This window comes from Dasypus novemcinctus, chromosome 21 (assembly GCF_030445035.2).
Source record: "Dasypus novemcinctus isolate mDasNov1 chromosome 21, mDasNov1.1.hap2, whole genome shotgun sequence".
NCBI classification, from domain to species: Eukaryota; Metazoa; Chordata; class Mammalia; order Cingulata; family Dasypodidae; genus Dasypus; species Dasypus novemcinctus.
This window is the reverse complement of record NC_080693.1, coordinates 80,806,357-80,934,260: the sequence shown is the minus strand read 5'-3', so window position 1 is coordinate 80,934,260 and position 127,904 is coordinate 80,806,357. Positions and strand designations below refer to the sequence as shown.

At 55.1% G+C, this 127,904-nt stretch overlaps 4 protein-coding genes across 4 annotated transcripts; 3 read left to right on the top strand and 1 right to left on the bottom strand.

The window, feature by feature from the left end:
* The first annotated feature begins 6,074 nt into the window (after window positions 1-6,074).
* LOC101425471 (uncharacterized) lies at window positions 6,075-12,216 on the top strand. The gene is made up of 5 exons (XM_058285020.1): window positions 6,075-6,137; window positions 7,175-7,695; window positions 7,848-8,007; window positions 10,785-10,824; window positions 10,929-12,216. Exons 1-5 carry the CDS (start codon window positions 6,075-6,077, stop codon window positions 10,934-10,936), a joined length of 792 nt encoding a protein of 263 aa, XP_058141003.1. The 3' UTR covers window positions 10,937-12,216.
* Window positions 12,217-19,256: 7,040 nt separating this feature from the next.
* On the top strand, window positions 19,257-47,452 carry RHBDF2 (rhomboid 5 homolog 2). The gene is made up of 18 exons (XM_058284782.1): window positions 19,257-19,358; window positions 38,151-38,315; window positions 38,906-39,033; window positions 39,844-40,039; window positions 40,122-40,319; window positions 41,066-41,194; window positions 41,524-41,642; window positions 41,788-41,982; window positions 42,781-42,892; window positions 43,083-43,157; window positions 43,251-43,412; window positions 43,686-43,795; window positions 43,930-43,993; window positions 44,095-44,189; window positions 44,400-44,475; window positions 44,655-44,755; window positions 44,881-45,034; window positions 46,128-47,452. The coding sequence occupies exons 2-18, from the start codon at window positions 38,172-38,174 to the stop codon at window positions 46,545-46,547; spliced, it is 2,478 nt and encodes an 825-aa protein (XP_058140765.1). The 5' UTR covers window positions 19,257-19,358; window positions 38,151-38,171; the 3' UTR covers window positions 46,548-47,452.
* A 20,234-nt stretch (window positions 47,453-67,686) lies between these two features.
* Window positions 67,687-122,226, top strand: UBE2O (ubiquitin conjugating enzyme E2 O). Its single transcript, XM_058284780.2, has 18 exons — window positions 67,687-68,141; window positions 108,866-108,925; window positions 109,101-109,211; window positions 111,084-111,181; window positions 111,674-111,737; window positions 112,354-112,497; window positions 112,932-113,041; window positions 113,131-113,281; window positions 113,504-113,976; window positions 114,458-114,612; window positions 114,867-114,979; window positions 115,071-115,199; window positions 115,944-116,033; window positions 116,990-117,686; window positions 117,884-118,020; window positions 119,615-119,818; window positions 119,910-119,967; window positions 120,078-122,226. Exons 1-18 carry the CDS (start codon window positions 67,725-67,727, stop codon window positions 120,746-120,748), a joined length of 3,882 nt encoding a protein of 1,293 aa, XP_058140763.1. The 5' UTR covers window positions 67,687-67,724; the 3' UTR covers window positions 120,749-122,226.
* An 866-nt stretch (window positions 122,227-123,092) lies between these two features.
* On the bottom strand, window positions 123,093-127,592 carry SPHK1 (sphingosine kinase 1). The gene is made up of 6 exons (XM_058284781.1): window positions 127,214-127,592; window positions 125,173-125,358; window positions 124,810-124,968; window positions 124,638-124,732; window positions 124,402-124,517; window positions 123,093-124,145 (listed from the first exon to the last, which is right to left on the bottom strand). The coding sequence occupies exons 1-6, from the start codon at window positions 127,323-127,325 to the stop codon at window positions 123,368-123,370; spliced, it is 1,446 nt and encodes a 481-aa protein (XP_058140764.1). The 5' UTR covers window positions 127,326-127,592; the 3' UTR covers window positions 123,093-123,367.
* Window positions 127,593-127,904: the final 312 nt, after the last annotated feature.

Sequence of the window (127,904 nt, the reverse complement as noted above, 5' to 3'; positions counted from 1 at the left end):
GAGGGCTCAGCTGCTCTGGTCTCTTCACAAGGTCAGCTGCAAACGATCGAGGAATGGCTCCTCTCTCTTCCCCGGGCCTCTGCCGGGTCTGTGGAGCTGTCTCTCTGCCTCTGTGTCCTCCTGTGTATCTACTTCTGTGTTCCCTTGAGTGAGTGTCCATTTATCTAGCCCACCAAGGGGGTGGAGACTCAAAGTAAGTCTCCCTAATGACATGGTCAAATCAGAGCTCTAATCTTAACATAATTTAATCAAAGGCATCTCAGCTGAATCTAATACAATCAAGGGTATCACACCCAGAGGAACAGACCAGCTTACAAATGATCTCTTTTTAGAATTCATAAATAATCTCAAAATGCCTCAGCTAGACACACAGAAAAAGCCTCCCATATTTTGGAGAAAGTGGGAAAAGTTAACAAAAACTCTACAATAAAGCTTTTAAAGATTATATCTAAAGACCCAAATCGCCCGTATTTGTCAACCCTCATAAGCAACCCAGGAGAGGACACGACAGCCACGAAGAGTCATTAAAATAAACAACAGGGAAGCAGACTTGGCCCAGTGGTTAGGGCGTCCACCTACCACATGGGAGGTTCACGGTTCAAACCCTGGGCCTCCTTGACCCGTGTGGAGCTGGCCCATGCGCAGTGCTGATGCACGCAAGGAGTGCCTGCCACGCAGGGGTGTCCCCCACGTAGGGGAGCCCCACACGCAAGGAGTGCACCCCGTAAGGAGAGCCGCCCAGCGCAAAAGAAAGTGCAGCCTGCCCAGGAATGGTGCCGCACACACGGAGAGCTGACACAACAAGATGACACAACAAAAAGAAATACAGAATCCCGGTGCCACTGAGGATAGAAGTGGTCACATAAGAACACACAGCGAATGGACACAGAGAACAGACAACCTGGGGAGGGTAAGGGGAGAGAAGTAAATAAAAAATAAAAATCTTTAAAAAAACAAAACAAAAAACAAACAACAGCAGCTTATCTTTGCTTAAAATTTTGATCTGTTCATTGTTGATTTTTTTTTCTTCATTTTAAGTTCATTTTTAAAAAATATTGTGTTTAGATTTTACATATCTGAATTACTGAGTTTTTTTGTGCCCCTTTAAATTTTATTAAAATTTTATTTATTTCTCTCCCCCACCTCCCATTGTTTGTGCTCACTGTCTGCTTTCTGTGTCTGTTCATCATCTTTTTTTTTTTAAGGAAGCAATGAGAATCGAATCCAGGACCTCCCATGTGGGAGAGAGCTGCCTAATCGCTTGAGCAACCTCCACTCCCTGCTTGTGTTTCTCATTGTGTTTCTTCTTTGTGTCTCTTCATTACGTCGGCTTGCAGCACCGGCCTGTTGCATCAGCTCGCTGTCTTGCTTGTCTTCTTTGGGAGGCACCGGGAACTGAACCCAGGACCTCCCGTGAGGTAGGCGGGCACCCACTGCTTGAACCACATCTGCTTCCCTGCTCCCTTAAATTTTGGACCCCAGGCAAAGGTCTCCCTCATCTCACTCTACTCCCATCCTGTCCTATGCATCCTATTTGGGGGACCTCACCTCAAAAACACTCATTTTGACCTCAGAAAGTTCCCCCTTTTGCACCTACAAAGGGTAACAGGCGTCACAGTTGCTTATTTAACCCCTTAGGTAAAAACACTTACCACACTAGGTGGGAGTTCAGAATTTGAAAGAAACGCCTTAAGATTGGAGTCACTGATTAGGAGCTTTTGGTGGCAGGAACGGAAGCACCCAAAGTTAGGGGGTCTTTATGGGTGAGGACAGGCATGGGAAAAAGGGAATCAGGCCTCTGGGAATCAGAGAAAAACCCATGACCCGCCTCCCCGTCAGGAGGGAGCCCGTCAGCAGCCCAGGAGCCCGTGGTGTGGTTTGGGAACTAGACGGTGGGCGGCGCGGGCGCGGGGCCAGGCCCAATCATCTCTGGACTCTGGGCCTCTCGGCCCCCGCACTTCCTCCCACTACTGAAAACCAGCTCGCAAGCCTCCCCTGCAGAGAGATGCTGCTTGGTCCCGTCTTCCTCCATCTGTGGCAGGACACAGTGTTTGCTCAAGGCCATTGGCTGCCTTGGGTCAGGTGCCCATCTGTTGTCCAATCATGGCCAAAGTGACAGGTCATGTGGGACAGAACATGGCTTCTGCGACTGCGCGAGCACCAGGGTCAGTTTCAGTACTTCCCAGCAAAGGGCAGAGAATGCCTTTCCAGACGACTTCCTGTCAGCTGCAGTCTCAAGGGCATGATACCTCCTGCCCTCTAGCAACCAGCCGGCAAGTTCTGCTGACTCTCCCTTCCCCACACCCAATATCTGTTCAGGCTGTGAGGGACAAAGCGGCCCCGTTCCTGTTTGAAAATCCCCCATGGCTCCAGGGTACCTCACAAAGATAGACTGAGCCCCGCAGCCATTGGCGGCCTCACAACCTGGCGCGACACACTATCGTGGTCTTACCCGTGGATTAGTCAGCCAAAGAGGTGCTGGTGCAAAATACCAGAGATCTATTGGCTTTTATAAAGAGTATTCGGGATAGAAGCTTACAGTTACCAGGCCATAAAGCATAAGTTACTTCCTTACCAAAGTCTTGCCACATGTTGGGGCAAGATGTCTGCCGATGTCTGCCAAGAGTTCAGACTTCTTGGGTTCTCTCTTCCCGGGGCTCTGTTTCTCTCCGGCTCAGCTGCCGTGCTCTCTCCACAAGGCCAGCTGTAGACTGTCAGGCGAATGGCTCTGTCTCTCCCCGGGGCTTCTGCCATGCCTCAGGAGCCGTCTCTATTCCTATGTGTTCTCTTGTGTGTTCACTTCCTGGGTTCCAGCTCAAAAACTCTCAACTCTATCCTTTGCCATGATTTTTATCTGTGAGTCCCCACCCACCAAGGGGCGAGGACTCAATGCCCTACTGACGTGTCCCAATCAAAGTCTTAATCATAATTTAATCAATTAAAAGTGATACCTCTGACAGACCAGTTTACAAACATAATCCAATAATTTTTTTTTAAGACTTATTTATTTATTTATTTATTTATCCCCCTCCCTCCATTGTCTGCTCTCTGTGTCTATTTGCTGTGTGTTCTTCGGTGTCTGCTTGTAATCTCATCAGGCGGCTCCAAGAACCAATCCTGGGAGCTTCTGGAGTGGGAGAGAGGTGATTATTCTCTAGTGCCACCTCAGCTCCCTGGTCTGCTGTGTCTCTTATTAGCTCTCCTCTGTGTCTCTTTTTGTTGCGTCATCTTGCTGCGCCAGCACTCCACGTGGGCCAGCTCGCCACACTGGCTGGCTTGCTTTCACCAGGAGGCCCTGGGTATCAAACCTTGGACCTCCTATATGGTAGGCGGGAGCCCAATTGCTTGGGCCACATCCGCTTCCTATTTTTGGAACTCATAAACAATGCCAAACTACTATACCTGGCAAATCCAAACTGTTCATCCAATTTGACTTTCTCTGGCTTCTGGTGTTTGCTGACTCACCACCTTCCCAGAGCCGCCTCTTTCCCCAGCATCCCCACTATTGAGGTGGCACCCCTTCCTCAAGGCTGCTGCAGGCCTCTACGTGCCCAAACCTTCCTTGCTGACCTGCCTGGAGGAGCTGCCTTCCACACAGGCTGAGAGGGCCTCCTTGCACAACCACTGCACTTCCACACCTGTGTACGGGATGTGTGGGTTTAGGAGAGTTTTAAGAGGAGGGGTAGCCCACCCTGACTTAGGCTTTAAAAGGACTGTTTGGGGGGGTTGCAAGGATGATTGCTGTAGATAAGGGGACAATGTGGCAGCAGGGAGACCGCCAGGTGCCAAATATCAGTACAGGTGAGAGAGGATGGCAGTTTGAACGGGGGGGAGGGTAGCAGCAGAGGTGGCAAGAATCAATAGATTGAGGATTTCTTTATTTTTTATAGTGCTAAAAATTTATATGTAACATGAAAATTGCCATTTTTAAGTGTGCTTATTATTCAGTGCCAGTAATTTCATTCACAATATTGAGCAACCATCACAACTGTTTCTGGAATTTTTTTATCACCCCAAAAAGACACTCTGTTCCCATTAAGCAATAACGCCCCATCCCTCCTCTCTCAGCCCCTGTAAACTCTAACCTGCCCTCTGCCTCTATGAATTTGCCCTGTTCTGAATATTCCATGTAAGTGGAATCATAAATACTTGTCTTTGCAGGCCAGGCTGATTTCACTCAACGTGAAGTTGCAGCATGGATGAGAACTTCTTTCCTTTTTGTGAACTGAATAACGTTCCATTGCGTGTCTATATCACATTTCATTTATCCAGTTACCTGGTGATGGACGGTTGGGTAGTTTCCACCCTCTGGCTATTGCAAATGATGCTGCTGTGAACATTGGTGTGCACGTATCTGTTTGAGCCCCTGATTTCAGTTTTTGGGGGATATACTTAGGAGTGGGATTGCTGGGTCACATGGTAATTCTTTAACTTTTTGAGGAAACACGAAGCTGTTTTCCACAGTGGCTACACCACTTTACATTCCCACCAGCAATGCACAAAGGTTCCAATTTCTCCACATTCTCACCAACGGTGGTTATTATCCTTAAAAAAAAAAAACTGTCGGCATCCCCATTCTATGACTCCCCCAGTGCTTTTCCGTACCAGGGGTGGGGAGTGTAGACATGGGGAGAGGACAGAGAACTGGACAGAAGAAGGGGCTCTCCCAGGGCAGGATGGGAAGTGAGTCCTTGGCCTCATCTAAATCCAAAGAGAGAGTGTGCAGTTGTTAAAAGAATGTTAAGAAAAAAAAAATTTAACTGGATTTCAGAAAATTTACAAAGGAGAGAAAAATGAACTCGCCCATAATCCATCACCCTCTCACAATCTTCCAGATGCCTTTTGTACACTTTAAAAATTTTTATAATGGGAAATGGATGTGGCTCAACCAATTGGGCTCCTGTCTACCATATAGGAAGTCCAGGGTTCAATGCCCAGAGCAGAGAAAATAAGAAGACGTAGCAGAACAGGGAGCTGAGGGGGTGCAAGAGAGTAATCGCCTCTCTCCCACTCCAGAAGGTCCCAAGATCGGTTCCTGGAGCCGCCTAATGAGAAGACAAGCAGACGCAGAAGAACACACAGCAAATGGATACACAGAGAAGACAATGGGGGGAATGGTGGGGGTGGGGAGAAATTAAAAAAAAATTTTTTAATAATGCTTTCAATGTTTACCTGTAGCTTTAAAAATAACATTCTTGGGGCTTTCATATGATTACAAAAACCACGTATGATCATTGGGAGTAACTTGGGAAAAAAAGAAAAACACAAAGAAATAAAAATCACCTGTTCCTGTCAAATAGAGACCATCGTGGTTAGTCTTTTGGTGTAAATACTTTCAGTCTTTTCCTTTCCACACACACACACATTATGCACAGCTTGTACATATGTCTACATACAATGTTTTCTATGAAGGCGGGTCATATCATGCACATTGGTTTTAAAGAGATCCCTTCGGTCACAAGAAGCCGCCTCAAGTTTGCACAGGGGAAGGACGGTTCAGTCGTGCCACACAGGGAGGTTTTGTGCTGGCACATGTGTGTTTGATGCAGTCCCAGGGATTTCTGGCCAGTCCTCAGTTTGAGTTCGAGCTTCCGCCCTCGCCCTCCTGCATTCTGATCTGCCCTCAGCAGCCAGCGGAAGTGCAGTGACCTCGGACCCCACGACAGCACAATTCTCACTCTAACGACCTGGAGCCAGGCCAAGGTCACAAGGTCACGGCCCAGGCCCTGCAAGACTGCCCTCATTTCAGACACCGGCTACAGGTTTTGAGGTCCCCAGGGCCACCATCACTTCTGACCAGCTGGCTACAGATTAGGGATCCCACTACCCCTCAGGCTCAACAATTCACCAGAGCAACTTCCAGAACTCAGGCAAGGCTATACTTATGATTACCCTTTTATTACAGCAGAAGGGAAGCGAAGCCGAAGGAGCCAGAAGCAGTGCCAGGGCGGGGGAGGCCCGGGAGGGTCCCAGATGCGCAGCTGCCCTGGGGGCAGGATGCGACCCTGTCCAGGCACCCCAGGGGAGGGGCAGAATTTCTACTGGGGCTTCCTTGGCGAGTCCTGATGGGCTGAATGGCCGGCACCAGGTTGACCGGAGGAACTCAGTCCCCTGCCCCGCCGCCTCCCCACCCGGAGGTGGGGTTGAGGTCACTGGCTGAAGCCCCCACCCCCCAGCTTCCGGTTGGTCTTTCCCACAGGGCCCACCCCACTGGGAGTCACCTCTTTAGCGTAAGCTCTCCGGGTGGTCTAGGGGCCTCTATGAATAACAAAGACACTCCTAGCCCTTGGAAAATTCCAGAGTTTCCCCTCCAAGGAGCCGGGACAAAGGCCAGACCTCTCTTTGGAGGCCAATTTCCTCACTCTACAGGATGTTTTTGCCATATGAGTCAGAGCATGTCTTATAGGCCAGCACACCCGATCTCCACCCCTCCCCGCCAGCTACCCTGTGCTCGCCACGCTCCTGCCCCAGGGCCTTTGCATTTGCTGAATGCTCTCCCCTCGATGGGTTCGTGGCTCCCACCCTCCCTCACTTCGATCCCCTGCTCTAAGGTCGCCACCTGGTTTATTTTTCCTCATGGCCCTGACGGTGACCTACCATTGTCCTTTGGTTTGTCTGCCTCCTGCACTAGTACATCAGCTCCAGGAAGACAACATGGGACTCAACTGCCAGGGCTGGGACTTAGGCAGAATTCAAGGGGTGCCAAAAATGCAGGCATCGGGATAAATAATCGTTGAATACAATAATGCCACAAAATCCCGGATGCACACAATACTAAACATTTACTGAAGAGCAGGCTGTTTACTTGTCCCAGCGGCTTCTGCTGGCTCCGGGAGCTCCTTGGCCTGTGGCTGTGTCTCTCTGTCTCTGACTTCACACGGCCCTCTCCACTCCTCTGAGAATCTTCCCTCCTGCCTCTGAGATGCTTGTCCCTGGATTTAGTTTAGGGAGAGGGAAAACCAGCTGCAGCTGAGAAACCACGGCCATGAGACATGGGACCCTGAACCCCGCCTGGAAGCCACCCCAAGGGAAGGACCACCGCCAAGAATGAAGTAGAAAGGTCCCATTTGGAACAATCCCGTTGGGGGTCAAGGGGAAGCCCGGGCTACCCCCAAAAGGCCTCACCGATGGCCCCCTGAGAACTGACAGGTGGAGCCACCAATCAGAAGAGTAGACTGCTGGGGCCCCTCCCCAGCATTATAAAGAGGGAGGGGGACAGGCTTTAAAAGGCCTGACCTGGGCCCCCACGAACAGGTCTCACCCCGCAGCCGGCGTGGTTGCTTTTCTCCTTTTCTTGTTTCCTAGTAAAACAAGAAACTCACCTGCCCTGTGGAGTGTCCTCAAGTTCCTTAGGAGACAAGCCGGGAACCTAGACGCCCAGGACCCGGAGCCCTGGGCCAGCATCAGGGGCCACCTGGGAAATCCAGCGCCACCTCACCCTGCAAGCTTTCACTTAATTACCCCTGCAAATCAGGCCACATCCAGGGACGCCTTGGACGTAGCTTTTCAACCCAGCTCCTTCGTGGACGGCGAGGAAGGGGCGGCGGGGGAGCACGGGGTCCACTGTCTTCCACGCGCCCAGAACGCGGTCCTCCTACTGGGCCCACAGGAGCTGGGCCCTGCTGGTCTGGGTGCTGGAGCCGACAGGTGCGCCAGCCTGGAAGTTTCCATCCCCAGGAAGGAAGAAGCCAGCAGGTAAAGAGGCAGCCAGCGGAGTTGTTTCACCTGGGGTGGCGACGGGGTCTTTTAGGGCCTGTGTGTTCCCCCCCCCACCTTCAGAGATGTACCTCCTTGCCCCGTTTCACAGCTGAGGAGTGGGGGCTCAGTGACCGTCCCCCACTCCGCAGGGCAAAGCACGAGCCCGAGGCTGATCCCAAGGTCCAAGCTCCCCCTCCCCGACTCCCCACCGCTGGAAAAGAGAAGCTGAGTGAAGACGGCGCCGAGAAGGAAGCCATCGTCCTCGCCTGGAGCCCGCACGCCCCCCTGGGCAGCGTCCCACCTCCCACGGTATGTCAGGGTCCCCAGGAACCTGCTCGGGTTCAACTCCCAGAATGCAGAAGGCACCAGGCTCGGGGTTCCGGTTCGTGACAGCGAAGGGCATGGGTGAAAATCCGCCCACGCGGGCACGGGCAGAGTCCAGGGAAACTGGCCATGTTCTCTCCCGGTGGAGTCGCGCAGACAACGCCGAAGCCTCCCAGCGCCTGTGGGTGATGGCACGTCAGCGCTCGCCGGCCAGGGGTGGTCAGCCACGCCTTGGTGTCTGGGGCTTTCCGAGTGGGTGGCTCTTAGGTGCGTGCCTGGCCTTAGTCTCCAGCCCCCGCAGAGGCCCAGCTGATCCCGCGTGGCCCGCCCGACCCCACAGGTAAGCAAAGACCCTCGTGACGGGCCGACCCTGCCCCCTTCCAAGGGCTTAGCGGGCCCCTCCCAGGAGCTGGTCAAGGCCAGGCCCTGCTTTGGGCTGTGCCACCCCGGCCGGCCGTGTTAACCCTTACTGCACACCCGGCCACTTCCTGGGGGTGGCCTCCCCCCAGCAGCCGAGGGAGCCTGCAGGGGAAGAGAGCATGTCACCCCTCCTCAAAACCTGCCAGGGGCCTCTGAGGCCTGCATGCACCTGCAAGGGGAGCAGCTGAGGGGCCCTGGGGTCCGAGGGAGGGGGCAGGAGGCCCTCAGCACCGGCCAGCAAGCCAGTGGGGTTACTGCCCACAGACCTGCGGGCACCCCCGGTTTCTGGCCCCTGGAATGAGAGGCCGGGGCTCGGGGTGCCTCAGAGCAGCAGCGGGGTCCAGCCTCTGTGTTCATTTCCCACAAGAGGAGAGGCCTGAGGCTGCCCATTTGGGGACCCTGGGAAGGCCTTCAGGCCCCCGTCGGAAGAGGCAATGCCCTTTTCCTTCGGAGACAGGGGGTGGGCCACGGGACTCGGGTTCTGGATCTCTCCCGACTCACAGTCCCTCACCTCTCCGTCAGCCTCAGTTACCCCAAGCCTGGGAGGAGGGGAGCAGGTGACCACTGAGGCCCACGGGCTCTTGATCCGTGTCATTTCCTTCTTCTGCTGACCCACCGCACCGTCCCTGGGGTTACTGCGAGAGGGAACTGAAAACCTGGCGGTGAGCAGGCCCCGCCCAGCGCGTCCACGGGCCACGGTGGGGGAGGACGAGCGCGGGTCCGGGAGGAACAACTCAGACCAAGGGTGTCTTTTCTTGCCTTTCTTTCCTTGAAAAAAAAACAACGACATGAAGTATACGTTTGCATATTCTTGTAAAGATTACAGAAATACCTACGAACATAGAGTGAACGTAAAGTCCCTCTCTGGGAGCTGCGCAGGGCAGTGCCCCACGGCCAGCCCCCCACGTGGCAGCGGCCAGGCCCCGAGCAGGTGATGGACTAGCGCATCTCGGGAAGGCGCCAGTAGGTCTGGCGGTGGGTGGTTCTCATGGCGTTGGCTGTGTGGTTACTAGCCCCCCGCCTCCCTCCCTTCCCCAGAGGCAACCCCGCGAATCCCTGTGTGTTTTTCCAATCCTTTTTCAATGCAACCGCGTGTGCAAATCTCTACACGCACACGCACACGCGCACAGTTGAGTCTCGTCGTTTGCGGCTGTTACATACGTTCTGTACAGCCACCTCCAACGCTGGGTTGGTGAACGCCGAACCCGGCAGCCTGGCTCTTCTGCTTGCACCCGGAAAGAAGTCCGTGTGGTGTTGCTTTGACACCAAGCGTGCGTCCGTGTCCCCTCCACCACTGACCTGATGACTTTAACACATGCTAGCCTGGGCTCGACTCAGCGGTGCAGAAGGACAATTTCCTAAGTTTATTATTCCTACCCCAGCTACCAGCTGGTGTGGCAGGCAGCTTCTGGGGTGAGCCCCACTGGTCCCCACCTCCTGGTGTGAAACCCCCACCCACCATGGACTCCCTTTCCCTTGAGCGTGGGCTGGTCCTAGTGATTGTTTTTTTTAACTGAGAAAAAATTCCCGTAATCTACAATTCACCATTTTAAAGTGAACAATTCAGGGGTATTTAGTATGATAACAGTGTTGTGCAACCATTCCCTCTAGATAGTTACAAAACATTTTCATGGCCACAAAACAAAACTCTGCATCCATTTAAGAGTCTTTCCCCCTTTTTCTCTCCTCCCAACCCAGGCAACCACTGATCACCTTCCTGTCTCTATGGATTTACCTCTTCTGGATATTTCATATAAATAGGATTGCACAATATGTGACTCTTTGGATCTGGCTTCTTTCCCTTAGCATATGGATCTAGTAATTTGCTTCTAACAAAGACAATAGGGCAAACGATGACATGTCTGAGACTAAGTCCTCTCTGGTGCTATCACTTGCCCCTGTGATGGAAGTCAGCTGCCATACTGTGAACTTTCCTAAGGAAAGCAAGTCTATCGCTGTCCACCTTTATATTATGCAATGCCAGTTCTTAAATGAATTCACATGCAGAACCACCCAAAATTACACAACGTGTTTGTCATAGATCTGCACGCATAGGTGCTGTATTTCATCCTCACCGGGTCAGTGGCTGCACAAACTAGTTCAGCTGTTTTTATTTCACTTCTTGATATGCAAACATTCTACCAACACTCTACGGAGGTCAGCGGCTTCCTTAACATGCTCACCTTGTACTCTTACCTTGTACTTGACTCTTGCCAAACTCCCATACAATGTGGACCCACCAGCATTCTGGGCTTAGGGGGCACTTTGGAAGCTTTATGGGACTAGTCTGGCAAGAAACGATGGCTGGCACGCGTATGACACACAGCTCCTCCTCTGCTCAGGTGCAGTCTCCGCTGTCCCACTGGCCTTCCCTTACAAAACGTAAGTTCAAGGTCCTGATATAAAGAATTTCTAGACAGCAACAGGAGAGCAGTAACAAGCCTGGATCATCTGCCGCTAAAGCTGGCCCTGCCTCTGACCAACAGGGAATTGAATCCTGCCACCAACCCCGTGAGCTTGGAAGTGATCCTCCTCGGCGTGAGCTTTGGCGATGTCCGCAGCCTCGGCCAGCACCTTGACATTAGCCTTGTGAGTGACCCCGAGCCTGAGGACCCGGATTCCCGACCCACAGACACAGACACTAAGTAAATGTGGTTGTAAGCAGCTAAGTTTGGGGGTAATTTGTTCGGCAGCCATAAATAACTAATATTTCTGGCATTTTTCTGTAAAGCAGAGCTTTCCTTCCTCAACGAGGGCTTTGGTTACCTTAAAACACACTTCCCTACCAGAAAGACAGGATAAAGGCTCGATCCTTTCCCTTCATCATTTTGCAAAGTAAGGTGAAGGGTAAAAAATGCTTCAGCGGGGTCTCAAGAGTTTCTCTGGATTTCTCTCTTCTGAGTTTCTTGGGAGCAACATGGATTTTTATACATCCAAAGTATTTTAGTCAACTGCCGTCATTTTTCCTTTTGATGTTTCTTACAATTTGCCCAGTGGGCGTGCCTTCCTTTTTTGACACAACCCCATTAATCTTTGAAAGCCTCTTTGCTTTCTGCCACCAACTAGGTGTCCCGGGCTCTACTTTTCCTGCCCCAGACCTGTGGCCAGCCATTTCCCCAGGAAGCCGGAGTTCCTTGAGCAGTGCCTGCTGGTTAGACCATGAGGTCTGGGTGTGGGGGTCATCATAGTTTGAATTTGCATCGCCCTGATTACTAGCAAGGCTCAGCCACGTCTCATAACTTCACTGGCCATTTTCACTTATTCTTCAGCGGATTACCTGTTCTTATCCTTAGTCCAATTTCCTATTGGATTAATTTGTATTTTGTAGAAACTGATTTGTAGGACTCTGTTTTAGTTTCTAGATATTGATCCATTATCAGTTACTTACATTGCAAGAACTTTCTCCTATTTACTTTGGCTTCTAACTTCGTGGTGCCTTTTGTAGCACAGAGCTTGCAGAATTTATATCACCCAGCTTATCTCTCTCTTTTGTTTATGGCTTCTGGGTGGCATGTCTTCCTGGGGAGGCCTCTGCACCCCAAGGTTAGGAGCTTGCCTAAGGTCACACAGCTACTTAGTGGCGAGCTGAGTGTGCTAGTACATTTGGGTACCCCCAAAGCCAGTGCCCTTCCCCCTCTCTGTGACGGCCTCCCAGGACAAGAGTGCGTCCAAGGTGGGGGAAGAGAAGTCGCAGAGGGTCCGAGTCACAGGAAACCACTCAGAATCTAGAATGTGGGAGGTGACGTGGACTCTGGAACCACTTTAAAGCTCCTTCCTGAAGGCCAGGCAGAAGCGGTGAGCCTTGGGCGAGACTAGGACGACCCAGGGCTGATAAGGGGTGAGAGCACGTGGGAGGGAGGCGGCAGTTTCAAGGCTGCCACGGGGGTGGGGACTGACCCAGAGGGAGGCAGCTGAGAAGTTCCCAGACAGGGGAGCCTGCTCCGTCAGCTGCTCCCAGTCCCTGGCACGCTGGACACACCAGCTGCTCCCCTGGGTGCAGGCAGCTTCCAGGACGCGTAGGGTCTTGCAGCACTGAGCCTCCAGATGGACAGTCACTGGTGCCCCTTCCCGGGCACGATGGCCTGAAAGGCCGGCTGGATTGCCCGGAGAAGGGTGGTGGGGGCGTTGGCATCTTGCTATCCACTGAGCAGCCGCTTAAGAGCGAGCCCGTGGCTACTACATGATATGTGTCCTGTAAAACAATGTCGAAGGATGAGTTAGACGGAGCAATTGCCCTCAGGCCCTACCCTTTCCGGGAGGAATTGCAGCCCCCCCTCCCGTTCCCCTGACCCGGCGGGGTGCCTCGGCTCAGTTCCGTTTGCCGCCACTAGGTGACGACGCTGTATCATCAATACCAGAGGCATCTGCCCACCCACCCGTTCCCTTCTCTGGAAAACTCCGCAACTTCACCCCACCTGGACTGACCTTGCCGCCAGGAGGCCCAGGGTGAGAGGAGGGAAATCCAGAACATAGATGGAGAAGAAAACTGGGGGCCCGTGTTGGTCAAGTTCTGGAGAGAGGAGAGGCCTTTTGCGCCCTTCCTCTCCACTCTGCCCCCTGGCCTCCTCCTGGGTCCCTCTCACTGGGACCCTTGCAGTGGCCTCCTCACTGGCCACCCACCGCCACCCAAAACAGCCCGTTGTAAGCACAGCTGGATAATCCTTCTGAGATACTGGTACAGTCAACATGATGACCGGAAAGGGCCTGGGCCTTGGGTCTGGTTTCCACCTCTGCTGTCCACCAACTGTGCAGCCTTGGGCACGGCCCTCAACCCCTCTGAAACTTCTCAGGGATATCAGCACCCCCTTATGCAACAGAAATTCACTCACGTGGTTTTTTTTGTTTTTGTTTTTTAAAAGATTTATTTATTTATTTAATCCCCCCCCCCCCCCCCCCCCCGTTGTCTGTTCTCTGTGTCTATTTGCTGCGTCTTGTTTCTTTGTCCGCTTCTGTTGTCGTCAGCGGCACGGGAAGTGTGGGCGGCGCCATTCCTGGGCAGGCTGCACTTTCTTTCTCAATGGGCGGCCCTCCTTACGGGCGCACTCTTTGCGCGTGGGGCTCCCCTACGTGGGGGACACCCCTGCGTGGCAGGGCACTCCTTGCACGCATCAGCACTGCGCATGGGCCAGCTCCACACGGTTCAAGGAGGCCCGGGGTTTGAACCGCGGACCTCCCATGTGGTAGACGGACACCCTAACCACTGGGCCAAGTCCGTTTTCCCTCATTCACGTGTTTTAAAAATTAAAAGATCTCAGCCAACAAAGAGACTCTTAATATTTTTACTCCCCTGGGTGTTTCTTTTTGGAGTAAGCAACGAAATGCTCTGTTGTTGATTGCAGTGATGGATGCACCACTCTGGGATTGTGTCAGAAGTCATTGATTGGGCACTTTGGATGGACTGGATGGTTTGTGAAGACATTTCAGTAAAGCTGATTTTAAAAATATAGTTTACTCCTCTAGGCAAATACTGGGACACCCTCAGCATGTCATCAGAGGCTTACTGAGTTGAACTGATGCCTTCAAGGTCCCTCTGCCCTTCCTTCCGAGAGGCACGCGTTCTCATCTTGGTGATCTGAATGTCAAGCAGCCTTTCATCCCTCTGACCACAAGGCGCATCTTGGGAGGGAGTGGGGGGAGGTGTCTCAGGCTTGCTCAGATATGAAAGAAAGCCTGTCATTCTGAGGCGCGTGGGAAGTGGGGAGCAGGCGTCCCCCGCTGGCCAGCCCTCGCCTCCCGTCCTGCAAGGCAGGGTTTACAAAGGGCAAAGGCTTCTGCTTTGAAAACTCGGAGTCTGTGGTCTGCGGTCCACAGCAGCCCCCATTTCCTTATCTGCAAAGCCTGCCCTGACTGCTTTGTGAGACTGGGGTGAAGATTAAAAACTGAAATAGTGTTTGTGGACGCATATCTTAAAGAGGACAACGCAAGGGTGACATGTCAGGGTGTCGTTTTCTTGTTTAAAAACTCTCCATGGTTCCCCACTGCTTGCAGAATACAGCAGAATCCCTTATCCTGATCCATGAGCACCTGCCCCAGGCTCGGCTCCCACGTTCCCCTGACACCCTGGGGTGCAGCCACGCCAGGGGACCAGCAGCTTCCCCATCACAGCCCCGGGTCCCTCCTGTGTCTGTTCTTACCATTCTTTCCAGCTGGAAACCCCTTTCCTTATCCCTACTTGCCACAATCCTCTCTACAATTTAGGTTCATTTAAAAGGAAAAGTTTAGGTTGAGGCTTTTCTTTAAGTTATAAAAGTAATTCACCCCTCTCAGTTAAGAGGTGGAGTGAGCATCACCACCCCAGAGTCTTCAGGATTGGCGAATAAAATATGGACTAGAGTGGCCTTACTGGTATTCTACCATAGACTTATCGTGATTCTAGCAATGGAAGAAGTTATATCACCAATGTGGAGACAGTGGCCACTGGAGTTACTGAGGTTGGGGAGAGGGAAGAAGAGGTGTAATATGGGGCATTTTTGGGACTTGGAGTTGTCCTGAATGATATTGCAGGGATAGATGCAGGATATATATCCTGCCGTAACCCACTGAAAGGACTGGGAGAGTATAAACTACAATGTAAACTATAATCCATGCTGTGTAGCCATGCAACAAATTGTGTTCACCAAATGCAATGAGTGTACCACCTTAATGAAAGAAGTAGTTAATGTGGGAAAAGTGCAGGGTGTGGGGAGTGGGGCATATGGAAATCTCTTATATATATATATATATATATTTTAAAGATTTATTTATTTATTTCCCCTCCCCCGCCCCAGTTGTCTGTTTGCTGTGTCTATTTGCTGCATGTTCTTCTTTGTCTGCTTCTGTTGTTGTCAGTGGCACGGGAATCTGTGTCTCTTTGTTGTGTCATCTTGTTGTGTCAGCTCTCCGTGTGTGCGGCTCCATTCTTGCACAGGCTTAACTTTCTTTCGCGCTGGGCAGCTCTCCTTACGGGGCGCACTCCTTGCGCGTGGGGCTCCCCTATGTGGGGGACACCCCTGCATGGCAGGGCACTCCCTGCGCACATCAGCGCTGTGCATGGGCCAGCTCCACACGGGTCAAGGAGGCCCAGGGTTCGAACCGCAGACCTCCCAAGTGGTAGACGGACGCCCTAACCACTGGGCAAATCCGCTTCCCCTTATATTTTTTTAATGTAACATTTTGTGTTATCTAAGTACCTTTTAAAAATAAATTAAAAATACATTTTTAAAAAAGTAATTCCTGCACATGGTATGAAATGAAAAGCAAGTCTCTGTCTTCCCCCTGTCTATCACCCCCCCCACCCCCCCCACACAGTCAGGTATACTCTATAAATATCCTCCCAGAAAGTTTTTGTGGGTTTACCAGCATATATATGTATGTTCTTTTTAAAATTTAGGTAAATAGGATTAAACTGAACATGCACCTTGCTCACTTTCGCTTAATATATCTTGAAAACAGAGAGCAGCCTTGTTTTTAACAGCTGTGTGTTGCTATCACAGCACCATCCACAGCTTAGAACCGGCTGTACTCAACGCCCGGCCCTCACCCCCTGGACAGGCAGCCCTGCACCTACACCACGGGGCCCTCGGGCCAGTGTTTCTGTGGGGCAGATCACTGCCATGGGGTTTCAATCCTCTGTTTCCCCCCTCCTCGGGACTCACAGAGCTTTCCTCGGAGCACTAGGTGTCTGGAAGTTTTGCTAGAGTCTCGAGGCAGATCTTGACTGGGCTCAAAGCCTAGTGTCTTCGCTGGGTGTCCCCCCCTGCCTCAGTTTCCTCATCCCTAAAATGGAAATGGCACTGATGGTGCCTACTTTATGGTGTTGTCCCGAGGAGTAAATAAGATACATATTAAAGCACTTAACATGGAAGGACCCTGGAGCCACCAGCTGCCCGTATCCTCCCTGTTACAGGGCCGTGTGCTCTTCCGGCGCCCCTAGAGTGCCAGCATTTTGCAGGCAGGCCCTGGACTTACTCAGTGCTGTGGCCCAGCACCCTGCCTGCTGTGAGTGCACAGGAACTGGCTCCTGTATTTGCTACTGAGGAGCACCCACCAGCTCCCCTCCCCCAGCATGTGCCTTCCTGGTGGGTGGGTGACCTGGGGGATGAGGAGGAGGAGAGATGTGTTTCTCTGGATAATCGCCACCAGCCAGGAGCCTCTCCCCCTCTTTTTTCCACTTCTCAGACCCCACTCCACCCCGGGCCTCCAGGCAGTGATAAACACCTCGGGTGCGAGGGTGCCTGTGTGTCTTGGGAGGGGAACTTGCGCTGGGGAGGAGGGTGCCTCTGGAGCTCTCCAAGAGGCTTGGGGCCTTGGCCTGCCCCTGAGACCAGCACCACCGCTGATTCTTGTGCCCACAGGTCCCCTCTCCCTGGCCGGAGTCCCCTGCAGCTTCTGCTCCCTGTCGCCCAGCCAGGCCGAGGAAAAGGAGAGCCCGGTGGAGGCTGAGAACGGGGCAGGAGTCCCGGCTTCCTCTCCAAGATTTTGTCTGTCTAGTCCAAGGGAGGGGGCTCCACCTGAGCAGACAGACTCAGCAAGGGTCAGCCAGCCCCCCCACCCCCACCCCGGCCTGCAGCACGTCTGGCAGTGCCCCTCCCTCACCCAGTGGGAGGGCCCCTTTCTCACCCAGTGATGCAGAGTCAGGCAGTTGGGTCTACACCGCCTTGCCGCAGGGGTGAGGGTCCTGGGGCAGAAGCTGGAAGGGACCCGGCCGGCACAGGGGTAGCGGCGGGGCCAGGGAAGGGCCTCGGGGAGGAGAGCCATCACGAATCATGACTAGAAAAGCTCAGAGTTGAGGGGACACGGGGGTCATCGAGATAATCGTATGATAGTAGTAAGGGCAAGCAGCCCCTTCAACAACCGGGGAAGTGGGTCCCGTCATTACCCCCATTTTACAAAGAAGGCAGAAGCCGGGGCTCAGGGGGCTCGAGGGACTACACAGGTGCTAAGTGGCAGGGCCAGGATTTGAACTGGTCCTGCTCGGGAGGGAAAACTCGCAGGCACTTCCCAGTGCTTTCTGGGGCATCCCGTCTCATGAGCAGCCCGGGGGGGCCTCTCCACTTGGTCGGTTAGGAGCAGAGGCCCGGGAGGCCACCGCTGTCCTGCCTCCAGACCCTCCCAGCTTGCCTCTGCGCCTGCTGCTAGCTCCTGGGTGAGCAAAGCTTCCTGCCCCATCCAGAAGGTTCTGCATTAGCAGGCCTTTGGGCACGTGGGTTTTTTTTGTTTTGTTTTTTTGAAAGATTTATTTTTATTTATTTCTCTCCCCTTTCGCGACCCCCCCCAGTTGTCTGTTCTCTGTGTCTATTTGCAGCGTGTTCTTCTTTGTCCAATTCTGTTGTTGTCAGCGGCACTGGGAATCTGTGTTTCTTTTTTTTTTTTTTGTCTTTTTTTTTTTGTCTTTTTTTTTTTTTGGTCTTTATTTATTTTTTTAATGTTACATTCAAAAAATATGAGGTCCCCATATACCCCCCACCCCCCTCACCTCACTCCTCCCCACATAACAACCACCTCCTCCATCATCATCATGGGACATTCATTGCACTTGGTGAATACATCTCTGAGCACCGCTGCACCTCATGGTCAATGGTCCACACCATAGCCCACACTCTCCCCCAGTCCACCCAGTGGGCCATGGGAGGACATACAGTGTCCGGTAACTGTCCCTGCAGCATCACCCAGGACAACTCCAAGTCCCAAAAACGCCTCCACATCTCATCTCTTCCTCCCACTCCCTACCCCCAGCAGCCACCATGGCCACTCTCTCCACACCACGGGCACGTGGGTTTTTAGGGCGACTGCTCCAAAGGAGCACCCTAGGAATCCTCCAGAGACCCCCCTCCACCACCCACACAGGCACCCAGCGCGGACTTTCCCAGTCGCAACCCTTCTGCACGCTGTATTTTTTATTTTTTTTATTAGAGGTGTGAGCCCACAGAACGATCATGCACGACCGGCCGAGCTCTCACAGGTCGCCCCTCCGCCACCACCCTGCCCCGTGGTGGAACATTTGTTGCAGACTACGAAAGAGCATGCTCAGCCCCTCCCCGTAACTCTGGGCCATTTTTGGTGTATTTTCCGTCTGTTTTTCCATGCACCCCTATTGGTAACACCTGCGTTGGTACCGTGCACTTGCCATAGTTCAGCAGAGCACGAGCTCACACTTGCGCCGTTCGCCACAGTCCACACGCGGTGCGCGGTCCCGGGCCTTGTCCACTCTGTCCTAGGTGCGCGCTCAGGGACGCTCACGTTCATCAGAGTGGCCTTCTGCACACGTTTGTCGTCGGTTTCTGCGCTGGGCTTGGGGGTAGGTGGGGGCGGGGGGAAGATGAGCAAGACGCCGGCCTCAGGCAGGAAAGAGCCTCGGTCAGAGGGGGATGTGAGGAGGGATCAGAGGGGGCTTCCTGGAGGAGGCGGAGTTGGAGGAGGATTTGGAAGAACTGCGATGCAGAGAAATGTTTCGAGGAAAGGGTGAGGAAGCAGGCTCCGGGATTAACAGGCCAGGAAACTGGCCGCGTGGCCTGATGGGGAGGGCGTGGACGGAGGAGGGGAGACTAGTTATTGGAAAATTAGGGTTCTTGGGGCTGAAGCGATGATGGCAAATTACCTAGATTATTTCGAATGGGGAGGGGACAGCGCCCGGAAGAGACCAGGTTGGGCGCAAAATAGGGCGGAAAATAGGGTCGCGCCCCGGGTCCTGGGCCTCCAGGCTCTAAGCTCCGCCCCGCAGACCGCCTGGCCCCACCCGCCCAGGCCCCGCCCCGCCCAGGCCCCGCCCCGCCCGGGCCCCGCCCCGCCTCAGGCCCCGCCCCGCGCCCGGGCCGCCTGCGCGCAGGTGGGGAAGAGGCGGAGCGCCGCGGCGCGCCCCTAGTTGCCGTCTGCCCCGGCGCTCGCCGGTGTCTCTCCAGCTGCGTCCCGGGGCCGTGGGGACGCGGCGCCCCTGGGAGGTGAGCGCGGGCGACGGGCCGGGCGGGGCTCGTGGCGGCCGGGCCGCAGGCGCCGAGGGGTCCGCGGGTCGGGCTCGAGCCAGCCCCAGGGCAGCGGTCCCTCTGGGTGCCGGCTCCGCGGAGCGCTGGGGCCCCACGTGGGCGCGGGCAAGACGCCTAAGGGTCCCTGGGTCACGGGGTCACCGGATGTGGGGGCAAGACGCTGGGGAGAAGTTTGAAACCGGGGAGGAAGAAGGGGAACTGCCCCGGGGAAGGACCGCGCAGTCTTGCCCTGCTCCCAGAAGCGCCTGGAATTGAAACCCTTTTCTTCCCTCCTCTTTCTGCGCGTCAGCCCTGCGGGGGCCCGGACTGAGGTTTGTGGGTTCATTCTCGCCGAGGTAGAAATAGAGGCGCAGAGGGGTCACACAGCAAGACTAGGACTGGAGCTCAGACCTCGGACTCGGGGAGCGCGTGCTTCCTGGACGGAAGGACTTGGGGAGGTTGGTCTCTGGCTTGTCCTCTACCTATTTGGCCCCCTCAAATGTTCCTTCAGGGCACTGGGTTAGAGGCTGGAGAGCTGGAGAGGAATATGCCCCCTAGGTTACAGGCCCCCCACACACCCCACACCCTACACCCACACCCCCCGCCCCTGGCCAGAGATGGACCCCATGTCTCAGCCCCTAACTCGATGAAAAACTAAGAGCTAAAAAGTTGGGGTGTTGGGGGCAGGGTGTGTGACCCCACATGTGGGCCAACTGCCATTTCCCAAATGGCTGGACTTAGGACCCCAGTGTGTGTGGCATTTGCTGGGGGACATGACAAGCTCCGCATCTGTGTTATGTTATTGTCACTCTGTAGGGCAGAGGGAGCAGCGGAAAGTGCCGCTTGTTTCAGAGCAGTGCTCCTCAGCTGGGGGGACGGTTTTGCTCCCCGGGGGCCATTTGACAGTGTCTGGAGACATTTTTAGTTGTCACAGCTTGGGAGGGGTGCTGCTGTCATGTAGTGCATACAGGGCAGCGCTGCAGCTAAGCACCCTACACTGTCCCCACAGCAAAGAATGATCTGGCCTAAAATATCCAGAGCTCCCTGCCAGAGTTGAGAAACCAGCACCTTATTGCTTGCTTCTCTGCCTCAGTTTCCCCAGAGTTTCGGGGCAGGAACTTGGAATAAACCGAAAGCAGCTAAGGCGTGAGGGCAGTTACTACCCCTTCAGGAGTCGTGCTTTGGTCCGCAAGCCTGCCTCCTCCCTGCCCACCTCAGACCCTGCAGGAAGCACGTCTGGGTGCTGTCGGGGAGAAGCTTAGACGGAGGGGAGTCGGGGTCCTTTCAGAGCTCAGACCTGGAGCTCTTTGGCCCTAGGTGAGCTTCCCACCTGGCAGCCCTTAAGCTCAGGGGTCCTCTGGTAGGTTGGGACAATAGATTTTCCTGGAGCTGCATGGCAGAGGCCAGCATGGATGCCTGATGCCAGCAACTTGCTGGAATTTTCCCTTCTGAACCCATACCTAACCCTTCCACTTATTTATACCAGGAAAACAGCAGAAAATAACAGGGCTGTCTTTCCTCGCCACTCCCTGCAGTAAAAACTTCCCCTGGGTTAGACAAGTGGGCCAGGTGGGCCCAGCTCCCAGTTGAACGAGGTACCTGCTCGTTGTGTCTGGTGGGGCTACATGACCGATGGGGGACCCCATTAGTGATGGATTAGAATGGTTTGAGCAGGGCTCAGGAAACACACTCCCAGCTTGCTGGGCGGGGGGGGCTGCCACAGAGAGTCAGGGTCCGCTGACACAGCCACCCTGCCGCCTGCCCTCCCACTTCCTTGCGCCACACTGTGTCTGTTGCCCCCTGTCCTGTTCACCTCTGGGCCCAGCCCTCCCCCACTTGCCCTCTGAAGTGCTGGGCCCTGGAGGGACGAGGTGGCGGGGGGCGTCTTTTAAGTATAAAGGGCCGGTGTGAGACCCCACCCTTCTAGCTGGACAGAAAGCAGGAATGCTGACTCCCACTTCTGGGCCTCTCCAGGCCCAAGGCTGAGCCCCCAGACCCGGTGTTCTTCAGGAAGGAACCTCCAGATGCCTGCCAGCCACTCCCCTCAGTCCTGCCGAGGAGCGGAACGGGCTAAGTCCTAACACACACCGCAAAGGCGGCGCAGGGGCCCTGGGCCCAAGGGCTGCCGTGAGGCCACTTGTGCTGTTTCTCCCATGGCCTGAGTGCCGGACACAGCGCGGCCTTTCCTGGGTTCCCACCTTACTTGCTGGGGAAGCTCCACCCCAGGTGAGACGCAGGATGACGTCAAGGGTGAGTGCATGGACACGCGCATCGGGGTGACTCGGGTGGACCCCTAGCGGCCCCCTCTGGGTCAGCACTGGCCTCCTGCGCACCCCAGCACTCGGCGACAGGTGAGACGCAGGCTCTGGGCTGCCCGCCCCCGGCACCTCCCCTTGGGTCTCGGCACCCACGGGCTCTGAGCAGGCCTCGGCGTTGCCCTGGTCACCGCGGGGATTTCCAGGGTGAGCTCACCGTCTGCTGGGTCGGAAGTGGCTCCCGGTTTCCTAGCCAGCTGCGCCAGGCTGGGGGCGGAGCCGCGGCAAGCAGGGCCAACGCCGGCGGCCCTCCCTCGTGGTGGCAGGCAGGGGCGGGCGCCAGGCCGGGCAGCTCTCAGGACTCAGGCCGGGAGGAGCCGCTGGCAGGCCCCTCGCATCGGGAAAACGAGGGCCTTCCCCCGACTACGGCCTCCCTGCGCCCTTGTGAGAATTAGTCAGGTAGCAAGGCAAGCTCGTCTTATCATCTTCAGGGACGTATGGAGAGCCACTGTCCCCGGTTTTGCATTCAGTAAATGTACCCAAGGACCCTGACACAAACTGTCGACAGCTGAGAAGCTGCCAGAAGGCACGTTTCAGGCCTGTAGGGACGTGGCTGGAGCTAAGTGGACAGTGCAGACCAGGTGGGCCGGTCGGGGCACTGGCCTGGAGGGTCCTGGGAGCCTGGCGTCGGCCGAGACAGGGCGGGAGTGAATTCCAGACTCGGGGAGCCAAGAAGGAAAACCCTGAGGCTGGCAGGCACGGTGTCTGCGAGAAGGTGATGAGTGCCCGGGTTTCCCCAGCCCTCCAGTGGGGGTAACGACAGTCTACCTGGGAGGCTTGGGAGGCCCCCGGGGCTGACAGGTGTAAGGCCTGTAGCCGGGGCCTGGCTGTGGTCACTGTCACATGACAGTGCATTGCAGTGGCTCGCATGAGGTGTGTGGCTGTGAGCTGTGACACAGATTCGGCCCCATCTCGGACCGCGGCAGGGCTGGACGAGCACACGCGCACTGTGGCTGTTACTCTCTAGAGGTGGCCGTGTCTGCAGGACCGTGCTGGAGTGGGGGAGCAGGGTGTGGGCTGCCGAGCCCCCCTGCCAGCGACGTGGTGCTGTCCTGAGGCTGTGGCCCTCGGCCTGCCTGGGGCTGTCGGGCCTTGAGTTTCTCCCTCTGCCTCCCCCAGTGGCCCTGGAGCCTGTGCCAGGGCTCCTTGGGTGCTGCTCGGACACTTTCTCACCTGCAGCCCTGGCAGGGAGCACCTTTTCCTTCTCAATGGCTTTCCGGGGTGTTGCCTCCATCCCGGCCCCCCAAAGGCCTGGAAGAGAGGGGCGGGGGAAGCACTGGGGCTCGGGGAGGGGCAGGCCTTGGAACTGAAGCCAAGGGCGGGCGCTGTCCCCCATGGCTGTCCGACCTCATGGGCCGGTGAGGATAAGGTCATTGACCTCCTCCTTCCGGCCACCTCGGTTCAATGAGATAACGTTTGTGAAAGCCTTTGAGGAACTGAGAACTGCTGCCCAAGCGGAGGTGGGGGCCTTTCTGCTTATGGGACAGGGAGGAGCTGGCGAGTCGAAGGCCTCTGCCCCCCGACTCGCCGCGAGCGCCCAAACTCCTCAGAGCTGCCGTCCCTGGCCACTTCCCTCGCCAGGTCCAGGAGGGCAGGAGTGGAGAACGGCGGGTTCGTGCAGAACCCTGGCTGAGCTCGCAGCCCCACCGCTTCCCAACCCCGGGACCTTGGGCAGGTGACTGCACCGCTCTGGGCCTCAGCTTCCCCATCGGTTAACGGGGGCCCATCACCTCTGGGGCTCTCGGCTCCTCTATGGAGACCAAGCGAGCTCGGCAGCGGAGGTCTGCCAGGCCCGGGAGCTGCTGCCCGATGGCGCACGTGCACGGCCACCTGGTCGCCCCAGGATCCCCGCATGGTGGGGACAGTGCCCCGTTTCACAGCAGAGCACACTGAGGCTCAGAAGCCGCGATGGGCCCAGGGTCTCCCGACGGGTGGGCGGGCGGCCGAGCCGGCCTTTGAGGCCTGGTCTCTGGCTCCCAGGCCCGTTCGTTCTTTGGTGACAGAACCCCACCCTGCCCCAGAGCTTCCGAGGGCAGGTGGGTGGGTGCTCCCAAGCCCAGGTGTGAGAAGGCCCGGCCTGGACTGGCAGGTGGGGGCGACTCCAGGGGCCCCGGCAGCCGTTGAGGGTGGGCGCCAGCCTCTTCCCAGGGAGCAGCGAGCCCCAGGGCAGGGTTCTGGGAAATCGGGTTTACTAGCTCCTTCATGGTTGTTTACAAGCTGGAAACTGTTTGCCTGGCGTCTCCCCTCCCTGCCGCGTGGCTCGCTGTGGAGGGGAGCAGACCCGGCTCCAGAAGCGAGGGGCACCCGGCACGCCGCCTTGGGTGGGTCCGGGTGAGGGACCCAGGGCAGTCGTCAGCTCCCCGGAGGCAAGATGCCTCCCTGTCTGTGGAGTGGGGTGAGGCTCTGTCCCTTGGCTCAGTGGTGACAAAGCCACCTCGATTTCAGGGACCCTGCACGATAGGATGGTCTCGAGACCCCTGGGAGGTTACCTCGCATCTTGTACCTAGGCAGGCTGAGGCTCAGAGACCTTGAGTGGCTGGCCCAAGGTCACACAGCAGTTAGGACCGGGCGACCTTCTTGTCTCCCCAAGTCCAGCTGTGTTTTCACTCTGCAGCCAGCAGGGGTGGGACATGGGTGGCCTCTTACCCTTGAGAGCACAAGACAAAACCCCCCTCCTTGGGTATGAAAGTGGCCCCCTCTCCCCCCATGCTGCACCCCATCTTGCCTGTGACCACAGGGCACTGCTGGTATCAGGGACCGGCGAGCACCCGACTTGCCAAAGCCCTGAGAAAGGCCAGTCCTGTGAGTGGAGCGGGGCCCAGCCCTCTCCTGAGTCCTGTGCCCAGGTGCCCCTGGCGGCCACGTCTGACTCCTCGCCCTCCAGGAGGATGATGGGAGGGCCGCAGAAGTGGGCAGAACCTGCAGCCTTCCTGGAGCATCCTGGGACAGGGATGCCCCTCCCTCCCTCCATCACCCCGAAACCCTGCGTCGACCCCGGCTCAGGCTGTGTAGCCTCCCTCCTGGGGAGGGGTGGGCGCGGCCCCCCATCTGCTCAGCCACTGTCCGTGCCTCCACCACTGTCTCCATTGTCCAGGCCCCCAGAGGGGCCCGGGACGGCCAGGGGCCGCCCTGTGTGTCGCCAGCAACTGCGCCTGGGCCACTTGGGCCGCGGGTCATAGTGCCCAGGCACTCCCTGCTCAGCCGGCTTCCGGGACCCAGGGCCCCACGCGGACAGAACTCCCAGGATCCACCCCTGGCCTGTGGTCCCCAGAAAGCCGGCAGGAGGGCTCGGGAGAGGGGTCGGGATTCTGAGTCATTCTAGGAACACGGCGCCTCGCCCCAGGCACACCCTTGGAAGCCAGCGCCTGCTTCCGTGTCCGTGGGTGGCCCAGGGCACCCGAACCGGGTGCAGGGGAGCCTGGGGCCCAGGGTCTGGGAGCGGCGGGTCCCTGCGCCTACCCCTCCTGCTCCTTCTGGCTCTGGGGGCAGGAGAAGGGGGCTCTCGGGGCAGAGGGGGCCCTCTGGCATGGCCTGGGGGCGGGGTGCTAGCCCGCCGGGCAGTTTCACTTTCCCTCCTGAGCCTGGCTGGCGTGCCCGCGCCGGCGTACCCGCACCTCGGCCCCTCTGGGGCAGCGGCCCACTGGGGGGTGGGGTGGGGGGAGCTGCTGGGCTTCCAGAGCCAGGCGAGCCGCTTCTCCCGCTCTGCAAGGCCCCGTGCCCGAGGCTCCAACCCGGGCACCCGGGGCTGCCCACGGCCCTGCCCTCCCCGTCTCTCCCCCCACACCTGTGCCAGACCCCGCCCGCCCCTCCTCATTTTCCGCTGCTTCTCCAGGCCCCGCCGCCACCCCGCGTGCGGGGGTGAGTCCCCGGCTTGGGTCAGATGACAGGCAGCGCCTCGTGGCCCTGTGTCGCTCGCCCAGGGCTGGGGCCTCTCCCTGAGGTCAGCAGGCTGTGGCCCGGGACCGCCCCGGCCGAGGGCCCGCTTCCCCTTTGCAGCCTTCGAAGATGATCCGCTTCCCAGAAGGGGCACCCGCAGGGAGAACCGGGTTTCAGGGGCAGGGAAGCAGGGGAGAAGCCACCGCCTCGCCCCCAGCTCCTCCTGCCGCCCCGTGACTCAGCGGGGACAGGCCCCCAGCAGCCCCAGGCTGCCCGCCCCCTCCTCTCCTGACCGCCCCCTCCCCTGAGAAGCAGCCGAGCCAGGCTGGAGGTGACTTGTGGTGGTTTGGCCCCTCCCTTGGGTCCCCTTAACTTCCTCGTCCTAGCCAGCTTGCCAGTTAGTGAACTCTTGCTGGGTTACTCTTACCACCTGTCCCCTCCCCTCTGTGCCCATTTCTGTCCACAGCCACCTGTCTGCACCTGGGGTCACCCGCAGCAGACGGGGGCTGTGGGGGCTCCATGGGTCCCCAACGGGGCTGGGCGTTGGTGGCAGGCAGGGTGCGGGGGCTCGAGCAGCCTCCTGCTGCTGGGCCCCCCGGCCTTTCCCCGGCCTTTCCCCGGCAGCGCGGGGACAGGGCTTGGTCGGGAGCGCCAGGCCCCACCCTTGGTGGGAAAACCGGCTTCTCCGGCGAGCAGGTGGTGTCTGGTCTGCACGTCTGTCTGGTGTCCCCATCCCTGGGTGCTGCTGGCTGGGTCAGAGCCTCTTATGCTGTGGAGAGCAGGCGAGGTGGGCTGCTGGCCTCAGGCGGGGTGGGGCGCAGAGCCCCCACCTATGGCGCAGGCTTGGCTCTGCCCCCATTTCACTTTTTCTCTGGCTCTGCCCCCACCGCCCATGCTGGATCCTACCTTGAAGGTGAAGGAAAGACAGTCTGTCCCACCCTAACCCCCAGCCCTTCTATCCAGGCCCCTTTGGGGGTCTGTTGGACCCCCAAAGAGCTGGGGCTGAAGGCCCTTTTCCGGGGATACCCCACCGAGGCCAGGATCCGGCTTGGGCAGGTGGCAGCCAGCTGTAGTGGCCTGGCTGGGGTAAGGCGGGCCATCACCCTCCCTACCCCCACCCCCACCCCACGTGGGGTGCTGGGGCCAGCCTGGGGGGTCTCAGAACGGATGTGAGTTTGTGGGCCAGAAAGCCTGGTCCCAGGATGTCACAATTTCCTCTGCAGTGAGCAAGCACTTCTGGGTGTGGGAGATAAGTGTGGGCCGGCACTCCCAACACTCTGGAACTTTCTTTGCCTAGTCTCTCCCATCTGGGCTCCTCCACAACCTGGAGTTGGGCTGGGGGGAGCCCCAAGGGGTCCCAGCCCCCTATCCCTGTTCTAGGTAGGAGCTAGGTTCCTGGCACCTGTTCTCCCCTGCTCACCCATTTCTGGAAAAGTGGGCAGGTATGTAGACAGAAGCAGGGCCTCCCCCCTTGGAAGAGAGGGGTCCAAGGAAGAATTGATATTCTTCATGGATATTAAGGTCAGACCATCACCTTGTCCAAGTCCCTCATTTAACAGAGATGGGAAGAGGCCCAGAGGGCAGGTGGTGAAGCTGCCACAGGCTTATGGCCGTCACCCAGGTGTCTTGCAGCACCCTATGAAGGTGGCTGTCCTTGATACCATGCTCCAGCCAGGCCAGGTCCCTTTAGGACCCCCAGGATTGCTCTAGGCTGGTTGGGTCTCCCCAGCCCTCTGACCTTGGGTTGTATCTGCCCTTCTTCCCCTTGGGAAATTGGCACAGATGCCAGCAGCAAGGGGACACTGGTGGGGAACTGCAGCCAGGGGGCAGCATGGCCTCTGTGCCAGGCATTCTGGCCAGGCGGCTCCCCAGAACTGAAAGCAGTGCCCGTGGTGGGCCAGGGAGCCAGGTGAGGGGTCTGGGCTGACCTGGGGGGTCAAGAGGCCCACTGGCCATTCATCCTGGGACAGTGTCCTCTGTCCTCGGCCCTGCAGAGGGCACAACCAGGGCTGGTGAGGCAGGCAGCACCCACGTGGAATCTCTAGGGCGGTGCAGCCTGACCTTCCGTCCCACTCCCTAGCCATGTGCCCCAGCCCTCTGACTCCCAGCGGTGTCATTAGTGGGACTACTGTGTATGTTAGACCCTGTGCCTCCTGGCACTGGACAGGGGACAGCTTCATGCAGGCAGAACTTGGAGGACACTGCAAGGGCAGGTGAGAAAGAGATTCTGTCTGGCAATGGCAGGGCAGGCTTCCTGGAGGAGGTGGCATGTTACTTTCCTTGAAGGAGGAGTAAGTGTTGGCAAGGTAGATGAGGTGGTGACTAACGTGCCAGGTGCAGGGGCCTCAGATGAGGGGAGGGTGGGAGCTGGAGGAGCTGCAGGGGGATGGCGTTTGCCTAGGGGAGGGGGCAGATGAGGGTACCAAATGTTGACTAGGGGGAAAGCAATCAGCTCTGAGTTCCAGAAGGATCTACCTCCCCCCTTGGTGCCAGTTTCCCAGGCAGTGCCCGCCTGGTGCCCTCTTACTGTGCCTTGCTCCCAAAGGAGGCCCACCTGGGGAACTTTCCATACCAAGGCCCCAGGTGGGGCTGTTGTCTTGGCTCTGTCCCCAGAGCGGGTCCAGGACACAGCAGAGTGGCTGCCTCGAAGGACTCCCGGGACCGGGAGGGGCCAGCCCGGCCTGACGCTGTGGCCCAGGCTGCCCACCGTGGCTGTGGCCATGAAAGTCCCGTCCGTGGCAGGTTGGCTCTGTGAATTCAGGACCCCCCGGCGCTGCGAGAATCAAGGAAGCGATGCCTAAGCCCGTTGGTCTCGCCTTAAAGAAACTGGAAGAGTCCTGAGGCCACAACCCTGCCCGGTGAATGCCCTGCAGCGCCCGCAGCGCCCGCCACTCCTCTCAGCTAGGGTTCCAGCAGCGGAAGGCCCTGAGCCAGCCTGTGAAGCGTAACGGGGTGCTGCCCCATGATCAGAAGGGGGCCCAGGCCTGCCCCCGGCCCCCTATTTGCCCCACGGCAGCCCCTCGGGCACCTCTGGGTGACTGTGGGCTCTGAGGAGCACCATTTGAAGAGCACTGGGATTCTAGGTCAAGTCCCTCTCTGGTTTAGGGAGGTGGGTGTTTGTTTCCTGAGGAGACCTCAGCCTCTGGAGCTAGACAGACGTGGGTTTGAGTCTCTGCCGCACCCTTTCCTGTTGGGTGAGCTTCGGCAAATTACTTAACCTCTCTGAGCCTGCAGTCGGCCTCCTACAGAATGGAGAGATGGGGATGTCTCCTGGGAGGGTGCGTGGAGGACCTGGGGGCTTTGGCAGCGAGGGCCCAAGCCGGGCTTGCACCAGGAAGCACTGACTCCTGCCCTGCGCGGAGCAGCCCTCGGGGTTCTGACTCGGGGGAGCTGCTGCTGTGGGCCCGCTGCCTGGAGGAGGGCACCCCCTCCCCCGCTCATGATTTCTTTCTTTTTTTTTTTAAAGACTTATTTTTATTTATTTATTTCTCTCCCTTTCCCCCGCAACCCCGGTTGTCTGTTCTGTGTCTATTTGCTGCGTCTTGTTTCTTTGCTTCTGTTGTTGTCAGCGGCATGGGAATCTGTGTCTCTTTTTGTTGCGTCATCTTGTTGTGTCAGCTCTCCATGTGTGTGGCGCCATTCTTAGGCAGGCTGCACTTTCTTATAGGGCACACTCCTTGTGCATGTGGCTCCCCTGCGTGGCAGGGCACTCCTTGCGTGCATCAGCACTGCGCATGGGCCAGCTGCACACGGGTCAAGGAGGTCCAGGGTTTGAACCGCAGACCTCCCATGTGGTAGATGGACGCCCTAACCACTGGGCCAAGTCCGCCGCCATGATTTCTTAAAAGCAAATGGAGACACTTCTGGGAAGATGGCCGGTTAGAAAGATGCAGGACTATCTTTTCTTCCCCCCCAAAATAGCTAGAGGATGGGCAAAAACAGCCTGGGGAAAAAATGTCCTAGGGTTTAGGACACCAGGGGAAGAAGACTGGACACCACCAAGAAGAGAGAGGGGCACAGGAAAAAACCTCAGTGGAAGAAGAGTAGAAGCTGCAGCTGCCGCTGCCGGCGCCCTTCCCCAGCCCACGAGCAGCCAATTTTGAATTCTCCAACCTTGGGCCAGCAATTATAGACAGAGGGGTCGCAGGGATCCGATGCTCAGAACATGGGAGAGAATGGGACCCAGCCTGAGCTGACTCAGCTTTTGGCCAACAGATTTGGCCTTCTGTGTCCCACAAGCCCATCCAGGCCGGGTGTGGCTGTGCCATTGTTTGCCTTGCGAGCCTGCAAGGGACTAAAGAGATCCAGCCATCTCAATCATCCTCCCTACTGCAGGGACCGATTGTTGAGGACACAGCGGGGGAGTGGAAGTACTTCCTACCCAAAGGGAGAGGGCTGCCGCCAAAGGTTGGAGAACAGCCTCTGAGAAAGTTTGAATTGTGAGGCTGGGAGGAGCCTCCTGGCAAGAGCCTCTACCACATTGTTGCGGTCTGTGTTGCATTGAAAACACTCAGACCAGGCTTTGAACTGAGAGAGCTGCTGGAGAGCGCCATCTCCTGGGGAACCAAGGAGGAAATGTGAAGAAATTAAAAGTAAATAAGAAAGGAGTTTTCTGGTAATGACAGCCTCCCTCCGCAAGGCTCTTCTCTTTTTTTTAAAGATTTATTTATTTTATTTATTTATTTCTCTCCCCTTCCACCCCCGCCGTTGTCTGCTCTCTGTCCATTCACTGTGTGTTCTTCTATCTCCGCTTGCATTATCCAGCAGAACTGGGATATTGTGTCTCTTTTTTGTTGCATCATCTTGTTGCATCAGCTCTCCATGTGTGCGGCACCACTCCTGGGTGGGCTGCACTTTCTTCACGCGGGGTGGCTCTCCTTGGGCATGGCATGGAGTGTGTGGCACGGCACTCCTTGCGCACAGCAGCATTGTGCATGGGCCAGTTTCCACATGGGTCAGGGGGCCCTGGAGATCGAACCTTGAACCCTCCATATGGTAGACGGGTGCTCTATCAGTTGAGCCATGTCCACTTCCCTACCCAAAGCTCTTGGAAGCAGGTCTGTAACCCATTACTGCGTCCATAGCCCAGATTTGAGCACCTGACTGAGACAAAACTGAAGACCTACAACAGGTTGAACCAAGAATCAAAACATGGCAGTAACACACAGCCTTCTGCCACTAAATCCCTGCAAAAAGAGAAAGAAATTGAGCATCAGAGTAAACTCACCATCATAATGAGATACCTAGACATGAGTAAAAATTTGCAAGCCATACTAAGAAAATGGAAGAAATGGCTCAAGCAATGGAATATATCAAAGCCCCAGGTGAGACACAGAATTTAAAACAACTAATCAAAGAAATTCGTGCAAATTCCCAAAATCAAATTAATGAGTTGAAAGACAGAGTGGCTAAAGAGATACAGGACATGAAGAAGGAACTGCATGAGCACAAAGAAGAATTTGAAAACCTGACTAGAAAACTAACAGAGCTCATGTAAATGAAAGACACAGTAGGTGAGATCAAAAACACTTTAGAGGCATACAACAGCAGACTCAAAATGATAGAAGAAGGATTAAGTGATATAGAAGATAAAACAGCTGAAATTGAAGAGAGAAAGGGATGGGAAAAATTGAACAGGGGCTCAGAGAGTTGAATGACAACATGAAATGCAACAGTATATGTGTCATGGGAGTTCCAGAAGAAAAGGGAAAAGGGGCAGAAAGAATATTTGATGAAATAATGGCTGAAAATTTCCCAATTCTCACAAAAGAAATGAACTTACCAGTCTATGAAGTGCAGTGTACCCCAATTAGAATAAATCTGAATAGACCTACTCCAAGACACATACTACTCAGAATGTCAAACTTCAAAAATAAAGAGAAAATTTTGACAGCAGCAAGGGACAAGCAAACCATCACATACAAGGGATGTCCAATAAGACTTAGTGTGTTTTCTCATCAGAAACCGTACTGGTGAGAAGACTGTAATGATGTAATTAGGGTACCAAAAGAATAAATGATGTAATTAGGGTACCAAAGAATAAAATTGCCAGCCGAGAATTCTTTATCTGGGAAAATTGCCCTTCAAATATGAAGGTGCCTTTAAAATATTCACAAACAGAAGCTAAGAGAGTTTGTAGAAAAGATTCCGCCTTTGCAGAAGTATTAAAGGGAGTTTACAGCCCATAAGAAAAAACAGAAGAGAGAGGCTTGGAGGAGAGTGTAGAAGGCAAGAATAGAAAGAATTAAAAGTAAAAAGACAAAAACAAGATATGACAAATGAAAACCAAAGAGTAAAATGGTGGAAGTAAATAATTCAAGTAATATCATTGAATGTGAATGGATTAAACTCCCCAATCAAAAGATACAGGCTGACAGAATGGATAAAAAAAACATGAACCATCCATGTGCTGCCTCAAGAGACTTACCTTAGACCCAGGGATACAAACTGGCTGAAAGTGAAGGGGTGGAAAAAGATACTCCTCAAACAGTAACAAAAAATAGAATAGGGATAGCTATACTAATATCAGACAAAACAGACTTTAAATGCAAAAAAGTTATGAGATATTGTATTAATGAAAGGGACAATCCACCTGGAAGAAGTAATAGTTGTAAATATCTGCATTTAACCAGGGTGCCCCAAAATACATGAGGCAAATACTTGGCAAAATTGAAAGGATAGGGAGAAAGGATGTGACTCGAGCAGTTGAGTGCCTGCCTCCCACATGGGGGTTGTGGATTCAGTTCCTGGTGCTTCCTAAGATGACAAACAAACAACGAGCAGACATCAAGCAAAAACAACAAACAAAAACAATGAACAAACAGATGAGGGAGCCATCCTGGGGGGGGGATTAAAAAAACAAAACAGAAGGGATAAATAGACATCTATACAATAATAGTTGGAAAAGAAAAGCAAAAAGAAGCGAAGAAAAGAAAAAATAGTTGGAGACTTCAACACCCCACTCACATTATTAGATAGAACAACTAGGCCGATCAGCAAGGAATCAGAGAAATTGAACAATATGATAAATGAGCTAGACCTAGCAGACATATACGGAACACTGCATCCCAAATCAGCAGGTTATACATTCTTCTCAAGTGTTCATGGATCGATCTCCAGGATAGACCACATGTTAGATCACAAGGCTGGTCTCAATAAATATAAAAAGATTGAAATTATATAAAGCACCTTCTCAGATCATAGTAGAATGAAACTGGAAATGAATAATAGGAAAGGGGAACTTTTGCAAATATGTGGTGGCTAAACACCACACTGCTAAATAATCAGTGGGTCAAAGAAGAAATTGTAAGTGAAATAAGTAAATATAGTGAGATGAAAACGAGAATACAAGTTATCAAAACTTAAGGGATACAGTGAAGGAAGTGCTGAGAGGGAATTTATAGCCCTAAACACCTATATTGAAAAAGAAGAAAAATCAAGATCTAACTGAACAACTGGAGAAACTAGAAAAAAGATCCAGCAAACCATTTCGAAAGCATGCAGAAGCAAAGAAATAAATGAAATTGAAAACAAAAACAAAAAAAGCCCAAATCACCAAAAGCAAAAGCTGATTCTTTGAGAAGATCAATAAAGTTTATAAAGCCTTAGCTAGATTATAACAAAGAAGATGCAAATAAAACCAGAAATGAAAGGAGGGAAGTTACGGCTGACCCCACAGAAATAAAAAGGGCCTTAAGAGGATATTATGAGAAACTGTATACCAACAAACCAGACAACCTAGATGAAATGGACAAATGCCTAGAAACACAACCCACATTGACTCTACAAGAAATACAAGATCTTAACAAACCAATCACATTTAAAGAGATTGAATCATTCATCAAAAATCTCCCAAAAAAGAGAAGTCCAGGACCAAATGGCTCCACAAGTGAATTCTACCAAACTTTTGAGAAGAAGTAACACCAATCCTCTTTAAACTCTTCTAAAAAATTGAAGAGGGGAGAAAATTACCCAACACATTTTATGAAGCCAACATCACCCTAATACCAAAACCAAATAAAGAAGCTACAAGAAAAGAAAATTACAGACCAATCTCTCTAATGAGCATATATGCAAAAATTCTCAACAAAATACTTGCAAATAGAATCCAACAGCATATCAAAGGAGTTATATACCCTGATCACATGAGATTTATTCCTGGTATGCAAGGGTGGTTCAACATAAGAAAATCAGCATAATATACGTTAACAAAGGAAAAAAAATACATGATCTTCTCGATTGATGTAGAAAAGGCATTCGACAAAATCTAGCATCCTTTCTTGATAAAAATACTTTGAAAGGTAGGAATAGAAGAAAAATTCCTCAAGATGATAAAAAGGTATATATGAAAAACCCACAGGCAACATTGTACTCAGTGGGAAAAGGTTGAAAGTTTTCCCTCCAAGATCGGGAACCAGACAAGGATGCCCAGTGTCGCTACTGTTATTCAATATTGTGCTAGAGGGGAAACGGACTTTGGCCCAGTGGTTAGGGCGTCCGTCTACCATATGGGAGGTCCGTGGTTCAAACCCCGGGCCTCCTTGACCCGTGTGGAGCTGGCCATGCGCAGTGCTGATGCGCGCAAGGAGTGCCGTGCCACGCAAGGGTGTCCCCCGCGTGGGGGAGCCCCACACGCAAGGAGTGCGCCCGTGAAGAAAGCTGCCCAGCGTGAAAAGAAAGTGCAGCCTGCCCAGGAATGGCGCCACCCACACTTCCCGTACTGCTGACGACAACAGAAGCGGACAAAGAAACAAGATGCAGCAAATAGACACCAAGAACAGACAACCAGGGGAGGGGGGGAAATTAAATAAATAAATAAATCTTTAAAAAATATATATATATTGTGCTAGAAGTTCTAGGTAGGGCAATTAGACACGACAAAAAAAAGGAGACATCCAAATGGGAAAGAAGTAAAACTCTCACTTTTCACAGATGACATGATCCTGTATTTAGAAAATTCTGAAATGTCTACAACAAAGCTATGTGAGCTAATAAACGAGCTCAGCAAAGTGGCAGGATACAAGATCAATGTGCAAAAATTAATAATGTTTCTGTACCCTAGTATTGAACCATCTGAGTAGGAAGTCAGGGAAAAAATTCCATTTACAATAGCAACAAAGAGACTCAAATACCTAGGAATCAATTTAACCAAAGAAGTACAGGAGCTGTATGCAGAAAACTACAAAACAATGCTAAAAAGATTCAGAGAAGACCTAAACAAATGGAAAGTCATTCCCTGTTCATGGATTGGAAGACTAAATATCGTGAAGATGTCAGACTTCTTTATAGAAGTTTGATTTATAGATTCATTGCAATACCAATCAAAATTCCAACAGCCTACTTTACAGAAATAGAAAAGTCAATGATCAAATTTATTGGGAGGAGAAAGTACACCCAAATAGCCAAAAGCACTCTAAAAAAGAAGAGCGACGTGGGAGGAATTTCACTGCCTGACCTTGAAATGTATTACAAAGCTACAGCAGTCAAAACAGCATGGTACTGGCATAAAGATAGACACCTCGATCAGTGGTATAGAATTGAGAGTCCAGAAATAAACACTCCCTCCATGGCCAACTGGTTTTTGACAAACCTTCCAAGTCCGTGTTAACAGGACAAAACAGTCTCTAAAATAAATGGAGCTTGGAAAACTGGATATCCATAACCCCAAGAATGAAAGAGGACCCCATCTCACTCCATATATAAGAATCAACTCAAAATGGATCAAAGTCCAAAATTTAAAAGCCAGGACCATAAAACTACCAGAAAAAAAGTGTAGGGACACATCTTCAAGATTTTGAGGTGCCCGGTGGTTTCTCTTTGGGTTGTCTCCACTCTCCGGCCATTGTAAACATTGGGGTACGGGTATCTGTGAGTCTCCTGCTTTCAGCTGCTTTGGGGATATCCCTAGGTGTGGGATTGCCAGCCATCTGGGCTTCCAGTCCCTCCACTCCACTGTCCCTTTGTACATCCAGGTCATGGAGACAAGGAGAAGTGGGAGGAGAGGAAGCCACACAGGGCCTGAGAGCCCCAGGGAGAAGTTTGGATTTTATTTGAAGTGTGAACAGGAAGTCCTGGGACGTCCTTGAGCGAGGGAGGGAGTGACAGGATGTGATTCTGGCTTTGAAAAGCTGAAATCACCCACCCCCACTGCTGTATGCAGAATGGTCACTAGAGGGGGCTCAAGGGGCAGCAGGTGAGGAGCTAGGAAGGGGTGGAGCTTGAGATTCACCAGGTGAGAGAAAATGGTGGTATTGGTAGGGACAGGTCAGAGGTGGAGGGAGAGGAAGTCTGGAAGTAAATGCAGCGGCTCCTTTGTCCAGCCGGCCCCTACGAGGCCCCATCTGACCTGGGCTGGGGCCTCCCTCATCACCCTTCCCCAGACTACACACCCAGGTTTGGCACCCACACCTGAGATGGGTGTGGAGTCTCTGGCCTGGTAAGAGGAAAGGCAAAAACAAACCCAGCCCTGCCCCCAGGAGCCTTGGGAAAAGGGAAAGGAAATAGCTGAGGATTATAGCAAGAGAGAGGACCTGGAGCAAGAGAAGATGAAAAGAATGAAAAGAGGCAGAGCCTGTTCATTCTGGCTGTATCAAAGGGGATCCAGTGTGGAAAAAGCCCCAACATGGCAGGTTGCCCCCTCTTTGCAGGGACATTTGGCAAGAGCCATTGAAATTCAAGATGCACTTACCCTTCAGCCCAGCAATTGCACTTCTAGAACTTAGTCTTAGGATGATGATGGACCAAGCATGCAGTCTAGGCAGGGGGGCTCATTGCAGTAACACTGGGCAGGAATCTAACCCTGGGGACCTCTTAAAGAACCACCCACAGGGGGAAGCAGATATGGCTCAATGGATAGAGCTTCCACCTACCATATAGGAGGTCCAGGGTTCGATACCAGGGCCTCCTGGCCCGTGTGGCAAGCTGGCCCATGTGGAGTGCTGCCATGCATAAGGAGTATAGCCCCACACAGGGGTGGCCCCTGCACAAGGAGTGGCCCCTGCCGGAGGAGTGCAGCCCAACGCAGGAAGACAGACCACCCAGGAGTGGAGCCACCCACACAGACAGCTGATGCAGCGGGATGACACAACAAAAAGAAGAGACACAGAGAAGAGAATACAAGACGCAGAGAGCTAGGGAGCTGGGGTGGAGCAAGAGAATGATCACCTCTCTCCCACTCTGGAAGGTCCCAGGATGGGTTCCTAGAGCTGCCTGATGAGAATACAACAGACACAGAAGAATGCACAGTGAATGGACACAGAGAGCAGACAATGGGGGGAGGGGGTGAGAAATAAGGGGGGAGAAAAATAGAAGCATCCATGGGGAGCGAAGTAAATTGCAGTACATCTCACTCCAGGGACTCTTTACAGTCCTCAAAAAACATGAGGCTATGTGGGTTTTTTTTGTTTTTTTTGTTTTTAAAGATTTATTTATTTCTCTCCCCTCTGCCCCCCACCCCGGTTGTCTGTTCTCTGTGTCTATTTGCTGCATCTTCGTCCACTTCTGTTGTCAGCGGCACGGGAATCTGTGTTTCTTTTTGCTGCGTGCTCTTGCTGTGTCAGCTCTCCGTGTGTGCGGCGCCATTCCTGGGCAGGCTGCACTTTCTTTGGCCCTGGGCGGCTCTCCTTACGGGGCGCACTCCTTGTGCATGGGGCTCCCCTACACGGGGGACACCCCTGTGTGGCACGGCACTCCTTGCGCGCATCAGCACCGTGCATGGGCCAGCTCCACACGGGTCAAGGAGGCCTGGGGTTTGAACCGCGGACCTCCCATGTGGTAGACGGATGCCCTAACCACTGGGCCAAAGTCCGCCGCAGTAAGGCTGTGTTGACAGGCAAGATGCCCACAACATAGGATTTAAAAGTACAGCTGAGTGTGGGTGTGAAAAGCTGAAGGTTTCATAAGTGCGGTTCCAGGTGCGGGGAGGGGCACGCTGGCCCCTTTCCTGGAGGAGAGGGGTTACAGGCGGGCCCATGCTCTCACTCTGCTTTCTGTTCTTCCGAGTTTGTTTTTTACAATGAGTGTATTTCACCGCTTTCGTCGTAACAACTTTCCACGGGGAAAAAAAATTACCAGGCAGATGTCAGTTCCATTCACCTTTGAAAAAAGAAACTGGGCAGCCCGGGGGACACCAGCACCCTGCATGTGCCACGGGCCTGGGAATCCCCCACGGCCCGGGGACCCTCCTTCAGGAGCCCCCTGCTGAGGCTGGGTGCACCAGCCGGCCTGAGCCTTCCAGTCCTCCCAGCGCTGCTGGACAAAGGCAAAGGCCGCTCTGGGTCCCCAGGGGGCTGCCCCGCGGTTCCCGGCTAGCCCTGACCGGCTGCTGGTTCCCTATCTGTCCCTGGCCCTTCTTGGGGCCTTCACAAAGAGACCAGAAGTGGGGGCCCCCATCCCCTCGGCCTTCTGGTCTGAAATGCAAATGAAGGAGAACAGAAATAGACTTCATCGCGGTGCTACACCCGTGCCAGACGTGCTCTGCCGCAGGCTTCACCCCTGCAGCTAAGCTCGGGGGGCCTCTGGGCAGGTAGGTTCTCGGCCTGGGCACCGCCTCACAGCTCGCCCACCCCCTGTCTCCGTCCAGCCCCCTGCCTCCGTGCCCACCATGGCCTCGGACGACAGGAATGGCGGGAGCGTCTCCTCGGCGTCCGGCAGCCGCCTGCAGAGCCGGAAGCCACCCAACCTGTCCATCTCCATCCCTCCACCCGAGACCCAGGCCCCCGGCGAGCAGGATAGCATGCTGCCCCAGGTAAGGGGGCCCCCAGCGACAGCGGCACCCGCCCGTCTTCCTGGGCCACAGCTGCATGCGGGCCTTGGTGTCCGGCCTGCCTGGGTCCGAACTGCTGCAGGGAGGAAGAGCTGAGGCTCAGGGTGGCCTCCTGCAAGGGCTGGCGGGCTCAGCCTGGGCCGGGCTTGCAAACAGGCTCTGGACAGTGTGGGCAGCCTGGGCCATAGAGGGGAGCTGCGTGGGTGCTGCTGCTGCCCCCAGAGAGCTTTTTAGGACGCTGAAGACCTGACAGGAGGGCCGTGGTGGAAGGAAAGTGCACTGGGTACGAGGGAGGGAAATGCACTCAGGCTCACTGAAAACAGGACACGGGGATTTTAAATTCGAAATGGGAGGGGGATGGGAGGTATATGGGGACCTCATATATTTTGAATGTAACATTTTTTTAAAATAGAGAAAAAAATAAAAAAAAAAATAATTCGAAATGGGAGCAGCTCCAGGGCTGGAGATTCGTCACACTGGGAGGTCATGGGGAGCCCGGCGCCTGGCCTGGGCTGGGCAGGGTGGCAGCTCTGCAGGCGCCCGGGCTCTGTCCTCCCGCCCCACCCCTGCAGAGGCCTAAGAACCCAGCCTACCTGAAGAGCGTCAGCCTCCAGGAGCCGCGGGGACGATGGCAGGAGAACGGCTCAGAGAGGCACCCCAGCTTCCGCCGCCAGGCCTCCCTGTCCCAGAGCATCCGCAAGTGAGTGTCCCGCCCGCCCCCGTCCCAAGGCATCCGCACCTGCCCCACTGCCCGCCCCGCCGCCCTGACCTAGAGCGTCCCCGTGTGCCCCCACCTGCCCTGCCCACCTTTCTTTCTGGAAGGAGCCGGTGTTGAGAGCATGAAACCCTAAAACCATTTACAGGTAGGGAAAGGCACACGGCGGAGGCCAAGGGGTCAGGGTCACGGGGTGGGGGTGGGCCACTGGCCTGCAGAGCGCTCCAGGGCCTGCCCAGCCCCCACGCTGCAGGCGTTCCCCACCCCTGCACATCTGGCCACGGGGGCTTGGAAGCAGAGAGCTCAAGGGGAGGCCGGGTCCCCCCGCACTTCCCACCCGCACCATCGTGTGCTAGCCTCCCTGCCCCACGTGCACACGCGTGCCTGCTGGCTTGACAGCCTCTCACCTCCCTGCTCCATGTGCACACGCGTGCCTACCTGCACTGACACGCTCTCACCCCCCCGTACATGTGTGTACGTTTTGCCGTCCTCATCACACTTCCCCGTGTGCACAGCCTGTCTGCGTGCATTGACACCTTGTCACCTCACTACCCCACGTGCTGCCCGTGGCGACACGCTCTCACCTCCCTTGTGCAGTGTGTATACGTGTCGTCACCCTCTCACCTCCCCACGTGCACGCGCGTGTAGATGTGCATCAAAACGCTCTGGCCTCACTTCCTTGCTTGTACACGGGTGTATCCGTGCCATCACCCTCTCACCATGCTTCCCCACGTACTCAGGCACAGGCCCACATTCGGGCGCACAAGCGCACCCACACTGCATCTGCTCCTGCAGGGGCACGGCCCAGTGGTTTGGGGTCAGCGGCGACTGGGAAGGGAGGCGTCAGAACTGGCAACGCAAGAGCCTGCACCACTGCAGCGTGCGCTACGGCAAGCTCAAGGCCTCGTGCCAGCGGGACCTGGAGCTGCCCAGCCAGGAGGTGCCGTCCTTCCAGGGAACCGAGTCCCCCAAACCCTGCAAGCTGCCCAAGGTGCGCTCCGTCCGGTGTCAGGGAGCAGCGGCCAGCACAGCAGCGTCAGATCCACGCCTCTCACCGCCTCCGTCCCTTCCAGATCGTGGACCCGCTGGCCCGGGGCCGGGCCTTCCGCCACCCCGACGAGGTGGACCGGCCGCACGCCCCACACCCCCCGCTGACCCCCGGGGTCCTGTCGCTCACCTCCTTCACCAGCGTCCGCTCCGGCCACCTGCCCCGCCGCAAGCGGATGTCCGTGGCCCACATGAGCTTCCAGGCGGCCGCCGCCCTCCTCAAGGTGAGGGGCCCTGCCACTTGCAGGCCACGCCTCTGCCCGGCTCCCCCGGGCTCTGCTCCTGGGCCAAGGGCGGTGGGTGTGCGGGGGTCCTTGGACAGCAGCCAGGTCCCACGGACCCCCTGCCGCCCCTCGTTGCAGGAGCTGGTCTCTGCACCAGCCCATAAACCGGGGAAGTAGGTGAGACGTGGGCTCACCCCATTCACCCATGTGCTGGGCACGGGGGCGCAGAACTGAGGGTCACCACGCAGCATGGGACTGCCCAGGAGAGGGGCTGGTATCAGGGAAGGCTTCACGGAGATGGGGACACTGGAGCTTAACTGCAAAAAGTAAGCAAGGCAAGGAGCTGCATTTTAAGCCCAGGGTACAGCACATGGCAAGACCTGGAGTTCCGGGCACGCGGTGCTTTGGGCAAGCAGCTTGTGATTTGCTGAGGTTTTCGTGAGAGGCAGTTACAGGGGAGGGCGCAGGGCAGGGGCCTGCTGGACCGTGCCCGGATGTCAAGTGACAAGTTCGGGGCCAGCAGAGGAGCCGGTGCCCGTCCGCTGCCTGGGCTTCCGCTCTCGGGAGCCCCTCTCCCCGGCGCCAATTCCCGGACATTCTGGCTTCGGGCAGAGCCCCCCTTCCCAGGACGCTGCCCCCAGGAGGATGAGACTTGACGGCCTCCGGCGTGGGGGCCCGGGACCCTGGGTTGCTGGGGCAGGTCTGGCAGGGCCAGGGTCCTGACACCTGGGTCTCTGCCCCTCCAGGGGCGCTCGGTGCTGGAAGCCACCGGCCAGCGGCGCTGGTTGGTCAAACGCAGCTTTGCCTACCCCAGCTTCCTGGAAGAGGATGCAGTTGACGGGGCAGACACGTTTGACTCCTCGTTTTTTAGTAAGGCAAGCATGGGGTGGGGGCCCCCACGGGGCTGGGGAGCCGGGAGGGGAGCCCCTGAACTCCAGGGGGCCTCCAGAAGGAGGAGGGTGTGTCTGGAGCTCCTGAGCCCCATTTTCTGTCCCGGGCAGAGCGAGGATCTGGAAGTGAGGAGCGGGGCCAGCTGTGGGGGTCCCCAGCGGGTCCAAGAGGCCCGTGGCTCCCCGCTGCCTCCTGAAGAGCCTGCCATCCAGCTCGGTCCTGGGTCCAGCCAAGTTCTGTCCTCGACTGGGGCATTGGGCGAGGCTGGGGCTGGCAACCCCTCACACCGTGTCCTCTTGTGCCCCGACCCCAGGAGGAAATGAGCTCCATGCCCGACGATGTGTTTGAGTCTCCCCCGCTCTCCGCCAGCTACTTCCGGGGGATCCCACACTTGGCCTCCCCGGTGTCCCTCGATGGGGTGCAGATCCCGCTGTGAGTGCAGGTCGGGGGAGGCAGCCCGGCGGGCTCGGGGCTCCCAGCGCCCGCCCCACTCGGGTCCCAGCCAGGCCCGGCCTGGGGGCTCCCCCAGCCCCGAGCCCCCCAGTGGGTCCATGACTGGCACTGCCGCCCCCACCAGGAAGGAGCACGGCCGAGCCCCCGTCCCCGCGGCCAAGCGCGGCAAGCGCATCGCCTCCAAGGTGAAGCACTTCGCCTTCGACCGGAAGAGGCGGCACTACGGCCTGGGCGTGGTGGGCAACTGGCTGAACCGGAGCTACCGGCGCAGCATCAGCAGCACCGTGCAGCGGCAGCTCGAGGCCTTCGACAGCCACCGGTGAGGCGGGCGGACTGCGGGCGGTGGGCAGGGGGCTGGAGGGCCACCCGGGAGGGCCTGGAAGCCTCCGCGTTCTCTTGGGCCCTCTCCCCGCGGCACCCGCCTCATTCGCTCAGTGAGCCTGTAGCCGGGAGCGGGGAGACCAGCCTGACGGGCGCCCTGTCCGCAGGGAGCCCTCGTGGAACCCGGGAGGGGTCTGGGGGCTCGCCGCCGCTTCTCCAGCTTTCCCAGCCACCCCAGGCAGCACCCGTCAGAGCCCCAATGGGGCGGGCAGGGTGGGTCCAAGGGACAGTTAGAAGCCATGGCTGTGAGCGAAGGGAGCTCTGGGGGACGCTAGGGGACAGAGCAGGTGGGGCGGGTCACTCCCCACTGGGTTTGCAGCAGCCCAGGACAGTGGACCCAAATGACAAGCAGCTGAGTAAGGACAGGTGTGGTGAGTGAGGAGCGGGGACAGAGTGGGGGTACACGGCCAATGGGAGTGCAGTCAGGGCGAGCAAGTGGTAGCTGGGTGAAGGGGACAGGGAAGGGTCTCCCAGGCCCCAGAAACAGCATTGTGCCAAGGCCCTGGGGTTGGAGGGAGCGTGGTGTGTTCCAGGCACTGAGAAAGGGTGGAAAGAAGCCGGAGGGCCGGGTGGAGGCGGGAAGCCATCCCTGGGTTTAAGCCAGGGAGAGAGGGCTTGGGGGTGCCTGGTAAAGGGGGGTTCTGGCCTCTGGGGAAGGATGAGCGTGAGGAACAGGGCGAGCAGGGAGCCCCGGGGAGAGCGGAGGGGCGGGCGCCGAGCTCCGCTCTGCCTGCAGGCCCTACTTTACCTACTGGTTGACGTCGGTCCACATCATTGTCACGCTGCTGGTGATCTGCACGTATGGCATCGCGCCCGTGGGCTTCGCCCAGCACGTCACCACCCAGCTGGTGAGCCGGGCCCCGGGAGGGGGCACCACCTGGCCTCACTCGGCCGTGTCCCAGGAAAGGAGAGCCCTAACCCGGCCCCCCCCCCCGCCCCAGGCAGGAGCGCCTTGCTGGGAGGCTGCACGCCGGAGGGGGGCTTCCCTGGCCTTTGGTACCCCCGTTCTCACGCCCCCTCCTCCCCCCTGCACGGCAGGTGCTGAGGAACAAAGGCGTGTACGAGAGCGTGAAGTACATCCAGCAGGAGAACTTCTGGATCGGCCCCAGCTCAGTAAGGGGCCCGGCCGGGGACGGCAGCTAAGTGGGGCACCCTCGGGGGAGACTCCCAGGCCTGGGTCCTTGCTCACCCCCCTGCCTCCCCCAGATCGACCTGATCCACCTGGGGGCCAAGTTCTCCCCCTGCATCCGGAAGGACAAGCAGATCCAGCAGCTGGTGCTGCATGAGCAACACTTGGAGCGGGACTCAGGCTGCTGCGTGCAGAACGACCGCTCCGGCTGCATCCAGACGCAGCGGAAGGACTGCTCGGTGGGGGCCGGGGCTGCCAGGCCACCCCCCACCCTGGGCCCCAGCACCCACCCACCCCACTCCCTGGCCACGTTCCCCCTTCCTCCTCTGCCCTTTCCGAACCCACATGCCCAGGATGGGGCCGGCCTCTCCCAGCCCTAGAGAAGCGAGGGCAAGGACCAGGGTGGGCCTGAGCCCCGGGGAGCGTGAAGCACCCCCCAACCTAGAGAGAGAGACCCCTGCCCTCTCCAAGGGGAGTAGGCTTGCCCTGGCATGACAGCTCCCATCCTCCAGGAGACATTGGCCACCTTCGTCAAGTGGCAGAATGACACTGGGCCCCCCCTGGACAAGGCTGACGTGGGCCAGAAGCGGACCTCAGGGGCCGTGTGCCACCAGGACCCCAGGTACAGCCCGGGCCTGCTGCCCGCTGTGGAGGGGATGGCACACCGTCCATGCACCCGCCAGGACGTCAGCAGGGGGGCGGCGGCCTGGGTCTGCCGCTGCCCCTCACTCTTCCCCCTCTGACCTTGCTCTCCAGAACCTGCGAGGAGCCGGCCTCCAGCGGAGCCCACATCTGGCCCGATGACATCACCAGGTGGCCGGTAAGCGCCCTGGTGGTGAGGGTCTGGGCAGGGCCCGGGTGGGGTGCCACCCACCGCCCAGGCCACTCTCCTTTCGGCACAACCCCTCCCCTTCCCCGCAGATCTGCACGGAGCAGGCCAGGAGCAACTACACGGGCTTCCTGCACATCGACTGCAAGATCAAGGGCCGCCCCTGCTGCATCGGCACCAAGGGCAGGTAGGCGCCTCCACGGGCCACCGCCACCCCACCTGGCCCAGCGTCCTCCATGTGGGTTCCCCAGCCCCGGGGCACCCTTGGTGCATGCTGACTCCGGTGCCAGGCTCTTTGCAGGGCATCCCCATCCTGCAGAGCCCTGGGCTCTGGGAATGGTGGGCAGAGGCAGGGCCTCCTTGGGGCCTGGTGCCAACTTGCCTCCACACCCCCCAGCTGTGAGATCACCACTCGGGAATACTGCGAGTTCATGCAAGGCTATTTCCATGAAGACGCCACGCTCTGCTCCCAGGTGAGCTGGGGCCCTGCAGCCTGCCTGAGTCAGGGCGCCCGCCGTCACACCCTCCGTGGGTACCCGCGCCAGCCCAGCGGCTCCTCGGGCCCCGGCCTGCACGCCAGGGCCGCAGACTCGGTGGGCGGCGCCGCTGGGCCCGGGTTGGCAGGGCGCTGACCGGCCTGCGCCCTCCCCAGGTGCACTGCCTGGACAAGGTGTGTGGGCTGCTGCCGTTCCTCAACCCTGAGGTCCCCGATCAGTTCTACAGGCTCTGGCTGTCCCTGTTCCTCCATGCTGGGTAAGAGGCCCCTCGTGGCCTGGGACCCCCAGCCTGGGCTCAGCACACGAGCTGCCCTGCCCCCTCCTCTGGAAGGGTCCAGCTGGCAGCCGCGGGAAGGCCTGTGCCCCGTGTGTGTCCCCCAGCGTGGTGCACTGCCTCGTGTCCGTGGTCTTCCAAATGACCATCCTGCGGGACCTGGAGAAGCTGGCCGGCTGGCACCGCATCGCCATCATCTTCATCCTCAGCGGCATCACGGGCAATCTCGCCAGCGCCATCTTCCTCCCGTACCGGGCCGAGGTAGGGGCGTGGGGGATGGGGCAGAGGGTGGGAAGCTTTGGGGCCTCTTCTGCTCCCAGCCCTGTCCGCCTGCCCAAGGGACCCCCGCCCCCATGGATGGCTAAGCTGGGAGCTTATTGGCCAGTCCCTTAGTCCCCAGGGAAGAGGGAGCAGCCCATGCCCCTGAATCACCAGACCCTGACCCCCTCTCTGCTCAGACGCCACCCCCTAGACCACCCCCCTGACCACCGTCCTGACCACCCCCCTGACCACGCCCCTGACCGCCGTCCTGAGCCTCTGTCCCTTCCTGGGCTTCACCTCTTTAAACCACCACCTGACGGTACAGCCCTGTCTCAGCTCCAACAAAGCACCACGATCAAGGGGCTGGACACAAACAGACACTTAGTCCCTCTCAGTTCTGGAGGCCGCAAGTCCCACAGCACGGTGCCAGCGAGCCCCTGGAGCCTGCGTGCCAGCCGTCGGGGCCGTCTTTGGCTTGTGGCATCACTTAGTCTCTGCCTCTCTCTCCCGCCGTCTTCCCTCTCTGGCCACCTGTGTCCCACTTTCCTCCCACAGGGTCACCAGTCTTGGGATCAGGGCCCACACTAAGTCCAGTTGACTTCACCTTGCACCGCCACATCTTCTGGGGTCCTATTTCCAAGCAGGGTCGCATTTGTAGGACCGGCAATTAGAACCAGAGAGTAGGTTTTGGGGGATGCAGTGCAGTCGCTAAGTTACCTACCTGTAAGGCGAGCCGTGCAAACTTGCCGCTCTTCAGCTGTCCTTGACTTACAAAAGCTGCAGCTTTCAGATCGGCCCAGCCCTGTTTTTTGTCTGCTTGTTCAGTGTCTATCCCCCTGCACATCATAAGCCATGGGGGACAGACTTGTCGCTCTTGTTTACTGCGCTTATACCCTCAGTGGGTATGCAGTAGGCGCTCCACGTTTGCTGAACCAATGGGCGGAGCAGGCCCGGCTTCAGTCTGATGGCTCCACCGACGCCCATCCTCTCAGCTTTGGGGCCCACGGCCCTGAGAGGGGCTCACAGGCAGGGTGCCGGGTCCCGGGGCTCCGGGCCTCCCCCCCGGGCCCTCAGGTGCCGCGTCCCCCCGCAGGTGGGCCCGGCCGGGTCGCAGTTCGGCCTCCTGGCCTGCCTCTTCGTCGAGCTCTTCCAGAGCTGGCAGCTGCTGGAGCGGCCCTGGAAGGCCTTCCTCAACCTCTCGGCCATCGTGCTCTTCCTGTTCGTGTGCGGCCTGCTGCCCTGGATCGACAACATCGCCCACATCTTCGGCTTCCTCAGCGGCCTGCTGCTGGCCTTCGCCTTCCTGCCCTACATCACCTTTGGCACCAGCGACGCTTGCCGCAAGCGCGCGCTCATCCTGGTCTCGCTGCTGGTCTTCGCGGGCCTCTTCGCCTCCCTAGTCGTCTGGCTCTACGTCTGCCCCATCCACTGGCCCTGGGTCGAGTACCTCACCTGCCTGCCCTTCACCAGCCGCTTCTGCGAGAAGTACGAGCTGGACCAGGTGCTGCACTGACCGTGCCCGGAGCGGGGGCGACGGGACTGTGCCTGCCGATACCCCGCCCCCAGGGACGATGGGACTCCCTGCCGGGCCCCTAGCCCCTGGGACGATGGGACTGTGCCTGCCTGCCGAGCCCCCAGGGACGATGGGACTCCCTGCCGGGCCCCCTCACCCAAAGCCCCTGCAGACGAGGCTGACTCCATGTGAGACGCTCCATAGGGCCGGTTTATTGGGGAGCAGAGCCCCCCCTGCCTCCAGCCTGGCCAGGGCTGGGGGACCCCCAGAACCCCTGGTTCTCAGCAGCTCTAGTCACAGGCCGCTCCTCTCCCCGAGCCCCTGCTTTCGGGACCACCTCCGGGAGCGGCGATCTTCTCCCCAGGGCTGCTGCTGCCCTCCCACGGTGCCTTCTCTCCCGCCGTCACTGTGAATGTACCACCTGTCCAGGGCCGCCTCGGGGTGGGCAGCAGTCTGGGGACCCACGTGCCCCCCGCCACGGCCTCACCATGGGCCCCTCCCCGTTGCCCCTGTGCGCCCAGGCCCTGTGTCCACCGTGGCCTTGGGCCCTGAGGCTGCCGTGCCGGACAACGCGGGAGCGGCCTTGGCCGTGGCCTGGCAGCAGGGAGCCAGCGCAGGGCATGGCCAGGCTGGGCACCAGGAGCCTTTGCCAGTTTTTAGCAAACGGGCTACACCCTCCTGAAGGGAGGGGAGAGAAGGGACTTCTGCCTCCCCCTCCCCGGCTCCCTCAGGGCTGGCCCCAGCACCCTCTACCTCACTCGCCACCCACGTCGGGGAGGAGGCTGCACCACCCCGGACCTGCTCCCAGGGGTGCTCGAGGCTCGGTCGGGCCCGGTGTATCATCTTGTTTTGTATTTTACCAGTTTATGTTACAGTCGTGATTTTTAAAAGTGATGCCAAGTTCACGGCACTGTCTGCAGTGTATTAAACGCTTGGCGGAAAGGGCAGAGCACCGTGCTTGGACCCCAAGGCCGCCGTGGAACGGGAGCTGGGGTGGAGTCAGCCACGAGCTTGGGGTGCGGCCTGACCCAGAGGGACCATGGGAACTTGGGGGGCTTGCGGGGGACTGGGGACAAACGGCATACAGAGGCTTGGGAACCTTGATTCAGCTGCAATGAGTCCTGAGACCCCTGGGGTCCCCCACCCACAGCAGCGAGGGCCCTGGCTGAGCCAGAGGGCAGCTGCGTGGCCAGGTGGCACCACTTCTCACAGCAGCCACGGAAGCCGGGGGTCCACCTTCCACAGCCCTTCTCGACAGCCACCAGGAAGGCGAGGGGCAGTGCCAGGGCTGGCGGGGCTCCTGGGCACCACTCCCCTGTTCCGCCCCCACCCCTTCCAGGGCTCCCCTGAGCACGAGGGCCCTCCGTGAGGACCAGGTCCTGCTGCTGAACCCCGAGGGGTGGCCAGGTTCCAAGGATTGGGGGGCACCGGGGCCTAGACTCCAGGACGCCCCCGCCAGCCCCATTTAGCAAGCCCAGCCCAACTTGGGTTTGGAAAACAGGCTGGAGGGCACTCCATCCTGCTGGGGCCAGCCTGCGTGCAGAGAGGCTGACTCGGGGAGGCCAGGGCAGAGTGGGGGGCGATGGGGTTTGGTATGAGCCCTGTAGCCCACCTCCCCACCCCGCAGCACCTGGCCCGTGGGCACCCAGAGGCGTGCTGGGGCGGCCAGCTCAGCAGCCGCTGCTCCTGCGCAGGAAGGCGTGGGCCTGCGGGCAGTGCTAGAGCTCCGGGAAGGTGAGGGAGCCACCAAGGCACGCACAGGCCTGCGACATGGAAGCCAGAGAAGGGCCCCGGCGCCTCCTTGCACGTGAGCACAGCCCAGCACAGCAGGCTGGCAGCTCAGGTGGCCCAGATAGCACCATGGCAGGCCCGAGCTGGGGCCCTGCGTGCAGGCGACTGGGCGGCCCTCGGGCCTGTGTCCCATCAGCCACTCCTGGGGGTGAGCAGCTGGGGGCCGTGAATCCTGGCCACCTCTGCCATCACTTGCCACACTCTCCCACCCGGGCCATGGGCAGGCGGCCCCCAGTGCCTCCAGTAAGGCCCCCTCCCCACCCAGTGAGGCCCTCAAGCGAGGAGGGGTCTTTGAGGGCACAGGAGGAGCCGGGAAGGGACATCACACCCAGCGCAACCCTCACTTGAGTGAGTCTGCTGGTCCCAAAGCGAGCCCAGAGTGAGGCCCCAGGGCAGCCCTCCTGGAACAGGGTCGGGAAGTGCCGGCTCTCCCCCAGGTGCAGGGGCAGATGCCCCTGTTGGAGATGAAGGCTGCGCAGGAGGTGAGGCGGAGCGCCTCAGAGCTCGGGTGCCAGGGAGCGGCTGGTGCCTCGGGTCTCCCACCCAGCCCACCCCGACAGGAAAGCCGAGGAAGGCTTCAGGGCTGCTGTTTTCCCCACTTCCGGCTTGGGTCCGGAACAGGCACACACCTCCCACCTGATTCCAGACGCGCGGGCTGCGGAACCTGCTGGCGGGGAGCGGTGGCGCACTGGCGATTTGGACAGCCTGGGGCCCCAGATGGCAGGCGCAGGGTGGCAGGCTTTGAGGGGGCTGCTCTGCCGGGACATCCTGGCCGCGAGCGCCTCCCTGGACACCCCAGCCTCAGAAGTGGCCTGCGAGGCCAAAGAGGGCCCCCGGGGCACCTGTCAGAGAGGAGCGGGGACAGGGACCAGTCCTCATCTCTGAGGCGGCAGCCAGGGTGGAAGCCTCTTGCCCCTTTTGTAGCTGAGCTGGGGTGGGGCAAGTGCCCCAAGTGGGAGGGGCAGACTCCCCAGGTGCCAGCCCCAGGGCGGTTTTCAGAAATGCCAACGCTGGGGCTCCCGCTTCCTCTTTCCCTCCCGGCCACAGGCGCCCGTGAGCAGCCCTCCAGACTGGTCTCACCACCTCTGGGTGAGCTGAGGAGGCAGGAGGGGTCGGGCTCAATGGAGCTCAGGGCCCTCCAACCCTCCTGGCCACGGGACGGGGACAAGAGGGGACAGGGGCGTGCACAGACCACGCCTACTGCAGCTGTGGGTGGGCGGGCACCCAGGCCTCCTGCCCAGGCACCCAGGGCCATCTACACAGCTTACCCACCTGCAGAGAGACTTTGGAGGGCCTTGGCTACCAGCTGGTGTGGCTGGGGGCTCTTTGGGCATCCTCAGCCCTGGACCCTGGAGAGGAGACCCCTAAGCAAGTTGGGCCCTCGGGGGCCTCCACCTGTAGCCAGATGACCTCAGACTGGGCCCCTCACACAGAGGGTGTGGCACTTAGGGGGATCAGCTGCAGGAGTCACCCAGCGTTCAAAGCCTGGTGGGGGTGGTGTTGGGGGGATTGGGGTGCAGGGGTCAAAGTGGGATTCAGTGCCTGGTGATGGAGTAAAGGGGGGATTATGGGGCCGCAGGGGGCTGACCCGGGGTTCAAAGCATGTGGGGGGGGGGCGTGGGCAGGGTCTGAGGGCTACAGAGGGGCAATCGGAGTTCAGGGTCTTGGGGTGTAGGAGGGAACGGGCTGCAGGGGTAACAGGTTCAAAGCCTGGAGGGGAGGAGCAGGCTTGGGGGGCACGGAGACCCCTCCTGCTCCATCCCCAGCTCGTCAGATGCCCTCTTTGGCACTTGTCGTGTTTCTCCTGGGACATCCTACAGATTTGCAGCTCCAGAGGCGGCCCCCCTCCTTCCGCTCTCGAGACGCTTAGAAAGCCGCGGCTCCCACTGCCATCCTGCCCTTCCCACCTGCCCTTCTCCCCACCTCTAGAAGCTCCATCCAAGCCAGGCAGCTCCTGGTCCCGAAGGCTGAAAACCCAGAGGGTCGTCCCACTCACCAGGACTGGGGTGGGGCCCCCAATGTTGCCCCACAAGGCTGGTCATCCTGGGGCCAGTCTGCAGACCCAGGAACCAAGACAATCCGGGTCTCCCAGGAGCACACTGGGCTGTTGAAGCGGGTGCCACAGGCAGCATGTAGGGTGTTCTCGAAGGTTCCTGGTCCCCAGCCTCGCCCCGCATTACCCTCGGCCTGACCATGCCCCGGGGCGGTCTTGCTGCTGCCCAGGCCGCAGGAGGGATTGCCCGCAGCTGAATGGAGGCCTAGGGGTGGAGCAAAGGAGCAGGGGGCGAAGCCTTGGGGCTCTGATCCCAGACCCAACTGGCTGGCACCCCGACAACTCACCTTTCACCTGCCCTGAGTGGCCTCCAGCCTGGTCTTAGAGAGAAGGCTGAGGCTCAGAGTGGTGCATGCACCTGCTCAAAGCCACCAACAAGGACGAGAAGTGGGAGGGGCTAGCCCAGGACCTCTCCCTCCGTCACATGCCATATCACAGTTCCCCTTGGATTGCACATCTGCCCGGCTCACCTGCTGGTTCTCAGAGGACAGCCTCGAGCCCGCGTCTCAGCAGTGAAGGGAGTCAGAGATCATCGGCCTTGGGGAGAAATGCTCAGATAGCGCAGGTAGAGCCGGTGAGCCTGGAGAAGCGGGCGAGGCTGGACTGCTCCGGGGTGGCATGCCAGCGGCAGTATTCAGAGCTTGCCATGTAGACAGTGGCGAGCCACTGCCAGGGCTGGGCCTGCACCCTGCCTTCCTCCCGGAATGCTTCTTCCATTGTGTCTGTAACCAAAGTCTGGTCCCCCCCAAGGGCACTTCTTTCTGGAGTATTCTGGGAAACTCCCCAAACGCAGTGGCAGAAGTCCCGCCCCCCCCTCCTTGCTCTCCACGGTCACGTCCATTGGCCCAACCCAGCAAAACGTCTTAGCTGCCCAGGGCTGCCACAACAAAGTACCACCAACCGGGTGGCTTAAAACAACGGAAGTTCATTGTCTCATGGATCTGGAGACCCCAAGCCTGAAACGGAGGTGTCGACAGGACCGTGCTCCTTCCGAAGGCTGTCGGGAGCCTCCAGGCCAGGCGTCTCTCCTGGCCCCTGGCAGAGGCTGGGTCCTTGGGTTCCTCGGCTCGTGGCAGCAAGAGTCCAATCTTGGCCTGTATTTTCAAATGACTTCTTCCCTGCCTGTCTCTTCTCTCCTAAGGACACCTATCTTACTGGGTTAGGGCCCTCCCTAATCTTGTATGGCCTCCTTTTAACCAACTCCATCTCCAAAGACCCTACTTTGAACATGATGGCTCTCACCAACACAACATCGGCCAAAAGAAGCCAGGAGACGGGTGTATACTGTGGGATTCCGTGGGTTTGATTCTAATCCACGTGTGAGAATCAGGATAGTGGCCGCCTGTGGGGAGGAACACGGGTATTTTTTTGGGGGGTGCTGGTGAATGAATGTGATGTTCATTTTCTTAAATTGAATGCTGGTTACCTGGCGGTGTGAGAATTCAAGCTTTCAATTTGTGCGCTTTTCCATTCTTCAATTACAGTATAGTTAAATGTTCAGAGGTTGCTCTAGCCAACGTCTCCGCTCCAAAGTTCTTTGACCTCCAGTGACCTTGGCTCCACCCCACTCCCAGGATGCTCCCCCAGCCTGGTCAGCATTTAGTGTGAGCCTTCCCTCCAGAATCTTTTCACTTCCTCTCTTTAACTTTTTTATTTTGAAATAATTTAAAACTTACAGGACAGTTGCAAAAATAATACAAACCACATACAGAGAATACCAATATACTCCTATCCTCCAGGTATTCAGATCCACCAATTTTAACATTTTGCCACCTTTGCCATATCATTCTATCATCTGTCTATCTATCCATCCATCTATCTATCTATCTATCTATCTATCTATCTATCTATCTATCTATCTATCTATCTATCCATCCTTTGAACATTTGAGAGCAAGTTGTGTACATAATGCTCCTTGAACTCATAATACTGCCATGGACATATGCTATGAACAAGGATATTTATTTATGGAATCACCTTAAGTGCAGTTTATTTATGGAATCTCCTTAAGTGCAGTTATCAAGGTATCAACAGATATCTCATCTATTGGTGATGAAGTCCCTCAGCTGGGAATGTCTTAATTCCTCCCTCATTTTTGAAAGACAGTTTTGCCAGAATTCTTGGTTGGCACTTTTTTGCTTTCAACACTTTATATATGTCATCCCATTGCCTTCTTGCCTGCATGGTTTCTGGTGAGAACTTGGCATTTAATCTTATCGAGGCCCCCTTGTATGTGACACATCGCTTCCCTCTTGTGGCTTTCAGAATTCTCTCTTTATCTTTGGCATTCGAGAGTTTGATTAGCGCATGTCCCTCTGGAGTCTTGAGCCCCAGCAAACAGCCTCATGCCCTTCCATCTCCTACCACCCCCAGGACCCTCTTTCAGCCCCTCAGCCCCACCCTGGCTTCCCTTTCCCCTCTAGCTTGCCCCCTGCCTGCACCCTTAGTTCTTCCCTGGCCAGCCCCTGGCCCATCCTTCTACCATACACCGCCCAGACTGGACCAATGCTTCTGCTCCCAATGCATCAGGGAGGGGGCACCACGGATCTCCTGCCTGATCTCGGGCTCCCTGGGGCCCCCAGAGCTGTGGTCCAGCCTGTGCACTCCCACCGCCCACTGCAGAGGGAGCAACTGCCCTTGGTGTGGCCCTCAGGGAGGGCCCACATGGCCGTGGCATTGGACCGCCCAGATGCCCCACCTGCCCACCACACACACTTTGCCTCCTATGTGTGTGGGGGGGCTCTCCTCCTAGGGGCCTGCTCTGTTGTCTGGGGCCCACAGACCCACCCTCAGGGCTCACCATCTCCCCCCACTTCCTGCAGACAGCTTCCCCACTTTCCCCTCCTGAGGCCAGGACAGGCCAGAAGATGCTCGTCGGGCCTGGTCCATGGGCCTGGTGTGGGCACAGCCAGGACCTCCCTGGCCTCCAATCTCAGGGTTCCGGAAAAAGCCACCCTCGCCCCAGCCTTCTCAGACCTGAGGGCTCCCATGACACCCGCTGGTGGCCAGTCAGAACCTTGGGGAGCTGCCAGAGCAGGGGAAGCTCTGGACCCTGCAGCCCTTTTGACTGACCCCACAAGACCCTATTCTTTCTGGAAAACACTGCTGGGCACCTGAACACTCAGTCTGTTGAACACAGCTGGGGAACCCAACACCCTGCAGGGCAGGAGAGGAGAGGGGGTCTCTCTGCTGGTAGATTAACAGAGAGATGGCGCTGGAATCTGGACCCAGCTTGCCGAGTGACAATCTGCTGGAGTGTTCCAGAACGCCCAGCCCAGCTCCCACCCCAGGGTGTCTTCACCCCCACCCCCAAGAGCTGTACTTGAATTCCTCTGACCAAGAGTGGCCTCATGAAATGTACTTTTTTTCCTGATGTACCAGGGTCAGGAAATGTACCTGGGACCTCACATGTGTGAAGCCGGTGCTCAACCACTGAGCCACATGGGCTCCTCTGAGTTGGGTTTTTTTGGTTTGTTTGCCTGTTGTTTTTTGCTTGTTTGTTTTTAGGAGACACTAGAAACCGAACCCAGGACCTCCCATATGGGCTGCAGGTGCCCAGCCACTTGAGCCACATCCGCTCCCAAAATGTACTTTGTGGGTAGGCTGTTTAGCAAAGAAACATACGGGATACCCGTTGAATTTGAGCTTCAGATCAACAGTTCTGCATGTTTGTGTGTAAGTATGTCCCACGCAATATTTGATCCCTGCAAGTATTTGTTGTGGATCTGCAATTTAAATTTCATGGGGTGGCCTATATTTTATCTGACGACCCTATTTGTGAGGTCTCAGAGAGTCACCACAGACTCCGTAGCCAGGAAGGACCACGCAGCCGCAGCACAGTACAGGGGAGGGGTTTGCTCAGCCTTGGGCAGGGGTCCCAGCTCCTTGGTCTCCGACGTCCTGTGACGCGCACGACGTCCTTGTGCATAGCCGTGTTCGCCCCTGCCAGCCTTTACCGTCACCTCTGCAACTCTCCCTGCTTCAGACCAGTGGTTTGCCACCCTGGCTGCACACCCAGGAGCCTTAAAAAGCTCCAGTCCCTGTGCACCCTCTCCCCGCAGACTCTGATTTGGGCGTTCTTGGCCGCAGGAGTGTAATAGTTCCCCTGGTGAGTCTGAGTGCAGCCAGGATGGAGAGGCACTGCTGGAAACGCGTGGTCTCCAAGCAGCTTTAGCCTCTCTGCATTCTGTGGGTCTTCCTTATGGAAGAGAAGGAGGCACCCAGACTTTTTAGCCCCCGAACCTCTCATCAAGTGGAGCCGTGTGCGTAAAACAGACCAAGAGCCACTTGACAGAAACTCCTGGAGATTATGTGAGGGCCCCCGAGGGCCCTGCTGGGGAGCAGGTGGGGTCCAACGCAGGCCCCATCAGGGGCCCCTGGAAAGAAATGAGTTCCCACAGAGACACAGACCCATCCTTTTTTTTTTTTTTAAAGATTTGTTTATTTATTTCTCTCCCCTTCCCGCCCCCCCCCCCCAGTTGTCTGTTCTCTGTGTCCATTTGCTGCGTCTTCTTTGTCTGCTTAAAGGACCCCCTGCCCTGGGGATGCCAGCACCTCTTGCCTTCCTGCAGACACTCGTGTTTGTGCCTTGAACCTGCTCTGTCTGTTTGGAGGGAGATTCTGGGGCTCGGCTCAGAGAAGGGTGCCGTGCCCGATATAACCCCGAGATCTTTGTCCTCTGCCTTCACGCCTTACTGCTCGCATACCTTCAACCCAAGACCACCAAGCTTGCCCCCTCAGCGCCCCTACAGAGCTCCTGCGAGGGTCCGCAGCAGACAAATGCCAAGGGCTCTGCCACATCGTGCTCGGGCCCTCGGCTCTGCTGTCTCGGCCCTTTTAGGGTTCTAGGGAACCGGACAACGAACTCTTCAGTGGGGCGCTCTGAGGGTGGAGGGGCCGCGGTTAACAGCCGCAGCAGGACAGCCGTGTGAACGGGTCGGCTGTGGGGCCTTGGACACTGCTGAGTCTCCGTCCTTTCTGCTTCTCCTTCTCCAACTCTCTTCTCGGCCTCCCGCCCGGTGCCTCTTCTTCTTTCTGCCCCTTGAAAGCTACCATCGCTGGGGAGCAACAGGGAGCCTCCTGCGGTGCTGGTGGGACTGCTAAACGGGTTGGAAGCCAGTTTGGCCGTTTCTTACAAAGCTAAACCTAGTCTTACTTGCGCTCCAGCAATCCCTCCCCCAGGCAGCTGAAAACTGCCCCGAGGAGCTGAAAACCACACCTGTGCCCACGCCTGTGCACCAATGTTTACAGAAGCTTTATTCATAATTGCTCAAAATGGGAAGCAACCAAGAAGTCTTTCAATAAGCAGATTGATAAACAAACTGGGGTACATCCATTTAATGGGCTATTATTCAGTGATGAAAAGAAATGAGCTGTCCAGCCATGAAAAGGATGTGTGGAAACAAGTGAAAGAAGCCAGGCTGAAAAGGCTGGACACCACATGATCCCACCTCTATGACATTCTGGAAAAGGTAAAACTATAGAGCCGGGGGGTGGGGGTGGGGGGCGGGAATCCGTGGTCGCCAGGCGTTCAGGAGGGGTGGAAAGGAGGAGTGAGTGGAGCCCAGGGGATTTTTAGGGCAATGAAACTGTCCTGTATGATGCTGTCACAGGGGATCCTGACATGCTGCATTTGTCAACACCCTTAGCATTTACAACACGAAGGGAGAATCTCCTGGAAACTACGGACTCTAACCAATAATGACATATCAATATCGGTTCATTGATTGTGACAAGGGTACCACACTAAAGTAAGACGTTATTAGGGGAAACTGTGCCCACAGGAATGGGGAGACGGGGTGGATGGGAACTCTCTGTACTTCCCACGCAAGTTGTCTATAAGTCTAAGACTGCTTTAGAAAATAAAGCCTATCGAAAAATAAAATAAAAATAAAAGTTAATGTCCCCAGAATTGTGACCGAAGCTCTTGTTTCATCGCCCTCTCTGCATTTCCTCTGGGAATTTTCACTCAGAAATTTTAAAACTTTGTTTTGAAGAGTCCATAAATTCACAGAGTTCAAAAATCAAATACTCTCTGAAAAAAAAAAGTTCAAATGTACTCATTGGGAAGTCTTACTTCCACCCTATCACCATATCTCCCGTGTCATTTTGCGTAAAAGGTAGCACACCACAGGTTCTGCCCCTTGCTTTTTTTTTTTTTTTTAGGCTAATGATGGAAATCACTCCGTATAAGTTCACAAAGAGAGTCCTCTTGCTTTTTCTCAGCCGTGTATTATTCTCTTAACCAGTCCCCTCTCAAAAGACCCCTGAATTGTTTCCAACCTGGATACATGTGTCTCTGTAGGAATTGCTGGTCAATGGGCAAAGGCATTTCTACTTTGGTCAGGCATTGCCAGATTGTCGTATCACGGCGTTCACCATCTTGCGCCCCCATCAGCAGTGGATGCGCCTTGCTTCATTTCAGTCCTCATCTGCAGAGTGACAGCGCCCTCTTCTTCCATGCCTCAATCTCAGATTCTCTCTTGAGCTCAGCTCCCATATTCATCTGTCCACCGGCCAGCTCCACTTACACAGGTGCATCCAAAGTCCTTGCAGAGTGCACGGTGGGAGGCGTCTCGGCCTGGACTGTTCCTCTCCAACCTCATCTCCTGCCACCCCAGACACACTCCACACACGTTCACCGGTGCTCCAGGCACTTCAAAAGCACTCAGCTCTGTCATCTTGCCTTTCTTGGACCATGCTGCCCAACTCCCCTTGTCACCTGGCAGAACTTCCAGCAGAAGGCTCCACTTTTCTATGAAGTTGTCCTTGACTCATGTGGTGAAACTGATCCATCCTGCCCTGTGCCCACACCTGGGCTGCCTCTGTAGGATCTGCTGCTTCAGTGCCTGGATTTGTCCGGCAAATTAGATCACGTGAACATACTGGAAGGCAGGGACAGGACGTGGTAGTGAGAGAGAGCAAACCCGGGTATTTGAAAGAAAGCCAGCATAATTCCACAGGAGCTGTCTTCCACTGACGCAGCTGTACTCGTTGTGCCAGCACCCTCTCCTTCCAGCACCAGCCGGGCAGCCTCGGCCTGGCTGGCCTCCTCGGGGGCCTCCCACTCCAACCTGCTGTCCGCGTGGGCTGGATTTTATTTTCCTCCCAGAAGGCTCTTGGTCCCGTGCAAGTCATGGGCTACAGCTGAGCTCCTGCTTCAGGGCTCCAGAACATTCCATGGCAGTTTGGAGAAATCCCATGTCACCCAGCCCGCCCACCCCTTTCTTTCTGAGCACGGCCTCCTCACCTTGGTCTCCGCCAAGCCCCCAGCCCCAAAGCGACAAGGACAACGGCTACAGGTCTGGCTGTCCTTGGGCATGGGTAGAGAGCTGATGTCACCGTAGCAGAAGAGCATTCTGAGGGACTGCGTGTCACCCCAGGAAAGCTGAGGGCCGAGCCCACGGAGGGCTGCTGGTGCAGAAAAAGAGCCTTTAAATGGAGGAGAGGGGAGGCTATGAGAAGGAACAGGATGAGCACAAGGCCCAGAATCCAAAGCAGGGCGTCTGAGGGATAGGCTGTCCTCAGTGCCAAGTGCAGCCAAGGGCAGAGGCTCCTGCTGACCTCACCGAGCCGTTCCAGGAGACAGGGGTGGGCAGGGAGGCCAGATGTGCACGAGGGACCTTAGAAGTGATGAGGCCAGGGTGGTGGATGGAGGCTGCTGGTTCGGACACCCTGACCCACTGGCAGGGCTGAGGGTGGACAGGGCTCTCCCTCGGCTCCTGGGTCTTTAGCAGCTCCGACTGAGTGCACCTGGGGAGCGCCGGTGAGCGCGCTGGTCCCAGCACCTCCCGGGAGCTTTCCAGAGGGCTGCACCTGGTCCCTGCCTTGAGGCCTGCTTCCCCTGCTCTGGGTGGCAGCTGCCTGGTTCCTACTCCAGGGCGGGGGGAGGAGGGGGCCCACCTGGGAGAGACTGAGAGGTGGACCCGTGAGAGACAGGGCCCCAGGGACACCCCGATAATACCCCTGAGACCCCAGATTTCCACACAGAATGTGTTCATTTCCCATGGCTAGCATAACAAAGTGCCACAGACTGGGAGGCTTAAAAGACATAAATGTTGGGAGCAGATGAAGCTCAGTAGTGGCACGCCTGCTTCCCATGTACGAGGTCCCAGGTTTGATTCCCGGTACCTCCTAAAAACAGAAAAACAACAAACAAGCAAAAGCTAGAAATGTCTTCTCTTCCAGTTCTGGGTGAGATCTGAGACCCAGGTGCTGCAGGGCCACTCTCCCTCCCAGGGCTCCAGGGAAGGGTCTGTTCCTTGCCTCTCTGTGTGCCCGTGGTCGCTGGCCACCCTTGGCGTGCCTTGGCTTGTTGCCACACCCCTCCAGTCTCTGCCCCTGTCCTCCCTGTCCCTTCTCTCTGTGACTGTCTCTGCTCTTCCTAAAGAAACACCTGTCATATTGCATTAGGGCTCTCCCTAATTCAGTGGGACCTCTTCTTAACATAATGACATCTGCAAAGTCCCTGCTTCCAATTAAGGTCACACTCCCGGGACCAAGGGTTAGGACTTGACCGTGTCTTTTTGGGGGACACTATTCAACTTGGGACACCAAGTCCAACTGGCAGACAAACCAGCACCCTAAGGAGGCGCTTGTGCAACCACTTGCAGCTCAGGGTGTCTTGAGGATGGGTTCTTCCCCTGCCCAGAAGATGCACCCCACAGGCCTGGCACCAAGCACATCCTGCCCGGCGACTGCGACGACTTCATAAGCTCAAGTCCTGTCCCACAGCAGCTTCCCCAGGGCACGGAGACTGAGATGGAAGTTTGCTCGCCAAGAAAGATTTTCCAGGGACTGCTCTGAGGAACAGCACTTGTCTGGGAGCAAGGGAAGCAGGTCAGAGTGGGGGGGAGAAGCTTGAGTTGTGACGCTGTTGCAACAGAGCCCACAGCCCATCTCCCGGGGAGCTCTTACGGGAAACCCTGCGACCACATCTCACATGGAGACGGGGCGGCCTTTTGGCCTGCGTTGGCCTTGGGTGAGGCTGCTTCCTACAGCTGAGGGCAGCGCTGGAGAAGAAGCAGCCCTGAGTCACCAGCAGCCTGGCAGCCGGGGTGAGTGCTTTGGTGGTTAGCACCAATATCCGGGGGTAAGTTGCCAAGCAGCTAAATTCTGTAACACGGGAGAATGTTCCCAAGTCAACAACTCTCCTTACCCAACTTGACGCCCCTCTGGACCTGGCGTCCCCAGATCCCAGCCCCACGCTCCACCGGTGCGCCGGCTAGACCCTGCAGCTCTGCCGAGTCTAGCCCCTTCCTCTCAGCTGGCCCAGCTCTTTCCTGTTCGGGCTCTGCTAGGATTTAACCTTGATTCTTGGTTTGGTGCTAGACAGGAAGTAGGCTAGGTCCTGGGGGTGGGGTGGGGGGTGGGTATGTTGTCTTGCAAGGAAGACTCATTCTCTTCAAGCCAGGAGGAAGCACTAACCTTTAACCCAGAGGAAGGGGACCCCACCAGTGAGGCTCCAGCAGGCTCCAGAAGAATCTGGTCCTTCAAGATTTTTTTGAGAGCAGCAACCCAGATATCCTGGATGTCTCCAAGTCCCACTTCTCAGCCAGGGCCTGCTCAGCACAGCCAGCTTGCTGAGGTGGGGATCCAAGCTCCCCTGGAGCTCGACTACCCTTATCAGGTGCAGAACTTCAGGAAGTGAGTTTCTTGGCACTTTGCCAAGGAGACTGTCTGGCTTTTACAGTGGGCCTGGAAGTGGTGCTTCCTCACCCACCCACGGCCTTCCACTGTCTTTCTCGGGTGCATCAATTGCCCCCAGCAACAGCCGTCTGATTCCATAATCCTCACAGTAATTTCTCCCCCAGCCCTCTCACACATCTGTTATTTGGCATCCACTGGTGCATTTTCTTCCACGGGCAGCCATCCCAGCTCACCACCAGTGAAAGGGTTACCAGTCACGCTGCTGCAGCTTGCCAGGGGGCATCCATGTTCTGTCTGCCACCAGGGATGGGGTCCTCGTTAACCGGCAAGTGGGCAGCTCCAAAGCCCCATTTAGAGTCTCTCCTGGCACCAGTGCTCACAGGCGAGGTTCCCCAGGAAATGGACTTTAAGTCTGAGATTTGCATGCCGGGGAGTGCTGTCAGGACAGCACCCGCGAGGGTGCCAGGTAAGCAGGATCGGGCGGAGGGAGAAGTTGAACAGGTACGAGGCAATTGCTTCAGATGCCTCAGAAGATGTCTGAGGCTCTTGGAAGCTGAGAAGGCCCTTCCCAGACCACACGCCCTGAGTGGAGAGGGCCAGGCTTTATCCCTTTATAGACAGCCTTCGAATGGGTGGCATCTTCCTTCCACCAAAGGCAGTCCTTGGAGAGGGATGCGCTGTGAGTCTCCAGCAGTCACCAGCAGTCAGCCGGCCCGGGCAGCCGCCAATGCCCATCGCCCCCACAGTCCTAAAAGCCCCTGGAGAAGAGCGATCGTGTGGCAAGCCTGGCCTCCCAAGCGCTCAGCTCCCTAACTTCCTGTGGATTTGTTTTGAAGCTGCCTCGCGCAGATAAGCTGACTTCACTGCAGGGCTGGGTGGGGCCCCGCCCTTATTTGGAGTTCCTCAGTTAGACAGGTTCCTCAGGAACCTTCCAGAGCCTTCTGGAATGGAAGGTCTCAAAGGAAGGGAGGGATTGCCACCTCCTGGGAAAAGGAAGGACCTGTGGCTCCCTGAGCCCCTGCAGCTGCTCTGTCCGATTGAAAGATTGTGAGACCCACGAGTGATTTAGCAACTTTCTGGTTGCCAGAGATAAAAGGCAACAGGAAACAGGTGAAATTGATTTCAGTAATTTTTTTTAATAAATGTATTTTACTTTTAAAGATTTATTTATTTATTTATTTTCCACCTTTCCCCTCCTCCCACCCTGCTGTTTTTGCTGTCTGTATTGTCTTCTCATTTTCTCTCCTCTAGGATTCAATTGGATTCGATCCTGGAGACCTCTGATGGGGAGAGAGGTTCTCTGTCAATTGCACCACCTCAGTTTCTGGTTTCTGCTGCGCTTCACCTTGACTCTCCCCTTGTCTCTCTTTTTGATGTGTCATCATCTTGCTGCATGACTCACTTGTGCAGGGCACTGGCTCACCATGCGGGCACTCGCGTGGGCACTCTTGTGGGCACTGGCTCACCAGGCAGGCACTCACATAGGCACTGGTTTGCCGTGCAGGCACTCTTTCTCTTCTTTTCTACCAGGAGGCCCCAGGGATCAAACCCAGGTCCCCCCATATGGTAGGCGGAAGCTCTATCCACTTCCCAGGAATATTTTTTATTTAAGCCAATATGTAAAAACTATGGTCTTTTCAACAAGTAATCAATATAAAGATTATTGAGATATTTTATACACTTTTCTTTGTACTCATGTATATTTTATGCTTAAGCATGTTGCCATCCAGACCAGCCAGGATTCAAGTGCTCAAGAGCCACGTGTGGCTTGGAGCCACCACATTGGGCAGTACAGAGCTAGAGGTTGAAGGCAGAGGAAAGAGCAGAAGTGTGTGCATTTGTGTGTGTGCAGGTGTGCATGTGCGTGTGTTTGTGGGGTGTGAGTGGGTTGGGGTGTGTATGGGTGTGTGTTTGTGGGGTGTGTACATGCTTGCAAGTGTGTGTACAGTGTGTGCGTGTGTGTCGGTGGGTGTTTGCAGGGTTTGAGTGCATGTGCACAGGTATGTGGAGTATGTGTGTGTTCTCCATATCTAGGAAGATGGAGAGCTGGGGCCCTGGAAAGACAGAGGTCCCAGAGAGCTGTTGACTGGCATTTAGGACTATTGGGAGAAGTGGTCTTGTTTCATTCAAACATTTAATAAAAATCTATTAGTGGAGTGGATGTAGTTCAGTGTTTGAGCATGTACTTCACATGTACGAAGTCCCAGGTTCGATCCCTGGTACCTCCTAAAAAAAAAAAATCTATTGTGTACCTAATATGTGCTAGACCTGTGCTAGATGCTGGGGTGCAAAGATGAAGAAGACATGGTCCCTGCTCTCAAGGCATTCCCACCCCATAGTAGAGAGAGGTGGGCAAACAAACATTTCAATACAGGATAATAAATACAATGCTACAGGTTTACCTGGTGTGATGGTGAAGTTCATGTGTCAACTTGGCCGGGTTATGGTGTCCAGCTGTTTAGTCAAGCAAGCACTGGCCTAATAGTTACTGTGAGGGTATTTTGTGCATTTAAGTTATCAGTTGGTTGATTCCATCTGTGGCTGATTCCATCTATAATCAACTGAGGAGATTGCCTTCCACAATGAGAGAAGTCTCATCCAATCAGTTGAAGACCTTTAAAGAAGACGTGATGACTTCAGCAGTCAGAAGAGAGAATTCTCATCTCTACATCAGCAGCCAGCTCCTCCTAGGGAATTCGTTGAAAACCCTCATTGCAGTTGCCGGCTTGCAGCCTACCCTATGGAACGTGGACTTACCCATCCCCACAGCTGTGTGAGCCAATTCCTATAATAAATCCCATAATATGTACATAGTAAATATGTAAACTGTTGGTTCTGTTTCCCTTGTGAACCCTGACACATACACTATAAGTGGACACAATTTCCCCACACAGCAGGCACGGTGGCAGTGGTGGGAGATGGTGTTGGACAGGTAGCAGAGGAAACCGACTCGTGCCATTCTTTTGTGGTCCATGGACAGCCACGGGAAGATACCATGCAGAGAGGGGGAGGATTGTGTTTATATTTTCAATCACCCTGGGAACTAGGTGGCAGACAGATGGGGCGACCGGGGACAGTGCCTACAGCAACAGCCCGGGCAGGAGATGGGCGTGCGCCATAACCACCACTGCTGGTCACCAGCCCTTTCTGGCATGCGGGCAGTGGGCAAAGCGCTTTCCATTCCTGATGCCATTTGAGCTCGCAGCAGCCCCGCAAAGCCCGTGATATTTCCTTTCCCATTTTACGGAAAAGAAACAGGTTCAGAAAAGCCAAATAACTTGCCCAAGTTGAACACCAAGCTTCAAACCCAGGCCTGTATGACCCGGGAACCCCAGTCTTCGCCACGGTACCACCCCGCCTCCCCATGGAGCAACGCTGGGCCCAAGACATGGGCAGGGGGTCGAGGGGCTAAGACCTGGCCTTTGATCGGCTGTGCGGCTTCAAGGGGGCTGAGCCTCAGGGGGGCTGACATGGTGCCCAAGTAGGTGTTGTTGCCATCAACCAGGACAAGGACACAGGAAAAGGGCAGGTCTGCGGAGAAGGCGATGAGTCCATTCTGTAGCACCCACGCATTGGTGCTGAGGAGGGGGAATGCCATTTGGGAATCATCAGCGAATGGGGCTCACGGCTGTGGGACAGCAGCCCTGTCGTTCATGAAGCAGGCCCAGCTTCATGTGGCCTCCCCCTGGAGTCTCCTGGATGGAGGGAAACAAGATGAGGCACGCTGGGCTCTCCGTCCTTGCTCCCCCTTCCCACTGTTGCCCCCGGACGAAGTGTTTCACCAGCGGAACTTACTCCCAGCCTCAGGGTCAAGGAGGGAGAGAGGCCAAGAGCCAGCAGATCTGGGTCATGCTCCTGGCTGAACCAGAGCCAGCAGGGCGACCTTGGCAAGTCCCACGGTCTTCCCAGGATATCAGAAAAGGAAGGGGCGCAGCTCCAGAAGAAGAAAGGGCCCTTCCCAAAGTCCAGGAGTCTTGAGCAGCTGTCAGCTGGAACCCCAGACAGGGGCGTTTCTGCAGCCACACGGGGGTGGGGTGTGGGGCTCTGCGGAACAGCTCGCTTCCCTTGCCACCTTCTCAGCTGCAGACCCCGGGTGCTGAGGCCCCCTGGAACTCCCCAGGCACCTGCTCCAGGGTGGACGGCACTCTCTGGGCCAGCGTGGATTTGCTGGCAGAGCTGGGCTTGGAGAGGCCAAGCAGGCTGGGGCTCCCTCAGGGGGCAGTGTGGGGCCGGAGCATTCCGTGGGTGCATGAGGCAGCCCTGTGGCCCAGGGAGATAAAGCCGAGGCCGGGCCTGCTTCCACCCAGATCCCCCAGATCAGCTGCGGGGGCTGCAAGCTTGCCCCGTAGCAGGGGCGTGGTCAGGCTGGCTCAGTTCCTAGCAGGTTCTTTGGCAAATAAGCGAAATTGTCCCCAGAAGCCTCTGTGTTACCCACCAAGAGCTGGGTGTTAGGACCATGAGCAAAGAGCGGTCCCATCATTGGGGAAATAAAGTTTTTTCTCCTCCTTCCTACCCCCAACAATTATGAAAAGGAAAAACTAGGCAGGCACTTCCCACCCACACCCCGCTAGCCCAGCCTGGGCACCCAGAGATTGTGGCTGGGGGCACTGGGTTTGGGAAGGAGTCAAGCCTCAAATCTTGCCCGGACATCTCTAGTCTGAGCAAGGTCACTAAAGGGCACCATGAGGTGGTGAGGAATTTACTGAGCCCCCTCCCCACCCCAGTGACTTAGATGCAGCTCAGACGGGGGGGTGGGGGGGGTGGCGGCGGGTGGTTACTGGAAAGAATTTGGAGACACACAAATTCTCCCTCCACCCTAGGTTCAACTTGTTAGAGGTATGTGGGGGGAGGGGGGCTGACCAAATGGAGGTACAGAAATCTCAGGCCTCTGACACCGACCAATATGCCCCATTACTGGGTGCCAACATGGAGCCAGGCACTTTCCCAAGCATCGAAGTCACACACATGAATACGACTGGTCCATGTGCTCAAAAGGAGCTCAGTCCAGTGAGGGGGAGACCAGCATTTGAACTCGGGGACTGCTCCTGCAGGGGGGGTTGGGGCACAGCCTGGCTCGGTGCTTCACTAAAAGGGATCATCCCTCCCTCCTTCATAGGGTTGGTGTGAGACCAAGTAAAACAGTCTATGTGAAGCACTTTGCACTGTACCTGGCATGAAGCTACAGCTTAATACATGGTAGCTATTATTAGCTAACATTACAAGAAGCCCATTTTTTTCTAAGCACTTAGGGAGGAAAGCCTTGTTTATATATATATATAAACAAGTACATTTGGCTTTTGACATAAAGACTTCAGGGTCTGCACTGCTCTGCCCTCCAGTCTATTTACTTGCCTCCCTCACCCCCACCCGTGGCACACATGGACGCATGAGCTCTCTTGTGCAACCGGAAGCTCCTCAGAGGAAAATCAAGGAGAAACATCAGGAAAGCCCCAGTGCTTGAAGTTGGGGGATTTAGGTTCCTATCTGGCGCTACTGGTTATGAGCTTGTGATATCAGGCACTGAACTTCTGGGGCTCTCTTTTCTCATTGATAAAATGGGGTTAACTACACCTATATGCAAGATCATGATAACAAGGATGATAGTGTATGAGAAAGCGCCTAGTGCAGTGCCCAGTCAATAATAGGCACTCAAAAATTCAAGATAATCATGGACCAAGGAAACAGGGCTAAAGGTTCATTCACAATAGACAAAACGGAAGCTTCTATGAAAGGCGGCAGTTTGAGAATCCAGCTTTACCCCTAAATATTATTCTAAATCCCCTTCAGCTCATTTAGCCCCAGTTTTTTCTATGCTTCTATGCATTTTCTAAGGTTTAGGTCCATTGAGAACAACTCCAAGCCCAATACATCAGTACCCTATATAAATGGTCAGCCCAAAACATCTTAGGAACTCAGTCTGAATGAAGCATATCCATTGCCGTCTCTGCATCATACATGTTCTTATAATGTTTCCATGAGTGTAGTTCTGTTTCTGCAACATCCTGTAAACTACCCAAAGGGAGGGTTCCTGCAATATCAAACTACCCTACTAATCTGTCATTGGGCAGTCTTACAAAAATTGTGGAATAAAGTGATTTTGACTGAGAAAGCTTAGGGCCATATCTTTTTTTTTTAACAAATTTATTTTATTTATTTCTCCCCCCCTCCCCTGTTGTCTATTCTTTGTGTGTGTTCTTCTGGGTCCACTTGCATTCTTGTCATGCAGGAACAGGAAACTGTGTCACTTTCTCTGTTGCATCATCTTGCTGCGTCAGCTCTCTGTGTATGTGCAGTGCCATTCCTGGGAGGGCTGTGCTTTTTTTGCATGGTGCGGCTCTTCTTGGGGGGCGCACTCCTTGTGTGTGGGGCTCCCCTACACGGGGGACACCCCTGCGTGGCAGGGCACTCCTTGCGCGCAGCAGCACTGCGCACGAGCCAACTCACCACATGGGTCAGGAGGCCCTGGGTATAAAACCCTGGACCCTCCATATGATAGGCAGACACTCTATCAGCTGAGTCACAACTGCTTCCCAGTTAGGGCCATATCTTGAGTATTTTTAATGACCTATTGTGAATCTGTCCTCTAAAAAAACTTTTGGAACTTACTTAAGTGACTTGTTAAATTAGTATAACAATTTTGTATATTTTTAAATGGCAATATGGAGCAGACCATAAATGTCAGTTCTGCCAATCTAAAATTTTAGTCTCGACAAGATGTTTTGAAAGATAGCAATGGTTAAACTCCACTGAGCAAGCTATATACCAGGCACTGTTCTATCTCACTCAATCCTTCCAAATGACTGATGAGACGTATATACCACTATTATCATATGTATTTACAGAAGAGAAAATTAAGGCAAAAAGAAGTTTATCAGCTTGCCTACCTTTATACATTAGTAATTGCCAAAAATTGGAATTCATGCCTCTCATTCTTAAGTACCCAGCTGTGTTAACTTTTGCGGTGCATACTAAATCTTAAGGAGTTTTGAACTCATCTCGCTGGGTTTAAAGTCGAGCCACTGGGGTCGCTGATACTTGCTTCACTTTCTGACCCTTTCTCCTGGCTCCCTTCACCAGCTCTCCAGGACCGGTTTCTCAGGGGTCATGACCTTCCACGGTTTTCTTGAAATCCCCTAATACAATACACTCTGCATGTCTATTATGGCCTTGCTTCCAAGCTGCTTTGGAGATGCTTTTTTGGCTTCTTAACGTGTATTTGTTTTGCTTCCTCAACTAGACTAAACACCAGGAGGACAGGGACAGCATCTTTCTCTTTATCCCTGGCAGCGCCCAGGACAATGCTGGAGACTCCAAGGGAGCCCACTAAATGTTGTTGCCAGCCTCCCCACTGTCCTCCCGCCCCACTTCGGCCGAGCCCCTTCTTCTCAGTGGCCCTCCTCCTGGGTCCTCGCCGTTTCCCCCTCCCTTCGCTTTTCCCCCTCCGGCCCCGCCCCTCCCTCGTGGATTCCATTCTCCCTCCGCCCCCACCCCGCTCCGCATCTTCAGCGTCCCCTAGCGACGAGGCGGTCGCTCCTAGCAACCGCATCTCGGTGCCCTGACGACGGCGGCACGTAGGGCCACGTCAGCGCGCCGTGGCCCCGCCCCCGGCGCCTTCTGGCCCCGCCCCCTATGCCTCGTCGGTCGCCGCCGCCGCCGCCGCCGCCCGAGACTCGCGCAGAGCAGTTATGGCGGATCCCGCAGTCCCCGCGCCTGCAGCTCCAGCTCCCGCCCAGGCCCCGGCCCCGGCCCCGGCCCGGACCCCGACCCCGGAGGCGGCCCCGGCCCCGGAGGCAGCCCCCGCGCCGGACTCGGTCTCTGGGCGGTCCTCGGACTCGGGCCCCGAAGGCGGCTCGCAGCGCCTGCTCTTCTCTCACGACCTGGTGTCGGGCCGTTACCGCGGCTCGGTGCACTTCGGACTGGTGCGCCTCATCCACGGCGAGGACTCGGACTCCGAGGGCGAGGAGGAGGGCCGCGGCAGCTCGGGCTGCTCGGAGGCCGGCGGCCCGGGCCACGAGGAGGGCCGGGCCAGCCCGCTGCGCCGCGGCTACGTGCGCGTCCAGTGGTACCCAGAGGGCGTCAAGCAGCATGTGAAGGAGACCAAGGTGCGGGCCGGGGGCGCCTGGCGGGGAGGCCGAGGCGGGGCGGGCTGCGGGAAGGCGGCGCGGAGGGCCCGGGGGTCGCCTCCGGCTGCGGCGAGCCAGGGGTGGGGGGGTGGTTGCCGCTGCTGGAGGTGGCGGGCGGCAGCTGCTGGAGCCCTAGGCCGTGGGCGGGTAGGTGTGCCAGGTGCTGGTCGGAACGGTGCAGCTGCAGTGGGCCGCGGTGGCAGGACAAGCCTCGGCGAAGGGTGCGCTCCCGTGCAGTGGGCCAGTGCAAAGTCATTGCACCAGCCCCGGGAGCGCGCGCCAGCTGTGCCTTGCTGGCCTGGGACCCGGCCTGGCCTGCCCGACTCGGAGGGGACTTTCACACCGCGCTCTGCTGTGGTGGCGGGCGCCAGAGAAGGGAGGACGCCCCAGGCTCGGGGGCGCGCTCGGCATGACCCCAGTGCGGCGTTTTGCTGACCCCCAGGGAGCTCCTACCGCATTGTGCATCCGAAAGGGAGGGCCGCGCGGTGTCCGTGCAGGGAGGGCTTGGGCATTCCAAAGCAGAGACCGAGGGGGGAATCGCGGCCCAAAGCAAAAGCGAAGGTCACTCGCTTACAGAATTCACCAGTTCGTTCTGATGAAGACATTCAGGGCTGTTTTTGTTGCACCTTACTGCCGTATTTCATTGCTGCAGGGAACTTTGTGAGTTAAATTCCTAACATCAGAGCCACCATATTAATAGACCGGGGGAGAATGTGACAGCTGCCACAGGGATTGCTGACTCCTGAGTGCATTTGGACTTCTTGAGAAAAATACTCTAGAGAGCCACCAGTTTGGAAACTTGGGCGGTTTTTTCTTGCACTGGGCCCTGCCAGGCAAACACCAGACCCCCAAATATTATTGGGGTGAGGCTGGTGAATACAGCAGTTTTACAAAACAAAACGTTTAGCATCATAAACCTGAAACCTTGAACCAAGGTTGGTTTGGTGGCTTTTGGTGGCTTGTTTTTCTGAGTGAAGTCCTATCAGTGATTCACACACACACACACACACCCCTCTATATCTTCTGCCTCTTCTTCCTCTCCTCCTTCCTTTCCCTTTTCGAGAAAACATTTCTAAGCAGGAATCGGGCCAGGACAGTTGTAGCTGCCCAAGATGCTGAGAGGTCTGATTTCAGGGGAGGGCACTCTAGAAGTTAGTCTGGGTTTCTCATACACTGGGAGACGAAGGAGACAGAGGAGCAGGGCTTCATGCCACACTCTGAAGGGGGTCTGTGAAGAAGGCTTGGGCAGGGAGAAAGGCCCCCCTCCTGGAAAGAGCCTGTGAGCCATTTCCTGTGGCAGAAGGGAATGCTGATACCAGCAGGGTCTTTTTCTCGCTAATGTGCACATATCCACAGACACAAATATGCACACATGACCCCCCGGTTTCCCCACAGAAAAATGCAAATCACGCCATAGCTTCTCAGATGCAGAAAGGAAATCATAAGTTCATTTACAAAAGTATTGGGGAAATACTTCTTGACACGGAATGCTTGTCTGAAAGGCCCACTGGTATTGTTAAGTCAGGAGGCAGGGAGTGTTGCTTTCCATACTGTGTGCATGGTTGCTGGTGTCTTTCTTTGGGTTTAAAGAAAATTGTTTTCTCCAACCACCTTCCAGTGTACCTCTAGGAATGCCTCTCCTTTTGGCTCTTGCTTTCTGTGTGCCTTGGCCTCCTGTCCTGGGACTTGGTGGGAAGCAGGCTTATTCACTCTTGGAAGCTGCCATGTTTATCAGTTGTTCATTCTGTCCATCTTGACTTTGGTGGTTAACTTTGTGTTACGGCTAGGTTCAGGCTGCCTCCTACACCATGTGTAATTATACAACGTTAACGTCTGACTTAAAAGACTTATTTTGGCGCTGAGTAGAAACACCTCTAAGGCACCAGCTTGGATAGATGTGAAGCGGCCCTTTTTTGCCTTTGAGTTTGTTGAGATGCATCTTATGGTCGGGTGATGCTATCTTAGGTGCCATTGTGCTTAGCAAAGGCCAGGGCTCATAGGAGTTTCAAGAAAGTGGTGGATTGTAGGGCCCATTGATGGGTGGCAGAACCCAGTTCCTTTTTTCAGGACCTGTGAATAGGTTTATTTGGGGAAGGAGGAGGAGACTTTTATTCTTCCAGAAGTTATCCCTGATGGATGGCTCCCAGCCACCCTGACAAATGACCCTGGTCAGCTGAACATCTTTGATTCTGGACACTGACTAAGGTGGCAGGTAGGCCCTGGGGCATTGCAGCTCTATGGTTTAGGCAGGTTTTTTTCTTCTCACCTCCCATTCCTTGTAAATTCCCTGGAGGTGATAGGTAAAGGAAGGCCCATTCGACCAACACTGGTCCCTGCTCCGTTGCTTAGCTGGTTTTGAGATTGGGGAGCCCAATTATGGAGAGAATCAGGTAGTGACAGCATTGGGAAACTTTTTAAAAAGCCACCACCTCTAGGAACTCTTTTTAAATAGTGTCCATTTTATGGGGGGTATTCAGTAGGCAATGGATAGTCTTGTAGTTTCATGTTAATTTGGAGGGCAGTGAGGAAGGACTTAACATTGGTTTCTTAATTTCTTCCAAGTTTTAAATGAACAATTTCACAAAAAGATGAAGGGGCTGGGCAGCAAGTCCTACCCTTTCCCTGCCACCTCCATGAAATATATCAACAGAAATATAATAAGTTTTTCCTGCAGAATTTATGGCCCATAAATTCCTGAGACTTCCAGCAGGCAAAGGTAAGCCTCTTTAGGACTTAGGAGAATCAAGCGGCTGGTGCCCCTTCCATGCACCTTCCTTGCCTCATTCTCCTGACCCCTTTATCCACTTGAAATTTCCCACTCACCTCGGATCTCCTGTGTGGATCCCCCTCCTCCGTTGGTGTTCCTCCATTGAGTAAAATGTTGGAATAAAGCCACATGCTGGCCTGAAATCTTCCTGAGTCCTGGCTAGATGTGGGTTCTTTCTGGACCCCACCTGTCATGGTTAGACAGGGTGGCCCTCTGAAAGAAGAGAGTTGGACTGGACTGCTGTGCGTTCAAATTTACCTTTTCTTTGGAGGCTTCCTCTGTGCTTTACCTTGCTTTTGCTTTCCTGTCTTCCTGCGCATTCAGGGTCTTGCCTCGTTTTAATGACACTAAACTAAAACTCTATAATCAACTTGCGTTGTGAGGGTTTGAGGCTGTGTGTGTGTGTGTGTGACACACCCCTGATGACAGGTCCTCAGGGATTGGCTTTTCAGTTTATTTTTGGCTCCCACTCAGGCCAGCATTTCCATGGGGAAAGCTCTTTAAGTGGAGTGTCAAGCACGTGGAGTTTGCCTCACTTGCCCAGGTCTGGACCCATTAAATGCCATTGTTCTGAGTGGTGTGATTGGAAGAAGTTACGTAAGGTTAAGCAAGGTGCACGACTAAGTGCATCTAATTGCATTTTATCCAGATAGAATCACAGCTCTTTTAGACTCCAGCAGCTGTTCTGTGATTTATTCTGTGTCCCTTGGTTATCCCCCTTCTAACTCCTGGGCCTCTGTGCCTTGATGGTGCCTCTGGCTGCCTAACTCAAGGGCACTTTCACCAGATGAAAGCTGAATGTCTTCTGAGGGGTGTGTGTTTGTGTGATGTGTCTGATTGGAAGCTCCTTTTGGCTCTCACCTACTCTAAATGACCTTGGCCAAGTCACTGCCTTGTTTCTCCCTCTACAATAAAATACACAAGTCTTTCTTTCTTGCTCCTGAAATGAGCCTGCGTGATTGGAATAACCCAAAGGGTCATGCCTGGGATCACTGCTTGATTGTTAGCAGATACAGCATTGTGACATAGGTCAGAGCCAACCCCATCTGTCTGCCCTGTCCATCCCTCCGGAAGTCACTTCTGGGTGTCACAGGGTGCTGTTACACCAAAGAGGTGCCTTGGGAAGCAAAATATGCAACAGAGGCATTTGTTTCGGTGGCATAGAAATTCCCAGCTGACCACTTTCTGTTGTTTGTGACCAGGTGGGTTCCAGATTTTTTTAATACACTTATTTCTTCTTTATTAAACCTCTTTATAAATATTCATGAATTCCACTCTGTTACTTTATAGGAAATTCATTAATACACATTTAAAGAAACACCTGCTGAGGGAAAGGGGTAGAATGAATATGTGTGTATGAATGTGTGTATGTTTGTTTGTTTTCCAGACTCTAGAAGACATCTTTTGAAATTCCCAAAAGACAGATAATGGGATTATGAATGAAAAGGATGGTAGACTGCCTTTATGTTTTCGGATAAGAATGAGGTCAAATGTACAGTGTTGACTATGTGCCAGGCTCTCCAGGTGCTGATGGGAGCACTGGGGAAGTAAGCGTGGCCGGCTGTGAGTGAGGTGCTGGGATTAGTCTCTTGTGTCAGATGAGAAAACTGAGGAAGAGAGGGGGAGTGACTTGCCTAAGGGCACACTGCTTGTGAGGGCAGGAGCCGGCATGCAGATGCGTAGATCCTGTACTTAAGAATGAGGAATGTTGAGTACAGGAGTCACAGGTCACAACTGTCCCTGAGTGCCCTGAGCAGACGTGGTCACAAACCTGGATTGGCATTAGTCATTCAGCCTTGGAACAGTTGAAAGTCCTCGTAGACTAGGAGGCAGCGACAGGTGAGGAGAGAGGAAGGAGCAGGGTGTGGCTGGTTGCAAGTTGTCCCAGTGGGCAGGAAGGGGGGTGCACGGTGGGGGGTGGCACGAGAAATACTACATTTGTTGTGTACTTCTGCTGCTCCCTGTTTTTTATTCCCCAGCTCCTTAGTCATTTGCAGAGTAACTGTCAAACACACATATTTACAGAGTACCTTTGAATGCCTGTAGATGTTTGAATGAAAGTCACCTCTGTGGTCTGATTCATTCCAATCCAGGTCTTATTTCCCTTCAGGAGCTAAACAAGAGTGCAAACTCTCTATCCAGCTGGTATTTCCATTCCTCTTAGGAATGGCCGTAGGACAACCCAAAACTAAAAAAACATAAAAAATAAAATAAAAACAAATAAATGAAAGAAATGGCCATAGGAGAAAGCCACCTTGACCTGCAGCCTCAGAGACCTCCTGTCTCCCTCCCTCCCCCACCCCATAGCTGCTGTTGTCAGCCTGCTGCTGGGAATGCTGAGTCATGAACCAGGTTCAGGACCGATCCCTGGGAGAGAGGCTTGAGTCCACCTCCTTGCTAGTTCCCTTCCTTTTCCGTTTTAAATTTTTAAATTATATTTTTTATTATTATTTACCATTTTGTTCTCATGTACATCTTTGCTTAAAATCGGTGAATTTCTAGGCTAGATCATAGAAACTGAAGGGCTTTTATGAAGTTTATATTGTTTATATTGTCCAAGGTATGCTGCAAACAGTGTGGAGCAGAATGGGAAATAGCATCTTCTAAAGACAGGCTTAGACATTCTCAGGCAGTAAGTTGTTTCCTTTCTCTGATAGCATGGCTGAGACGTACATGGCTACTAGGCCACCATTCACAGGTACAGCCAAGGAGACAGGGTACAGCCCACCAAAAACAAGACCAAGCCAAACACCCCATGTTACAGAACAAGTCTTACAATTCAAATCACCTGTACTCAAAGGTAAACTTACAAAACCTCTGTAAGGTACATGTGCTGTCAAAAATGGCATCCCCAGCATACTTGGTAAGCCAGCAGCTCTTTGTTCCTGTGTCACAGTGAAGGCACGTGGAAAAAGTCTTTTGGCTATTAGTCCACGCAGAACAGCAGCAAGTCTAATATTTGTTGAAATATTTTGTTTAAATAGATTCTTTTCTACTTCTGGAAGTTGGTTGGCTTTTATAGTTACGATGTTGAAAGTTAAGTTTTCTTGGTCCGTAGTTTTCCATCTTGGCTTTATGTCCTCTTCTCCCAGCCAGTGCTGCCTGTCTCCTTCAGCCATGCCAGGACTTCCAGCATCTTCCGCTTCACTGGCACAGGCGTAGCTGTCTCTCTTCCTTCAGTTGTTTGGGTCGTCTCCCTGGGCTTGGCTGTGTTGTTGGCCAGGGGTTTTTGCTTTGGGACGTTCAGTGCCCTCCTCACCCCAGTTCACTGTTATCCCTGTGTTTCTGCTTTTCATTTTCCTGCTCTATCAAGAGGAGCTCTTCCCACCTTTTTTTTTTTTTTTAAGTTTTTAAAAAAGATTTATTTATTTATTTATTTATCTCCCCTCTGCACCCCACTCCAGTTGTCTGTTCTCTGTGTCTATTTGCTGCATCTTGTTTCTTTGTCCACGTCTGTTGTTGTCAGCAGCACGGGAATCTGTGTCTTTTTCTTCTTGCGTCATCTTGTTGTGTCAGCTCTCCGTGTGTGCGGTGCCATTCCTGGGCAGGCTGCACTTTCTATCAAGCTGGGCGGCTCTCCTTACGGAGCGCACTCCTAGCACATGGGGCTCCCCTACGCGGGGGACACCCCTGCATGGCACGGCACTCCTTGTGCGCATCAGCCCTGGGCGTGGGCCAGCTGCACACGGGTCAAGGAGGCCCGGGGTTTGAACCACGGACCTCCCATGTGGTAGACGGACACCCTAACCACTGGGCCAAGTCCGCAGTCTCTTCCCACCTTTTTACTTGTTTTACCCACGGGTCTCATGGAATCCAATGGAACCTGTAGGGCCAGTACTTTTTTAAAAAGCAAGGGGTGTGCTATAGAGTGTGACGTGAATTGCTATCACAGCAGTGCTGGGCACGGGATCAGCGCCAGTCAGAGCGATTGCTGCAACAAATGGGTTCACCAAAAGAGCCATCCTGCAGCTTTGACCTGGGAGGGCATGACCTGTTCCCCTGTCCCCTCCCTTCCCAGCACTTGGTCTGCTTCTGGAAGGAGGGTGTGGTAATTTAAATGGCTAAATGAAAGAGGAAAAGAAACAATCAGGCACATTTATAACATGCTTTGCAGTGTACAAGGTGCCGTCTCATTACTTGATAGGATTTTGGTGGTTTTAACTGTAACTGCTGCTGCACCTGCATTTGCAGCTCTCGTTGAGCAGGGACGCAGGTTCCGAACGGCTTGTTTCTGACATTCCAGCCAGCCTCCCAGGGCTCTCTCTGTTGGGGACCACCTGCTATATGTGTGGTTACAGACAGGGAAGAGCAAATTGCTTACTGGAATTTTTTGTAGTTCAGAATAAAATTAAATCATGTTAATGGATAACCCTCTGAATTTATCTACTGCAAGGTTATTTGCTCTTCTTTTGCTCTCTAGCTGCGCTCTGCGGTTGAGGATTTAATGTCCTTCGACCCGGCTGACTATATCGAGTGGATCCTTTGATTAGTTTCATCCAACTCACCCAGAGCCCCAACTAGACACAATTTTCTGCAGAAGCTGGATTGTGAAAAGCAAATGATTTATTTATGTACATTTTATATTATAATTTAAAAATTGCAAACAAACGGTACAGCATTTACAAGTATTCAGTTGGGTGGTAAGTACTAGAATGAATGTCCTTTTTGGGTTAAATCTGGTTGGTTATTTGGTGAGGGACCTAATGGTTTGTTTGCAAATTTTGAAGGGTCACAGCATTTAATAGTCTGCAACTCAGTCGAAGGAGTAAGACACTTACCAGGTCATTTTAAAAATTGACAGCAAAACAATATTTGATAAAGATTCTAAATGTGACATTTCAAAATAAAAAATGAAGATACTGAGTAATATTAAAAAAAAAACAAGCAGTCAGTCCTACCTAACAATTAAATGAACAAAACTCGCGACTAGCACTGAGGAGGAGAGACTTCCTGCAGTCATCCTGAAAAAAGCCTTCATTTGCATCCTGCAAGTGCGAGCTGGTCTTTCACACTCAGCAGCTCTGACGATGTTCTCCCCCCTGGTTTTAATTTTGATCCTTGTTGTGGGAGATGCTGCCACGATGAGGACTGACGGCCCCCTTAAGTGTAGTTGAGAAGGCACAGACACAAATATGTGGCTCTGTGTGGCTTCTGAAGGCATCAAGGCTTGACATATGCAGTGCTGAAAGCATCCCATATTTGTCTGCTCTCTTTAATTACTTAAGGGATTTTGAGAGCCCCGAAGGTTGATGACATCATATTTAAGCCAGGGAAGAAAGCATCTCCCTACCCCCAGCATGCGTTGGGGGCCTCTGAGCACCCCGCTGATGGAAATGGACGACTGCCTCCATTTCCTCATAATTTGCTCACCCTTTAGCCTTTCTCCCTCCGGCTTCTCACACCACTGGCTGTGAATTGGTTCTCCTGAAGGTTACAATTGACCAGTGAATTCCCAGTCTCTGGATCTACTGACATTTTCTCAGTCCTCATCCTCCTTTTGACCCATCAGCCTTGTTTAACAAGGTCGCTCGTGCCCTCTTGGTGGAATTTCTCTTGGTTTCTGTTACCCCAGACTACTGAGTGTTTCTTCCTCTTGCCTTTCGTCTTTTTCTTGCCCCTAAATGTGAGGCTCTCCAAAGACCTGTCCCTTCCCGTCCTCCCTTCTCTTCTCCTCACTCTCCCTCTCTCTTCTCTTCAGCAATCTCATCAGCTGCAGCTGGAACCTATATTTAGATAACTTCCACAGCACCTCACATTTCTGCCTGCTTGCTGGATAGCTCCAGCATGCCATCTAGAACCTCAGACTTTCCCTGTGTAAAATCCTATGATTGTGACTACTTCTCCACCCCTGAGTTGTGGAGCTGTTTTGTTTGTGTGTGTGTGTGTCCATGTGTGGCTCAAAGCAACTCTGGTTTTTTTCTCTCACAGTTTCCCTGGGGTCCAGTCTTGGCTAGTGGGGTCTTCCACTTAGGGGCTCCCAGGCTCCAGTCAGGGTGTCACAGCTGAGGAGCATGAGGCCTCTCCTTTCTTTAAGGCCAGCAGGAGAGAGTGTCTCTGCCTTTTCTTTTAAACGGCTCACCTTGTTAGTTTCCCAATCTTTTTATGAAAAATGTTTCCGAGTTGAAAGACCAGGACTGTGATTTCTACTTACCAACCACTGTGAGCCAGCCGTTGTTAACATTCCTTCTTATTTGCTCTCTCTTATATATGTGTGTCTCTGTGTAGGTAAATATTACCTTTTCCTGAGCTACTTGTAAGTTAGTGGCAGACATCGAGGCACGTCACCCCTAAATATGTAAGTTTGCATCTCCTACAAATAAGAACATCGGGATCAGTTTTAATAACCTTCTTTGGCCCCCATTCCAATTCACCATCAGTTCTTTGTTTGAAATGCTTCTTGCATATTTTGCTTGGGTTTCCCTTCTCCAACTCTGGTTCACTCTCCCACTGCCTCCTGCCTGGGTGAGTTGGCTTGGCCTTTCCCCAGGTCTCCCTGCTTCTAGATCTTCCGTCGGCTCGGCATAACCCACCGCAGGCAGACACCCTCCTAAGTCACTGCTAGGAGCCCATCACCACCAGTCTCTCATTGTGCCTTTGTCTCCTGCTTTCTCAGTGGACACCAGCCTATCTGGATGGCTTTCCCTGGGTCACTCATGCTGTTCCCTGCCTCTGAAGCCCCGTGTGCTGACCAGGCACCCACGGGCTTGGATTGGGAGCCCCTTGAGAAATGAAGACAGAGACTCTGGTATTCTGAACAGTTTGCATGTAGATTCTTGGGAAACATTTGGGTGGGTGACTAGTATGCTCCTTCCACTTATCCCACTTACCTACACAGAATATTCTTAGTGGTTTTCCAGATGTTTTGTAGACCAGTGTGGGCCCTTGCCAGCTGACCCGCCCCCTGCCCCCAGGGTACTAGGTGGGTTCACCACAGAATTTATCGCCGGAACTGGGACCCTTCTGAGAATGCTGTAAGTAATTACTCCAGACCTGGGACAGATGGGCATCCTGGTACTGGGTAGAACAGATGAATCAGAAAATTGTAGCGCCTTTCTCAGCAGCCTCCATCAGCAGAGTGCGTGCACAGTGGGCTAGGACAGAGCTGGTCATGTACCTGTGACCTGCTGCGGTTTCTGGGGTGAAATCCCAGCCAGTTGAGATACTCTCCTGGCCACAGGGTGCCCCAGGAGCTTGGGCAGGGACAAGAACTGGGAGCCCATGTCTGTTGAAACCACTGAAGTCTCCCTGAGTGCTGCTACTCTGGGTTACCAAAGGGCCCTGGACACTGCAATTGTCAACTGTTTGGAAAAAGCACCAGTTTGACGCTCAGAAGCCCCCTGAGTTCTCGTGCCCGTGGTGACTTTAAGATCTTGGTACAACTCCCTCTCCCCGGCCCCTAGACTTCCCTTTCTTAGCTTCTCAAATCTGGACCATGCCTGTGTCTGGGCTGGCTGAGGGTGCGCTCACATTCAGGGACTGGTGCTCAGCCTGCAGCCCGCACCTTTAGGGATGGCTGGGTTCTTCAGCTCCAGGCTCCTGGAGAAAGTGGGCCCAGCCGCACACGCACCGGGCCTGCCGCTTGGGCTTGCTCTCTGCCTGCACTCAGGCCCTAGAGAGCTCGTGGGGAGCGTCCTTAGATTTCATTTCTCCTTGGGATGAAAATATGATTATGATTGTTGTTATGAGTATAATGCCTCTAGTCCAAGAGGAAATGATTATACAGCATTTTAACGAAAATTGCTTTCCTTTAGTCTCCATGGGTTGTCTGCTCTGTGCCGGGCAGAATAATGCATGCTTTGCACATGTTACCTTAGTCTTTCCTTAAAGTTTGCAGTGTCCCCATTTCCGAGAGGAAGAAACTGAAACCCAGAGAAAGTCCTGTGACATGCCCAGGGTCACACAGCCAGAGTGCGGCCAGAGATGGGTGCAAATGGGCCTGCTGGTCCCTAGCACAGGTCCTTTCATCCTTCCGTTGGGCTCCATGGCTGCCCCCTGACTGGGTGGGTCTGTGGGGGCTGCAGAGGTGCCCCTCTCTCCCAACAAAGTCCCTGCCCTCCAGAGTAGGGGATGACAGACTTTCTGTAAAGGACCACATGGTAAATATTTTAGGCTTTGCAGGCCATACTGTGTCTGTCACAGCCACTCAGCTTTGGGGTTGTAGCACAGAAGCAGCCATAGATAATAAGCCAACAGATGGGCGTGGCTGTATTCCAATGGAATTTTATTTAAAAAATGTAAGTAGCAAGCCTGGATTTTGCCTGCAGGCCATAGTTTGCTGACCTCTGCTCTAGAACAGTCCTGACAGATAGAAATAAAATGCGAGTCACATATGAAATTTAACATTTTCTAGTAGCCACATTTTTAAAAATTCAAAGAAACGGGTGGAATTAATTTTAATAATATGTTTTACTTAACCCAGCATATCCATAATATTTTATCAACATGTAATCAATATGAAAAATTAGTGGGCTATCTGACACTCTTTTTTCCATACTAAGTCTTCAAAATAAGGTGTGTATTTTGAACTTGGAGCACATCATTAGTCACATTTCAAGCACTCAGTAGCCATGGGGCTCGTGGCTGCTGTACTGCTCCAGAAACTTTATCTGGGAGGAAAAAAAAACGTCCCTCCAACCCAGGGGTTCATAACCTTTTTTGTTCCACGGACCCCTTTGCCCATCAGGTGGAAAACACGGACCCTTACTAAGTCCACACTATACCGTGTATTATTTAATAAATATATCACACCTGCACCAACACATCCCCACAAGAAGAATGTTTTTTTGAATGTCAGTTCAAGCCCTTGGACCCCTTGTTAAGAACCCTTGCCCTAACCCCCTCCTTAGCTTTACTCTCTTCATGGCACCGAGCACGAGCTGGTATTATGTGACTGCATTTTCTTCTTTCCTGTCCCTCCCCTCAGAAGGTAAGAGGAGGACAGAAAGGTCTCATTCGCTGCTCTATCCTCAGTGCCTAGAACTGACTGGCCCAGTGTTGGTGCCCATGGTGTATTTGCTAAATGAGCGAATGAATTAATTAATGCACATGCAGCAGAAAATGCTAGGTCTCATCTGAAGGGTGGAGGGTTTGGTGGCAGCTTTTGTGCATTTAATTTGCCTGACGTCATGTGTCTGTGCTTCACACTGAGTGCTGAAAGAACTGCCTTTCCATACAAAATGGCCCCTAAATGTGAACCAACAACTTCATCCAGTATTCAGTGGAAGAGACAGTGATCTGTTCTAATGCTAGAGGAAAGCTGGCTGTGGTGGACTCTTTGATAGTCTTAAGGGATTTTTCAAGGACAGTTTTGATGGCTCTCAGTTTGACCTTGGGAACTAGCCTCGGGTAAAATTTGGACTCTTGAATCTAAGAGAACATTAGTGAAGCTCTGAGTCAGCATGATGGATCGAGAGAGGAAGATGAGGTGGCAGGAAAGGTTTCTCAGTCGGGATTGCAAGCACAGAAGCAGGAAGGACTGGGGAGTGACCAGTAAAGCATGTGGCCTGACCTGGCCTAGGGTGCACATGGGGAGGCAGGAGACAGGGCTACCAGGGGGCCTCGGCATGCCCAGGGCTTTTGAGAGATCAGGAGGGAGGCTAGGAGCCAGGGAGTTCATAGCTTTTTAAAAAGCTCTGCTAGAAATGTCCATGTTCGATGTAGATGTGTGGTCCCCTGCGGAGAGGGAGCGAGAAAGGGGGAGCCTGGAGGACGCTGCAGCTTCCTGTGTGGATGACCAGGTGGATATTCTTGCCAGACACGCTAGACAGAGAAGTGGGGCCAGATTCGGTTTTGGACACAGTGAGCTTTAAATGCCAGCAAACATCCATGTGAAGGGAGGCGATAACTACCTTGGAAATGTGTCTAACTGTCCCCTATCTTTCATTCTTATTGCTGCCCTAGTCTGTATCTTCATAATTTCATTTTTTAAAAATAAATGTTTTCTTAGATTTATAGAAAAGTTATAAAGACAGTACAGAGAGTTCCAGTTAACTCTTTACCCAGCTCTCCTAATGTTAACATCTTACCTAACCATGGTATATTTATCAAAAGAAAGAAATTAACGTTGGCACTCCACCATTAACTAAACTACACACTTTGAATTGGATTAATTTTCCACTAATGCCCTTTCTCTGTCCCAGGATCCAATCCAGGGTATTACATTGCATTTAGCATAATTTGATTTTGAATGTTGGGAAAACTTTTCTAGTTGATCATTCTCTTTCTCCTCGTCTAATCCATACTTTTATACTCTCTGCTAATAGTTATCTTTCTAAAAACCTTTGCTCCAGAGGGAGGGTGCTGGCCAACAGCTTCTGATGCTAGAGAAGGGGCCAGGCAATACTTTCAGAAAGAGGCGATTGGGAAGTGTAAGTAACCATGGGGAGACTCTGAGTAGAGTGGGGGCCCCTGGAGGCCGGAGAGGCACCCGGTTAAGAAGCAAATGTGGAGTGAGGGAGAGGTGTAGAATGTAGCCCCGTTTCTCAGGGAAATGGGGAAAGTCTGCAAGGTTTAGTGGCCTCGTTCTCTCACTGAGAAAAAGTGCTGGGGCCCTCCTCTTATTTGTCTTAGCTTTAAAGCTCTTTTCCTTATAACAGAGTTATTTATACATGCTTAGTGCATGCAAGAACACAAAAAAGGGACTAAAAAAGCCATAATTTCATCACTCAGGATAACTATTTTTTTAATTGTTTCAATGGATGGTTATTCTAGGCTTGTATAAGCATATAAATATTTTTGTTTACAGAAATAGCTTGCTATACTAACTTTGACTTTTCTTCCTCTACTTAAGAAACTTACATACAGGTTAGATTCCCAAAGACTGTTTGCCAGTGTCCCAGCAGAGTCGGGTCTGAAGTAGCCACACGTATTTCCACTGAATTGCCCAAGTGTTCAGGCTTGGCAGAGTTTTCTCTTTGTTGGTACATGTTCCCTGAGGCATCTTACCCCAAACAGCCTTGTCATCTGCCTTGAAAATTTGTCAGTTTTTGCTGTGCAGGTAACCTCCTCCTTGGTGACCTTTGCAAGTAGCCCAGGAAACTCCTCGGTTGCCAGGGAACCCACGCTTGGCATCGTCACTCACGTCACACCTGCTCAGATGGGCGTACTAAGGGATCATTCCTGGCTTGTATTTTAGAAACAAAATAACAGCAAAGCCTCTTGACCACTTTTCTGTCGCTTGGGCCTCAAGGTCTCAAGGTGGGTCCTCCTCCCAAGTCATCGTTAGGCTGAGGTGGTGCCCACCCGCTGGCTGGTGCCCAAGCCTTTCCATCGGGTTCATCTTTCTCCCTCACCTGCTCCGTGTCCTCCCTGGCTTAGGCATGGCACTGGGGACACTCGCAGGGACTCTTAGCCCTTCAAAATCCTTCCCAGACCCTTAGGTTCTTGAAATATTCCTCACGCTCTCTCTGCCCTTTTTGTATTGCAAGTATTATCATCTGTACTTTGGAGACCTTCATAATCAAATTCCTTTCCTTAGCAACTTTAATGCCCACCGCCTTTGTTCTTTTCAGATGCAACAGGATTAGTGTTTGTCAAACACTCTCAGACTAACTAAGCACAGACACAAATTAGGAAGGCCAGGCGGGACCACTTTTGTTTGGGAGCTTGGCTTTGGTCCTGTCTACGGTGTCATAGGTAGAGATGTTTCTGTGTCATAGCATTTTCTCCCATTAAAGAAAAAGATTTTGATAACATGGTTTTTAATGAATGCATATAATTCCATCAGATAGATCAACCAGTTTTTCTTTAAACTCCTCTTTTGGCCATTTAAATTGTTTCCAGTTTTTCTCTGCTTTAGATAACAGGGCTAGCATCTTTATACATATATCTGTGTCTGCATCTTTTAAATTGCTTAGGATAAATTCCTAACTGGAGTTACTGGGTCAGGGGTAAGAGCACATTTTAAGAGTTTTGATTCTTTTCACCAGATTATCGTCCAGAAAAAGTGCTGTGATAATTTGCACTTCGTTCTCAGAACTCCTGTTTTCCCCAGCATGGTGATGCTATTTTATTGTGACTTTGGCAGGGATCTCCAGCTAAGTAGCAGCATATAGAGGGTTAGAACTCTGATCTGACTGGGTGTGTTTTTCTGGCTGTCATCTGCTGCCACTGGAAGTAAGCCCCTCTTGTGCCAGGGAGTGTCCCCTAAGTTTTGTGGGTGAGGCAGGTCTGCTGTGCCTTCAGCTCAAGGGATGTGTTTCCCAAGACAGGGAACTGGGATGGGGGGCAGCACCCATTAAGGAAGACAGGGGAAACAGGTGGTGGCTCAGACCTGGGCTTGGAGTTGCCATGTGGACCTGAGATTGCTTGGCTCAACGTCCACATCTGGAAGGAGTAGGACAGTGTTTCCTACGGTTGTTGGGACTCAGATGAGATGACCTTTGTGAGGTACCTAAGTAGGTAGCATATGGGAATGGCACAGCATTCGAAAGAGTATATAGAGAAATGTTAAAATCACCTGCCTATTCTTTACACTGCCTAGAGGCAACCACTCTGACCAGATAATTCTATGTATATTCTAGTGTATGGGTAGGTATTTTTAAAAATTTAACTTAAATAGTGGCTTTCTGTAGAGTTGTTCTGCATCTTGCGAGGTAACAGCTTTGGATTCAGACAAGCCTGGGTGCAGGTTCTGATCTTACTTCTTACTAGCTTTGTGGCATCGAGCAACTGACTTTGAGCCTCCACAGACGCCCTCTTCACCCCCCTAACGTGAGGATCTACTGCAGAGGGTTGCAGGCACCACCCCTGGCACGTCACGTTGGTTTGACGAGGTCAGTTCCCTTCCTTCCTCCGTCTGATGTGTTGGCCTTCATGCTAGGCCTTTGAGGTGAATTCAGTTTCATGCCCCTGCAGGAGAGACCCGTTCTGCTGCTGGAGGGTAGCATAGGGCAGTGTCTGCTGTTCTTTGGTGCCAGCCCGTCTATTAGGACAGGGTTTTCTCAGGAGCCAATGGTGCCACGGACAAGGGTGGAGGGGCTCACAGAGCTATTCAAATCAAAAGGCCCTTGTGAGAGGAGGAAAAAAGACAGTTTTTAAAGAAAAGCCTAAGTGCAGAAGTATTCTCAGAAACATCCCTAAGTGCCTTTCGCCTCTACTTCTGGCATTTTGCCCCAGTGGGACTTCTTGTTGCCTTGGCGGCAGAGTTGAGGGTGGTGTGACCTCTGGAGCTCCTTGCAGTAGCAAAGGCAAAGCTAAAAGGACCCTTCCGTATCCCAGATGCAAATCGGCCATGCGAATTGGGTTCTGTCTCCTTTCCCAAGATGGAGTTACCCTAATAAATACCTGTGATCTCTGTTTCTTCCATGTGACTCCAGTGGCAAATCTCCCAAAAGACACAGCTCACAGTAGGATCGTGAATGTGTCCCTTTCGTTTACAGTTTCCAGGAAGCATATGCACCATCGGCTCCCAAGGGAAGAGGATGTTTCCTACGCTTCGAGATCTCCATCCTCTCCTTCTCTCCCATAGGCCCTTGCAACTGAAGGCCTCCTCTCCTGTGCTTGTGACATCGGAGGGCAGGGAGTTTCAGCTGTGGAGCGCTCCAAGCAGGAGGGGCTCCCCGTTGAGGCCTAAGATGAGATTGGCTGTATTGCTAAGTTTCACAGGTTGTCTAGGCATACAGTGGTGGGACAGGAAGTGGTCCTAGAGATTCTTTAGTGGGACCCCTTTCTTTAGAGTCAAGGAATTTAGAGAAGCCAAGTATTGGGATTAAGGTTGATGGTAGCCATAAATGGACAAAGACGACCAAGGCTTAGGAAAGAAAAGTCCTTCAGAGGAGGCACATCTGATTTCTATGAGTAGGAGGTTTTAGTAGTGCTGATGTTAGGTTTCTGGTGAATTATAGTTGAGACAGACTCTGGTCTTTGAAAAAAGAAATCAGTAATACAGAGAATTTACAGGGAACACTATGACTCAGAAGACTTAACTGAGAAAACATCCTACTAATAAAGCTGGTAGAACCAGGCACTCACTAATTATAAATTATATCTGAGATGCTAACTTGGCTTACCTTTTTTAAAATAATTTTTTTTAGATAAAATTCACATCCCATAGAATTAATCATTTTGCAGTATACAATTCAAGTGGTTTTTAGTTTATTCAGAGTTGTGCAACCATCACCACAATCTAATTTTAGAACATTTTTATCAACACCCCCCCCCAAAAAAAAAAAACACAACTATATTCATTAGCAGTCACTCTTTATTTCCCCTTACCCTCAGCCCCTGGCAAGCACTTTCTGTCTTTATGGATTTGTCTATTCTGGACATTTCTTATAAATGGAATCATATGGTATGTGGCTTTTCATCTCTGGCTTCTTTCACTTGGCATAATGTTTTCAAAGTTTATGTTGTAGCATGGATCAGAACTTCATTCCTGTTTATGACCAGATACTGGTCCATTGCAAGGATAGACCGTGTTTTGTTTGTCCATTCTTCAGTTGATGGGCACCACTATTTGTTTGTTTGTTTATTTTAAAGAGGTACCAGGGATTGAACCCAGGACCTTGTATGTGGAAAGCAGGTGCTCAACCACTGAGCTGCATCTGCTTCCCAATAAGAGTTTGTTTCTTGTTTTTGTTTAAGATTATTAATTTTTTAAATATATTTTTATTACTGAAGTGATCTTATAAAAATTTCATACACATATGTAGAATTCCTATACAACACCCTTTCACCAACACACCACACCATGGTGTGTGTGTGGAACATTTGTTACAGATTATGAGATAATATCATCTGACCATTACCACCCGAGAGTTGGTTTTTTCATTTGTTTGTTCATTCATTCATTTTTAGGATGTACTGGAGTTTGAACCCGGGACCTTGTACCTGGGAAGCAGGCATCTGAGCTACATCTGCTCCCCTGCTTCCACTTTAGAGTTATTGAGAATAATGCTGCCTTGACCATTCACGTGCAGGATTTTCTGAAGGCATGTTTTCACTTCTCTTGGGAATTTTATCCAGGAGTGAAATCATGGGGCCAAATGTTTAGCCTTTTGAGGAATTAGCAAACAGTTTTCCAAAGTGGCACACAATTTTACATTCCCACTAGGAGTAATGCACGCGGGTTCCAATTTTTCCACGTCTTCACCAACACTTGTTTTCAGTCTTTTTGATTGTAACTGCCTTGGTGGGTATGGAGTAGTATCTCACTGTGGTTGGGATGTGCATTTCTGTAATGGCCAGTGATGTTGTGCGTCTTTCATATGCTCATTGACCATGTTCTTTGGAAAGGCTTCGCATCATTTGCCCCCTTTTTAATTGAGTGATTTGTTGGCTCACCTTTTGAGCCCTGCATTTGGGTTATCCCTCTGTCCTGTAGAGTCTGGCAGGTGAGCACCCTCCTGGTGGTAGGTACCCCATCAGTGTCAGCGTCCTTGGAATCGTCCCTTTCCTCTTTCTGCTCTAGCGCATCTGAGGCCCTTATTTAAGAAAGGACCTTATGTCCGAAGTCTTTCCAGAAACAAAGTTCTAATTGTTTTAAATCTGGGACTCCACATTCACCCTTGAATAAGAAAAGTATTGGGAAGCAGACTTGGCCCAGTGGTTAGGGCTTCCGCCTACCACATGGGAGGTCCGTGGTTCAAACCCAGGGCCTCCTTGACTTGTGTGGAGCTGGCCCACGTGCAGTGCTGATGCGCGCAAGCAGTGCCGTGCCATGCAGGGGTGTCCCCTGCGTAGGGGAGCCCCATGCACAAGGAGTGCGCCCCATAAGGAGAGCCGCTCAGCGCGAAAGAAAGTGCAGCCTGCCCAGGAATGGCACACAACACACGGAGAGCTGACACAACAAAAAGAAACACAGATTCCAGGTGCTGCTGATAAGGATAGAAGCGGTCACAGAAGAACATGCAGCGAATGGACACAGAGAGCAGACAGCTGGGGGGAGGGGGAAAAGGGAGAGAAATAAATAAATAATAAATCTTTAAAAAAAGAAAAAAGTAAAAAAAAAAAAGTATTGAATAGGTCTTCTTGGGCAGCAAGGCAGGCTTTCAAATATTTACCTGCTTTAGAGCCATCGGTCACCTGAACTATGGTATGCCAGTTATAATTTAAGTTTCTCAAATCCATCCCTTCCTCTTGGGTCTCTCTCATAGTATGGAATATAATACTTTTTATGCGGTAGGATGGTGTACTTGCTGACTGACATGGGTGCGCTCTGATAACTGAGTCATGCTCTGTAGCTGTTTGGTGGTGCTGAGCGGTGGTTTTGCTGAGGTGTGTGAGAGGGTGCTGTGTGTGACAGGCGGTGCCTCGTAATGGAAGGCCCCTGAGTTTTCTGAGGATGTCTTAGCTACTGTTGCTTCACAGATCCTCCCCCTTCAACAGTGTGGTTGTCTTCTGAGGGGCACATGTGCTGCTATTTATGTTTTGTGACTTTCTCAGTGATTGTTTTTAGTTTAGCGTTTTAAAATATAGTTTAATTTTGTAAGTGTGTAGAGTGTTGATTACCCACGCCTGCCGCGTGACACTGGCAGTGATTCTCTTCTACCCAGAACCCTGCTCTGGGTCAGCTCTACCTGCCAGGTTGAATCACAGCACTCTGTAGAATTTAAAATTTGAAAAATGCCAATTTCAAGAGCAGATGGTGACCTTTTCAGGTGATTGGAGAGTTTCTAATGGAGTTGTGCCCTTTCTTCTCCCTACCCACCCCCTCAGGACTGGCAGTCTGAAAAGGGGCCTTCAAAGATGAGCTGGTCTTTCAATTAATAGATGAAGGTCCAAACTAAAGATTTTCTAATATTTGAATTTTTGATTTCCTATTTTTGTTGACTTACTGTCTTTCCTTCTTTTTCAAATGTGCCTCATGGTCATTGGTAAGTAAGGATATGGTCTATCCTTACAGTGGATGTAGCTGAAGTGGTTGAGTGCCTGCTTCCCGTTTATGAGGTCCTAGGTTCGATCCCTGGTACTTCCTTAAAAAAAACAAAAAAACTAACTCTCATTGGGAAGTGGATGTAGTTCAGGGGCTGAGCACGAGCTTCCCATGTACAGGTCCTGGGTTCAATCTCGGTACCTCCTTTAAAAAAAAAAAAAATCATTGATTAGTATACTTGAGATCAGGTGTTCTTTTTTTTTTTTTTTTAAGATTTATTTATTTATTTAATTTCCCCCCCTCCCCTGGTTGTCTGTTCTTGGTGTCTATTTGCTGCGTCTTGTTTCTTTGTCCGCTTCTGTTGTCGTCAGCGGCACGGGAAGTGTGGGCGGCGCCATTCCTGGGCAGGCTGCTCTTTCTTTTCACGCTGGGCGGCTCTCCTCACGGGCGCACTCCTTGCGCGTGGGGCTCCCCCACGCGGGGGACACCCTTGCGTGGCACGGCACTCCTTGCGCGCATCAGCACTGCGCATGGCCAGCTCCACACGGGTCAAGGAGGCCCGGGGTTTGAACCGCGGACCTCCCATGTGGTAGACGGACGCTCTAACCACTGGGCCAAAGTCCGTTTCCCAAGAGATCAGGTGTTCTTAACCAGAGGTCCACAAACCCTTTGAAGATTTCAGGGAGTCTGTGAGTTTGAATTGAAAATCCAAAAAACCATTCTTGTGGGGACATGTTGGTGTGGGTGTGATATATTTATTAAATACTGCACAGTAGAGTGTGGACTTAGTCGTCTACGGTTTTCACCTGACTGGCAAAGGGGTCTGTGGAACAAAAAAGATTAAGAACCCCTGCTTTACATAAATATGGCAAATTAAATATGTTCATTTTATATACTTCCTCCAGAAACCTTGATAAAATGAAAGTTTAAAAAATGAATTTTACGTATGTAAATCTATGAGGACAGAGAATGGGAGAGGAGACAATAATAGACAAAAGATTTCAAGTTTTGGGAAGATGGAAGGTGAACAGAAGACTGAACAGAGGAGAGGAAGCTGCAGTGTTGGTTCCTGCAAGAGAGACACCAAATAGAAGCAAATCTGTTCACCCTGCAATACTTTAGAAAGCCTCAGGAATTGGAGGCATCTGGTATTGCTCCAAGTGGGAGTGAGCTTTGGGCCAAAAGAGGGATTAGCTGAGAGTCTGTATAAGGAGAAATTAAATTTCCCAAGTTAGCTTTCCATGCCTGCAAGGGAGAGACCGGAAGTTTATGCTCTGGAGAAATGCTTGATTGAGGTCCCTCAGGCATAGCAAAGTGTGGGTGGCACTGCACTGAAAAGAGGGCTCATAAAATCACCAGCCATGCCCTCATGTGGACTTGGAGGAATCTTCTCTGGAAAATATGAACAGTACCAGAAACAGTTCCTACAGTTGGTAGCACTCAGTGGTCCTTTAAAGAAAAAGCTGACTTTCTACCCCAGCTAGTGTGAAACTACCCTAAGATGACCCTTACCAGTCACCCTTTTTATTTCCTCACTTTTTTCTTTTAATTTTGAAATAATTGTAGATTCACAGGACGTTGCAAAAGTAGTACAGAGATGTCCTCTGTATGCTTCACCCAGTTTCCCCCAATGGTTACATCTTAGAAAGCCATAGAAAATATCAAAACGAGGTAATTTACATCGGTACACAATATGTGTATAGTTCTAGGCCATTTTATTACTTGTGGAGATTCGTGTAACAAACCACCACAGCACTTAAGATATAGAACTATTCCACCACTGCAAAGATCTCTCGTTGCCTCACTTTTTTTTGATTGTTGTTGTTTGTTGTTTGTTTGTTTTGTTGTTGTTGTTTTTTTTAGATACCAGGGGCCAGAGATTGAACTTGGGACCTTGTTTGTGGGAAGCCAGTGCTTAACCATTGAGCCACATTGCTCCCCTGAGTTGGCTTTTTCTTTTGTTTTGCTTTTTGCTTGTTTTTTTTTAGGAGGCACCAGAAGCTGAACCCAAGATACCCCATGTGGGAAGCAGGCGCTCAGCTGCTTAAGCCACATCCACTCCCTGCCTCACTTTTAAATATGAATGGACAGCCAAGTCTCTAGACATGTTATGAAAGCTTCTGACATGAAAGATAGAGGTCAGAACAAACAAACAGAAAGAGGGATCTCAGAGGAAGCAGAGTTGATGTTGCAAATAGAAGAAGCCCTCAAAACACATATCGAATGTACTCAGAGAAATAAGAGCCAATATTTTATCCATTGAACAAAAACAGGGTACTATAAAAATCAGAATTAGAAGAGTTTTAGAAATTAAAAAGAAAAGGTGACAAAGAATCCCAGGAAATATAGTAAAAACACCTAATAGCAAGGAGATTTATTTATAAAGAGAGAAAAATAAAATGAAGGACAGAAATGTATCAAGGAAAGAAGACATGTTTCCTGAATTGATGGTCACAAGGTTCTGGAATGGTGAATGGGAAAAATCCTGACTGTGGCACATTGGGAAATTCCAGAACACTGGGGCTAACACTTCTCTAGAGAGAAAGCAGGTCAGATACAAAAGATCTGAAATAAAGATGGCATCAGATTTTCAATCACATTGGAAACCAGAAGGCAAGGAAGTGGACTTCCTACTTCAGTTACTTGGCAGCTTGAACTAATGTAGAACCGCATACTGCATTACTTAGAAATGTTAAAGAAAATATAGCAAAATGATTTAAAATATATAACTGAGCTAATAAGAAAGAAGGAGGATATATCCAAGGGACCACAAAGAAAGAGGGAACGTAGAGCCACAGCGGAATTAGACCCATTGATGTTGCCGCTACTCCAAGGGTTGTTTATTGGACCTGTTAAGAGGCCTTGACAATAATAGAGGTTTGGGTTTTAGTGAATTTGTAAAGCATGGAATTTGAATGGACACCCCTCAATGGTCTCTTTCATGGTAAAAGCGGTGCTGGGAAACCTCCCCCATAGGGCCAGAGAAAGAGCAAGGAAGCTTATCATTGCCCCATGCTGTGGGTGGTAGGGAAGTGTGCCATGAGCAAGTGAGACATCCAGGTTTGCATTCTATTTTCATAGTACCCACATGGTGCAGGAATATTTGAGCCAGCACCAGGCTAGTGGTACCTCTGGAGCTCTACAAAAGGTGAACCTTCTCAAGATGACCCTTCTATAGTACAGGCCACTTGGAGTCCTGTGACCCCACTGATGATGAGCTCATGGGGGGAATTACAAGCAAGAGCCAGCCGTTGCAGCAAATGTGACCTTAAGCCATGAACTTTTTTTTAATCAATTTTTTTTAAAGAAGCTTTATATTGCAAAAATGTTACATACATTAAAGTTTAAGGTCAGTGAAGAGCTAAAAAGAAGGAATAGAAATCAAAGGGAAGAATAAGACAGTACCTAAAAAACATTCATATTGCAGAAAGAACCTACTAGATCTTCTCAAAATGAAAACCCTAATCACTGAATTTAAAGTGTCACTGGAAAAGTTAAATAGCAGAATAGACCTAACTTGAGACTTTGTGAACCAGAAAATAAAGCTGAAGCTAACCTGATTCAGCACAGAGAGATAAAGAGATGGTGTATTAGAAAGAGAGTTACAAACGTGGAGGCTAGACTGAAGGAGTCCAGCATATGTCTAACGGGAGTTCCCAAAGGAGAGAAGAACATCTTAAAAGCAGCATGAGGGAAAAAAATTACCCCAAAGGTTCAACAATCAAACTCAGCAGATTTCTACATAGCAACCGTAGAGGCCAGACCACAATGGAATAAAATCTTCAAAGTGCTCTGGAAAATAAGTTGTTGGCTTAGTTTTCAGTTACCAGCAAGTTATCATTTGAAGAGTGAGAACAAAATAAAGTCTTCTCACAGAAAGAAAAGGCTGAGTTTGTTCACTCACCAACCTTCACTGTACTTCAGGATGAAAGAAACTAATACCAGGGGAAGGGAGAGATGCAAGAGGGAATGAAGTACAAAGACACTGGAAAATGTGCATGTAAATCTAGACAAGCGTTGACGTATACAAGTGATCATGACTAATTTGGGGAGGATTCACAACTAAATCCTGAGGAACAGTAAATAGAAACAAGAGAGGGGTGGTTTTGAATGAGCACAGTCTAAAATCTTTGAACTGTTTGGGAAGAGTGGGAAGGATATTGATTTGCTTTAGCTTTTGAGAATCAAGAGGACACAATAAAATTTTAAGGGTAACCACTAAAAGAATAGACTTAGCATTTCAAGCTTTCAAAGAAATAGAGGGAAAATAGGGGGTGGGGGAGACCTCTTGGTCATTCCTCTAGAAGAAAGGGGAACAAAGAAAAAGCACGATAGATAGAAAGCCCTAAAGATGGTAGAAATAAATCCATAGGGATCACAAACCATATAAACAGATTAAACTTGCCAGTTAAAACAGAGGCTCTGAGATTGGAAGACAATGGGGTAGAACTTTGAGCATTCTGGGGGAAATTGTTTCCATCTGGAATTCCATGTCCAGCCAAATCACCAATCAAGTAAGAGTAGGAAAAAAAAAATTATTTTCAGGTACGCAAAGACTGAAAAAAAAAATGTGCCTCCCATGTACCCTTTCTGAGGACGCCCCTGGGAGTGAGGTGGGGGAATTTTACTGAGATCCAGGAAACAAGGGATCCCACACCAGAGAGAAACAAAAGCCCCCAAATACCTGATAGATTATTTGATGATTGTTTGGAAAAGTTAGGGATGAGTATTTGACAAAATTATCGGTTTGTACCTAGGTGGGGTGAGAAAGGACACAGTGTACACAGAGCCCCCTTGGCTGGCTGTGAACTGCATTTACACCATCAGAACACGCTGGTACGATTTCAGCCCGTGCAGTAGAACTTTGGGGAGGATGGGGTCAAGCCAGGGAGTGTTGGGTGAGGGAGGGTAAGAGTTAACTTGTCAACCACCAAAACGAGGAATCAGTTAAAAAAAGTCTAAACTCAAAAATTCAAGAATTACAGGTGCCAGCATATTGCTCATATATATGGAAAGAAATACTCAAAACAGCTGAAATATTAGAAAGGGAGCATGTTTGAAGGTAAGACAGGAGATTGCTCTTTTTTGTTAAGACTTTAACTTGTGCATGTATTACTTTGATACAAGAAAACTAAATTAATTTTTTAAAGAATTCACTGGTTTAAATCAACAAAGCTGTCTAAAGAAGTAACCATATGAGCCATATATGGTAATTTAAAATTTTTTAGTAGCCACAATAAGAAAGGAAAAAGGAACCAGTGACATTAATTTTAATCATGTATTTTATTTAGCCCAATGCGTTGACGATATCATTTCAGTGTGTTACGAATGTAAATGATATGACACGCCGTCTTTGAATCCCGTGTGTATTGGAACGCATCTCACTTCCCAGCAGCCAGATGGCGCAGGTCCATGCACTGCAGCCGAGGGACGTGTCTCTCTTCATGAGGCTCATTAAGGATATGAAGTTTACTCTCTGGATTTCACTTCCTGGCCTGGAGTTCTTCCTTTTGCCCATCTCTTCCTATTTTAATATAAATTCTCCACAGACGTTAAGAACTGTTCACTGTCCACATGAAAGCCATCTATTTGAAGGCAGAAATAACAGTCCTGGGTTTCTCTCTCCTCTGCTAGAATTTGTTTCCCTTCCTTACAGATCCTGTTTCTGGCACTTCCCTGCATCCCACATTTCTCCACATTCTCTTAGTGCAGCCAGCCTCCTTGCCTAGAGCTCTTGCCATCCATTGATTGGTCCCAGAAAGCAAGTCGTTTGTTCTGAGATTATGGTCCTCTGCGAAGTGGAGCTCTTTTTCCGGAATACATGTGCCTGGTTGTGAGCGTGCCTGGCCATGTGTGTGCCTGGCCACGTGTGTGCCTGGCCGTGTATGTGCCTGGTTGTGCATGTGCCTGGTCATGCATGTGCGTGCCCGGCTGTGCATGTGCCCGGCTGGCCTTTAGGGCCATGGCATTCCACAGCGCTGGGCCCCGAGTGGCTCACCAGTCGGTGTGCGGGATTGGAGTCCCTCCAGGTCACCTGTTGCGTGTAGATTGGCGTCCCATCCTGGACCGAGTGGGTGGCATGGGCTGACAGCTCATGAAACGATTTCAAACGCCCCACACCATTCATCTGTGGAGAGGGAACAGGCTGCGACGTACCTGTGCCGACTAATGGACTAATGGACCAGCCGTCCCTCCTCAGCCAATCCTGACGCCCTTCTGGGTGAGCCCTTCGGCCCCTTGGGGCAGAAAAAGCTTTCTGCCCCACTTGCAGCTTGAAGGTTTTGGCCTCCACCAGTGTAGTCTTCGTCAAAGGAACAGAACTAGATTCTTCCCTGCCAGGCGAGTTGCAAGGAGGGGCCCATGGTCGTGGGTGAAGGCAGGTTTTTGAGACCAGGGCAGGGCAGAGATCTGCTTTTTACCTGCCCCCCTCGCTCCTCCTGCCCCGTGCAGATGCCTACTCTCCCGGGGTCTGCTCTGCATCCCACAGACAGTAGAAGAGGAGGTTTTCCCGACTGCTGGGCTTCCTCCCCCAAATCCATTTCCATCAGCTTTCTCTCATAATACCAGTCCCCACACTTCAGCCTTTGGTTGACTAAAACTTTTTGTTCACCTGTACACAGGTGCCTTAGAATGAGTGTGTGTCTGTAGCATCTGGGCAGGCAACACCCTCCTAAACTTTGGTCAGCTGCCTTCAGAGCCTCCAGAAGTAATGGTGCTTCCCTCGCTCTTCAAGCATGAAGTTGCACTTGCAGTGTTAAAGTGGAGTATGTAAAAGTCCCCTTCTTAAACTGTAGTTCTACCTAGATTCCTGGAACTTAACCTTCAGATTTAAATCAGTACAAGTTTTTCTGGTGCTTTAAGGTTGCTAACATGAGTTTGTGTTTTAAAGCTGTTGGTACCTCCCACCCCCCGCAATTTTTTATTAACTCTTCTGAGAATCAAGAAAGCTGTTGTTCCACAAAATCAGTGACACACACACACAAGAAATAATCCCCCCTTTAGGGGTCTTCTCCTTGTTTATCTTCCTATTTTCCATGCCTTCCAAAAAAGACCCAGTTTCATAAAAGCCACTGCTGGGGCAGTACCTTCTAGCTTGAAAACTTGGAATGCAGGTTGTGCATCAGGGTGACCGAAAGCAGCGAAGGGCAGACACACCCCATCCACCAGCCCCCTGCTTAGTTTCAGGCCCACCCCTCTGAGCCCTGGAAGAAGCCCTCAAACCCCGAGCATGACACACTTTGCACCTTGGCCCCCGTCAGCAGTGCCATGGTAAATCTTTGGGCCACCCTGTGGTATGGGAACTGAGAGCTTGGGCCAGGGCGATGACCATGGGTGGTGTGGGAATGTTTGTGTGCCCCCCGAGTGCAGGCACGGAGCCAGCCCTTAGAGACTGCAGAAGTGGCAGAACCCCTGCCCTGAAGCCGTGTGTGATGGGGTGGGGAGGGTGGCACACTTGTTCACAGGTGGCTAGCAGACAGACCGACCGTCCTTTGCTGGGAAGCAGCTACTCACAGATGAAAGCGAGGCAAAGGGAGCCGAGCTCTCAGCAGGCCTGAGAAGGTTGCTGGTATAAAGGGCTCCAGGTTACCCATCAAAGGGCTCTTCCAGCTACCTTTGGAAAAACCCGACCTGCTAGATGTACATGGGTGTCTACATCCCTGGAGGGGATGGTGACTATGTGGTGACAGCTGCAACCTGACAGCCGGCCAGCATGTCAGTTGGCACAGTGTTCTTAACATGCAGTTGTGCTCAGCTTGGGGCAGGGAGGGCTGGTCGCTGGGATTGTTCCCCACTCCCTGCTGGAGAGCCCAAAGGGCCTGTTTGAGAGATGCCTGCCTGTGGGCGCTCCTCCCATCTCCCTTCCCACACGGGTGGTGGTGGGTCCTTCCACTTTCCCAGCCAGGCCAGTTAGCGCAGCCTCAGCCTGCATGGGGAATGCGCATATTTGTGTTTACTCTTGTTAGAGATCTCTGCTTGGAAGGCAGGCTACCTGATCTGCGCTGACCTCATTCTAGGGACTTGGGGAGCCTCCGAGAGAACGGGGGTGGGGGGGGGGTGGGGGGGTGGTGAGTGTCAAGGTTGGCGCTGGCCATCTCTGCTGACCCTGGGCTGGACAGCCTGTCTCTGCAGTTCTCTGGGGCCATGGCTGTGGACATGTGGCTCTTGGAGCCTTCGAAGTCTCTTAGCATGGCTGAGTAATGCCAGGCCCGGTTCGCTTCCCTGCGATCCCAGCAGTCCATCTCTCTTCCCCCATGGCCTACCAGGTTCCTACTTTCTACCAGGTTTCTGTTTTCCTGTGAGAAAGACAACCATGCAGCACCCCACTTCAGATGGTCAGCACCCCATCTCAGGTGGGCTTGGAAAGTTGTTGTTTCAGAATTGTAGCATAGCAGAGAACCAGCTTGCTTAGCCTTAGTCCTCCTGGGTGGGTCATGGATTCTTCTTGCTTGCAAGGTTGCTCGGCCGCGTGTCTGTGCAGAGGCATAGGTGACTGTGTAGTCTTCTCTGGTCACTGGGAGTGGTCTGAGCTCATGGGTATAAAAACAGAATGATGGGAAGCGGATGTGACTCCAGTGGTTGAGCTCCCAACCTCCCACACGGGAGGTCCCAGGTTCAGTTTCCGGTGTCTCCTGAAAAAACAAGAACAAACAACAAACAAAACAGAAAGAACAACTCAGGGAGGCCGATGTGGCTCAGCACTTGAGCACCGGCTTCCCACATGCAAGGTCTCAGGTTCAATCCCTGGCCCCTGGTACCTCGAAAATCAAACCAAACAAAAACTCAGAACATTATCCACGTGGTGCAGCAGTGATCCAAAACGTGTTTGCCGAGTGCGATGAGTGTGCCACAATGATAGGGGAGGTTGTTAGTGTGGAAGGAGTGGGGTGGGGGGATGAGGGATATACAGGACCTTCTTGTTTTTTATAATGTAACCTTTTTTGTGATGTATGTGTCTTCAAAAAAATACAATTTACAAACAAAAAAATCCAGAACTGTGGTGGAAACCAGGGCCTGCACAGGCAGGCCAGGCACTCTGCTCCTCTGCGTCAGCGAGCACCTGACCCCTGAGGAGACCATCGGCTTTGGGTCAGGCTCTCCGTCTCATTTCTACTGCCTTTCCGTACCATTTTTGCATTTTTAAAAATAGCCGTGCTGAGTGAATTCCCTTGCAGTCTAAGTCTGCCCAGGAAGGTGGAATGCGTTTTGCAGAGTGTGTGGCTATTGATTAGCAGCTGAGGGAGCGTGGACCAAAGCCACCGCAGAAGTTCTGGGTGGAGGTAAGACTTGTCGTCCCAAGCTGCTGCAGGGGTGAGGCGTCAGCGCTTTGCTGACTGAAGATGGCATCGCCTTTCTGAGGGTGGGCAGTGGAGGAGGTGGAGAGGAGGAGCGGGAGCCTCTGTGAGTCGAGGCCTTGCCAGCCCTCTTGGAGACTTGGTTGACCGTCAAGCAGTGATCTGAGGCAGGTGTGTTCCCTGCCCGCGTTCCTTTCTTGGAGTCTGAGTCCTTACATGCTGGGAGAGCCTTGTTTTACTCAGCAGCTTGTCCCTCCCAGGAAGCCACCTTCCTGCCTGGAAGTCTTTAAGGGGACAAAAGTATGCCCTCTGGGTTACTGTGCTGGTGGAACTGGGCTGTGCCGGCAGGCCAGAGCCGAGCGTCAGATCCCATCTCCCCGGTCAGCAGGGCCGGCCGTGAGGAGCTGTCCCACAGCTGGGCTTTGTTCTTGGTCTAGACCCAGGACAGCCTGAGACAGGGGTTCGGTCAAAGTTGGGACCCCATTGGTCTGAGGACTTGGTGCCTGTATACTTGTCCCAAGGACGCGAACCCACAGAAAGGTTATGTCCGAGAATGGTGAGGTGTGGACCTCAGTCCTGTCTAGCTTTGTTGGTGAGAGTAAGCATTTGCTTTTAGACTTTAACCCCCAGGTTTTTGTTTTTGTTTTTGAGGTACCAGCACCCCGTATGTGGGAAGCCAGTGCTCAACCACTGAGCCACATTGACTCCCCTGAGTTGGCTTTTTTGTTTTGCCCATTTATTTTTGTTGTTCTTTAGGAGGTACCAGAAACTGAACCCAGGACCTCCCATGTGGGAAGGAGGCACTTAACTGCTTGAGCCACATTCACCCCCTAACCCCCAGATTTTTATCTTAATTTTTTAAATTTAAAAACAAATGTCCCTAAGTAGTCAAGGTTATATTTTATTTTAGAAAAAAGGTTGAAAATGATTGAAGTAGAACCATTTTAATCAGGTTGATTATCAGAATCATCCGCAGAGCATCATCCAGAGGTTCATTTAATGGGTTTGGGTCTGATTTTAAAGAGCTTCCCTGAGGGAGGATTCTTTTTTTTTCTAAGATTTTATTCATCCATTTATTTCCCCCCCTCCCCTTTTTTTTGTCTGCTCTCTGTCCATTCACTGTGTGTTCTTCTGTGTCTGCTTGTCTTCTCTTCAGGCGGTATCAGGAACCAATCCTGGGACCTTCCGCAGTGGGAGAGAGGTGCTCAATCTCTTGCGCAACCCCAGCTCCCTGGTCTGCTGTGTTTCCCATTGTCTCTTCTCTATGCCTTTCTTTGTTGCGTCATCTGCTGCGCTAGCTCCCTGCGTGGGCCAGCACTCTGCTGTGCCAGCACTTCGCTTGGGCCAGCTCGCTGTGTGGGCCACCTTTCCATGCAGGCCAGCTTGCCTTCACCAGGAGGCCCCAGGAACCCTCGGCCTCCCGTGCGGTAGGCGGGAGCTCAGTTGGCTTGAGCCACATGTGCTTTCCTCCCCTGGGGATTCTGATGCTCACAGGTTAAAGCCCAGTCCTTTCTCTGAGGCTTGTGAAGGCCATCTCCACCGTTTCTCTGCATTTGCGGCTCTGCTTCTTTAAACATCTGACCTCCTCCTCTTTCTCTATTATGGGGCTATTCTTTGGTTTCTACCAGTTCCCAGCACAGCAGCGTGAGGTCGGCCAGACAGCCCCCCGGTGGCTGGTTTTCAGGCATGGCGTCCAGAAGTGGCGTGTCCAGGGTTCCGTTTCCTGCTGGCCTCAGGCAGTGTGTCCTCCTTCAGCTTTGATCAGCAGGCTCCCCCGTCAGAACTCGGGCCCCGTGAGGCTGCAGGCTCTCCCCATGACAGCCTCTCAGTGGAGTCAGCTCAGGGCTGCCTTCTCCCAGAATTGCCCAGTTTTTCTCCTTATACACGGAGAAGGGCTAACACGTCGATGAAGTTGCTCTGCCTGCCCAGTGCTTTGGCTTCGTATTCTTTCCTGCCAACTTGGAGAGCTGAGGGAGCAGTCGTGGAGAGTGGAGTTAGGATGAGGAAGACTAAAAGAAGGGGACTGTAATGCAGAAACCTGTTGTCCAGTTGAAATTCTGTCTCTCCGGGTGAGGAAAGAAGTTACCTGCTTAAATGTATAGAAAGAATGAGAAGAAAGCCAGGGTTCTGGGTCCCAGTTACCCCGCCTCACTGGGCACCCCAGTGCCCAGGTGGCACCCCATATCCTGTCTCTGGGCTCCTCCCACCCCCTTGGCCTGGATCTGAGGTGGCCCATATCACGTCCCTGTCCTGGCCCTGCACTGGCTGCGCTTCCTCAGCCCAAAGCCCTTTCTGGTACCTTCTGCCGGGATCTGTTAGTGAGCGCCTCTCAAGACCCGGCAGACTCCCTGCCTTCTTCCACATGCCCGGTTCATTCTCAGTCCCTGTCTCCTCAGCAGGTTGCCCAGACTAGGGCTCCACATGGAAAAAAGGATGGCCTTTTGGCAGCATAAATGAGAGAATGGTTATTTACATAATGTAAGATTTCTTAACGTACTTTTTTTTTTTTTTTTTGAGGTACTGAGGCCAGGGATTGAACCCAGGACCTCGTAAGTGGGAAGCCGACTTGACCACTGAGCCACTAAGGCTTCCCTGAATTGGTTTTTTTTTTTCATTTGTTTGCTGTTTGTTTTTTTGTTTTTAGGAAGTACCAGGAACTGAACCTGGGACCTCCCATGTGGGAAGCACATGCTCAACTGCTTGAGCCAAATCTGCTCCTTCTTATACTATATTTATCTTATACTCTAGATTTTCTTCAGCGTATATGGTTTTTTTCCATAACTCTTTTAGCAGTGCATCTAAACAAGACACCCCTGTGTATTGGTTTTCGCATCTTGTTTTGATCTTCGTCTGTTCTTTCTCATGCATTGGCTTCACTGGCTGAGCCGCAGTTCCTCAGGAGAGAAGCTGCCTAGACCTTCTCCAGGTCCAGGCCCGGTGGTCCTCACAGGGGCTTCCTCAGGCCATGCTGGTCTTTGGGATCTGTGGGGGTGGGCGCTCTGGGACTGACCCAGCTCAGGGGTTCAGACTGCATCCTGGAGAGGTCTAGGCAGGTGAAGGCGGCCAGGAGGGAAGCAAGCACTGGAGTCGAAGCTGGAAGGGGTTTGGAGCCCATCGGTCCAGCGCTCCCCATCCTGGTGAGGCGTCTGGGACCCAGGGAGCTTATGTGACTCTCAGGCCTGACCCCGGGCTGGAGTGGCCCAGCCCTGTGGCTCGCCGCTCTGACCCCACCCCACAGCGGCTGGCTGCAGCCTCATCTCACTGTGGCTGTAGAACTGGATCTGTTCTTCCACCCAGTCTCAGTGATCCCCCTTCCTAGTTTTTCAGTATTTTAGTCCTGGCGCAGTGTCTGTAGATGAGAAACCACTGTGAGCCTTGGGAGAAATGGAGGTAGAGAACAAGGATGGGCAGACCCCTCTTGAAGACATAGTGGTCAAACCAGGAGGCCTCAGCCACCCCTGGGAGCCTTAGCTTGGTGCCCCAGTAATGCCCAGCACTTGACGCTGGGCTTAGGGAGCCTCCACTCGGGCTTACTCATGCTGAGTGGGCATGGCCCACCAGACTAAGGCCCAGACCCCTCCTGGGGCCCCTTCTGGGGATCTATCTCTGTGGGGCAACAGGAGAGCACTGTGTCCCCAAAACTAGAATGTTCCCAGAAGCAGCTTTAAGATAATCAAGTTCCCTTTGACTATTTCCATACCTCCTCCTCTCTTGCTGCCCTTTAAACGCCCGTCAGAATAACCAGCGTTTGGGGTTGTGCATCAGAATTCCTTTGAGAACTTTTCCAAAATGTCATCCTAGAGCATGTGTCTGAGAAGTAAGTCTGGGGCAGGGCCCCAGAATCCCCCACGCCCCCTGTGCCTCCCTGTCCAAGGCAGTTTTGAGCAGCACACCGTGCTGTGAGAGCTGGTGTTCGGTGAGCCTGAGGATCCCCTGGAGGACCTGTGAACTCTCACCTTCCCACGCAGCAGGCCCCAGGCAGGGCCTGGGACTGTCCCACGAGCGCCTGGTGCAGCCCAGCTGTAAGGTTTCACATTGCTCCGGGGGCGTGAGGGCTGCTCTAGGGGGCTTTGTGCCCACTGAAGAAAGATGCCCACTGAAGACAGGTGGCAGCAGCAGGGCACGGTGACCTGGCGCCTGGCTCAGAGGTGCCCGGCCCATGGGTGCTCGTGCAGCCCCAGCCTCTGGTCAGACGGGGAGCCCAGTGAGACCAGACAGGAGCAACACAGAGCAGTGGTGCTCGCGCTCCTGCCTTTTTTTCATACTTCCTGAGGAGGGAGGCCTTCTCTCACCGTGCCCTTTTGTCCCTCCCTTAAAACCCAGGCATCCTAGGCTGTTCTTGCTCGTTCTTGTCAACAAGTCCAGGGCCAAGATGAAGGGGTGCAATGCTGGGCTCCTGCCTTTGAGGAGCACATGTGAAAACCACCCACTGCGGCACCTGCAGAGACCCATCCCATCCCTCAGCAGGCAGCTGGCCTCAGATCCCTGCTCTACCCCCTACACACACACTCTCTTTCTCTCCCAGGCTGTGCCTCCAGACTATTCCAGTGAGCCGGTGAGTGCCGCAGCAGTTTCCAGGCAGGGAAGCCGCAGGCTCTGGCCTGCAGCATGAGGTCAGGTCAGGGAGGGTGGCCCTGAGCTGGCGGGTGCACAGTGGAGGAAGTGGACTGCGTCCCACTGCTGCCCACTCCCCACCACGGCACGCCTCTCCCGCCCGTCATCCAGAAGGTGGGAGTCCTTGCCCCTCTGCTCAGCCCAGCCGAGTGTATAAATGTTTTATTTTGTCTTCCACATCTAAATGTAAGTCAGCACACAGTCCTTATTATATCTGTATTCTCGTCTAGCACTGAGTCTATAGAAAACACTCAAAAACTATTGAATTGACAGGCCTCACTCTTTGGTTTAGAGCTCCTATTGATTGGTTTCCACAGCACATGACTGACAAGAATTTTCTAGTTAGGGGCATCAGCATTTGGCCTTTATTTCCACACCACTGCCATTTCCGGCTGTCCTCCTCCCCCTTTGGCCATTTGTGTTTTGCTGGTTAAACCTCTGTCCCCAGGTGAGCAGATTGCTGACGGCTGGGTGTCATACTCAGAAGTTCCATATGCTGGCACGAGCTGGAGCCACTGACCAGGTGCGTCCCCAAGTCCAGTCTGAGCTGGAGACGCATTTGGGAAGAAGCTGGTGCAGGAACCGAGCCTCACGCCACAGCCAGCATCACTGTCACAGCCACCTTGTTGGCATACTAAGACATGTCAGGAGGAGCCAAAAGCACCCCATCCCCATCCCCTGGCAAGTGTCTCCATGCGAACATGTGGGTGTTGAGTGTGTGTTTGTTTGCTTGTTTCTTGGCTCCGACCCAGCTTCTAGCTGAACCCCTAGCCACAGGGGCCCCTCAGAGCCAGGGCAAGGCACGCAGACACCCAGCTGGAGCAGGAGCTTACCTTTTTGACAGCCTCAAACTTTTTGATCATGATCCAGAGTAAAATATACATTAACTTCGTGGCCCAGAACGTATGCATTATACGTGAAGCTGCAGAAGTTTTCTCACATCAGTGCTTCTGCTTACGACCTGCCGTGCACTCTCTTTCTTATTTTTCTCCCAGTTTTGGCCATGACCCACTAAATTGATTTCCACTAATTTATAGCCCATTAACGGGTCATGACCCACAGTTTGGAAAACACTGCTCTGTGGAGCATTCTGTTGTTTTTAGAAGGCCACACTGTGGAATAAACTTTCCAATTTGATGCAAGGAGTTTCTGAGGCCACCAAGTTGCTTTAACATGGTACGGGGGGGTAGGCTTAGGGAAGGGGGAAATTGCTAGGCCCCCTCCCATCTCTATGCCGGATCCTTGTAAATTCTTGCAAATTCTTCAAAGATACTGTGTATGTCTTATTTTCAGTTTGTCTTCTTGCCTAGCCTTTTGTTTTTTAAGATTTATTTATTTCTCTCTGCTTCACTCTGTCCACACCCCCTCCCCCCATTGTCTGCTCTCTGTGTCCATTCGCTGTGTGTTCTTCTGTGTCCACTTGCATTCTTGTTAGTGGCACTGGGAATCTGTGTCTCTTTTTTTTGCGTCATCTTGCTGCGTCAGCTCTCCATGTATGCAGTGCCATTCCTGGGCAGGCTGCACTTTTTTCATATGGGGCAGCTTTCCTTGCTGGGGCACACTCCTTTTGTGTGGGGCTCCCCTATGCGGGGGACACCCCTGCATGACAGGGCACTCCTTGCGCACATCAGCACTGCGTGTGGGCCAACTCACCACATGGGTCAGGAGGCCCTGGGTTTGAACCCTGGACCTCCCATATGGTGGACCAAATCTGCTTCCCCTCTTGCCTACCCTTGAATCTGTAGAAAAGCTCGAGAAAATATTCAGTCATGGAGTTCAGCAAAGTTCCTATTGGATGGTTTCCTCTGTTACCAATCTCCAAAAATGGGTGGGATTTCTCAAGCCAGAGAAGCATCTATCTGTGCTTCACACACCACTATCCCCCACTCCACGCAGGGGCAGCTCCACCAGCCATGCCCCTGGGCTGACCACTGCAGCAAAGGGGGCCTGGGTAGGGCCAGCTCGGGGACGGCTCCAGGAGACCTGCAGCCAGGAGAACCTCAGGGCCTTCTCCAGCAGCTCACCCTGTGCTGACCACTCTCCCGTTTCTCCTTGTTAGGACACCCGGGACCTCAGCTCGGCCTGGGCGGGGAGGGAGAGTTGTTTCTCAGCCTCTCTTTACCCCTTGGGAAGTAGCGAAATCTTAGAAATTTCCAAAGCCTTTCAGGAATCCCTTCTTTGAGTCCCAGCCCAGGTAGACCGTCAGGCTGACCTCCCGGGTCCTGCCTGCCGCTTTTCCCTCCCCCCCTCCCCCCCTCACCAAGTGAAGCAGTAGGGGTGACTTGTTTGTCTTTTCCAAAGAATTCTGTTTTCCCTGCTGGGGGCTGTAAGCCTTCAGGAGCCTAGGGCCTGGCTTAATGCAGTGAAGGTAAAGCCTTGCTCTTTGAACAGAAGCCCAAATCAGGGACACTACAAGCAGCCCCCAGTTCTCCACTCTCTTGGCACAGTGTGGGGCTGCACTCCGTGAGAAACGATGCTGTTTACTAAGCACCAGTGCGTGCTGAGCATGTGCCAGGCCTTCTGTGTTGAAGCTACTCGCAGTGGAGGGTTAGAGATCTGGTATCAATACGTCACTGAGCCCAGAACAGACTGGGATGCTTCCTTCCTGTGGGCCTGGAGAAGAGCACCCACGCCCCCCTGCCTTGTGGCCTTCCCTGGGATTTGACAGGAGATGACAGTGGTGGTGCTGGTGGCTTCCCCTGGGGACATCAGTGCCCAGGCCACAGTGGCCTTTGTTGGGCCCCCTGCAGCTGCCGCTCTCACATCGGGAGCCCCTTCCGGAGCCCGACCGGGAAGCCACCTCTCCCGCCGGGCAGGTGCCTGGCCTCCATTGAGCAGCCAGCCTGTAGGGCCATCCTGACCCTTGGAGACAGGCTTGCAAAACCACTGGAGAGCCAGCAGTGGGCTCCTTGTATTTTCAGTGTGTTGACCACCCTCAGTTTGCCTTTATCTCTTGGAATAGTTCCTGTGGTGACTTGGGTTCTCCTGGGTCAGTTAGGAGATGTTCCTCTGGACCCAGAGTGCTGGGCCAGCCAAGGGCCTCAGGCACCTTGAAGTGGCCGGAGCAGAATGTCCTGTGGCCAGGACATGAGGGCCCAGCCTCTCTGCCACGTTGTCCTCCTCCCCTTGCTAGCACTGCCTTCAAAATGTACCCAAAGGAAACGGATGTGGCTTGAGCAGTTGAGTGCTGGCTTCCCACATGGGAGGTCCTGGGTCCAGTTTCCAGTGCTTCCTAAAAACAAACAACAAGCAAACAAACAAAAAATACAACTTGAGGAGCCCATGTGGCTCTATGGTTTAGCACCACCTTCCCATGTAAGAGGTCCCCGGTACCTCAAAAAAAAAAAAAGTATCCAGAGGACGGTCCTTTCTCCGGCCTTCGCCACCAGTGCCATCCTGACCCCACTGTCCTCAGACAGCCTGGTGTGTTCAGCACGCTGACGCTTTGGGCACACTCCTTCTCAGCAGTAGGGGCTGAGTGGTGTCCCTGGCTTCCACCCATGGGGTGCCAGAAGCACATACACATGCTGCACACCTCGGTGGCGACAACCAGAAATGCCTCTAGACATTTCCACTTGTCCGTTGGGGGACAGAAATGCCCCCAGAACTGGTCTCCTGCTACTCTCTCTGCAGCATGTGCTCTCTCCAGCAGCCAGGCTGCTCCTTTTACCGTCATGGTCAAGCTCACCCCTCCAGAGTCTGGCCGGCAGAGCCCAGGTGGCCTGGCCTCTCTGCTCCTCGCCCAGCACTCCAAGCACACTCGTGCTCCAGGCCTGGTGGCCCGTCCTCTCTCTGCTGGGAAAGCTCACTCCCTAATTTCACTCCCTCTTGTCAAATGTCACCTTGGAGTGGCCTCCTGACCACCCACTTAAAATAACTCACTCATGCCCCCCCAGTGTTGCTTGTTTTTCATAAGGTTCTTAGCACCCCCGACCCACATGGGTGCCTGCCTGCCCCCCAGTGCCTGGTGCGTGGCAGCTGTATGTGAGCATAGTCGGATGAGTGTGTCCCCCCCCACGGCAGGGTGCTCCTGGCTCTCAGGGCAGAGCTGCTCCCTGCTCCTGTCTCCCCAGGAGGCAGTGGGAGCAAAGGATGTGGGTTCTGGGGTTTCTTCAGGTAAGCCCCATTGGCCTGTTACTAAAGTATCCAAAGTAACTCATGTTCATTTTAGAAAACACAAGCGAGCAAAATTCTTAAAGATCGCCCACATCAGCTCCTCACTCAGAAATACTTAGCGTTTTGGTGTATTGCCCATCTCATCCGGTTTTCTGTTCAGCACCTCCAACAGCTACAGCTTTCCAACAAGAAAAGTTAAATGTTAGGTCACCGACTCTGGGCTAGCTCTGGATCCCAGAGCCCGTGATGACGGTTGGACCCCATCCGTCCGCCCAGTCCCACGTCAGGCAGAATAAAGCAGCAGTGCTGTGGGGCCTCTGCAGTTGGGCTGGGAGCCAGCCACTTGGCAGTTAGCGTTTTGTTCTGCCAAGTTTGGCTCCCGTTGGCTCTTTTCCTGGGCAGGCACAGCGCCCTCTATTGTTCACTTTCCCAGGGCAGGCTGGTGCCCGCGATTGGGGTCCTGGTTCTACAAAGGGGATGGGAAGTGGAGGGCCAGCTGCTGACCCAGAGCTCCTGGGACATGTGGCCCTGCCCACCCGAGGTCTTGGCCTGTGCTCAGGGGCTTGGTGACATCTGTGGAAATGAATGGTAATCAGGAAGACAGTTGCCATTTTTTAGAATGCAATGCAGGAACCTGTCAGAAGTATGTGTCACTCTCCTTATCTCTGCAGTTCTGGGAGGAATAAGCTTTTTCTGTGCTGAAGAGAATGGGCTGGAGCCAGGCTGCCGGCTTCCCATCCCGGGTCCTCCACGTACCAGCTGAGCGATGTGGAGCAAGTTACTTATTGTCTCCACGTCACAGTTTACTTATCTGTAAAATGGGGGGTGGTGATGACAACACCTTCCTCACAGAGCTGTCAAGGATTCCTTAAGTTAGAGCGCAGAAAGTGCTCAGAAAACCGCCGGCTCATCCTAAGCCGGGGCTGTGCCGTGGCACGAGGCAGAGGGCCGCAAGCTGCAGGGCTGCGGGACGAAGCCAGCACGGGAGGGTGGGGAGGGAGAGGCAGTGCCCAGTGTGGGTGAGACCTAGGGAGCCGGGAGGCCCAGCCGTGTAAGAAGGGCGAGCCCTGCAAGTCCTAAGCCCTTCCGGACAGGATACCCTTCTCTCCTTTTTCTGGAATTCCCACGGGAAGAGACTGGAGCCAACATAGGAACCACCCCGCCCCTGGCTTCTCCTTTCACTCCCACTCTGCTCCCAGCACCATCCGGCCTTGGAGAAATGAAAAGGAATTCCCTGTCATGGAAAGAGCGGAGGTCCCCCTGAAAAGGCCAAGCTCCGCAACGCAGTCGATGCTCACGGGCTCCGACAGCCGGCCCAGCACCGGGCACCAGGAGGGTGGCGGCGTGAGAGGGCGGCATTTGCTAAAGAAGCTCCCCCACCGCGCAGGTGCCTCCTTTGCCGCCCTCGGACTCGGCGTGGCGCAGCCTTTTGCCGGCTGTTTTGTTCCTGCCTCTGCCCTTGAACTGGAGCCTCAGTTCCCCTGTGCTCTGAGGGTACCCCATAGCCAACGGGGTGTCCTGTCCAAGATGGCTCTGGTTTAGGGCCTCCAACTCTCAGGGAGACACGAATGCCACCAAAGGGGCACGGTCTGCCTCAGGCCAGCACCAAGGGTGGTACCCCCTTCCACCCACGCCTCTAGCACTGCAACTCCAGGCAGCCGGGAAAGACCTCACTGTGGCTTTTTGAAGTCTAAAATGGGAGCAGGGAGCAGGGGTTTGGGATAGGGTGGGGCAGCACAGAAAATACCATGTCCCAGACCAGAGAATTGGGACTAGGGGTTACAGGATAGAAAGTTCTTTGAGTTATAAAAAAGCGGCAGCATCGTCCCAGCATGCCCTCTGCAGCGTACCGCGTGGCCCCGCAGCCTCCTGGGATCGTTGGCGCACACGACCGTGGCCGGTGGCGCCTGGGGGTGGTCCTTCGCCGTGTGGTGGGCCTTACCATCTGCCAGGTTGTGAATGTCTGCTTCGTGGCACTGTTAAATCCACTCAGCCACCCTGAGGTTTATCCATGCAGGAACTGGGGCCCGGAGCCGTCCGCAGTCTGCCCGGGGTGTTGTAGCTGCTCTGTCTCCGTGTCCGACCCTAGAGCGCACGTCTTTACTGACTAGGCTTGTTCTTACCCGCACAGGGGCTTAGGTTGCTCATAGGACGTTTGCCACTGCGTCCCCCTTTGTCGTGTCCTACTAAGAGAGTTTTAGTCTTCACTGCCGAAACCTCGGTGACCTTGGGCAAGCGCTTCTTTTTCCAGGGCATCGGTTCCTCCTGGAGGGCACCTTTCCCTGAGGTGCAGAGACCGCTGCCGAGCAGTGCTCCATTGGGTGTTGTTTGAGGGAACAGCCCTGGCACCCCATGGTTTGGGGACTTGGCACCCCGAGGAAGTGGGCAATCATAGAGACCCAGTCTTCCGTGGCATCAGGAAGGAGCTCCGGGGAAGCAGCAGCAGGGAAGCCACGGTGGCCTGGTGGAGCAGCGTCTCCCACCTGGCCGCGGGGGAGGCCCTGGCCGGCCTCTGCTGCCGCTGCTGCTGGGAGCTTGTCGTCCCTTGGCCGGGCTCCAGAGCCGTCCCAGAGCTGCTCAGCAGCCGCTGCGCCCTGTGGCGCCGTAGATAAGGAGCCGACTGCGGCTGGTCATGGAGGATGACCCAGATTAGATGGCAAGGGCTCCAGGGTGACCTGTCACGGCATGTCCTGCTCCTCCCCGCCCTCCCCTGCTCAGCACTCATCAGCTGGCGTCTTTTGTAGGTGCTGCGCAGAGGGTGGGCACTTGCAGAAGGCAAGAAAAGGATTGCACTCAAAAGCGCAGAGTGCTGTAATCGGTAGCTAAAATGAGGCCTTGGGTGACGTCATTTATCCCCACTTCTCAATATCAAAACTACCTGAGCAGAGCATTTGCCTTTGCGGGGGAGGTGGTGCCTGGGGGGCTCCAGGAGGCCCCCCAGGGGCTGAGAATGTGCCATCTCTGGCTTGGGTGCTGGTAAGAAGGCATTTGCAGAGCAGGACAGTGCCCAAGTGACCCCTTAGGAGCTGTGACCCTTCAAAAGGAAGCTGGAGGCCAAGGGCGCCCGCGGGCCCTCCTCACCGCTGCCTTTCTCTTGCAGCTGAAACTAGAGGACCGCTCAGTGGTGCCCCGGGACGTCGTCCGACACATGCGATCTGCCGTGAGTGCTGCATCCCACCCAGGCCTGTGCCCCGGGCTGCCCCTGTCCCCTGGGGGTGGGGGGCACCTCAGGACCCTCTGCGGCTGGGCCTCCCACCCATGTCCACACCCGCCCAGCCCCGGGTCTGGGTGTAGGCTCTGAGTGGCCGCCGGCCACCCCCTTCCTCTGCCCCCAGGACAGTCAGTGCGGGACGGTGATCGACGTCAACATCGACTGCGCCGTCAAGCTCATCGGCACCAACTGCATCGTCTACCCGGTCAACAGCAAGGACCTCCAGCACATCTGGGTCAGCGCCGCCCGCCCCGCCCCTCCTCCTGCAGCCCCGGCCCCGGGCGGGGGTGCTCATGTGCTGTGCTCCACCCTCTGACCACCCTTTTCTGATGCTTTTTTGTTAAGGGATTTCTTTTTAATAACTTACTTTTAACAAGCTGTTTTAAGTGATTTCAAGCTTACGGCAATGTTGTAAATACTGTACGGAGAATCCCCAGGTCCCCCAACTCCATTTTCTCCCCTCCCCGCTCTGTCTCCCCTCCCTCTCTCTCCAGTCGTTTTTCTGAAGCATTTGAGACCAAGCCTCAGATGCGATGTGATGGCCCCCGGCCCCAGTGTGCTCCCGTGTGAGTTTCCCCCAAACAAGCGCCCTCTTCTGTGTAACCAGCAAGATCCCCTCCACACCAAGAACTCAGCACTTATCTGTGACTGTCCAGTTCACAGGCCCCGTTCAACTCTCCCAACATCCTTTTGTCCCTTGTGGATCCAGGGTTCCTTTTAGGAACACGCCTGGCCTTTAGCTGCCAGCCTTTGAACCCTCTGTCTTTCCCTGCCTTCCGTGTCCTGGACATGGTCACTTCAGTAAGATGACCCTTCTGGTCATGACCAGCCTCAGCCCCACCTCTGGGCTGTTCACTGTGACCCCTGGTCACATGGGTGTCTGCCGGGTTTCTGCACCATAAAGCCACCATTTGCCCCTTTGCTGCTGATTATATTTTGTGGGGCGATAACCCAGGGTTGTCGATACCCTGCTCCCTGGCAGAGCCCCGTCCACCAGCCACAGCCTCCGTGAGCTGTTCCCACTGGGGCCCCCTCATTCCATCCCCGGGTTTTTCCTCACATTCCTCACTTCCTGGTGTGAGGAAGAACTTGCCTTCTTCCCCACTTATTATTCCTTTTTTTAATATCAGTATGGGCTCATGAAATCTGTCACTACCATTGTTTTGTTGCTCACATTATCCCAGACTTGGCCAATAAGAGCATCTTGAAGCTGGCCTCTGCCTTTGTTTTTTTTAAGGTGGTACTGGACATCAAACCCAGGACCTTGCGCATGGGAGGCAGGCGCTCAACCACTAGCTCCATCTGCTCCCCAATGAGAGTGGTTTTTTTCGTTTGTTTTTAGGAGGTACCAGACTGAACCCTGGACCTTTTTTTAAGAAGCAGGCGCTCAACCACTTGAGCTGCATCTGCTCCCCTATGTGTCTTCTTGACAAATCCCCATCACTGAGCACTTCTTTCCTTTCTGTCTCAACAGATGTTTGGGGCTCATCTTGTATTTTCCCATCCCTATCCTTGGAATTGGCCATTTGTCTTAACGAGCCCTAGTTCTTTTCAGAGGAGAGGGTTTAGGAACCCAGGATCTGGATTCTGCCTATGCTAACTGCTGCTAGACCCTTTCAGGACAACCCCAGGAAATAGCCAGCCAGGTGTACATGTCCCCACACATCTAAAACGTCAGCACCGTTCTGCACGTGCACTAGCCTCCAGGACTTCAGCCCGCTGCCCCCAGCTCCAGTTCAGCACTCAGATTCTTTCTCCTCTCCCTTTCCATGTTCATGTGGGCCTTTTCACTGGCAGACTTGAGAAACTTGAACTCTTGTTCTCAATAGGTTCACTTCTTTACTCAAATCACTTTAATTTGTCTGTGTAACCGGTCTCCCAGGTACATAGCTGTCCCCTTTGCACCCCAACTGTGTGGCCCTCCCCTCACCACCAGGCAGTGGGGCTGCCACAGCCTCCCACACACTGGGAAGGCTTAGACCTCTCAGAGCCCCGTAAGTAAGCTATCTAGAGCCTTTCTCTCTGTCTCAGTGGGGTACCAAGGAGTGCCTGCCCTGGGCATGTCCCCGTCAGCCGTCCCTCACTGCCCTGTCCCCTTGGCCCACAGCCCTTCATGTATGGGGACTACATCGCTTACGATTGCTGGCTCGGGAAGGTCTACGACTTGAAAAACCAGATCATCCTCAAGCTGTCCAACGGTGCCAGGTAGACATCTGTGCCAGGTAGCCATGGCTGGGAAGGGTGCCCGTCGGGAGGAGGAGAGGGGTTGTTTTCTCACAGGTCTGGGGTCTGGGATCAGGTGTGGGGGCCCCTCGGGGCCTGACTGTCGAGGCCTGACCATGTGCTGGGCCCCGTCTGCCCTCCCTAATCCTCTGACTCCGTTCCTGGGCTTCCTCTGTCCTGGCCTGGGGAGAGAAGCATTCTGTGTATTAATAGGACCCTCCTGGGGGCTAGTGCTCTGTTTTAGAAGCTTCAGTGGAGATGTTGTGGGTTTAGGGTCTTGTTATGTTAAGAGGGTTGCTGCTTCCCAAGCCAAGAGGCCAAGCTGTTGGTGGAGGAAGACTCACGCCACCTGAGGGCCCCTCTGGCTAACTGCTGTTCGGTACTAATCAGCAAAACACTGTGTCCCTGCTGTCACCCCTCTTCCGAGATGCCAGTCTTGGGCAGTGGAGACCAAGCCTCTGTTCACTGTTTCAGATGCTCCATGAACACGGAAGATGGCGCCAAGCTCTATGATGTCTGCCCCCATGTCAGCGACTCGGTACGTCTGCTCTACCCATAAAGCCCCCCGAGTTCAGGTGCCCCTCTCTTTTCCAGCACTCGGGGCTTTGTGGAAGGAGCACGGCTCAGCAAGTAACTCGTAGCCATCCCAGGCTGAGTGGGGCTTCTGGGCAAAGTGGTTTCCTAGGAAAGGGATGGGTGAGCACCAGGGGTTCTAAAAGTTTGGGTGTAGGCCAAAGAATTAGAACTTGAACTTGTATTTATGTTGTCTTTTTATCTTATCCTTCTCAACCTTGATCCTTCTGTCTTAGAGTGAGTACAGTGTCTTAACTTAGTACAGTGCAGTGTATTAGCACAGTAGGACCTGTATGCAATTTGCAAATAAGTAAGTAGACTTCGGGGGTGTGCAGTGAGTGATCAGACCCACGTTACTCGACCAGCAGCATCGACACCTGCCAGGCTGGTCGAGAGGTTGAAGGAATTGGTCTGCAGGGGCCTGGGTGGTTTGTATGCACATGAAGGTTTGAAAGGTGCTGTCCTGGAGCTTTAGGACTCATGGGGAGTGGGGGCTGGGGATGTGCAGGGATGGGGTGGGGTGGGCCGAGGATAGGCAGGAGCATTCTCATGAGGACGTTCCTTGTGCCCCCATCCCATAGGGCCTCTTCTTTGATGACTCCTACGGCTTCTACCCAGGCCAGGTGCTCATTGGCCCCGCCAAGATCTTCTCCAGTGTCCAGTGGCTGTCAGGAGTCAAGCCTGTGCTCAGCACCAAGAGCAAGTTTCGGGTAGTGGTGGAAGAGGTAGGGCCCTGGGGACAGGGTGCAGTCTTCAGCCTCCATGCCCCAAGCCCAGCCCTGCCCGCCCCCCCCCTCCCCCTGCTGCGAGTGTCCAGCTCTGTCCTTGGCTCTGGGCCCTGTAGATCTGGGAGAGCTTTGAGGGCCCAGGGAACCCAGGCTCTGCTCGCTGGGCCACAGGTCGGCAGGCCCACTGTGGGCCCCCCGACTGGTGCTGAGGAGGTGACGGTGAGGGACAAGAGGAGCGTGCCCTCCTGGGGAGGGGGCCTGGCCAAGGCTCGGGGCAGGAGGCTGTAGTTACAGGGCCTGTTCCAGGTGCGTCAGCCTGAGTGCTGCACCACCACGACCACTTGTGCTCTGCCACCAGGCTCTGGGCAGCTGGTTAGCCAGGTACGTGCAAAGCTGCCTGACCACGGCCCTGTCTCACCCTCCATCCCCAGGTGCAGGTTGTGGAGCTGAAAGTCACATGGATTACCAAGAGTTTCTGTCCAGGGGGCACAGACAGCGTCAGCCCCCCGCCCTCAGTCATCACCCAGGAAAATCTAGGCAGGTGAGTTCTCCAGCACGCAGGTCTCTGGGTCTTGGTGCGTCTCCCCTCAGAAGTCCAGCATGGCCCAGCCCCGCTCCTTCCCTTCCCAGGGTGAAGCGTCTCGGATGCTTTGACCATGCTCAGCGGCAGCTGGGGGAGCGCTGTCTGTATGTCTTCCCAGCCAAGGTAGAGCCGGCCAAGATTGCCTGTGAATGTCCAGAAAAAAACTGCGCCCAGGGGGAGGGCTCTATGGCCAAGAAGGTATGTCCTTGGGGTTGTGAGTCGGTGGGCGTTTAAGGAACTGGCCTTCAGCCAGTTCCACAACCAGGAAGGACAGTCCGTGCTGCCCACTGGGCAGCTCTGATGACGCCTCCTGGTCTCTCAGGAACGAATAGCTGTCATCCACCCAGACCAGGGTGTCGGGGGCCAGCCAGGGTGTCAGCTGCCCCCTGCAGCTCCCCGCTCCCTGCTCCCCCCTTGCAGGTGAAGCGTCTGTTGAAGAAGCAGGTTGTGAGGATCATGTCCTGCTCACCAGACACCCAGTGTTCCAGGGACCATTCCACGGAGGATCCAGACAAGAAAGGGGAAGCCAAAGCCAAGGGCGAACCAGGGTCAGCCAGCCCCGAGGAGACGCCCGAAGATTCTGCCAGCCCGGTGGAGCTGCAGGACGAGGGCCCCGAGGAGCCCCACGAGGCCAGCGAGCAGCTACCCCCCTTCCTGCTGAAGGAAGGCGCCGACGACAGGCTGCACTCGGCAGAGCAGGACGCAGACGACGAGGCTGCCGACGACACGGATGACACCAGCTCGGTGACTTCCTCCGCCAGCTCCACCACCTCCTCTCAGAGCGGCAGTGGCACAGGCCGCAAGAAGAGCATCCCCCTGTCCATCAAGAACCTGAAGAGGAAGCACAAGAGGAAGAAGAATAAGATCGCCCGGGACCTGAAGCCCGGGGACAGGTAGACTCCGCAGGCACCCCTCCCGGCTCAGAGTCCAGCCCTGGGCCAAGGAGAGCCTCCTCCCCTGGGCGCGCACACCTGCACAGTCATGCACACGCGCTCACACACCGGCTGCCGGCCTTGCAGCAGCTCAGGGGTGCCCGTCGAGGCAGCGTGGCGGCGCCTGGAGAGGGCAGGCTGGAGAGGGTGGGGCAGTGGGGTTGGCACCAGGCCTGGCCTTCTGGGACCACATTCACCTGGGCTCTCCCAGACTGGTCCCTTCCCCGAGAACGCAGGCTCCTGAGTTTTCCGCACCTGGCACACTCTCATCCCAAGCCACCCCCCCACCCCACCCTGGTCCATCCTCCTTTGACCCTTGTGGTCTGGGGATTCAAGAGTTCCAGGTGACCCGGCGGGGGGGCAGGGGTGTGGGTGAAGAAGGATGGCCTGCCCTTTCCACCCGGGTGGCGTCCAGCGTGGCCTGACCCACGGGCACCTGCAGGGTGGCCGTGGAGGTGGTGACCACGATGACCTCGGCGGACGTGGCTTGGCAGGATGGCTCTGTGGAACGCAACATCCGCTCCAACGACCTCTTCCCTGTGCACCACCTGGATAACAACGAGTTCTGCCCTGGAGATTTCGTCGTCGACAAGCGAGGTAGTGTCAGGCCCGGAAGGACGAGGGTCTGGCGGAGGGGTGGGCAGGGTGGGAGAGGTGGTTTGACCCAGTGGAGGGTCAGGGCCAAGGCTAAGCTGAGGTCAGGGAGGAGATGCCCCTTTTGAAGGTGTCTCGCTCTTTCAAGCACTGGAGGAAGGCCTCTTCTGGGCTCTTGGCAAGACCCGGTTGTGGGCCCTGCTGTGGTTTGAGGGGTTGGACCGGGGGCTAGCCAGGTCCTCCTTTGCACGCCCCAGCCCAGGGCTGCACAGACCCTGCTGTCTACGGCGTGGTGCAGTCTGGGGACCACACTGGCCGCACCTGCATGGTGAAGTGGTTCAAGCTGCGTCCCAGCGGAGACGACGTGGAGGTGAGTGTGTGCAGCCCCTTCTGTCCTCAGAGTGGGCTGTGGTGGTGAAGGTGTTGGGCTCGGGCTCAGGACTACCCACCCTGTGCCACAGCTGATTGGAGAGGAGGAGGACGTGAGTGTCTACGACATCGCTGACCACCCCGACTTCCGCTTCCGCACGACCGACATTGTCATCCGCATCGGTCACACTGAGGACGGGGCGCCTCACAGGGAGGACGAGGTACAGCCTGCTCTCCTCCCTTAAGTTCGAAGGTTCACGGTCTGCATTGCTGCAGTTGCAGTCCCAGGTGCTGCCACCAGGTGGCTCCAGGAGACAAGACCTGCAGGTCTTCTGGTGCCTCTGGCTGCCCAGATTGCAATCCACCCCAGGGTCACCCCCAGGGCAGCTCTGCCTGGCTCAGAGACCCGCCCGCAGCACCCCGCCTCCCTGCTAGCGTCAGACCGCGGCTGTTTCCTGAACCCCCACTCGCTGAGTCTGCCAGGAACCCTAAATTCCTAGTTAGAAGTGTCACGAAAGTGGTGTAGAACCTTCTAGAAGTGCAGGAGGGCTTGGGGAGGACCCACACAGGGTGGAGATGTTGAAGCCGGGCCTTAAAGAACAGGTAGGAACCTGGAGTGGAGGAGGGGCAGGCACCAGGCAGAGGACGAGTGGGCACAGGACTACGAGGCAGGAAACCCCGTCCTGTAAATGGCAGGTAGCTGGAGAGCTGCACGCTGCAAGCGTGGAGGGCGATTGTGGGGGCGCCTGGCCTGCTGGGTGTGGGGCGTGGACTGGGTGGACAGTGAGCACTGGCGGGTGGGTGCAGGGGCGCCCACGCCCGAGTCATTCGCAGCCCTGGGGCTTGGCCTCACTTCCTGCAGCCCCATCCCGCGCCGCCCACTGCTGGAGCTCCTCCCAGAGGCGTCCTGGCCCTCGGCCCTCCTGGAGAGCTGCACCCTTGACTCTCTCCTGCTTGCTCTGCAGCCGTCGGTGGGCCAGGTGGCCCGCGTGGACGTCAGCAGCAAGGTGGAAGTGGTGTGGGCTGACAACTCCAAGACCATCATCCTGCCCCAGGTGAGCCTGCCCAGGCCCGCACTGCTCGGCCCACAGCTGCGGAGGCCTGTCCCCGCCCCAGGGAATGGAAAGGACCAGCTCAGGCTCTTACTGACTGGAGGGTTCTTGTGGATATTGGCGACCTTGGGCAGGTGTGACCCCAAGGTTGGGGTGAGGGGCTTCATGGGAGCATCTCTGTCCACAGCCCTCCCTTTCATCTGGCCTCACCTGGCAGGTGTGTGGAGGTTTTCACAAACTTCTAGAATCTGCTCAATTCCTTTCTCATTATGCTGAGAAAATGCCAGTTACCTCCTAAAGGAGACATAGCCTTTCCCCTCGTTTCTGGGAAAACTCTAATAAATAAGGAAGAGAAAGGAGAAAAGAGTTGGCCCCAGTTCCAGTCCCTGCTGCCGTGTCCTGAGCAAGAGCCTGCTCCCGGGGCCTCCCTTGGCTGTTTGTTCCAGCTTTCCACCTCCCAGCTCCTGGTGCTGATGCCAGGGCTCTCCCTTTGTCCCTGAGGCTATTCCAGGGCCAGGGAACAGGATGTGACACGGGCCTACTCTCATCCGCACCTCCCCTGGCCCTGGTATGGCCCAAAGGCTGCCCTTGCCTCAGCGCCTGCCGGCCAGAGTCCTGGTGTGGGGAGTCGCGTCTGCCGAGGTTTTCCCTGAACTGGGCTGATGCTGACCCGATGCCCAGCGCAGGAGGCGGACAGGGCTGGCGCCTGCAGTAGGCTCTCCAGGCTGGGGGTGGGGGCAGGTGAAGGGCAGTTTCCAGAGACCTTGGGACCAGCCTGTGCAGAGAGGCTCCAGCTCCAAGGCCCCAAGCCTTGGGAATGGGGCTGCAAGGCCTCAGCTGTGAGGACCAGGGGTCCCCAGAGCCCCCCTCCAGCAGGGCCCCTTCCCAGAGGTGGGTTGGTGGCCTCCCTTTCCAGCACCCCCCCCTGAACAGCCGTGTGCTTCCCTTCTGCATCCCAGCACTTGTATAACATCGAGTCTGAGATTGAGGAGTCAGACTACGACTCAGTGGAAGGCAGCACCAGTGGGGCCTCCTCTGATGAGTGGGAGGATGATAGTGACAGCTGGGAGACGGACACCGGGCTGGTGGAGGATGAACACCCCAAGATAGAGGAGCCCCCAATCCTCCCCGCCGAGCAGCCAGCCGCCCCCGAGGAAGACAAGGGGGTGGTGATCAGTGAGGAGGCGGCGACGGCGGCCATCCAGGGAGCTGTGGCCATGGCTGCCCCCATGGCTGGGCTGATGGAGAAGGCCGGCAAGGATGGGCCCCCGAAGAGCTTCCGGGAACTGAAGGAGGCCATCAAAATTCTGGAGAGCCTGAAGAACATGACAGTGGAGCAGCTCCTGACCGGCTCGCCCACCTCCCCCACAGCAGAACCCGAGAAACCCACGCGGGAGAAGAAATTTCTGGATGACATCAAGAAACTGCAGGAAAACCTCAAGAAGACCCTGGACAACGTGGCCATAGCAGAGGAGGAGAAGATGGAGGCAATGCCTGACATGGAGCGCAAGGAGGACAAGCCCGAGGCACAGCCTCCGGCGAAGGCCGAGTGGCCCAGCGAGACCCCGGTGCTCTGCCAGCAGTGCGGTGGCAAGCCCGGCGTCACCTTCACCAGCGCCAAGGGCGAGGTCTTCTCGGTGCTCGAGTCTGCACCCTGTGAGTGCGCCCCGTAGCAGACCTGGAGGCCAGCGGCCCAGGCCCTCCCACCCGGGGCGGCCCCGGGCTCCCGAGGCCCAGGGAGGTGGGCAGGTTTCCCCACCGCGTGAGCAGGTCTCCCTCCACGCCCACCTGCCCCCAGGGTTCTCTCAGGGCCTCTTCACAGCCTGACTGGCCTTCTCTCCCCGCTCCCCCAGCAAATCACTCTTTTAAGAAAATTGAGTTCCAGCCTCCAGAAGCCAAGAAGTTCTTCAGCACGGTCCGGAAGGAGATGGCGCTGCTGGCTACCTCACTGCCCGATGGCATAATGGTCAAGACTTTCGAGGACCGAATGGCAAGTAGATGGGCGTGGGCTTGGCCTGGGCACGTGCAGGTGGGCCATGGGGCGTCCGGTGCTAAGAGGCTGCCAGCCTTGGGGTCCGGCACCAGCAGGCCTGGAAGGCAACTGAGAGCCTGCTCACCCAGCCTGTGCCAGATGCTGCGACAGAACCCAGGCAGGCGGGGCCGCTGAGGACGCCAGGCCTCGTGGCTCTTTTTCCCTCAGCTCTTTAAAAACCAGTTTTAAATTTTGTAATTATTACCTGACTCCACACTTCTTTTCAAAAAGTTGGACCATTACAGGGAAAGTGAAGTCGCCCTTGCCTCCCCCTCAGTCCCCGCAGGGGTCATGACCACAGGAACTCCGTGGCTCTCCCAGGCCCCTTCTCACCCATCGCCATAGGCATGGGGCCCTTTGTATTATTTGTTTCACATGAGGAGCATGTCGTTGGTAACACCGCTCTGCAGTTTGCTTTTTCACTCAAGGGACGATTTTGAGACGCCTGCGTGTTGACTTGTGTTGCTCTCGTCTGTCCTTCGCACTGCAGGGATTAGCATGCTGTCGTGTGGCCACATGGCATGTCATCCTCCACTCCTCTGTCCAGGCACAGTGCAGCTGGGTCATGTTCACCAGAGGGGTGTGAGCGTGCCCTGGGCCACCCCACAAGCAGGCGGCCGCTCCCCTCATCCCGTTTATTCGTCAGACCTTAGCGGGGCTCGGCCATGGGCCAGGCCGTGTGCTAGATGCTGACCCTGAGTCTGGCTGTGTGCCACCTCTGGCCCTGCCTAGACGAGCAGGCCAAAGGAAAGGAAGGGGCAGGGGCCCGAGAGGGGCAGAGAGGGGCCTGGTGGCGGCCAGGGAGAGCAGGACCGTGGCAGAAGCCGTGGGGCATGCACTTCTCAGGAATTTTAATAGCTCTTTTGGTTTACCGTGCACTGTAGTAAAATTCCTTTTGAAAATTCCAACCTGTCTCAGCTTGGCTGAGGGAAGAAGGGAAGGTATTTTGGGTTCTGTCCTCTTTTGTCCAGCTCTCCCTCAGAGGGAGACGGGCTAGTGCCCGTTGGATGAGCTTGAGAGGGTCCTATGATTCCAGCTAGTGCCTGCCCGCTGCCCGCTGCCCTCGCTGCTTCTCCAGCTCCTAGCTCACCCACACGTGTTGCCCTGGCAAGTGACAGCTCCTGCTTTGATTCTGGGTGTTAGCGGAGAGTCGCCGCGGTGGCCTCCCAGCATTTACCCTCGAGCCCACGTCCTCACTGTTTTCTCTGGTGGTGAGACCACATGCACCCCAACCCTCCCAAAGCAAGTAGAGCATCAAGGGTGGGGTGCCGGGCAGGTGTTTTGAAGAATAAAGGTTTTTAAAGTAATGATTTATGAGGAAAAAAACTGATGTGATAAAAACTAGTTTGGAAAATTCCTTTTATACCAGGGTCGGAAGGTGCCAAACTAGTCTGCGCTTAGCTTCTCTGTTGCCGGCAGTTTCCGGAGACCCAGGGTGCTGCTGCTGCTCCCGCTTGATTGGCACCCTGCCCTGGAAAGGAGCAGAACCAGACACTGGGCAGAAGTGTCGGGGCTTGGCTCCAAGCCTCAGCCTTCCCTTCCTGTCCTCCAGGACCTCTTCTCTGCCCTAATCAAGGGCCCCACTCGGACCCCCTATGAGGATGGCCTCTACCTGTTTGACATCCAGCTCCCCAACATCTACCCAGCCGTGCCCCCCCACTTTTGCTACCTCTCCCAGTGCAGTGGCCGCCTGAACCCCAATCTGTACGACAATGGGAAAGTGTGTGTCAGCCTCCTGGGCACCTGGATTGGCAAGGTGAGCTTGGACCCAGCTGCCCTGTCAGGTGGCGGGGAGCCAGGCACGGGTGGGGCTTGGGTGGAGCCGACCGTGCTGCTGCGTGTTTCAGGGAACAGAGAGGTGGACGAGCAAATCCAGCCTTCTCCAGGTGCTCATCTCTATCCAAGGTACGCCAGGGCCGGGTGAAGGGCAGCGGAGGCCGGGTGGAGGGCAGCGGGCTCAGCCCTGCCCGCGGGGCTTCTCACGCCCCCTGAGGGCGGGCGTCCTCCCCCTGCAGGTCTGATCCTGGTGAACGAGCCGTACTACAACGAGGCCGGCTTCGACAGTGACCGGGGCCTGCAGGAGGGCTACGAGAACAGCCGCTGCTACAACGAGATGGCGCTGATCCGCGTGGTGCAGTCCATGACGCAGCTGGTGCGGCGGCCCCCCGAGGTCTTCGAGCAGGAGATCCGGCAGCACTTCAGCGCCGGCGGCTGGCGGCTGGTGAGCCGCATCGAGTCCTGGCTGGAGACCCACGCCCTGCTGGAGCGGGCCCAGGCGCTGCCCAATGGGCTCCCCAAGGACAGCAGCTCGCCGGAGCCGCCGGCCGGGGCCGAGCTCTCGGACTCCAGCCGAGAAGAACCCGAGGACGGAGGGCTGGCCCCCGGAGAGGCCTCGCAGGGCTCAGACTCGGAGGGCGGCGCCCAGGGCCCGGCCTTGGCCAGCAGGGACCGCACGGACCAGACCTTGGAGGCAGCGCCGGACGCGTCAGCGCCCCCCAGTGTCAAACCAAAGAAGCGGCGAAAGAGCTACCGGAGCTTCTTGCCTGAGAAGAGCGGCTACCCTGACATCGGCTTCCCCCTCTTCCCGCTCTCTAAGGGTTTCATCAAGAGCATCCGGGGTGTGCTGACGCAGTTTCGGGCGGCTCTGGTGGAGGCAGGCATGCCCGAGAGCCCAGAGGACAAGTAGCCGCCAGCCCTGGAAGGAGCCCAGTGGGGGAGGCCAGCTGCTGCCTGTTCACGCCCTCCCCTGGAGTCTCTCCCTTCCCTGCCTCCCCTCCCCCAGAGCAAGCCCCACTGTCCCCATTCCCCCACGTGAGTTTGATGCTGAAGTGCAAGAAGTTTCTTGAAATGCTGCCGTTTCTATTCTGAAGCAATCTTTCAACAGGCGAGTCCCCGTGGCAAAGAAAATCTGGACGGTGTTGCTCATTTTCCTCTTGTCGCCCCAGGCAGGATGTCCCTTGCCGCGTCCACCTCTGCTCAGGTGGGGTTTTCCCCGAGCCTGACACCGCAGCTCTCTCTGGGCCCACGTGCTCCCTCCGCAGATCAGCAGCAGCAAGCGGGCGTGCCTTGCATGAGGTGTGGGTTGCTCCAGCAGTCCCCCGGTCCCTTTCAACCTCTTGGGTTCAGCCGCAGCACCCGTAACCCTGGACCCCCTGCTGCCACCACCAGACTCCTAGTCCCTGGCACCGACACGGTCTTCTTGGCAGTTGGAGCTGCTCTCACCAGCTCCTGGTTCCACGCTAGCCCTCGGGCCTGTTGAACTTGCTCTCTGAGAGAGGCTGGGGCGGCACCCAGGAGGGGTGGTGGCCCTTGCCCACTAACGTAGAGTGGGGACTGGGGAGCTGCTGGCAAAGGAACGGCTGCAGGCACCCTCCCCTTCCTAGCCTAGGTTGGGGCGTGTCAGCTTTACCTGCTTTAGGGCCTCGCCTCTTGGGACCTAAACTAAACGGATGTCATTCCCTGCTCAGCCCTGAGGAGGAGGTGGGGGCAGGAGCCCCAGGGCAGTGCTAGGGCCCCTCCTACTATCAGGTGATGACCCTGGGAGGTCTCTCTTGGGTGGGGCTGAAGCATCCTGTCGGCATCGCTTACAAACTCTGCAAGCTCAGTCTGGGAGCCCGGGAGCAGGGGAGCCCGGGAGCCCGGGCAGCAGGGGCCCCTCCCAGGGGTCTACAGGTTCTCTAAGCTTTTGATAATGTGAAGCTCCAGGTTGAGAGGCTGCCACTGAGCACATCGCAGCTATGTAACTTTTGGTGTATGTATGTAATATTTAAGGTTGAACAAAATAAAATCTCAAAAGCAAAAATCTTAACACTTATAAGAAAGAAAAGAAAAAAAAAAAGCCAAAGCATGATGCGTCTTGTTCGCCTTAAGCTGGCTCCACGGCTGTGCTGCGCCGCCCCCAGCTGGCCGGCAGCAGCTCGGAAGGACGACAGGCCCCGGAGCCCAGTGGGAGCTTGTGAGAGGGACACCTCGAGTGACTGGTGGCTGCGCTTCCAAGTGCGTTGTTCATGTGGAGATGTGAATGCCTATTGCTTAACAATATCTGTATAAAGTGCTGTGATTAAACTTTTTTTACCTGCAATTTTTTTTTCTTGGGTTTGGTTGGCTCATCACAATGTACAAAAAAGACAAGGTGACACCATTAAACCTGCCTCTGCCATTCTCTGAGCTCTGTTGCCTTCTTCTTCTTTGGGGCACCCTCGTGGGAAGCCTCCCCAAACACACCCCTCCCTAGGGGAAGAAAGGGTCGCCCTGAGCAGGTGGGGCCACCGTGGGCAGCGTCCTTCCTCCCACCCAGGCTCCCCAAGCCCCTCCTGCATTTCCAGGTAGAGGACTTCCCTGGGCTGGCCGGCCGGGCCTCGGAGGTCAGCCAGCCTGACTCTGGCCTTTGGCAGGTTTGTGCGCTCTCCCTCACAGATCGGGTTTTGGCAGTGCCTGTCATCCACCAACTCTGGGCAACATCGGCTGAATCTTAACCAGTTAGACCAGTTCAGCCCCTTCGACATTCTGCGAGGAGACAGCCCGCACCTGGCTGTGGGCAGGCGCCGCCCTCCCGGGCTTAGCTGCCCAGTATGGGGGGCTGGCACCTGCCCCTCCCTGCTGCTGCCTTTTTAATGCCTGCCAGGACAGGAGGGGGCAGCAGAGGATGCTGCCTGAGCAGGCCCCAGAACCCTTCCCAAGGGGGTCAACAGGATCCTTAGGGAGCAGCTCCCTGCCGTTTTGATTGCAGAAATCTGTCCCCCCGCTCCTGGCCGATTCCCCCAATGCCCTGCCTTTCCTGCTAGAGGCCACGGGGTACTCCGGCCCGGTTTGTTGAGCTGGCTCTGAGCCTCAAGCCCCCAGGTGTGGAGTGAGGTGGCTGGCCGAGCACTGAGGGGTCTTTGGTCCCCAGGTGGAGTAAGCGTCCCCCACCCCTGCTCTGCTCCTGCGGTCACCTCTAAATTGCCCATTCCCAGGAGCCAGTATCAGGCATGGGCCAACCCAGGGGGCCCGTCGGGCACCGTCAACGTGAACCACTCCACAGCCCGGGCTGGCGTAAAGCCCCACGCCTCCAGGCTGGCCCCAGCAGGCTGGGCATGCCACTTTATTTGGATTTCAGATGCGGTGTGGGCTCCAGAACAAAGGGGCTTCCACGGGCAGCCAGGCTCTTGGCCCAGGGCTGCCGTCTGGCCTCTGGTGGGCAAAGTCTGACCTTCCAAAGCGCAGCCTCCACCCTTCTCCAGAGGAGCACCCCACCCCCACCCCCACCGCGAGCCGTGGGCAGGAAGGAGGGAAGGGCGACCAAGGCACCGCCAGGCCCACAGAGTCAGCCTCTTCCAGGAGCGGCGGCTGCGGAGGCCTCCGGCCGGGGTGGGGGCACCACGCAGCCACTGACCACCCGCAGAAAGCCAGGCTGCACCTGGCCCTGCACGGCCTCGCTGGCCATCACCTCCCCATCCACGGCGAAGGCACCCCTGCCGTCCTTGGGCTCCAGGCGGAAGGCGGCCACAGGCACATAGACCAAGTAGGGGCAGCCGGACTCCATGTGCCTGCCCTTCTCCATGGCCAGGAAGAGGCGCAGCAGCGAGGCCCGAGACACGCCCGCCCGCACGTAGAACAGGTGCATGACGCCGGCCGCGCAGTGGTCCATGGGCACTGCCAACATGTCGCTGCCCAGGTGCGAGTGCAGCAGCAGCAGCACCAGCACGAAGTCCTGGTCGGGCACCACGGTCCAGTGAGGGGGCACCGGCTCCTCCAGAGGCACGAGGTGCGTGTCGACCGGGCCCTGCCCGTCCAGAGCGGGCGAGGGGGGCCCCTGGGAGATGGCCCTGCCCGCAGGGAGGTAGGCCAGTCTGCCCTGATAGGTGCGCAGGGCCACCAGGCGCAGGAGAGTGCCCAGGGTGAAGCGCTTCGCGCCCAGGCAGCGATACTTCTCGCTCTGCAGGTCCACGTCAGCAACGAAGCCCCACGCCAGGCTCAGCATGGAGAAGACGCGCAGCCCCGAGGCCATGCGCAGCGACATCATGTTCATGGGCGCCAGCAGCCGACGGCACAGCAGCAGCGTGCAGTTGGTCAGGAGATCTTCATTGGTCACTTGCTCGTAGCTGCAGGGGAGACAGGGGCCCCTGAGCATCCACCCCCTTCCTCCTGGCGGGTCAGAGCAGGCAAAGTGACATCTGGTCCCCAGGGGCCTGGCTGGAACAGTGACAGATGGAGCCAGGGGGAGCAGCCCGCGCTGTGGTCACGAGGAGAGGGTTGGGAACCTCGGCGGGGAGAAGAGGGAGCCATGGGAGAAAGGCTGGCAGCGGAGCGCCCCCGAGTGAGTGGAATCCGAGGTCCTCTCTGGCCCTGGGCTCTCACCCAGCATAATGGTTCAGTGAAGACGCCAGCGCGTTGCCAGAGCCCGCTGGGAGGCTGCTCAGGGGCTTGTGGATGGCCGTCTCCCAGTCAGGCCTCTCCATGAGCCCGTTCACCACCTGTGGGGGCACCCACAGCCTCAGCCTGGGAAGCTGCAGCGGCGGGGGCTGCCGCATCCCAGAGCCGCCCGCCGCCCCCACCCCGGCACGCCGGGCCCAGCCTGGCCGCGCAGGCCTCACCTCGTGCATCAGCCCGTCCCCAGACATGACCACCAGCGCGTCCCAGCGGCGCAGGTCCTCCTCCCGCACGAGCTCCCGGGCGTGGTTCCGCCGCTCTGCGGGCAGAGGCCGTGGCGGTCAGGGCCGGGCTGCGGGACGGGGGCTTCCCGAGCCCGTGGGCGCGGCCACTCACCCGTGAGCACCAGCGTGAAGGAGACGTCGGCCTCGGCCAGCAGGGGCTGCACGTGGCTCCGGAAGAGCTGCAGGCCCTTGCCCCGGCCGCCCCGCGGGTTCAGCAGCACCAGCACGTGGCAGGGCCGCGGGAGCAGGGCCCCGGCGCCCCGGGGGCCCCCTGCCGGAAACACGGAGACGGCCGCGTCCCCACCCGGCCAGCAGGGGCCGGCGATGACCACAGGGGTGCTGGGGTGCCAAGGTGGTGCCCGAACGCCCGTAACTGACCCCCTAGGGGGCTGGCCCGAGGAAGAGCCTCACCGGGCACCCCGCCCTCGGCTCGCGTCCCCAGCCCCTCGCCGCCGTCCAGCTGACCCCCACCAACCTGGCTCCTTAACGTCATCCCCTGGCTCCCGCCGCCGCGGGGTCCTCGGCGCGGGCGAGGCGCTGCGGGCGGCTCCTGCCTTCCGCTCCTTATCGGTGCTGCCCAGACCCGCGTCACGGTTCTCCCCCTCCCCGCCCCGGGCTGGGGCTGTGGGGGCACCAGCGTCATCCCCTGCGGCCGCCAGATCTGAGGGAGAGGAGACAGCGCTGGAGGGGTCCGGGGCCGCGGCTCCCGCGCACCACGCGTGGGGCGCTGCGAGCTCCTGCACCACCGGCACCCAGTTTTCCGGGAGGTACGGAGCGCCGCGTCGGGTGCCCCCCAGGGCTTCTCCGCGCTGGGCCCGAGCTCCCACCCCCAGTGGCAAAGGATCTCCTCCTGGAGATGAGCCAGGGCCCCGCGCCTCTCCGTCTGACCAGCTGCTCGCGCCGCCGGGGTGGGGGGCGGAGGGGGGGCGAGATCCAGCCGCGTAAAGTCCCCAGAACTTGGGCGGACCTCGCGGGGCTCCGAGTTCCTGGTGAGCGATCCCCGCCTGGGGTCAGTTCGGTCGCCCGCGCCACCCCCCCCCCCCCCGGGGTCGCCCCGCGCGCGGCGCTCACTGGAGCAGCGCCGGGGCCGCGCGGGCCGAGCCGGGGCCAGGACGCCAGCGGCCGTCTGTCCTCGCCCGGGCGCGGAGGGGGCGCGGGGGCCGCGCGCTGCGTGGTCGGGTCTCCCCCGAGCCCCGCGAGGGCGGGCGGCCGGGAGCCAGGAGCGGCGGCGGGGCGGGGGGGGGGGGGGCGCTGCGGGGAGGCGCCGCCGCCCTTCCTCGTCTGGCCGGGGGCGGATCGCACCTAGCCCTGGGATGAGCCCCGCGCCCGGCGTCCGGAGGGAGCGCTGCACTGGCGCTGACCTCCCCGCCGCACTCCCTCCCCCCCGCCGCAAACTTTTCGCTGGACTTCGCCGCCCCGCGCTGCGCTCGGAGGCGCCTGGCCTGGCCCCGCCCCGCGCTCCCGGGTTGGGGGAGCCGGCTCCAGGCGCGGACCCCGCCCGCCTTCCTGCGGGCCCGCGCCCACGGATCCGCCACGCGCAGGGCCAGGCGGGGCGGCGTCCCGGGCCCCCGCAGCCGGGGGGAGGTGGCCGGTAAGCGGACGGCGCCGGGCGGAAGGAGCGGCGGAGGGGGGCGGCGCGCCGCCAGGGCGGCTTCCAGGGCGCGGGGGCGCGGGGCCGAGCGCGTGGCTCGGCGCCCTGCAGGACCCTCGGCAGCCCCGCAGGACCCTCGGCGCCCCCGCAGGACCCTCGGCGGCCCCGCAGGACCCTCGGCCGCACCGCGCCGCCTCCGCGCGCGGGCCCCAGTCCACCTGGAATTCAAGGCCCGGACCCCATCGGTGCCCTTCCCCCGGGCCGGGGCGCCTCGCCCACGGCCTCCCGGGCTCTCTTTCCTCTTCCCCCGCAAATCCGGCGGAGGATTATTTTTAGCTTCCTGCGGCTGCAGCTCGGCTGCGGGGCCACCCGGACCGGGAAGGAGCCGGGCGCGCCGTCCCGGGCGCAGGCGGGACGGAGGGGTCTTGTCGGGAACCTCCAAAGTTTGTCCCTTCACCGGAAGGACACCAGTGAGGCTCACCTGGGCCCAGACACGCCGTCCTTCAGCGGGCGAAGCAGGTCCGCAGCCCCTAAGCCCCAGAGAGGAGCCTGGCGGTGTAGACAACCTTAGGGGGCCGGTCCGGATCAAAGAGCAACGCCTTGGGGCCTGCCCCGCCCCCACCTGCCCGCGGTAAGGTGCGAACGCGCGCGGGAGTCTGCGCCCCAAAAGTGGACGTGCGGAGCAGTGCTGGTGTGCTGCGCAGATCAAGCGCCTGCCCTGCGTGCCTGCGACCAACTCCGGACTTGAACTCTTTTGTGGTTTATTTGCCGAGACCGGAAGAAGAAAGTTGCCAAGCTGGCTTGGGACCCTGACCAGGTGGGGCCAAAGTTAGGAAAAACCTAACGCCCGTGGCCAGGGTGGTCCAGGCCCAGGCAGGACCACCCCGCCCCGCGCCCACCCCGCGCACCCCTCTCATCGCATCACCTCTTAAAGCCGAGAGGAGGCAGGTGCGCCGGGCGGCGCCCTGATCTCGGGACGCCTCCGCGGCATCTTCTCTTCGGGGGGACCCAGGCGCCCGGGCCCCGCTTCCCAACATTGGCACAGCGCGGCGCAGCCTGGGAAGCGCGGGGCCTGCGGGGCGGCTCCGCCCTGCACTACCCCTGGGCAGCCCCCGCTGGGTCCCGAGCGGCTCGGGCGCGTTCCGGGAAGGTGACTCAGCGACGCGCTCGCGGGCCCTCCGGAAAATAAGGGAAGAGGCGAAGCTGCGGGGGCCCGCGCCCGCCCGGTGCTTCCGCGGAGATCGGGTTCCGCCACCCCGGGGGCCCCCGGCCGCGTTCAGCCTCCCCCCCACCCCCCGGCCCCCGGGCCCCGCCACCTCCCAGGAATCTGGCGCGGGCCGAGGAGGGCAGCGCTGCAGCCGCAGCGCCGCGGTCACGCGACGCGGGGACGCGAGCGGCGGCAGGGGGAGGGGGCCAGAGCCCGCCTCTTCCCTCCCCACCCGCCGCCCCCATCCCCAGCGCTTCTCCCCGGAGTGCTGGAGGTCAGGGCTTGGCGCCCCAAAGATTGGGGGTGGGGGGTGGAGAAGGGCAGGTGCCCTCCGAGGTCTCAGCCTGGGGTGGGAAGTGACTGCGGAGAGCCGCCAGGGTGACCTCGTTCTCCACACCCGGGGGGCGGG

Bases quoted from the DNA above. Each gene is read 5' to 3' on its own strand.
- UBE2O (XM_058284780.2), top strand. From the start codon at position 67,725: ATGGCGGATCCCGCAGTCCCCGCGCCTGCAGCTCCAGCTCCCGCCCAG. The intron at 111,738-112,353 runs GTACGTCTGCTC...CCCATCCCATAG, and splicing joins GCCCCCATGTCAGCGACTCG to GGCCTCTTCTTTGATGACTC. The intron at 115,200-115,943 runs GTACAGCCTGCT...CTTGCTCTGCAG, and splicing joins CGCCTCACAGGGAGGACGAG to CCGTCGGTGGGCCAGGTGGC.
- LOC101425471 (XM_058285020.1), top strand. From the start codon at position 6,075: ATGGCCGGCACCAGGTTGACCGGAGGAACTCAGTCCCCTGCCCCGCCG. The intron at 7,696-7,847 runs GTAAAGAGGCAG...CCCACTCCGCAG, and splicing joins AGGAAGGAAGAAGCCAGCAG to GGCAAAGCACGAGCCCGAGG. The intron at 8,008-10,784 runs GTATGTCAGGGT...TCCTCTGCTCAG, and splicing joins GCAGCGTCCCACCTCCCACG to GTGCAGTCTCCGCTGTCCCA.
- SPHK1 (XM_058284781.1), bottom strand. From the start codon at position 127,325: ATGTTGGGAAGCGGGGCCCGGGCGCCTGGGTCCCCCCGAAGAGAAGAT. The intron at 125,359-127,213 runs GTGATGCGATGA...CCTCTCCCTCAG, and splicing joins CCTCCTCTCGGCTTTAAGAG to ATCTGGCGGCCGCAGGGGAT. The intron at 124,518-124,637 runs GTGAGGCCTGCG...GTGCCCCCACAG, and splicing joins GGGACGGGCTGATGCACGAG to GTGGTGAACGGGCTCATGGA.
- RHBDF2 (XM_058284782.1), top strand. From the start codon at position 38,172: ATGGCCTCGGACGACAGGAATGGCGGGAGCGTCTCCTCGGCGTCCGGC. The intron at 38,316-38,905 runs GTAAGGGGGCCC...CCACCCCTGCAG, and splicing joins AGGATAGCATGCTGCCCCAG to AGGCCTAAGAACCCAGCCTA. The intron at 39,034-39,843 runs GTGAGTGTCCCG...CTGCTCCTGCAG, and splicing joins CTGTCCCAGAGCATCCGCAA to GGGCACGGCCCAGTGGTTTG.